The following is a 144,179-nucleotide window of genomic DNA, read 5'->3' on the forward strand; positions in this document are numbered from 1 at the left end:
TCAAAATTGATTTTATGTATAATACAATTTCTCGAGGGAGTAGTGGTGTACCTCATAAGGTGGATTTCTCTAGTTGTACAAATGAAAAATATATTAGGGTGCTGATTAATACTAAGCACTATCATGCGTGAATTTCAAAACACTTGCGACTACTGTAATTGGAAAATAAATGTGAGCATGGTATAAATGTAGAAATTGTCTCGGCAACCACATAGTATAATTCTTTTTGGAGCAGCTGTGAGGTTGCTCACCTTGGTGTCCTCTGACCTTGTGACTCATGAGGTTTTGGTGATTCTGATTAGAGTGTGGCTAAATCCGAAACAAAGCTGTCCTTCAAAAGAGCTTTGGTTGTCTCATCCATATCACATGACAGAGAAAAAAGGGTCACATGGCTCATTCAAACCAAGTTACCAATGCTCCATAAATGTGGTGGAGCTACTCTAAACAAGCCCAAGCACAATTCACTGAAAGGGAAACAGGAAGAGGCGGAGATACTTTGATCAGTTTGTTATGGAAATGCAGTTATGGCAGAGAATGGCCTGTTAACAGAGCGGAATATTCTTAATGATATCCTTAATGCTGAGACAGATATACCGTGAAAAAGATCCTCTATCTAATCCCCATCCTTTTGACTCCACAACCTCACCTTGTACTTAACTAAACATCAGGGGCTTATTGTCAATCCAATATGGCATCCTGTGCCCCACTAATTGGAGTTTCACACGGCAAAGACACCCTGACCTGAAGTGAACAGGTGGGTACCTAAACTGTAAGCAGACAAAGAAATTGGCTTACTGTATATCTATTCATAAGCTCTTTCTTTGAACCCGTTTTCTGTATTTTAACTCTGTATGACAAATCGGGCTTTGAATCTCAGCTGCAGCCTTCCAATGTGGAATTTACATGTTGTCCCCTTGCTTGTGTAGCTTTTCTCCTGGAACTGTGGCTAAACTCCCACATACCAAAATCATGCATGTTATGTTAAGTAAAAATGCTAAATTGTCAATAGGTGTAAATGTGAGTGTGAATGGTTGTTTGTCTATACAGTATGTACCATGTGGTTGATTGGCGACTAGTGCAAGGTGTACCCCAAAGTCAGCTGGCATAGGCTCCAGCTCACCCGGCACTCTAATAAGGAAAAGCTGTATAGGAAAGATTTCAAGCTTAATCATAAAATAGATGATTTAAACTAATATAACATGGAATAACATTGGGTGGCACGGTGAAAGACTGGATTGCTCATCTGCTTCACAGACCAGGGTTCAAATCCAGCCTCGTCTGTGTGGAGTTTGCATGTTCTCCCCGTGCCTGTGTTAAGTGAAGACTCTAAATTGTCCATAGGTGTGAATGTGAGAGCGAATGGTTGTTTGCTTATGTGCCCTGTGATTGGCCGGTGACCAGTTCAGGGTGTACCCCGCTTCTCACCCAGAGTAAACTGGGATAGGCTCCAGCATGCCCGTGACTCGAGTGAGGACAAGCAGTGTGGGAAATGGCTGGATAGAATAACACGTACGTTCTTATTCTATTATTATTATTATTATTTTTAAAACACTGTTGCTCATTGCTCTTGTAAAAATGTATTGGTTTATCATGTTCAATTCGAGACTGACATGGGACTATTACTGTTGTTGATGCGGCTGTTGTTGTGCCCATTGTTCTCTTGTCCCTTCCGTGGTTGGTCAACCTCAATCCTGTTTTCCCTTACTAGTGTTTGAGTCTTTCTTTGACTCTGTCACCAAGTGTTTGCTCATCTGAGGTTCATGTTTTTCTTATATACATATACTGCATCTATACTGTATGAGGAGTATGGCTCTTGACCTACTCAATGTGTGAAGTGCCTTGAGATAACTTCTGTAGTGAAGTAAAGACTCTGAAATGTACATCCATACAAAAGCAAAAAGTATTGTCAAATATATACCATAGCTGTTTTTAATATCTTGGCAAAACAACGAAAACTCCTTTGAAAACTCATCTGAAATGTTCCATTCTGTTTTCATCTTTTATGACGTCACAAACACCAATCACCTTAACGGGCTACACTCAGAGCAAATGACATTGCAATACTTAGAATTAACATATTAGAATATCATTGTGGCAAAGTGCCTGGGGAGAGGGAAGTATCGGCTTCCCTGCTAAAGCTCCTGCCCCTGCGACCGGATAAAGAAAAGAGAATGGATGGATGGATGGATGGATATCATTGTTCTGGTTTAATCAATGTTAATGTGAAAAATGTTCACCCTTTCCTGATAATCTTTATAGCAGTGTGTGCTTTTGTCGTTGACAGTTCCATTCGGAAAGGGCTTTTGAAAAGGGCGACACCCTGCGGCAAAATGAGGCACTGTCGCAGTTGCATGGCAGATTCCAAGACTCGCAATCTGACATCACATTTCGCAAAATGGCGACGTCCCTCGGCTCCAACACCTACAATAGACAGAACTGGGAAGACGCGGTAAGTGTTACTATCATTATTTTATAAACTATAAGGATTGCCGTTGGAGCATTTATTCCTGCTTACATTCCTGGAATTACCTTAACTGAAAAATATGCCGTCCTTTACAACGAATATGTTCGTTCTTTGCCAGGCTAGATAGCATTAGCAAGCTAACTGCTTGTGTTGGCTAGGAACGTGGATGCTAGTCTCCCACCGCCACACGTGAGCCTTGACACTGGATCAAATTGGGAATCGTCACACTCACAAACGACTCTATCGAAACGTCAGCGATCGACCGATTGGTGGCGAATTCAAGTCCAACTGAATCCATCACTAGCTCGTTTGGGTAACCAAACCTAGTTTACATTAGCAGATTAACGTCGTCAATATCGAATCAAGCCATCTGGAAGTGTTATTCAACAACCAAATCTTAGTGACCGACGTGTTAGTAATCCGTTATAAACTAGTGGTGCTTCAAAAACTCCGTGGCACTCCAATCCTTACTCGGAAATAGTCTAACCCTTGCCTAGCTGGACTAACTAACGGAGGTGTCAAACATAATCGCAATCGTTATTTAAGTAGGAAGTGTAGTTTGTGTTGGGGAAAAAAAGACCCTGGTAAAAGTACATGTACCGATTCAACTCCTGTGCTTGTACAAACGTAATTGTACAAGCCCTGAAATGTACTTAAGTACAAAAATTAAATTTTACTGTAATTTATATTCAATACCCGTTTTGATAACTTGGTCCGGCGGACAATAAACCTCTAACACAATAGTTTCCTTCTCATTAACTTAGATAATGCTCAACTGAGAAGATGAAGAAAAGGAACAAAAGTTGTAAAAAGTAATGACAAATTAAGGAGCAAAACAGAAATGCGTTTTCGGATGTAGAGAGTAAATGTAAAAAGTTGTCAGAAAAATTAATATTCAAAGTACAGTTGCTTGAAAAATCCACATGACTATTTGTACTTCGTGACTTCCCATCACTGCTGACTAAACACATCCTGCACTAAATCACACTTCTTTTACAGGATTTCCCAATTCTCTGTCAGACATGTTTAGGAGAAAACCCTTACATTCGTATGGTAAGTGAACATTTGTTTCTTCAAAACATCACGTCATTTTGTGTTTTTGTGACGTTTGTAGTGTAATCAAACTTGTACTGCTTCACATTTTGAAATCGCTCTGTCCCCCCACCCCCCTAGACCAAAGAAAAGTATGGAAAAGAATGCAAGGTACACCTATATAGTCAAAGCCCGCCAGGGGCTAACAGAATTGAAGTTTGAACATGTAATATTATCCTCACGGTATTACCGTTTGAATGTTTTACCAACAGATCTGTGCTCGACCCTTTACTGTATTCCGCTGGTGTCCAGGGACACGTATGCGTTTCAAGAAGACTGAAGTCTGTCAGACTTGCAGTAAAATGAAAAATGTTTGTCAGACATGTCTGTTGGACCTGGAATATGGTGAGTGTTTGGTTTGGGTTTATGTTACCTGATTGTTAATATTTGTCTTTATTTAACTTGTGAGTTAACACTTCTCAATGTGTGTTTTTTTTTCAGGTTTGCCCATCCAGGTTCGAGACACTGGCCTTGCCATTAAGGATGACATTCCTCGTTCGGATGTGAACAAAGAATACTTCACACAGAATATGGAGAGAGAGGTATTTGATTTGTCATACTGTGTCGGCACGGTGGACGACTGGTTAGAGCGTCTGCCTCACAGTTCTGAGGACCGGGGTTCATTCCCCGGCCCCGCCTGTGTGGAGTTTGCATGTTCTCCCCTAGTCTGCGTGGGTTTTCTCCGGGGACTCCCCAAAACATGCATGTTAGGTTAATTGAAGGAATCCTTCATGTTGATATGCAGACCAGTATATATTAAGTCTGCTATTGAGGAGCTTTCTTCTTTGGACGTAATACTTGCGATTAGACAGCATTTCCCAAAAACATGCATGGTAGGTTAATTGACAACTCTAAATTGCCCGTAGTTGTGACTGTGGGTGCGAATAGTTGTTTGTCTATATGTGCCCTGCGATTGGCTGGCAACCAGTTTAGGGTGTACCCCGCCTCCTGCCCGATGATAGCTGGGATAGGCTCCAGCACGCCCGCGACCCTAGTGAGGAGAAACGGCTCAGAAAATGGATGGATGGATCATACTGTGTATGGTGTTACACAGTAGGTTTTTTAAACTACAGTTTTTTTTTCTACTCTATGATATGCCTTTTTTAAATTCAACATTTTCTTGCGCAATTGTATTAATTCCACATACATCGCATCTTTTTTTAATTTATTCATTTGGAGCTTTGTAACTGAAATATCAATTTAGCTAGCTATCAGATGCAACAACACGGGATTCCTTTTCCTGGTCATGTCTACTGTCCAGTTACTATATTTGTTAAGACCTACCTCGATATGACCTAGTGTTTCCCGACACTTTGAGAATACAGCTTGCATTGTTTTGCTTGCATATACTGTAACTAACTAAGGAGATATATTTTGGCTAGGGCGGCACGGTGAAGGACTGGTTTAACACATCTGCCTCACAGTTCTGAGGATCCGGGTTCAAATCTGGCCTCACCTTGCATGTTCTCCCCGTGACTGTGGGTTTTCTCCGGGTACTCTGGTTTCCTCCCACATTCCAATAACAACAACATAACACAATAACCCAACTCAACTGTCACCAAGTGTGCAGGGTTCGGCAACTAGTTTTCATGAATGGCCGACCATCTGTAATCATCAGTGAACAGCATCACAACATCAGAGATCTAACAGCCAGTCAAAAAATGCCATCTCATATCACATGAAAATTCACATAAACGTCTCACAGTATCACAAACACTAACCTTGTGCCTCATCGGTGGGTAGGGAAAGGAATCAGCGTTTTATAGCATTTGGTTCCATCCATTAAAAAAATTAAATAAAAATAAAAAACAATCACCGGTGCCGTGTGAAGTTACTTTTCGTGCCAAAATGCTGAGTTCCGGTGCGTATATACATTTATTTAGTAAAATATTATTCAAAAGACAAGTTTTTCTAATGTCTTCGCATTCAGGCAATTACATTTTTCTTCATACAAGTTCTTCAGGTTTAGATAATATCCGCTCACATGCCTTTTATGGACCTTTTATTCACCATGTGCTATGATGTAATATTTAACTTGTTGCTATATCACATTGTACAGTTTGTATATATATTTGCTTCTTTTTTAATTTGTTTTACTCTGCTGTCTGCAGCCAGGTTGGCATTGCAAATACCTTAACTGGATAAGGTTCAATAAAACAATTAAAAAAAATACACGACATGGACAGCTCTTAGTCAGTTTTTAAATGCCGCAGTGTCAAGTATTTGGTATCTGTAAATGTCTCCGCATGAAAAAAAAGGACTGTAAATTGCAAATATTTATTTGTGAACAGAATTTTTTTTATTTCATTTTTTTTTCACCCCGCGACTGGCTGGATTGGACCATCAGAGTGTCCCTGCCGGCCAGCCTGACGCCGGTCTTTGTCTCGTTGGCCCGACCGAGGAAGACACACACGCCCTCTTGGGATCGGACCTCCGCTCCTTAGCGGAACCTAGTCGGCCAGCAGCGTACCTTACCACTGTTGCGACGGCAGATTTTAATGCTCTTATTTTGAGCCTTGCATAACGCCACATCCAGTAATAGCGGCTCTTTGAATGAAAAAGTATAAACGCCTACAGAGGTCTGTCAACCAATCAACGTTCGTCAGCACCGCCCGCTCCCTCATATAATCCAGGGGGAACCTTCCATACCCTGGTATTTTTCTTCGGTGGGTACACAGGGGGAACTCAAGCTACCTGGGTAGCTAGGGAAGTTCCTGCAAAGGTTCCTGCGGTGGGGAAAACTCTAAAGTTGACTCCATGGGAGATGGCCCACTGTTGAAAATAAATAATCAAAAAGCAACACTGGAATTTGCCAAAGTACATGTTGACAAGCCACAAAGCTTCTGGGAGAATGTCCCATGGATATTTATTTTTGGAGTAAAGCTGTAATATACCAAAATGTGAGAAAAGTAAAGCGATGTGAATACTATCTGGATCCACTGTGTATCTTTTGTTGAGAGTGTTTAGGAAGATGCGCTGTTATGTTTGTACTTAAAGCTTTCCCAGCCAATTGATTGCACCCTCATGTGTCTTCTGTGTTCAGTTAGCCAATTCGGATGGCACACGGCCAGGCGGTCAGGTCGGGAAGGCGACCAGCTCTAGTGACATGTTGCTGAAACTGGCCCGTACAACACCATACTATAAGAGGAACCGTCCCCACATCTGCTCCTTCTGGGTTAAGGGAGAGTGCAGGAGAGGGGAAGAGTGTCCCTACAGGTGAGTGGGACTCCACTCAACTCACTACAAATGCAAAGTCAACTGTGTGGTGCAAACACTTTATATCACGCCTTTAAATCAAGGCTGGGGAAGCTTAAATCTTTTTGGTGATTTTTATGGGGGTGGCATTCAAAAACTGATGAGCCCAATTTAATTTAACATACCAAAACAAAAAATAATCTGAAATTTTCAGTTTGTTAGAATAGTTATTTAAATTATTTTTTAATAATAAGCCTGACCTCCTCCTGTCAGCCATTTTGGAAATGACATCATTGTTGGATGGCCACCAGAAGCAGAGAGCTGTGATTGAATTTCTTACTTTGGAAGTAGAACCACCACTCAACATTTTCAAAAGGTTGACAAAATGTGTATAGGTTTAAGGTTCATGTAATCAATTACCACACATGATGGTAATGTCACCAATGGTGACTACGCTCTTCTCTGATCAGTGCCTCAAACCTAGCACTATTCCCAGGATTAACCGCTGCAGAGAGAGACAGAAAGAGGACAGGCTTGAACAAAACTTAACTCAATTCTTAATTCAAGTATTTAAAATACAAACATGAATATTTCTGAAATAAATCTCTATTATTAGTAGGTTAAATTAAATTTAGCTCGTTACATTTAACTGCTCTTTTGAGGTTTGCTTTTATGAGCCTGAATAGCCACAGCATCCCCATAAATGCAGTTTGTGACATATACTGTAACTGCAATAGGTGTGTATTAAGCATCCCGTAAAAGGCACCCAATTATTGCGGGGTTGCGTTCCAGACCGGCACACAATAGATGAAAATCTGCATTATAAAGGGACCGCACCTTTTTTTTTTTTTTCTGTAGTTTTACACGTCCCACACACTTTTAACAGACTTATTTAAACTTACTTTCTAAAGTATTACTTCGCACCTGTTCTCACTCTGACTTGAATAGTTCTCCAATAATAATTTCGCGGAACAAAAGTCTGCTAGCTTAATGCTAACATATAATGTGAAACGCCATAGATGGGGTAACTAAAATTAGCATTGATTTTACAGTAATTATAAACCTTAAAATAACTGCTACTTTAACACAAACAGAGCAGGAACGCATATCATTAGAGCACGAATCAATACTCCTAGGCATATATTCACTCTGCTCTAAGGGGAAAAATGAATACTAAACCTTTAAAATGCAGTTTTTCACTGAAGTGGCGTCCCCTCTTCTTGCTCCTAATTACCCTACATCTCTTCCAGTGGACCTCAGTGCTGCCCGGGATTTTGCGGCACACCGTGTTACGACACTGAAGGCCCGCCACTCTAAATTCGGAAATATTAAAACTTTTATGAGTGCCCGTATAATGTAAACACCCATAATAATGATCGCTTAAAAATCTTCAATATAGTGGGAGTGCAAACGACAAACTGCAATTCTTAATAGGCAATGTGTAAAGTAGGCACGCCTAATGCCTTGTTGTTTACATAGACATGAGAAGCCCACAGATCCCGATGACCCGCTCGCTGACCAGAACATCAAGGATCGTTACTATGGCATTAATGATCCAGTTGCTGACAAGCTGCTGAAGCGGGCCTCGACCATGCCCAGGCTGGACCCGCCTGACGACAAATCCATCACCACCCTCTACATTGGAGGTCTTGGCGAAACAGTCACAGATGGAGATCTCAAGTGAGCATCTTTGTTTTCACCATGAGCTTTCAACATGGAAATTTGTAAGTGTGCTGGGTGTTTAGCTTATTTTTTGGTGGGTCTTTTTTAGGGGTTACTTCTACCAGTTTGGTGAGATTCGTACCATCACAATAGTACAAAGGCAGCAGTGCGCCTTCATCCAGTTTGCCACGCGGCAGGCTGCTGAAATGGCTGCAGAGAAGTCCTTCAATAAGCTTATTGTCAATGGTCAGAGGCTCACTGTCAAGTGGGGAAGGTAAGATGTCATTGTGGGTGTGAATGTAGCATGAAAAAGCTCATGAAGACTCTTCAAATGTGTGTGAATAAAATGTTTTAGGTCTCAGGCAGCAAGAGGAAAGGAAGGCGAAGGAGTTGCTGAGATGGGTACCAGACTTGATCCTGTGCCAGGACTACCAGGAGGTGAGCTGGAGTGTATTTTGGGGGCTCATCTGTAAGGACTTGGGCTTTGGAAGCAGAGGGGTCACTGCTCAAGTCCCGCTGTGGACAAATGAAATTGGCACCTAGTTGTTGGAGAAATGCTAGTCTGTTTCCTTACTCCTGTCGAGGTCCACTTGAGCAAGGCACCGACCCCGTTACCCCTAGCTCAAAAGTTGAAGCACTGTTATGCATGACCCTTTCACTCTGACATTACTCTTTGCATGCCTTTATATGTCTGGTCTGTATGTTCATTCTGTATGTATTTGACATGTTCTGACATGTCTTTGCAGCACTACCTCCACCACCACCTCTTGATGAAGAAGCTCCAGCAAATTATTTCAACCTGGACCCGAGCACCTCTCCAGTTGTCATGAACCTTACTCTGCCGCCACCCCCTGGTCTCAACCCCCCTCCTCCAGGTAAACTTGAAATCAGTTCCCACACCAGTGCTAATCTAAGCTTCTGTGTCTGAAAGTTTCTCTTGCGCCGTTAAAGATTAATTGTATGTTCAAGTAGATTCGAATCACAAAAGATATAAAATACTAAATGTCGTATTGTCCATTTTCCCACCAAGGTTTTGGCCCCCCAATGTTTCACCCCATGGGCCCTATGGTTCCACCTATGCCCCCACCCATGACCATGAGACCTCCAGGTCAGATCCACTACCCTTCCCAGGATCCCCAGCGGATGGGTGCCCACGCTGCACACGGCGCACGCCACGGCGATTAGCTTCTAGGCTGAAACTTGACTGTGATTGTTTTTTTTCCCCCATTGTGTCACACCTGGCACCATGCTCCCTATGGGCCTGGAACCTGCTGTGGAGTGGATGGAATTACAAAATCCAACATGCAGGATATGATGTTTATTTCACACCAGCAGTTCAGCACACAAACTGAATCAGTGCGGTCTGTCAAGATTTGTCATTATGCCTCTTTTTTTTTTAAACTATGTTTATATTCCACTGTGTAATGACTTAGTTTATTGAGAGGCTTTTTTTCTCGTTTCTTTCACAAATTAAAATGACTCATTAGTCTTTCATAGTCTCTGTGTACATTGATCATTAAACTAAACGTGGCAGAAAGTGGAGAAATTAAGAGAGTGAAAGAAAATGCTGATACAGGCAGGGTTACAATGGGGTGGTAATTTTATTAAATTTAAATCCTGATTTTTATTTATTCCCATACATTTGTTAATTCTCCTTTCTCATATATCTCATATTCCTGACTGAGCCTCAGCTACTGCTACCACTCTGTTCCGCCCCCACCCCCCACCTCCACCCTGCTGTTGCTGCTGCTGCTGACTAACAGAGGGATGACAGTCTTAAGCTAATAGTCATTTTTTCATAGTTCATTAGATTCAGGGCAGTGATGACGTTCCCATCCCCTGGGTGCTTTGTTGAAATTGGGCCGATGACACATGCGGTCCAAAGCAGCACCGGGCAGGTTTTGGGATTCCTGGGCCTCAAAGCTAATAATGGGGATCACCCTCTTGCTGGACAGTGTGCCTCCAAAAGGCATGGGAGACCTGTAAATCAAAAGAAAAGCATTAGTGTTTCATCTTAATGCATTATGTGGCTCACACAACACCATCAGATCCGGTCAATATCTCCTCTACATGTTTCTGATTGAATATACGATAAGGTCTGATAAATGGCAGAGGACCACATGGGATCTGATTCAGGGTGACTCAACCTGTTCATCACCAGCTGTTCTGTCCCATTAGCTGTGGACCAACTTGATGGAGGTTTCATAATTTCATCAAAACCTTGGGGGGTGTAACTAGATCCAGCCAGAGGGGTCTCATTTTCAGAGTGACTGGCAGAAGGAGGGTGACATCAAGTATTTGGTGTGACCCAAACACACTGCAACACATTTAATTTACAGTAAAACTGCACATTTTAGAGTGGCCTTTTATTATGGGAAGCCTAAGGCACACCTGTGCAATAATCAGGCTGTCTAATCTTCATCTTCATATGCCAAAACTGTGAGGTGGATTGCTTATCTCAGCAAAGGAGGAATGCTCACCAACTGATTTAAACAGATTTGTGACTTGTGGAAAACAAGATAAATAGGCCTTATGTGATCTTTGAATTAAGCTCATGAACAATAGGAGCAAAAACCAAGTGCTGCATTTCTATTTTTGTTCAGTATAAATTGAACCATAGTAGTATAGTACTTAAATATTTGTGTACCTAAAATTCCCCATGACTTCTTATCCATCCATCCATTTTCTTTACTGCTTATCCTCATTAGGGTCGCGGGCTGCCGGAGCCTATCCCAGCTATCTTCGGGTGGTGGGCAAGGTACACCCTGAACCGGTCGCCAGCCAATCGCAGGGCACATAGAAACAAACCCATGACTTCTTATTTCAAATGAAATTTGTTCTAACATTCATCCATCCCTCCATTCATTCTCTATACTGCTTATGCTGTTAAGAGTCGCCGAAGCAGGAGCCTACCTCAGTTGATTTTGGGTGAAAGGAAAACTATACCCTGGACTGGTCCCCAGTCAATCACAGGGCACATATGGAGACAGACAACCTATCACATCTTTTTTGGAGTGCCAAATTTGTATTCCTGGCTCATGGAGGCTGATGACCAGATGGGCAATTGCATTAATGGATGCATTGATGCATTAATGCACGGATGGATTAATGGATGATGGACAATGAATTGTTGAAAATAAATTTGTGTAGCTGCACTATTATCCAGATATACGTGGACCGGTTCTTTTGGGCCATGTTTTGTTGAAATTGCTTCTGCATTTTTGGTGTAATCCTGCAAATGGCTGTTATGAAAAAGGTTGTTAAAACAACGGAACTACTGTATATCAAATTAGGAAGTGGCATACACACCCAGGACAACATAACCTCTTCGGTCATAAAGTCTGTTGTGTGTTCACCATCTGCCAAAAGGCAATATTTGTCTTTCCTCACAGTGTGGATTTATTTCACCCTGTTCCATGGTTTAAATTCTCCGTGTCTTGCGAGAGCTTTGAAAACTGAGCCCCAGTTGGCCATCTCGAGTATCGAGATTGAAAATAACCATCGTGCAACTACCGTCCAAGGAGCAGAAGCTGTCTGAATATTTAAATTGTGGAAACATGAGGTAGAGCCCAGATGATTGTGGTTGTTAGATAATTTCTTGGTCATGGATGACCTCTTTCAACCTCTTATAATTACAGTGCCTCCAATGAACACAAACTATAGAGACAAAAGTATTGAAGATATTCCACTTATTTAGTTAATCAATTAGGGGGTTAGGGGTAGACTCGGGCAGTGATTCCCAACCAGTGTGCCATGAGCGCTCTTCAGGTGTGCTGTGGGAAATTATAAAATTGTACTTAATTGCTCAAAAAATTATATTTACAAGAAACAATGTATTTTTGTTCATCTATTTATGCCAGTGAGGCATAGTGACAGACAGAACAAATGAATGGTCTTCTATTACAACTTGTAGATGGCAGGAAGTACATACAGTAATTAATGTATCTGTATATTGCATTCTGGCAAGCTTGTGGCCAGAATGTGCACGAACTTACATACACGCTTTCAAATATCCACACTCTCGCTTTTATTCTCACCAACACCCTCTCTTTTTAGCAACCTGCTTCTTCCTTAACTATTAATCTATCTTGTTATGGTTTAAGGAATGTGATAAAGTATAAGATACTTAATACACAGTATCAAACGGCAATACAGGCTCGCCAGGCAGTCACTTGTGAAGCGCTCGAGTGCGAGGGCAACTCTACACGATGGTCCGGTCACAGTGTGCGGTGGGCCTAAAGCAGCTTTTGTTCAGTGGTCTCCTGAGGAGATGCGGGCATATTTGTCCATATTGGCAGAAGGTGAAATAAAGCGAGATGGAAGGCGCGACGAAAAGCGAGCATGTCACCTTCTTCTTGATCCCGCTCCAATCCCTCTGACGTTTGATTGGTGCCTGTTGTAATGGGAAAGCAACGGAGGCCAGGCCAGGTCAACCGGAGGCAGAATGGGGCCAGGCCATTGGAACTTGTAATGGAAAAGCAGTATGAAATTTAGGCCCGATAAGTCGAACACAACCTATCCAGCTGAGTTTGGACGAGAGCATGGGTAAACCCTGGACTGATCTCCACCCAATTGCAGGGCATTTTAGATGGGCATGGGCAATTATAGTTTTTAATTAACCTCAAATGCAAGTTTTTGGAATGTGAAAGGAAGCTAGCTACCCGCAGAAAACCCAAGTGAAAATAGGGACACCTTTCCAACTCCATATAGGAATACTTTTCCTTCTAGACTGTATTGTATTTCATGAGAGGAATCACCTGTTGAAGCACCTGTAGTGGGCAAGCTGATATTTTTGTGGTAAGGGCAACTGGGCATTGAGGGGTTCCAGAAGCTCCTCATTGTAGCGCAAAGCTTCCCTCCATGGAGACCAGTAAGATCTGGGAGCCATCGTTGTGTTGAACTTCTCATGGGGAATCTCCTTCAGTGGGCCAGAATATCCTGATGGAAGAAATGTTTAATGTAAAGATGGCGTGGAATGAGAACATGTAACAATGTCATTGTGGCCACACCAATCTAATTATAAACCCCATTAGCAGAGGTGAGTCAGACTTAAGTCGCCAATGTTATGATTTGGGACTAAAACTTGTGAAAGAACTAAAGAACAAGTCTTACTTGTTTACATGTGGAACGCTCCGTTTTCACAGTGCGCTGTTTGTTTTGTTTTTGAAAGATAAGATTTGTGTAGTGTGCAAACCTTGCAACCTACCAGTATGCCATGATATGGAGTGCAGAGGCCACCTCATGAAGTATCATGGAGGTAGCTCTAAAGGTTATTACATTTGGATTCGAGGATTATGTTTTTGATAAAATAGGGAAAAAGAGAATGGCAAATTGCAAAGTTTGCAACTCGGAGGTAACAGACACAACAACTACGACATCTAACTTCAACCGTCACTATAAAACCTAAAAAAACAGGTAAGCTACAATATCTTAATGTCAATATTTAGCTAATTGATAACAAACATTACTAATGAAGGTTTTTAATTTAATTAAGAAGCCAAGCTAGTAATAGACAATACACATGCTGGTATTGGAACCAGTAAAAGCAACAACACCTATGTGATTGTGAAGGTGTTGGTACCGTAGAGCCAACTAATGCAAATACAGACACTGAGTGCAAAGTGGCTGATGTGCAAATATACACAAGACTAATACGCAACACTAGTTTTGGCTTCCATTTTGTAATGAACAACTCGAAATATTAAGACTTTTATGCACAAAAAAGGCCTATTTCTCTCAAATATTGATCACAAATACTGTATGTCTAGATCTCTGTTAGTGAGCACTTCTTTGCTGGGATAATAGATCCACTTCACAGATGTAAAATTAGTAATTTACTTGCTCTAATAAAGTTTAGTTGCAATGGGATGGATTTACATACAATACTGTCAGCAATAGGAGTCATGGTCACAAATTCTCAGCATGAATAACATATACCATGTATACAAAGTTGTATACAATGCTTTCATTGTTTTGTGACTACAAGCAGAAACTCTACAAGCTTTGGCTTTGTCCAGGCCCCCAGCATTATAGTTCGGCTGAACTAGCTATTATGCAGTGCAGCACTATTTACCTGGAGCGAGGACATCAGGACTGCCCTTCTTTGCTAGTGTCTTCTTAAGGTTCATGACCAGGCTATGCTTACCAGGGTTAGAGAAAGCTTGGTTCTCTTTTCCTCCCTGAGGCTTTTGGATGATTTGTGGGGGGGGAACAGCCACTGGGTGGGCCTGGGAAAAGAACAATTAGATTGGTTGCACTCAAAAGGTTTTAGGAGTTCAGTTTAATCATACCTCTGAGCTACAGGGGACAGAGTTCTGCAAAGTTTCCTTAAGTATGCAAGGACACGGGTTATCCAAGCACTCCTCTGAGGCTTTTTACAACAGAAGAGCCAAGTGACGAATGTAAGATGTGCCTAATAGGACCTAACAATACCGGCAATGTGAGATTAACCAATGCAGGAAACTGCCGTAAATGTTTTTTTTTTCCTATCGATAACTAAATGGACTTGAATCCGCAATTGAAGAAAGGGTAATTTTGAATCTTGCGCCTTAGACCAGTCGGCCATCCTGACGACGAATACTGTACCAGAGATTTGATATACCTTCACAATAGATCCAAGAAAAAAGCAGTATCAAAAAAACATACAAAACAACAACAACTGCCTTTTAAAGGATTATTTGAATTTTACTGACACTGTCAGAGAGCTATTCATGTAAATCTAGCCAAAATATTATTTTAGCCAGCCATTTTCTATAGTGGTTATCTTAAAAGAGATTAAAGATATATTTGTTTTGCATAAATTGGCCATAAAATGTAGTCTGATCTTCATCAAATCACAAGAATAAACAGTCTGCTTAAACTAATCACACAAACGATTATATTTTTTATAGAGCATAATGTAAACATTCACAGGACAGGGAGGAAAAAGTAAATGAACCCTTAGATTTAATAACTGGTTGACACTCCTTTGGTAGCAATAATCTTAACCAAATGCTTCTAGTCTTTGCAGATCAGACGTGCACAACGATCAGGATGAATTCTGGACCATTCCACAAAAATGTTGCAGTTAAGCCAGATTCCTGGGATATCTCTTGGTGTCATGCCACAGCATCTCAATTGGGTTGAGGTCAGGATTTTGACTGGGTCATTCCAGAGCATGTATGTTTTTCTTCTGAAGCCATTCTGTTGTTGATTTCTTCTGCGTTATGGATCATTGTCTTGTTGTAACACACATCCTCTTGAGTTTCAACTGTTGGACAGATGGCCTCAAGTTCTTCTACAAAATATCTTGATAAACGTGAATTATTTTTTCCATTGATGATAGCAAGCTGTCCAGGCCCTGAGGTTACAAAGCGCACCGAGACCATGATGCTCCCTCCACCATGCTTCAGTTAGGATAAGGTTTTGATATTGGGGTGCTGTCATTTTTCCTCTACACATGGCGTTGTATGTTCTACCCAAACAACTCAACTTTAGTTTCATCTGTCCTCAGAATGTTTTGCCAAGTAGTGCTGTGGAACATCCAAGTGTTCTTTAGCAAACTTCAAATGTACAGCAATGGGGATTTTTTTTTAGACAGCAACGACTTCCTCCTTGGTTTTCTCCCATGAACCCCATTCTTGTTTAATGTTTTACGTATGGTAAATTTTGTCATATCAAATCAATGAAACTTTAGTTTTAGAGTACTTTTCACACAATTACATGCAACTCAAACTGCTTTACAGAGTTAAAATCATTCTCCTCCTGCCACTCCTCATCAGACACACCACATGCAGGTAAATAAAAAAAATAAAATAAAGTAATGCAATAATTTATTGCCGTGGCCACAGGTCACCGGCATGGAGCCACATATCGTGACTGAGGACCCCATGAGACAGCACCATGGCCGTGGTCCATCACAGCTCCCAGTACAGAGGGCTCCCTCTGAGGAAACACTGAAAGATAATAAAATAATCATAAACATACACAAAAGACACACATACAGTATGTATATAAAACCGCAGCGTTCATTGAAAACTAAGATGAACAGACCCAAAACTATAAAAATAGCATAAAAATAAAGCTACAATACAATAGATAATACTAAAGCAATGAGAATGCAATTAAAGTTGAAAGGAAATAAAACAGTTTAAATGTAACTTAAAAGGTAAATTAAATATTAATTAACCGTTAAATTAAAAAGGGGGGTCTTGAGCCACCAGAGATTTTGGCATGTGCCAGTGATTTCTACAAGTCTTCAACTGACACGCTAGTGTTCTTTTTTTAACTCTGAGCATTCTACACTGTGCTCTGGCAGTCATCGTTACAGAATGGCCACACTTTGGAAGAGAAGCAACAGTGCTGAACTTTCTCCGTTTATAGACAATTTGTCTAACTGTGTACTGATGAACATCCACATCATCACCTTTTGTCACCTTTTCCAGATTTATACAAGTCAACAATTCGTTGGTCTTCTGAGAGCTCTTTTGAGTGAGGCATGGTACACATCAGGCAGTGCTTCTTGACAGGAGACAATTCTAACCTGTTTTTGAGTGGCCAGAGCAGCTTTTAAGCCATACTGCCAAGCTTGTCTAATTGATTGGACTCCAGGTTGGCTCGGGTATGCTCACTCACACCTTGGAGAATTCTCTTGGAGAGTCCATAGCCTAGAGGTTCACATAATTTTTCATCCCTGTCCTGTGAATGTTCACGTTATTTTCCATAAAAATATGAAAACATAATTGTTTGTGTGGTATTCATTTAAACAGACTCTGTTTATTCTTGTGATTTAGATGAAGATCAGACGACATTTTATGAACATTTTATGCAGAAATGTAAGCAATTCCAAAGGGTTCACATACATTTTCCTCCCACTTAATGAGTTGACAACCTTTTACAAAAGCTCCACCAAATTTTCTCTTTATTTTGTACTTTTCCACCATTTTCTGTCATTTAATTTCAGTTTGCATCATGCAAACCCTTGTGGACTGTTTTCAGCGTTTTTGTCCGTGAGATTCAATGGAGGGGAGTATCCCGGCACCCTCTTACTGGTAAATGGAGACTTCAATCTTGCTCCTCTCTCATCTACTAACAGCTTCAAACAATATATGCAACAGCGTTATGCGGGGGAACCCAAGACTTGTGGGCCCACACAACTGGGTGGCCAGGGAGGCCGGGCCAGTCGCCTGTCCATGTCTTGACTGGGCGGCGGAGGCGCCCCGCAAGTCGCCGGTCTATGTCATGACTGGGTGGCCGGGGCATTGCATCACCTTGCCAAAACAAAGCTATTTTCAAAGCCTGACCCTCTCAACTGTGAAGTGAACTGTCTGTCAGGCTTAGAAAGCCAACCTTTTCGGTGGTTCGGTTTTGCACTTGCGTCCTTCACCACACTTGCCTCGTGTTAGCTATGGTGTATTTTGATTGGAGAAGAATTTGGTTATTTATGATTGTATTATTATTATTATTATTATTATTATTATTATTACTATGCATCCATCCATACTCCGGTCACTGGAGTATTATTATTGTTATTATTATTTTATGTTTTGTGCACAGCTGTGACATTTGTGAAATCGCTGTCTAAATAAAGTTGAGTTGAGAGTTGAGTTGAGTTGAACTAGCAACCCTTTATGGCTCAGTGACTGTTTTTGTCAATGTCTTTATGTCTCAAATGCGTTCTCTGTCAATTGACTGTCTGTTGTCGTACTAGAGCAGCTCCAACTACCGGAGACAAATTCCTTGTGTGTTTTTTGGAAATACTTGGCAAATAAAGATGATTCTGATTCTGAGTTATCCACATTAGGGTCGCGGGTGAAGAACTATAGTCTATCCCAGCTGACTTTGGGCAAGAAGCAGGGTACACCTTGGACTGGATGCCAGGCATTGCACGGCACATCTATACAAGCAACCATTCACACTTACAGTCACACCTATGGGCGATTTAGAATCTTGAATGAAGGTAACACGTATGGTCTTGGAATATCAAGAGAAAACCCACGCACGATGCAACTGTGCTGCAAAATATTCTGAATTTTTTTTCATTAGAAGGATTTATTCTGACACAGCATGGACCTGCTACCACTGTGACTCCATCTATCCATCCCATATTTGTCTCCATGTGCCCTGGGATTGACTGGCAACCAGCCTAGTGTAACTTTCCTCTCGCGTAAAGTCAGCTAGGATATGCTCCAGCTCACCTGTGATCCTAGTGTGGACAAGCTATAGAACGTGGATGGCTGGATAATATTTTGGCTACATTTTTATATTTAAAAGAACAGTTCTGAGGACCAGAGTTCAAATCCGGCCTCGCCTGTGTGGAGTTTTCATGTTCTCCCTGTGCCTATGTGGGTTTTCTCCGGGTACTCCGACTTCCTCGCCCATTCCAAAAACATACAAGGTAGGTTAAGTGAAAACTCTAAATTGTTCGTAGGTGTGAATGTCAGTGCGAATGGTTGTCTGTTTCTAATTTCATTGGCAGTTGAATCAGTATCTATGAGTCATGTGTGAGGAGCCCCTCTGTGCCGTACACTCATGGCTTTGTGAGCACTGTTGGCCGCATTCTCCAGCGTGAATCTCTCAGCCCGCCTCTGCCTCTCCTGAAACATGCGAGAGCCTCGGTTGGACGGGAGGGTGAGCTCCTCTATCATCACGTCTTTTGGAACGCTGACCTTCTTCCCCAGATTCAGACGCCCTGACGTACCATGAAGACAAAATCTGCTTTAGTAAGTGATCACACATGAGATTGCTGTGCAGAAAACATGTACAGTACAAGCATGTGCGGCCTGGCATTGGGTAACCCCACACTAATGTAATGCCATATTTAGCTGTATCCTCGTCATCTTACTTCCTACCAGTGCCAAGCCATGCATTTGCTACCTGGGCCATTCAGTCGGGACTTGGTATATAGTTGTGACATGCACACAAAATGCTCTGTTCCCATCTTGTGCCCAAGGGAAAACAACCAATCAGAGACAGAAGGAGTTACTGAGGAGGTGTCAATCATTTACCATTGTATATTTATCTCATAGCTGGAGGACTAAGGAAATCAGAACATAGTCCAATTTTAAAATCGGAGGATTTGGACTCTTTTAAATTGTATTTAAAAAATGCCTCCATTTATTTTCAGTTCCTTCCCATCTTGTGTTATCATTGAACATTGAATTATCTGGCCATTACTGATTTAACGGCATTGTATTCTAACTTAATAGAAGTTGTTAAATAGTCATTAATGCATTTTCTTTTTATGATAAGGGTTTGGTCAATTCAGTCGAGGTCAGGAGTATTCTGAATGTATTTTTGAGATATTTTATTTACCTGCAGAAGGTGCTTTATTAATGTGTCTAAATTTACACTGTCAAAAACAAAATCTATATAATTACAAAGTAATTGAGGGCAAAGAAGCAATGCTTTTCCGTGGATGGAGAATGTGAGATGGACCAACTTCTAACATCAATTTCTCAATTGTGTTTCATTGAAAACAAAAACAGTTCTAGAGAATAAATCCACAAACATGTACAGAGTACATGGAAATTTTATTTTGGCCACAGTGTAGTTGTGACATGCACAGAAAAAGCTAACATGTGACCACAAAATAGGGGGATTTTGGGCACAAAATTCTAATTTGTGGGTTTATTATTATTCCCATCAACAACTAAGTAAATGGTGCGCACCTTTGCTGGAAACTGCAATTCCTGGTGTCCTTAAGGCAAGTGTCTATTCTTATTCTGTTTTCAGAAATAGCGTGCAATGCTCTGCTAAGGTGTTACAAACACTTGGTCCATGTGCCCCCCTTTTAACTTTGAGTACCTGCCCCTCTAAAGGTCTCTGCACGCCCCTGATATCTAGGTGGCATCGACCTGGTCCTGTGCAGATTACATTGACTGGGCAGCACGTAGAAGCTAAAATCTGATTGGACAGAACATCCACATACAGTACACGCACTGGAAGCAGTGCAGCCAAGAGAAACGCAGCAAAATTAAGAGAATAGATTGTTGGAAATAAATGAATACAAATTCATGGAATACATATTAGAATTGAGGTAGTAAATGTCGGCCACCATTGCTTCCTACTATTATTGAACAACAGAGGGTAGCTAATTTCAATAATATCATGCATAATTGAGTTGAAATCCACAGTTTTTGAACAGGGACTCTTCTTGTGTGCTATCGTGGCCCAGCAGAGACACTGAAATAGCCTCAAGATTATGTGAGCGGGTGTATAGTGTTTGTTGTTGTCCGGGGTTGCATGGGTAACTGGGCATATAAATAGGAATCTCGAGATGAAAGGCGTTCCTCACGAAAGGATGGCCTTATTTCCCTGTACATGATAAGTGTTTGCACAAGCCAGCGCATTCGGAGTAGCGGCCCCGGCGTGAAATCCACTGGTGGGAGTTGCATTTTGCTGAGGTTAGGGGGATGCTCTTTCAAAGCTTAGCTGGGGGGGGGGGGGGAACACTGGAGAACAAACACAGCGGATGGGATACTTCCTGCTGGAATGTTTGGAGAACATATCAGTGCTTTTGGGATTTCTCTGCAGTGTCTCCAGGCAGCCTTTACACTACTTGTATCACCAAGTACAGTATCATGTTCATGTGGGTCATTTGAAAGTGCGTCATCCTCATTGCTTACCTCCTCTGGCGTGTTTAGACAGCATCTGAGCCTGTAACATTCTCTGCTTGGTCACGTCATCAAGGCCTGACTGCATGAACATTATCATGCCCCTGTGATACGAAGACATATGGCATTTGTACATGATTAGATTATCGCCATACTATCATATTTATTTTGAAACTCAGGTCTAGAAACCAAAGGCGCATGAGTGCAATATTGGCTGAATATGAGTATTATTTTATTTATTTATTTATTTATAAAAAAATAATGGTTCAGAGGAGATGTATTAATTGCAAGGATGAATCTGAAACTAAACAATTATGTGATACATTTTTAAATTGGCTTTAGTTAGTTGCAAAGGCAGACGTTCATTAAAATTATTATTTCTATTCATCCATCCATTTTCTGAGCCGCTTCTCCTCACTAGGGTCGTCGGCGTGCTGGAGCCTATCCCAGCTGTCATCGGGCAGGAGGCAGGGTACACCCTGAACTGGTTGCCAGCCAATCGCAGGGCACATAGAAACAAACAACCATTTGCACTCACAGTCATGCCTACGGGCAATTTAGAGTCTCCAATTAATGCATGTTTTTGGGATGTGGGAGGAAACCCACGCAGGGACGGGGAGAACATGCAAACTCCACACAGGCGGGGCCGGGGATTGAACCCGGGTCCTCAGAACTGTGAGGCTGACGCTCTAACCAGTCGGCCACCGTGCCGCCTATTACTAGTCATTATTATCGTTATTATGAGAGCTTATTTATATTTATTTAAAATTGTATTAAAATTCTGTGTTTATTTAAAAAGTTTTATTGAAAACATTTTTTGAATCTTTTAGTGTTAGGAAGTGATTTACTTTAATTTGTTAAATTTTTATTCATGCTTGATGGCAAAATGCCACATTAAAAGAGATTTTAAAAATAATAAATAATACAATAAAAAATAATGAATCACATTCAATTAAGGTAAATTACGAATGCTAATAATCGATATTTCTTCTGGTTCAGGTCACTCTTCTTTTTAAATCTTGACCTTATTATTATTATTATTATTTACATTATTATAGAAGAGCAGGGTAGTTATGTCGCTAGTAACTTTGAATTATAAGACACAAAAAGAAGACACACACCTTCATAGGGTGCCAGTGACGTGAACCGGGAGGAATTGTTTCGTTTTGTTTTGCTGAAAGCAAAACTGAAGCTCATCACGTTAAAACGTGTAAATTATCACATTAACGCGTGAAATTTATCACGTTAAAACATGAAACGTATAACGTTATTAAGTCATACGGAACTTATCACTTTAAAACATGAAATTCATCACATTAACACGTGAAATCTATCACATTCAAACGTGGAATGTACGTTATTAAGTCATGCTGAACTTATCACGTTAAAACGTGAACTTCATCACGTTATAACGTCATACTGAACTTTGTTTCTGGTGTGGCAGCAATACGCTGCTGCTGTAGATCTGAAAATGCAGGATAAACACAGTTTATATACTTTTAAGAACACAACAGAGTCCCTTTAGTTAATGTATACCCTGCAGACAATGCTAAAAACAGCATCAATTCTAATTATCTAGGTGTTAGTTTAAATATTTCTGTGTCATTGGTTGCCGATCAGTTGTTAGGATGAAACATTGTGTGAGTTACAAGCCAGGCTGCATTTGTAAACACACCAGGCAAAAATACCTAAACTGCTGCAATATTTGTAATAATGTAGTAATGCAATTCTTTTTTAAAACTCTAATATTTATGTATTCCCTGCATAGCTACATCATAGCGAAGTTTGAATACAATACACCTGCCCATTTTTTACTTCATCCTTCTTTTATATTGCTACTTTAACATATAATTCATCAGCCTAATCAAATCCAGTATGACTTTTATTCCAGTCTGTGTTGACTTGTAAAACATCTCCAATCTTTACAAGCTGTGCACCTGCATTATATCAAACGAGACATTCATCTTGCCTCGCAGGGGGCAGCGATTGCATTGTACTTGTAGTTTGATTGCTTTTCTTTTTTCAAAGTATTCCATTGCAGCTACATTGCGGTGCAAGTAAACAACAAACTGTGTGCGTTTTGCAATCAGGAAATAGGTGTGCAGGCCAAGATTGATGGTGTGTGTTTGCAGTAATAAACTTGCATCTGCCGCCTTACCTGAGTGTCCTGCTTTCTGTCTGTCTGTGTGTGGTGTCAGAGCTGATATGGGTGGCTGTGGGGTATATCCTGAACCGGGACTGGAAGCCTCCCCACAGCAATGTGACACTCCCCAAACAGAAAAGGAATAGCCCATATAAAACTCACCCCGGAATGCCTCGGGCTCTGAGCTCACAGGGTTATTTTAACACGAGCGAGGATGGATAAATGGAGTGATAAGGGGGATGGGACAAGTATAAAGAGTTTCATCTGGACCTCAAAGCGCTTTTCTAATAAAAACAGATCCTGGCTGTTTGCTTGTGTGTCATGGTCTGTGTTTTGGTTTGGGTTGTTTAGTTTTGTTCAATGTTTTCCTGTGTTCCATGTTTGTCGTGTGCTCATTAGGTTGTTGTGTCCACCTGTTCTCGTCTACTTTGTCGACCAATCAGCTCTCTCTAGCCACTCGTCTTGTCCAGGTGTTCCTCGTTGTCTCGTCAATTTGTTTGTATTTAGTTCCCTGGTTTCTTTCAGTTCTCGTCGGTTCATTGTCGTTGCCACGTCTTTGCTATGTCATAGTTGCCAGTTGTCGTTGTCACGTCTTTGCCATGTCATAGTTGCCAGTTGTCGTTGTCACACGTCTTGCCATGTCATAGTCGCCAGTTGTTTAGTCGCCAGTTGTTTAGTCACCAGTTGTTTTAATCATTGTGATTCAATATTATTATTTTGAAATTCCCGCACTCCTGCCTTGCCTCCCTGCTTCCCTGCAATTGGGTCCACCATGTTCTTGCCTTGTGTTTCTTGCCTTCGCCCTAACCACGTACGTGACAGAATGAACCGACCAGAACAGGACCCAGCGGGAAGAACATGGCGTCACCCTGGACACCACCAAACTGCCTCCCACTGTCCTCAGCCTGCCATCCATACCTACCCTCCTCCAGTAAGCCCTATCGCCCGTCCCCACCTGTGTTGAGTTTGCATGTTCTCCCCGTGCCTGCATGGGTTTTCTCCGGGCACTCTGGTTCCCTGCCACATCCCAAAAACATGCGTGGTAGGTTGATTGAAGACTCTGAATTGACCATAGGTGTGGATGTGAGTGCGAATGGTTGTTTGTTTATATGTGCCCTGCGATTGGCTGGCGACCAGTTCAGGGTGTACCCCGCCTCTCGCCCGAAGATAGCTGGGATAAGCTCCAGCATGCCTGCGATCCTAGTGAGGATAAGCGGTACAGAAAATGGATGGATGGATGTAATTTTCCTTTGATGCTAATAACAAAATACATTTAACAGCAATAAGTTAATGTTGAGTTTAAACAAACACAGAATAACAGGAAATTCAATTAAAAAAATACAGTCACTAACTTAAATAACTAGAAATAAATTAATGTAAACTTTAATGTCAAATTTCAATAAAAATATAATGGCTTACTTAAACAAGAAATACGTTGGGTAATCAATTAAAAGAAGCAACAAGTGTTACATTTTCTTGCAGAGTTTGCACGCTTCACTAGAGCATTGAATTTTACATAGGTTCCTAAGAAATTGCAAAGCCTTTTTAAAATTTAAGTAGATAGAATCATGTCCATTAACATATATTTTTAAGAAGGCTGCCAGGTGTTTTCCTTCTAAGCGATTGCGGAGGTCAGATAACTGTCAAAACTGCTCCCATAGAAAGTTTGAAATGTTGTTTTGCTCATTAAAACGATGCTCTTACCCTATTCATTTTTGAAAAGTGAGTGTGAGAGATGCTTACTCCTTGGGGTGCTCTGTGGTGATACGCCAGCCTTTCCATGTTGTCTTTTCTGTAGCTTCCACTCCAAACTCAACAAAGCCCTCCTTTTCTGGGCCTCTCTTAGCTGTAGGCGTATGCTTTCTGCACAATCGAGAAAACATCTCTCAAATGTAGAGAAATAATCCATCCATCCATCCATCCATTTTCTGAGCCGCTTCTCCTCACTAGGGTCGCGGGCGTGCTGGAGCCTATCCCAGCTGTCATCGGGCAGGAGGCGGGGTACACCCTGAACTGGTTGCCAGCCAATCGCAGGGCACATAGAAACAAACAACCATTCGCACTCACAGTCATGCCTACGGGCAATTTAGAGTCACCAATTAATGCATGTTTTTGGGATGTGGGAGGAAACCGGAGTGCCCAGAGAAAACCCACGCAGGCACGGGGAGAACATGCAAACTCCACACAGGCGGGGACGGGGATTGAACCCCGCACCTCAGAACTGTGAGGCTGACGCTCTAACCAGGCCACCGTGCCGCAGAGAAATAATCAAATTACAAAATTAATTTAAAAGTTATCAATAACTGAAGATATAACTGAATATATATTGCAGCTACTAAATTTATTGTCCTGTTTCACAGACTTAAACAGACATATTGAGCCACTCTGGGTCAAATCGAGCAGTTGTGTGTTTATTGTTCGCTGATGCAGTCATAAGAGAAAACTAATTAGGACCAGGCTTGTGCGAAGTCTCATATGTTGCTTCCGAACTAGTAGGCTCTACAGCAGTTTGGCATGTGTCCTCAGGATGAGGCTTTTTTTTGGTGTGATTCGCTTGAAATAATTTTCAGTATTCATCTGTGCGAATGAGACGTCATTCGCATCAACTAATGTGCAGATTCGCTCCCTCCAGTACGAACACGGCGCAAGTTTCTACTGCCGATGCACATGTTTAGCTTCTAGCTACGTTAACAGAGAGACAGGGTAGTATAAATTCGACCTGTTCAAACATCTGGACTTGTTTGGAGGCATATTTGTAGAGTTTCTTTTTTTTTTGGTGTTACGTGTTTATCTTTGTTCTTCCGTTCGTCTGTTCGTGGCGCTGCTGGCAGCTGACTTGACTGCCAGCTTCGTCTTGAGCCTCATCTTCGCTGGCAGGCCAAGCCTCGCGTCTTGGCAGGGGCAATGCATAACGCCACCTACTGACCGCCATGTAATGACACATGGAGGATGAACAGATAGCAACAAAATCTATTAGTGGAAGCCAGAATTCACTTGTGGCGGTCTGCCATCAATAAATGTATTGGTGGGAAACCCTGTTCCTGATACCTACATATAACTACGTTGGACAGTGAAAATATATCCGCTTAAAGCCTCCGGTGGGTGGAGTATGTTGCACTGGGTTGTCGCGGGTCTTTTCCATGCTGTGACAACGCTAAAGCGGCGAGGCTAGCCCGAAGTCCCGTTCCACACGCTGGCTGTCAACTCAGACTTTTTTTTTTAAATAAAGATCTCTGAACTCACTTTTTAGGCTCTTTATATTTTAGATTTTATCTTAACAGATTACAATTTTTAAAACACAATTAGTTTAAATTAATACTTTTTAAATTTAATTTAAAAACAGTATAAACACATTTTGGAATCCTGTTGGTCTTTAAAGTGGATTTTATGTACTACACAGATTGATTCACTGAGGACAGCAGACGTCTTGGAGATAAACATATTTTTCGTTTTATCTCTGTTGAGATTAGATATCGATTTTGCACCTTCCCGGCTCCACAAAGCCACCATCCCTTTTAGAAAGCCTCCAGGCCTCAAGGAGAAAATGTGGTGTCATTCAAGCTGGAAAAAACATTTGCAGACTAACTATAAAATAAGAAGATTTCTTGCCCTTTAACTCCTCTGTTGTCCATTTGAGCATGTTTGCCCAAGTACATAAATAAAAGCAGGGTAGACCCTCTAATTGTTTATGTCCTCTGACAGGTGTCATCTGTGTTTGAGAGATGGCCTCCGCGGTGTGTTCTTGTCACATGGAGCTCCGCAGCCACCAGGTGCTGACAGATGACACAAGAACAATGCACACCCATCCGCACCGAAGTACTTGATGTACGTAATGAGAAGCCCTTTAAAACAGTTTGCGCTGTTAGCCCTCAGATGAAACCCTATTGGGATGTCTAATCTGATGAAGCACTGAGCTCCACAGGTAGCAGCATTAATGGCAAAAGCAAGAACTGTGCAATTAATGGCTTGTTGAAATGATTGCCCTAAATGAAGTCTGTACTGTTCTCATTCACTTGCAGGTGCCTTTGGGAATACAGTTGCAAGTTTGCCGTCTTTGCAGTTTGACTTTCCATCTCTGGTGACATAATGTATGGGCTGCTGTGTGAGAGTCTGCATGACTTCATCAAGGAGTCGTACGGGGACGACGTGTGGAAACTGGTCAGAGAAAGGGCAGATGTCCGGCTGCACTCCTTTGTCACTCACCAGGTATCCCCAAAACGTTAAATGAACACAATTGTGCAAGTGTAACAGTCACACAATTGTGTGGAGTGAGAAATTTGATCAACGAGAATTTCCTTTGGCAGTGAAACTACCAAAAGATTTTGTATTGATCTGAGACCAACTAAGCATCGCCAATTTTGATGCAGATACTTTTTAATTAGGTTAATTCATGATGAAATTGCTAATTCGGAATGAATTTTCATGACCTCTAAATTTCTAAAAGTCCTTGTTTGCTTTGGATTATTAATAAATCAAAACCAGGAAAGGATTAGGGCAAAGTTAACTGGCAACATTTATAATAGAAAGTACTTTATTATGATAGTAAAAGATGTGCTAACCAGTCATCCACCGTGCCGCACTTTGTATTTATATTCAATCAAATCCAAGCTGTATGATAGTACATTTGTTAAATCCAGTAAATGTATTCATTTTAATAACGCGTCTATATGATAAATGTACAAAAGAGAAACAGAAGCTCAAGTATCGCTCTCATGACCCTGATATCGATCAATATCAGGAATTATGAGTATTTATATCAGTCATATTTGCATAGTGGTACTGTGTATCTTCGGCCAGATTTTAATAGGCCATACTCACAGTTCAATACATGTATTGTAAGGGGTCCGATAAGATTTTTTGTGCTTCTTTCACTGTCTGTTGTTCAAATATTACCTGAGGGGTGTTCGGAGGTGTGGACCTAACTATCACCCTTCCTGTTATTTTCATTAATCTAAAGAGCATATATTTTATAAATTTAACTATTAGGTTACTGAACCAGCTGGCATTCCCGTACCTCACAACATATTCTGTACATGGTAAAAAATCATTGTGAGAGTCTGACTTACCCTAATTCCCCTGTGTCTTCGACAGAAGTGGATACTCCAGTGTATTTTTGTACTTATAGGTGTACAGTGAGAGTGTGATTCCTCGCATTGCGAAGGCAGCCAGCGGGGTGACAGGAACGCCCTACAATGAGCTGATGAACTCCTGGGGTGTGTACTTCCTGGGATTTGTGGGGAAGTACGGCTACGACAGGATCCTCAAGGTGACCAACGATCCCATGTCAAAATTGCATGTTGTGTAGCGAAAAATCACATTGAACTCTACCAAAAGCAAAAGCTATGAAAATGTGTTGATAACATTATAGTGGAACACAATACATTGGAACCGCGATAGAACGGACTGATAGGGGGAGGGGGACGTCCGATATAGCCGATTGAAGCATTGAAGCATATTGAAGCATTTTTTTTTTAGGCCATATGCACCCGTACAGTACAAAACTGTTGTCTAGTATTTCTTTTCGGGCCTGAAACGGCAAGTACGGTACAACGTTATTGTAAATATCTGTAACAAAAGCTTGAAAATGTTTGAAAGTTTCTCATTTTGTCCAAACTTACCACACCGGTGTGCTTGGTCATGGTGACAGTGTTGATGTGCAACACTCATCATAGGCAAGTCGCTTTCATGAGTCGCGAGGAATTAGTGTGCTTCCTAGTTCCAAATCTATTGCCAAAGGCGAACAGCTTGACAAAAAAAACCTGTTACTGTACCAAAAAATAGCATGTTCCAGACTCCAGGGGCTTGTTTTGTATTTCTCAGAGATAACACCACAGCCAACTCTGCTCAGTGCTCTATGCACAATAGACAATAGACATAACCATCATCACATGGCCGCCACAACAATGCCCCGCATTCAATATGTCAGCCATGTAGGCACAGGAGGCACATTTTTTGGAACTGGATCTAGTCATATTGTATATCTGTAAAATATGTCAGTCCCATTCTCGGGCTGCATTGTGCCACAGAGCTAATAAACAGAGGTCAATTATGGAACTAACAGACTTTGTCAATGGCATTTTAAGTGACAAATGGAAACTATTTTTGGACACATTGTTTAGTCCCGACAGTCCCTTTTATCCGATATCCGTTATATCGGGGTCCGTTTTATCAAGGTTCCACTGTACTGTACATTCCACATAATGCTGGTTGATTTCCTAGTTGTTCTAAAAAAAATTAAAAAATCATATAGGAAATAATGTAGAGTGAATAATTCTTTTTCCAGTGTCCAACTGTTGCAATCCTAAAACCTTAACAAATTTTTTTCCACACATACAACTCCATCGAGGTGCTAACCAACAAAATGAACACTGCAAATTCGACTGATTAAAAAAATAAAAATCGGCAAGTAAAAATGAGGATTAGAAATGGTGAAAAATTAAGCCATTGTCTCCGCTTTCAAATGTGGGCCAATCCGCTGAATGCGCTGAAAACACACCACACTCAACTCTTAACTGTCAATCAGAGATTACAACTGTATAGATAGCAGTGTAAACATGCACTATGAAAACAATGGTAGCTTTCATGATCTAAAATCATGTTAGGAGGCTCACCTTTAATATTGAAAACAATAATTACCGTGGACAAAAATCAGAAAAATAAAGAAACAAGCCAACTCATAGATGGGAATATACTGTAATGTGTCTGCCAATGGCGTTGGGCAGCCGTTTTAGCCACGCTCCCCAAAAATCAGTTTAAAACAGTTTCACACTGCAGCTCCACAATTCAGTACTACTACATAGTCTTTGCACAAGTTTTCAGCAAGTATCTTCAAACATAATATAATATATTTATAAACAAATCCGTATAAATAAACATTCCGTTATTTGTTATACCTTCCCCTGACACCCCGTTAGTCCTTGGAATTCCTTGGCTCAAAAAGCACAACCCCGCCATAGACTGGACTCACCTTGAGATCACCGGGTGGAGTCCTCGCTGCCATTCACACTGTCTGCTCTCTGCCACGCCACCCTCCAGCAAACCTCAACCACCTGTCACACCAGTTGACCTCTCCAGAGTGCTGGAAGAATATCATGACCTTTCCCCAGTTATCAGCAAGGATCTTGCCATTTCTACCCAACCACCGCCCTTATGACTGCACGATCGATCTTCTGCCAGGAGCTACTCTCCCTTCCAGGCGTCTCTTCAACCCTTTCCGCCCTGAGAAAAAGGTGATGGAAGATTATATCCGTGACTCCCTTGCTTCTGGATTCATTCGACTTTCTTCGTCTCCCGTTGAAAAAAAAGACACCACTCTCCGGCCCTGCATCGACAACAGAGGACTCAAGGACATCACTGTTAAAAACAAATCTCCACTACCCCTCATTGACCCTTCTTTTGAACCCCTGTGTGACGCCCAGATATTTACCAAATTGGACCTACGCAATGCCTGTCATCTTATCTGTATCAGAGAAGGGGACGAATGGAAAACCGCTTTCAATACCCCCCTCAGACACTTCGAATACCTGGTCATGCTGTTCGGATTAACCAACGCCCCCACAGTCTTCCAAAGTCTCATTAATTACATCCTCTGCGACATGCTGAACCAGTTTGTTTTTGTTTACTTAGAACGACATTCTCATCCTTTTCTGCTCCCCCGAAGAACACCGCAGTCATGTCCTCCAGCGCGTCCTTGAGAACCGCCTGTATGTCAAACTGGAAAAGTGCGAATTCCACCTCTCCTCCGTACACTACCTGGGCTATATCATTGCCAAGGGTCAATTACAACCAGACCCAGCCAAAATCCAAGCAGTCATCACCTGTCCCACTCCCACCACCTGCAAAGAATGGTGGGAGTGGGACACCAGTTTCTGAGGCGTCAATCTCCACCATGAACTGGAGGGAGGGGTCAGGGTGTCGTAGGATGGGAGCACTGGTGAACAGTGTCTTTAGCTGGGATTCACCGTTTCATTCGCAATTATAGTCGAGTGGCGACTCCTCTCACCAGTCTCACCTCCACCAGCTCCCCTTTCCGGTGGACCCCGGCCGCATCCCAAGCCTGCAACCAGCTAAAGACACTGTTCACCAGTGCTCCCATCCTATGACACCCTGACCCCTCCCTCCAGTTCGTGGTGGAGATTGACGTCTCAGAAACTGGTGCGGGGGCCGTCCTCTCACAGCGGGACCCCACTTTCCAGAAACTTCATTACTGTGCCGTTTTCTCCAGTCGTTTGTCCCCTGCTGAAAAAAATTATGATGTTGGCAACCAAGAGCTGCTGGCGATCATCTGGTCTTTGTAGGAGTGGAGGCATTGGCTGGAGGGGGCTGAGTCCCCATTTATCATTTGGACTCAACACAAAAACCTTGCTTACCTCCGTTCTGCCACACATCTCAATCCCGACAAGCTCGCTGGGCTTCTTGAGTTGGTTCAATTTCAGCCTCTCCTTCCATCTTGGTTCCCACAACAGCAAGCCTGATGCCCTTTCCCGCATGTGCTCACCCTCCTCCAGCCCTGCTGAACGTGAAACCATCCTCTCCTTCTCCTGCTCCGTCTGGGCTGCTCCATGGGGAATTGAGCAGCTTGTGAAGGATGCCCAAGAGACCCAACCATATCCTGAGATTGGACACATCGACTGGCTGTTCGTACCCGACTTGGCACGATCTGACGTCCTTCAGTGGGCCCATAATACTAAACTCACCTGTCACCCCGGTATCTCCCGCACAATCCAATTCGTGCAACAACACTTCTGGTGGCCCAGCCTGGCAAAGGACACCCGTGAGTTCGTCCTAGCCTGCTCCGTCTGTGCCTGAGGTAAAGCCTCCAATCAACCCCCAGCTGGCCTGCTGCGCCCCTTACCCATTTCGAGTCACCCCTGGTCCCACATTTCCCTGGCCTTTGTCACTGGCCTACCCCCCCCCCCCCCCTGAAGATAACACCATCATCCTCTCCATCATAGATCATTTTTCCAAGTGTGTCCATTATGTACCCCTTCCCAAGTTGCCTTCTGCTTTTGAAACTGCTAACCTCCTAGTCCTCCACGTATTCAGACTACATGGCATTCCGATGGACATTGTCTCAGACCATGGTCCTCAGTTCTCCTCCCAGGTCTGGAAGGAGTTCTGCAAGACGATGGGTGCAGCAGCCAGTCTGTCTTCCAGCTACCACCCCCAATCCAACGGACAGATGGAGCGGGCAAACCAAAGTCTTGTATCTGCTCTTCGCTGTGTTGCCGCTCGCAATCCAGTCTCCTGGAGCACCTTCCTTCCGTGGGTGGAATATGCCGAAAACTCCCTCGCCAGCTCCGCCACAGGTATGTCTCCATTTATGGCCTGTTATGGTTTCCAACCTCCTTTGTTCAAGGAACAGGAGCATATGGTTCCCACAGTGAGGGAGCACCTTTGATGTGTCCAGTCCATATGGAAGGGCGGCCTTAACCTGGTCCGCTGAGAGAAATAAACAGTTTGCGGAGATTCGTCGCTCTCCCTACACCTGACCCTACAAGGTGGGTCAGACGGTTTGGCTTTCCTCCCACTCCAGACTGAATCTCGCAAACACACTCCATGCTTTATTGGTCCCTTCCCCATCACCAAAATCATCAGTCCAACTTAAACTTCCACAATTTCTCAAAATTCATCCGACATTCCATGTGTCACTTCTCAAGCCTGTATCCACCTGCGCTCTTAGCCCTCCGGCCGTACACCCACCGCCCCCCAACCCCCACGTGTTATCGACAACCATCCGGCATTCACTGTCTCGCGCACTCTTGACGTGAGGCCCAGGGGCAGGGATTCCTGGTGGCCTGGGAGGGGTATGGCCCGGAGGAACGCTCCTGAAGCTTATTCTTGATGACTCCCTAGTTAGGGATTTTTACACGGCTCACCCTGGGAAACCGGGTAGGACGCCAGGAGGAGTGCGTTGAGAGAGGGGTACTGTCATGAGCCGTGCCCTGCAGTTCCATTGTTGGAGCTTGGGTGGCGTTTTGTGCCCCTCTTGCCCTCTCTCTCTCGTCCCAGTAATCAGCCACACCTAGGCTGCGCACCTGTTGTCAGTCAGCCTTCATCATCAACTGCATTTAAGCCTGCTAAAGTATTAACATTCTCCTGTGGTACACCGGCTCTCTACTTACACATAAGCTACACCAGTCCTCGCAATATTTCTGTTCTCCATGTTCTTCCTTGTCCTCAGTGCTCCTTCGGTGTTCCCCATCTTGCTGACCTATTCCACCATGCCGTCAAGCCATCCACTTGCTCACGCCACCACCTGCAGCATGCTCCCTGTCTCGATGACCCGCCAGTATGCCTGAAGGATCCACCTCCGAATCCCTTCTCAATAAACCATTCTCCACAAAACTTCTCCAGCCTCCGCCTGCTTCTGGTTCCAGTTAAAATTGCATCGTGACAACGTCCTTTGTTTTCACAAGTAAGACTGTGCAGGATTTATGGAAAGCCGTTTGAGCATATATTTGATATCCTTAATATGCACCTTAAGGTCCATATATGACTGTGTCGTATTAAAGGGATATCGAAGATATGCTCAAATGGCTTTCCATAATTTCTCCGCACTCACAGGACAACGTTCCCATTCGAGTAGGACAAATACATGGTACTAGTGAGGTAAACCTGTCCTTTAGTTGACTACTGTGTGCTTCTAGTACTAGTGGTGACATTATTAAATTCTTATTCTTAAGTGAGCATCTATCAGTTCAGTAGTAGTAGTAGTAACACCCAGATGTCAATGAGTGCAGTTTTTACTCACTATTAACATGTAGTTGGAGAATATGGCCCAGAGCATACTAGTAAATGGATATCAATGAAATGTTTAAATGGCCAGTGATTAACAGGTGGACAAAGTACAGCAGTCTGCCCTAAGTCAGCTGGTATAGGCTCCAACTCCTCCTAACACACTTGATAAGGATACAGGAGACCCCTGCATACTTGTGGTTAGGCACCCGCTGATTATTTTTCCCAATTTTTTCTTTTTCTTTTTTGGGGGGGAAACCAACCCTGAAAACAGTTACTGGTCATTTATCCCTGCTTACTCAGGTATTTTGGGTGTTTAAAGTAAAAGTATTAATATGGTTTCAATGCATTCATGTGTGTCAATTATCCGTGGATTTTCACGGTTTGTGGTCCGGCCCGGTCCCTATCCCCCACAAATAGCAGGAGTCCACTGTTAATTGGTTGGTTGGACTAAAACTGACTTGTTTCTTCGCCCAGGTGCTGGGCCGTCACGTCCGTGACTTTGTCAATGGCCTCGACAACCTCCACGAGTATCTGCGTTTCAGCTACCCCAAGGTGCAGCCCCCAACCTTCTTCTGCCAGGAGGAATCCGCCACTGGAGTCACCCTCCACTACAGGTCTGAAAATTCTAAAGTTACATGCATTAGTTCTTAATTCATAAACGCTAAATGTTTAATAGGGAGTAGCTCAGTGTGTATGAACTTTGCTTGGGAAGGTAATGGAGAGTGGATGCAATAGTTCATGTCCCAAAAACTGGGACATGTTGCTTAGGAGGTTCCAATTGCCAAAGAGCAAGGAACCAAACATGCAACCCACATCTCCTCCTAAAAGCAGGCCCATAAGATCTTTTTGTGCATGTACTTTATGTATTTCTGGTCGACAGTATGTGCACGTAGCATGGTTAATTAATGGCGCTCACAAACTACACTCCATCTATTAAAGGGGACTCATTAGTGGGTTTATTGAATTCTGTCCCCCATTCTGTTATGCAGGAGTAAGCGCAAAGGCTACCTGCACTACGCCATGGGTCAGTTGAGGCAGATGGGGAAGCAATTCTATGACACTGACATACACGTGGAGGTCTTGTCTGAGCAGATGGTGGGAGACTACTCCCATGTCACCATGAGGTATGCAAGCACACCTGCAGATAGGGACAACATGCAAATACCACAAAAAAAGGCTTTTGGCTGTGAGGCATGCATGCTAACCACATGAACCACAGTTCTGCCTGAAATAGACAAATGATAAATGGATTGCACTTACTGTATATAGCGCTTTATCTACACTTCATGGTGCCCAAAGTCACTTTCTCCTTCTAAAGTAGACTCTTGTGGTTGGTTCTCTCTGGTCATGAACCATTCTGCCGTAGTCTCTGACATGAAATATTTTTTTCAAATATGATGTTGAAGCGCTACTCTTGTAAGCGCAATCTATTCATTTGTCTGAGATTTTGAAAAGGTTAGACTCATTGTCACGCTTTTGATCACATTAAAAGAACATTGACTTTTGAACAGTTTCACCTTTATAATTTTGGACTTTTTTTTCAAAAATTTTGGACTTATATGGGTTGTCATACGAAGCAATATTGTCTAAATTGTGCAATTTGTCATTAGGTCCAATTATATTTTCCACAGATATTTATATAGTCACTGATGGTGTAGTGGTACACTCGCCTGACTTTGGTGTTGGCAGCGTGGGTTCAGTTCCCATTCAGTGATGGTGTGAATGGTTGTCCGTGTCTATATGTGCCCTGCGACTGACTGGCAACCAGTTCAGGGTGTAGTCCGCCTTTCGCCCGAAGTCTGCTGGGATAGGCTCCAGCGCCCCGTGACCCTAACCAGGATAAGCGGTGTTGAAAATGGATGGAAAAATGGATATATTTTCCACATGCTGTACACATATAATGCAACAAAAATACTTAGTATTTACATTTCAAAGTTTTATGTATTTTGTGTACAAAACAAATATCTGGTTATTTGCAAAATAATGATCTATGGTTTTAAGCCGGCGGAATGCTGAACGACTGGTTAGCACAGCCGCCTCACAGTTCTGAGGACCTGGGTTCGAATCCAGCCTTGCCTGTGTGGATTTTACATGTTCACCATGTCCCTACGTGGGGTTTCTCCGGTTTCCTCCCACATTCCAAAAACATGCAGAGTAGGTTAGTTGAAAACTCAAAATTGCCCGTAGGTGTGAATGATTCATATGCGCCCTGTGATTGGCTGGCAACCAGTTCAGGGTGTACGCTGCCTCCTGCCCACAGATAGCTGGGATAGGCTCCAGCATACCCGCGACCATAGTGAGGATAAGCGGGGTAGAAAATTGATGCATGGATGGTTTTAATCCACTTTGTTAGAGGAAACATCCAAGGGTCCTTTTGATTCATTCATTCAAAATTAAGAAAAGTAATCAAAATGTAATCAAATTTAATTCATTGGTTGCTTTGAGAAAGTAATTGAAAAAGTTACTACTATTACATTTTCAACGGCGTAACTTGTAATTGTAACCAAGTACATTTCCAAAGTAATCTTCCCATCACTGCCTATGGACAATGTAGTCTTAAATTGACCTAGCAGGAATGCTTTAGGAATGGGGGAGCAAGCCGGGATACCCAAAGCAAGCACGAGGTCAACATACAAACTCAACACAGGAGGGCCTGAGCAAACGTTCGAACTAAGGAAGTGGTAATCACTATACCTCCGTGCTCCCCTTAATTTTCTGTCACGGATCATCATTATTATGATAGTTAAATTAAGTAGCCTACCTGTACAACTATCTACACAAATTGAAGTCTGTAGCTGGAAACGAAAATGTGGTAGGATTTACTAAAGGTTGAATGACAAAAGAATTGTTGTGTTCGACTAACATTATAAAAGTTGAGTTGAAGTTGATTAATCAATGACGTCATTCATATTGTTTCAGCACAGTGCAGTGGTCTCCAATCTCTTTTGTACAACATACTGGTTTCACGTAAAGACATATTTCAATGGACTGGCATAGAAACAAATAAAAACCAAATCATTGAAAATATTGGAGTGGGAGCTCGACAGGTGGATCGATGCAGCGTTTGCAGTAATGCAGACTCTGTATCGGTCTGTCGTGGTGAAGAAGGAGCTAAGTCGAAAGGCGAAGCTCTCAATTTACCAATCGATCGACACTTCTACCCTCACCTATGGTCAGCTGTGGGTCATGACCGAAAGAAGAAGATCGCAGATACAAGCGACCAAAATGAGTTTCCTCCGCACGGTGTCCAGGCTCTTCCTTAGAGACAGGGTGAAAAGCTCGGTCATCCGGAATGGGTTCAGAGTTGAGGCACTGCTCCTCCGCATCAAAAGAAGCCAGATAAGGTGGCTTGGGCATCTGGTTAGGATGCCCCCCAGACGCCTCCCTAGTGAGGTGTTACAGGCACCTCCCACTGGGAGGAGGCCCTCTGAGACAAAAGGGAATTCTGAGCTTCCCTGCTTAAGCTGCTGCACCCACGACATGACTTCGGAATAGCGGAAGAAAATGGATGTATGAATGGAAGATTGAAAATATAACTCAGCAGTACACCGAATGTAGTTGTTACAATTAGCGCATGTTTTTCTCCGGTCTGACTTTGTGTTCCATAGCATTGTCGATTGTAAAATGAGATCCCTAAAATATGTGATTAATGATTACTTGACTACAGTCTTTAAATGTCGATGCATTATAGTCAACTTGTCGACTGTCACATTTTGTTGATTTTCATTCATGACGGCATTCAGTCTAGTCGGAAACATGGCACATCTTGAGTTTGCAATACAGGTATGTAACCTCTTTTCTTTGCCACGACTATATCCTTTAGTGGGAGGAGGCTGTACTTTTGATAATGATTTTGTGTCCCTTCAGGCTGAACTTTGACAACTCTGCTTACCGCTACATCATGAAGGAGGATGAGGAAGAGCAGGAGATTCTGCCAATCACCTCTGATTTCTTCTTTGAGGTCTTTCCCTTCAACATTGTCTTCAGACAGGTAAAAGCTGCATGCATGGACTCAGGTAATATGTTGGAACAAGGCCATGTATCGTGATTAAAAGCGAATAATTCCTTTGAGTCTCCAGGACATGGTGGTGCACAATGTTGGCTCAGGACTTTCTACAGTCTTCCCTGATTTAGATGGAAAGAAGATCAATGATGCCTTCTTGTTGGCTCGTCCCCTGGTGGAGTTCACATGGAACATGGTGACGTAGCAGTTCCCGTGTACTCGTACCTAACAAAGTGGAAAATTTGGCATTGTCTTCAGCACATTTCATGGACTAGTAGCCTGTAATGCACAATAACTGCGAGTGTTGACCACATGTGTGTTGTGTATTCATAGATCATCTCTCATCCCAACAACTTGTTTGAGATCATGTCCAAGGAACCTGTGAAAAGAGAGCGGAATCTCCACAACCGAGTCCAGAGTAAGAGTGGAAGCCATCTAAACAGTGTGTGTCTGCTGGGCAAGGGCTCACTTACTTGTCGTTTTCCTGCGGTCACACACCTGACCCCAATAATGACGAGGAACTAAAAGGACATATGGGTCTTTCCTGCCTTCGGCCACCGCCTAGCTCACACTGCACCTGACCCCTGTGGCCCTCCCACAGGTGGTGAGCCCATGGGAAGGGGGACCCACATTACTCTTTCGGTCTGTGCCTGGTCGGGCCCCATTGGTGCAGGCCCGGCCACCAGGTGCTCGCCTTTGAGGCCTGGCTCCAGAGGGGGGCATCCGGGCAAGGGAAAACGTCTTCCTGAATTGTTGTTTAAGAAAGGGGACCAGAGTGTCTGTTCCAACTACAGGGGATCACAGTCCTCAGCCTCCCTGGTAAGGGGTGCTGGAGAGGAGGGTCCATCTGGAAGTCGAATCTCAGATTCAGGAGGAGCAGTGTGGTTTTTGTCCTGGCCGTGGAACAGTGGACCAGCTCTACAGCCTCTGCAGGGTCGTCGAGGGTGCATGGGAGATCGCCCAACCAGTCTACATGTGTTTTGTGGAGAAGGCGTTCGACCGTGTCCCCCGGGGAGTTCTGTGGGGGGTGCTTCGGGAGTATGGGGTACCGAACCCCCTGATACGGGCTGTTCGGTCCCTGTATGACAAATGTCAGAGTTTGGTCCGCATTGCCGTCAGTAAGTCGGACTCTTTTCCGTTGAGGGTTGGACTCTGCCAAGGCTGCTCTTTTTCACCGATTCTGTTCATAACTTTTATCTGGTCTGGTTTGGTGGCCTCAGAATTGCATCTCTGCTTTTTGCAGATGATGTGGTTCTGTTAGCTTCATCAAACAGTGATCTCCAATTCTCACTGGAGTGGTTCGCAGCAGAGTGTGAAGCGGCTGGGATGAGAATCAGCACCTCCAAATCTGAGACCATGGTCCTCAGTCGGAAAAGGGTGGCGTGCCCTCTCCAGGTCGGGGATAAGATCCTGCCCCAAGGCGGGAGGAGTTCAAGTATCTTGGGGTCTTGTTCACGAGTGAGGGAAGAATGGAACGGGAGATCGACAGGCAGATCGGTGCAGCATCTGCAGTGATGCGGACTTTGTATCGTTCCGTTGTAGTAAGCCGTTGTAGTTGAAGGAGCGAAGCCAAAAAGCGAAGCTCTCAATTTACCGGTCGCTCTACGTTCCTACCCTCACCTATGGTCATGAGCTGTGGGTCGTGACCGAAAGAACGAGATCCCGGATACAAGCGGCCGAAATGAGTTTCCTCCGCAGGGTATCCGGCCTCTCCCTTAGGGATAGGGTGAGAAACTCTGCCATCCCGGAGGGGCTCAGAGTAGAGCCGCTGCTCCTCCACATTGAGAGGCGCCAGATAAGGTGGCTGGGGCATCTGATTCGGATGCGTCCCTGGTGAGGTGTTCCGGGCACGTCTGTCCCCCAGCTGGCCTCGGAATGCCTAGGGATCCCCCCGGAAGAGCTGGATGAAGTGGCTGGGGAGAGGGAAGTCTGGGCGTCCCTGCTAAAGCTTCTGACCTGACCTCGGATAAGCGGTAGAAGATGGATGGATGGGGTCTTTCCAGAATTGGAGAACAATTTAGGCACTACCATTTGTTAAGATGGTTGACTATTTATTAGATATTTTTATTTTTATTTTGTGTGGGTGTTTTGAAGAAAAACGGGGAATAAACATCCTATGATTTGATTCTTCCAGTTCAAACAGAAGCCATTTTATTTGTCGTAGCATGTTTGGCCCAACCTTCTAAAGGAAGGCATAGCAATAAACCCATACCAAAAATAGACTATTTGAAACTTACTTTATCTGTTATATTTGACATATAAGTTGTGACACCCCAGCTCTGGGCTTGCCCCCCCCCCCCAAAAAAATCGACTCCCCCCCACCAGAGAAGAAATGAAATTTACTAAAAATGTTTCAGACAGCAGATTGATGTTTTTATTCATTGTGGTGCTGATTGGTCACACAAGGAAAATGGGAGCTCTTTTGGCTTGGAGAAGTAGGCCAAACTGAGCAATCACAAGGAAGTACATTCTTGTATCTAACTCGGGTGATAAATCACCATGTAACGTTTAGTTTATTTTCGGTTAGCTTCACTTTGCATGCTGCAGAACTGACTGGGTTGTTACTATATCGCACTCAACCCACAGTCAGAGTTTCATGAAAACAAAGTGCAACATAAATGTATCACTGGAGTTAAATAAGAAATACACTCAACAAACTATGGGTAACATAAACACACGACATTCATGTTTCGTTAATCCGTAATGTTCATGGACATTAAGGATTAGAGTCCGCATTACGGCGACAGTTCAACATTGCATGGTGCAATGCATGCAGGGAACCACAATTCTGCTGCTGCTATCAAACTTAGCCTAGCAATTGGCGCCTCCAGAAATGTATTGTGTTATCACATAAAATTGTCTAATACAATATTTGATGGTGAAATAATACAGTGAAATGGTAATTTCACAATAGAATTCTTGATAGTACTTTACTGAGTTTGTCCAAGTCTATTAAATCCTGCTTGAGTGAAATTTCAAATTGATATACAGTATGTTACTGTATTTTTGTGCCAAGGTTTTTTATTTTACAGTAATTAACATCAATTTAAAAAAAAATACAGTTACTCTCTGGGTGATGTCAACCAAAATCCCATGATGCAGTGGAAACTACAGTTACTTACTGTACAATCACTTTCAACTATTTTACTGTATGGTATGTGGTAAATAACTAGAAGTTACAGAAAAGTCTCACAATTAAGGTGAATTGCTCTTCACTATCGTGTATAGTCACAATTAGTCTTGCAGGCAATAACAACCCATGGCGGTTTCCAGCTCTGTGTAACTTCTTCTTGTCTGCATACTCCACTCTCCTTTGTTGGATATCAGGTGGAAGACCTTGAAACACCTGGAAAGTTTTACCTGTCCAAGACTTTTTTTTTTCTCTTCGCCACGGCGCCCAGAATGAGCTGCTTATCGCTCCATCTCAACAGCTGCACGATATACGTTATCCTGGGTCAGAGTGCAGGTGAAAGAACTCATGATGCCTGTCCACCTCGGGCGCACGCCAGTCAAAAATGTAGTGCAGTATCGCTGCCAACTCTTGTCCTGGATCTTTAGTAGTATCACCGGTCTCCAGTAAGCCCACCTCCAGGCCCACGCGATCAGGTCGTTACTCCTGCCATGTGACTCCAGGTAAGACACTTTGGCTTTGAAATTTTGTATCTCTTTTACGCTCTCTTGTATGGCTCGCTGCTGGCTGGATTGCTTGTCCTCCAAATACCTGATGCGTTTTTCCACTTTCACGATGGCTCGGGTGTCTTTTTTGATCTCCTTCATTGAGTTACTCAATTCGTCAAACTTTCATGGACATAACCTGTGCCAGCAGCTCTTTAGCTCAAGCAGGTGGCTCTTCATTGTCCCCCATGCTTATAGTTGAATACCAGAGAGCCTCTCGTTGTTTCACCATCTTGCCTCCCTAGGATGACTTTGACTTGACTTAAAAGCCGTTTTTGTTTTGAAGGGAAGATCCTGAACATGTGTTCAAGACAGAGTTTTAAAGGTATTGGGTAATTAAAAATAATAATGATAATACATTTTATGGAGTGCTTTTCAAGGGTACTCAAAGACGTTTTACAAAAAAAAAATGCTTAGAGGCGGCACGGTGGCCGACTGGTTAGAGCGTCAGCCTCACAGTTCTGAGGAGTGGGGTTCAATGTGGAGTGTGTGGAGTTTGCATGTTCTCCCCGTGCCTGCGTGGGTTTTCTCCGGGCACTCCGGTTTCCTCCTACATCCCAAAAACATGCATAAATTGGAGACTCTAAATTGCCCATAGGTGTGCATGTAAGTACGAATGGTTGTTTGTTTGTATGTGCCCTGCGATTGGCTGGCAACCAGTTCAGGGTGTAACCCGCCTCCTGCCCGATGATAGCTGGGATAGGCTCCAGCAGGCCCGCGACCCTAGTGAGGAGAAGCGGCTCAGAAAATGGATGGATGGATGGATAATACAAAGATTGTAAAAAAAACATTGCATATTTATATGTTAAAAGCAGTTTGGAAGAGGTGGGTTTTCAGTGGAGATTTGAAGGTGGGAGAGATTTGAATGTCGCAGTTGCGTAGGGGTTTTGGGAGCAGATTCCAGAGAGTGGGAGCAGAGATGGCCAAGGCTGTGTCCGCCCTCAGCTTTGATGCTTTCTCTGGTGAGTTGGAGAAAGGTTGTCGGAGGAGCGATGGCTACAGGAGGGGGTGTGGTGGTGGAGGAGTTCAGAAAGGTCGGAGGGGGCTTGTTTATGGAGAGCTTTGTGAGTGAGTAGAAGGACTTTGTGCTGCGTGCGTTGTGGAAAGGGGAGCCAGTGGACTTTCTGAAGGACAGGGTGATGTGGTTTTGGCAGCGGGTGTGAATGAGCAAGCGGGCAGCTGAATTCTGGGTGTACTGAAGTTTGAGAAGTTAATCATTTAAATTCTCTGACACACGAATGCCGAATGACTCAGGATGTCATGCATGTTGTTAACCCGGGCCACAATCGATTCGGTGTGGAATTCTTTGGATGAACGCTCATATTTGTTTGCCAAAGTTTTAAGCCGGATGCCCTTCCTGACGCAAACCTCTGCATTTGTCCGGGCTTGGGACAGGCCTACAGTTTACACTGGCAAGTGCCCCCATAGGGCTGCATTAATACATTTTCGATGATCCTATGGCTAGATTTAAAAAAGAATTAGCCTTGGACTAACAGTGTATTAGTGATACCAGATTTGTATGCATATTATTTACATATAATGGTTTATACCCATTATCCCGGGCTTATAAGAGATGAAGCAGATGTGGATGGTTGGAAGTGGCTGGAGCAGAAAATGATAGCTGAAAACTGCAAAAATGTTTCTTTAAATTATTTTTGCTATCACTCTAAACCTGATGAATGTATGCAAAAACTATTATATCATTTACATGTAAAATAGCTAAAGCAATACATAGACAACTTAAAATTAACGGTTTATCCTTGCCCTCCTGTCCTTTATGGAAAAAAAAAATCCTTCTTCATGGTTGGTGGGAAACCGATCAACAATGATGCATGATGGGAAAAACAATCTTGCTGAGCTGGGTCACATACTCTAATATTTAATGATGGAGAAATGTTAAATTTTCATAAACTTAAGGTGGAATATGATTTGAAGAAATCAGATACCCTCCAATATTTGCAGCAAAGCGAATTATACGAAGTTAAATTGTTGAATATGGACTGCCGCCTGAAAGACAATTTGGAATTTATAGCAATGGATTGAGCAGCCACAGTTTCGCAGAATCTGGCCAGTTATTACAAAACTGTATTGAGTCATATGTCACTCTTAAATAAGTAACAAATGGCTGGAGATACATACACTATGATATGCATTTATAATGGCAAACTGTTATATCAAATTAATCTCTTGATGTAAATGTTTTGTTTATGATGTTTCTTTATTTCATAGTAAGTGCCAGAAGCTGGACTATGGTTTACAATGGCGCATTAATTTGTGGATATACAGTATACTGCTATTTAAATTGGTGCCCCACTCGGATATTGGTGAGGTTGGTTGTTCTTTTCCCAACCAAGGGTCATTTTCTTCGTTTTTTTTGTGTTTCACAGTCTCTGGACACAATTATGAACATGTTGCTTATTTATAATAAATTAATAATTAATAAATTAATTATAATAATAATATCCTGCGCTCTCTGTCTTCTTCTTGGTACCGGTGAGTCAGTGCTGGGTCCCTGCTGGTGTATAGCTCATCAGGGTCTTCGTGCTTATCTCACTGTGCTTGTCCACTCCCCTTGTGTGTGCGTGTGTGGGTCGGCTGCGTGTGTGCGTGCGTTAGTGTGCATGTGTATGTTATGCATGTGTGTATTATATATATATGTACCGTATATGTGTATACCTGTGTGGGACGTAAAGTTCGTTTTCCTGTATTGTACAGAAAAATACAAATGATTTTAGGGGGTTCTCAAGATCTATTTGCTATTATAAATACTATTTAAGAATCAGTTTTACTACAACTACAGTTACAAGTGCATGTTTCTGTATTTTGCGCATCGATTATGTGAAATTTCATGGGGGGACAAAAAACGGCCTCCATTTCTGGAATGACCCGTGTGTGTTGGTAGTCTGTGGTGTATACTAAAAAAAAAAGAAAATCGCTAAAAGCAAAAAAATTAAAATGCAAGTAGTGAGCAGAAGCTAATGTAATGGTGTAAAAGTAGCGTTTCTTACCAAAAATAAAAAGTATTTCATAAAACTACTTTGACAAGTACAATTTATCCAAAAAGTTGCTTCAGTAAAAGTACGGCGTAAATGTAGTTTGTTACTAGTAACCTCTGCTGGTAACTGATAATTGTTCAGTATAATCTTTCAGAGACATCCAAGAACCGGGCATTTGCTGAGTTTGATCGCAGGGGAGGGAAAATGCTCAAACATTACCCCATTATTGGTTTGTGTGTACCCCGCTTTAGGAAAGACGCAATCCATTTCACTTTGTTTGGAGTAGAAACTAATCTTTTCTTGACCCTGAAAAGTACTGATAAAGACTTGAGAGTTTAGGATGAAATGGAAGCGTTTGATACTAGTAGAACTCCTCACTGAGAATGTGTGTTTGTTAGGGGGTGTGAAAAGAAAGTCAAACGACCTCAATGTCACACACAAAAATACCTTAGGGACTGAGCCCTGCTGCGAACAGTGAAAATCTGGGAGTCATTGACACCCCCCGCCCCCCACAAAAAGTTTTAGAATTGTCAATAGATGCTACAAGATGGCAACAAAGTACAACTTTTGTACAACCCCAATTCCAATGAAGTTGGGATGTTGTGTTAAACACAAATAAAAACAGAATACAATGATTTGCAAATCATGTTCAACCTATATTTCATTGAATACACTACAAAGACAAGATATTGAATGTGCAAACTGATAATCTTGATTGTTTTTAGCAAATAATCATTAATTTAATTTTATGGCTGCAACACGTTCCAAAAAAGCGTGTCGAAAGTGTCTGTCCAAACTTTTGACTGGTGGTGTAGTGTATAAGTGGGGATTCATTGTACTATAATCACGGGGTCTTAGAATTGTCATCACTTTTTTTCTGAAGCTCCATCTTGTGCTCGACAGATTCCGACTATGAAACTGCCAATCGCTCTGCTGATGTGGACGTGGAGCTCATGGCTTTTCAGTCCATTATTGGAGACGATTACAAAGGTTTTGACCTCTGTTTCCCACAAAGCGAGAGCGCACACACAAAAGAAACTTGTTTGAAACTAAAACAGCAGTGTGAAGTTTTAGTTAGTAAACATTTCATCATGTTCTGTTTTAGATGGTAACAGCGCTAATGCCATGGAGAGCTTGGGGGACGGGAGCCGATGCCTGAAGCTAAAAGGACAAATGAGATACATGCCTGAGTGGGAGTCTATCATCTTTCTTGGAACACCTGTGTAAGAATTCCACACACACACACACACACACACATGCACATTCATGAGCACACGCAAAGACAATATCCCACATGAACACATACTCATGCCTACAAATGAAGCTGTAATGGGCATTTCACTGTTTTTAAACGTTTATAGGGTATAACATCGCATTAGGGCTACACTGAAATGAAAACAAAATAAAACTAAAAGTTCTAAGTTACAAGAATAGTCATAATCTTATGAGAATACCTTTTACCGTAACAAACTTAAATGTAATACTATTTTCATATGTGAAGGTAACTTGAAAGCTCAACAGTCCTCATCTTAACATGGGTGGGCTTCATGCTTGCAACATTACATCCTTGTTGTAAAGTTCAGATTTTTTTTCTTGTAATCTTGACTTTATTTTTGTAAAATTCTGACTTTTTACTTGTAGGATTATTAATTTATAAATGTTCTTTTCTGTGTGCTCCTAATTCTCCATCATATGTTTGTTTTCTTTCTTTTTCTTTCTTGTCACTGATGGTGTCGTGGTACACTCGCCTGACTTTGGTGCAGGCAGCGTGGGTTCAGTTCCCACTCAGTGACGGTGTGAATGTGAGTGCGAATGGTTTTCCGTGTCTATATGTGCCCTGCGACTGACTGGCGACCAGTTGTGATGGGTGTAGTCTGCCTTTCGCCCGAAATCAGCTGGGATAGGCTCCAGCGTTCCGCGACCCTAACCAGGATAAGCGGTGTTGAAAATAGATGGATGTTTCTTTCTTTCCTTTTTGGCTGGCTGCTTAGTCATGCACTACTTCAGATCTGTATGTCTTTTTGTCCTGGAACAGTTTTGCTGTGGAACAACAGAGTTTGATCAACTTTATTTGTATTCTAATGGATATTTGTTGTCAATGCAGTTGGTGAAAAGAGAGAACAGCAGAACAACAGAACCTGATAACAAAAAATATAAAGTGTATATCAAAAGGGAAGGGATGTGACAAATACAGGCACTGCATGGTTCAATTGTCTTTCAATGAGGCTTGTTATACATTTTGACTTAACTTTAATTCACCAAATACAGTTCCTTACCCAATAAAATGATATTATTATTGACTAAAATGAAATCCTCATCCTCATAATTGCTAATGCATTTGCTGTGATGAGTACCTCAATTTTCACTTGCACATTGTATATACCAACACTGTCACATTTTGTTCATCTGCCCCCACTCTTTAATTTTGTTTGTGTGCATGCGCAGGATGGAGAGCCTGAGTGCTATGTTTAAAACTGGACTGTACATCAATGACTTGAGCATGCACGACTCCAGCAGAGATTTGGTGCTGGCAGGTACACAGCAGTCAGAGGAGCTGAAAAGAGCACTCATCCAGGTTCCTCCTTTTAAAGAGCAAGCTACATTGTATACTTGTGGATCTACCATCTTTTTAAATCACTGTACATGTAAACTTTTTTTTTCATCTTGTTACTGTCCTCCACTGTGAATACAGGAGCAAAAGAAGTCCAGCAAGCTAGAGGAGAGCATGAAGATGCTGGACTATGAGATGAAAAAGACAGATGACCTCCTTTACCGAATGATTCCCAAGCCAGTGGCAAAGAGGCTGCGCAAAGGAGAGCCGGCTGTAAACACTTGTGAGGTCAGGAATGGAGAGCAAAACAATAAAAGCTTTCTTGTTGCAAGCCACTTCCTTTTTTCACGTCCACATTCAAATAATTGTAGCCGAATGATTCCAATTACAAATAAATACAGCAAAATACATCTGGACACTCGCAACCACAGATCACATTCAACGTGCCAAAACACAAGAAGGAAACTTTCATCACAAAAGTCCATTGCTCCACTTTAGCTCACTTTCATCTGTCCAAGTGTTGCTTTATTTTTAGCACTGGTTCTAAATAAAGATGAGATCCAATTTAGCATTCATCACTATGGTTAAACATTTTCAGTATGTACACTAACATGCCACACCATTAGGTACACCAGCACAATCGTAACACATCTTGTACAAGAGCTCCTACGTTTAGTAATATTAATACAGACTTATAAAGTATAAATCTAAGCTGCTACCATATTATTATTATTATTATTGTTATCATCATTTTGTTATAGCTACTACTACCACAACTAAAAAGATTGACTGACACCCTCAGAGAGGTAGTTTGTAATTGTTTATTGTTGTGATTGTATTTTAGAGTGGACTAAAACTGCACTGCATCAGACTAAGAGCAGTTACTAATATTTAGTTCATTTCTAAAAAAAAGAAATATTGTGTATTTTTTTTTTTTTTTTTTTTTTTTTACAATTTAAAACAGTTCCCAAGTGTCTCATACATTTATACTGTGTGTATGTGCATCATAGCGGGCAGGGTAACAAGGTGTGAGGCGGTTATTATGTAAACAGCTTCATTGTTACGTAACAGTATGGGAAGTCCAAAATGTCTCCCTCATAGACACATTTTCAAAAATAGGCGATACAATTCAAGTTATTGTTTATTTTTCACAATTGATGGGTGGACAGGCACTTACAGAGACCAAACTATTTGTCTACAAGCAATTAAAACTCTATATCACACTTTAATGTGAAGTAATGCAGGTCTACATGACGCCATACCACGACCACAATAATAAACGTGATTACATTCAAACCTCTCTTACAATGTCAGTGAAAACTGAGAATAATGATCTTTGTTTATGCAGCTCTTAATATTCATTTACAGTGCAGTTTAATTAGTTTCATGACCACGCTAGTAACTCAAACTCACTTGTATTTCAATTCAAATCTGCTTATCCGAGGTCGAGTCGCGGGGGCAGCAGCTTTAGCAAGGAAGCCCAGACTTCCCTCTCCCCAGCCACTTTATCCAGCTCTCCGAGGCGTTCCCAGGCGTCTCTCCAGCGTGTCCCGGGTCGTCCCCAGGGTCTCCTCCTTGTGGGACATGCCTGGAACACCTCACCAGGGAGGCATCCAGGAGGCATCCTTATCAGATGCCCGAGCCACCTCATCTGGCTCCTCTCAATGGGGAGGAGCAGCGGCTCCACTCTGAGACCCTCCCCGATGACCGAGCTTCTCACCCTATCTCTAAGTGAGAGGCCGGACACCCTGTGGAGGAAACTCATTTCGGCCGCTTGTATCTGGGATCTTGTTCTTTCGGTCACGACCCACAGCTGGTGACTATAGGTGAGGGTAGGAATGTAGATCGCCCGGTAAATTGAGAGCTTCGCCTTTCGGCTTAGCTCCTTCGTCGCCACAACGGACCAACACAAAGTCCGCATCACTGCAGACGCTGCACTGATCCCGCTGTAGATGTCCCATTCCATTCTTCCCTCACTCGTGAACAAGACTTGCTTGACTTACTTGAACTCCTCCACTTGGGGCAGGATCTCATCCCCGACCTGGAGAGGGCACTCCACCCTTTTCCGACGGAGGACCGTGGTTCGGAGGTGCTGATTTTCATCCCAACTGCTTCACACTCGGCTGGGAACCGCTCCAGTGAGAGTTGGAGATCACGGCTTGATGAAGCCAACAGAACCACATCTGCAAAAAGCAGAGATGCAATACTGAGGCCATCAAACCGGACCCACTCTACGCCACGGCTGTGCCTAGAAATTCTGTCCATAAAAGTAATGAACAGAAGGCAGCTTTGCCGCAGTCCAACCCTCGATGGAAACAAATTTGACTTATGCAATGCGGACCAAACTCTGACACCTGTTGTACAGGGACCTACATGTGCGCGTGTGTGTGTAAGCCTGTCTGGGGTCTTTCATCAATAAAATATAATCTAACCGTGTTGAAAAAAATGATTAAGTCACAACTTATTCAGGAATTAATAGTTATACACGTTTGAATAGAGAGCGAGTGCATGTGAGAGGGGGTGGGCTGTGGCGAGTCTCGCCGCGTGCCCGTGTGAGCTGCTCATCCACGAGTGGGATTCATGTTCATCAGACATAAAAGTTATACGTTTCACCAGAACCAGAGGCGCCGTAGCTGTAAGTTGAGTAACTCTTTTACATGTTAATGTAGATAATGTATGACAAATGAATAGGTGATGTTAACCTCAGGAGGGATAATGTGGAGTGAGTCGGTGATTGTGAAAAGTCGACCTGGAAGGAGATGTCTGTGTGATTCGGTGGTCCACTCCACTCCAGACCTTCCAAATCAAAAGTTAACTTTTTGATACACTGTGTGTCACATCGTAGCCCTGATGAAAGATTGATATTGTATTGGCTCTGTTTATATATTTATTTATATACTGCATACATGCAGCATGCGTATAAATGATGGCGACTCAGTGTTATGTATCATTTTAGATACACAAATTTCCTTCATTCCATGTTTCCTCCAGGTGTTCCCAGATGTGACCATTCTTTTCAGCGATGTGGTGGGATTCACTCGCATTTGCAGCCACATCACTCCGATGCAGGTGGTGTCCATGCTCAACACCATGTACACTTTGTTTGACACACTCAGCGAGAAGCACCGAGTCTTCAAGGTGTGTGCATGTTTTCCTCTGTTTGGTAGTATTTTGCATGTTGGTTTGTGTGTGTGCTCAATTCGAGTCTCTCGCCTTTCAAGGTTGAGACCATCGGAGACGCCTACATGGTGGTCGCGGGGACTCCGGAGAAGACCAAGTATCACGCCCATAACATTTGCGACATGGCGTTGGACATGGTGCGCTCCATCGATCACTTAAAAGACCCCTCAAACGGAAACAACATACAGATTCGTGTCGGTGAGTTGGACTGACACATCTATGCTGCTGTTAGACCACATAAACCACAGGTGTCAAATTTAAGATCCAATCCTCCACACAACACATTTTCCTTGACTTGTTTTAAAAACTTGTTACTCCTCATAAAAATGATAATAATTCAGTGCAGGGCCAATTATCTAATATGATGGGGCAATTTTTAGGGTTCCCACACAGAACACATTAGTTAAGGGACTACTGCAACTCCCACACGCTCTATCAACACACCTAGTTTGTAAGCATATACAGTGCAGTTCAGCTTCAGGCTTCAGGCTTCAGACGTCATGGGTGGTGATATGCTTTTGGCGGAATATCGAATGTGTCCACTCATTTGAAACTGCATCAAGCCAACATGACTATCAGTGCAAGTGAGAGAACAAATAAGTAGCACAGTACAAATGCAGCTTCCAGAGGCATTTAAAGAGCCTCTCTGGGGCACTTCAGATAAAGCTAAAGCAATAACAAATACCATTGGTGATTTATAGCATAATAATTCAGACTGTTGGAACTGTTACCGTTGCACTTTTCAGCATTCTTCTTATGCTAAAAAGAAGACAAACTTGTGATGCACTTACAGTATAAGAAAATATTTACGCTGTTATGTGTACCGTTACATCCTGAGTGTCAATAGATTTATGTAGTTTTACTGATAGTCTGCCCCCTGAAGGCAACCATAAACATGATGGGGCCAAGTTGGACACCCCAAACATAAATGGACCTGTTTTGTTGTGGATGCAGGCATTCACTCTGGGATGGTGGTAGCAGGTGTGGTAGGACACAAGATGCCCCGTTACGGTCTGCATGGCGACACGGTCCACACAGCGTCTGCCATGGAGAGCAACGGAAAGGTGAGAACAGAAAAAAGGAAGAAAGAGGGAACTGAAACTGGCTGCTGCATCACAATATATTGTGAATCCCTCCTATACAGGAATTCACCTATTCACATTTTTTTTTCTGTGAAACCTAAGACCTGTATTTCTGTGAGGAGCTAAGTTTAGCCTGGGTTTATTAGAAGTTATGGAGAGTCTTCGCTGCATGAGCATGTCGATTGAACTTACGATGCTTTTTTTTTTTTTTTTTAACAACCCCAATTCCAATGAATTTGGGACGTTGTGTTAAACAAATAAAAATGAATACAATGATTTGCAAATCAATGAATGCAATTCAGAGGAGCTCCTTTTATACCCAATCTTGGCACCCACCTGTTCCCAATTAGCCTGTTCACCTGTGGGATGTTCCAAACAGGTGTTTGATGAGCATTCCTCAACTTTCGCAGTCTTTTTTGCCACCTTTCCCATCTTTTTTGGAATGTGTTACAGCCATAAAATTCTAAGTTAATGATTATTTGCTAAAAACAATAAAGTTGATCAGTTTGAACATTCAATATATTGTCTTTGTAGTGTATTCAATTAAATATAGGTTGAACATGATTTGGAAATCATTGTATTCTGTTTTTATTTATTTAACACAACGTCCCAAGTTCATTGGAATTGGGGTTGTAAATCAAATCATCTGTTAGTAATAACCTTTAGTCTCCACAACGATGTGCAAACACAAAAAATGTGAGCAAAAAACACAACTGTACCTGTTTTTTTTTTTTTGTCTTTGTTTTTTTTTCTGTGGGAGTCATTGGCAGTTGGCAAACCAGCTTAATGGCACCACCAACAGATATTGTCCTGCCAAACCAATGTGAATTAATGGTGGCTGGCTGTTGTGAAGTTAGGTGTCACCATTTAGTGGTAAAGGGTCTGAAGCACACTCGTTTTGGGGGATGCGGGGGTCAATGACTTGGACTTGGATGTCAATATTCAAAGAGCCAGAAGGGGTCTTTGAAAAAAACAAATATGCAAAGAATGTCTTTGCCTTGTCTGTCTTCATCAGGAGATGCATATCCAGCTCAGCAGCGCCACCTATGAACACCTGAAAGGAAGCCACTTTATTTTTGAAAGGAGGGGCACCATTACCATCAAGGTTGGAGCCAAAACAACACCCACGACAGAAATTGTAGCTTGTACTGTACTTATCTGCCATGACAAAATAATTAATTGCTGTAGGACATGTGAATAACACAGTGGCATAATGCATCGGCAGTAGATTAATGTTATCTGCAAACACAAAACCTCGCCAGAGGCGACAACTGGTGCAAATGTATCAGCAAACCAACAAAAACAACTGGCAATGTTTTGCCTGTGGGCAGAGAACATATTTAGCATTCAGAGATGGTAAGTGTCGCTTGTTTGCTTTTCTTTTTATCTGTGAGTGTAGAGTACACTTTTTGATAATGCCAGCAAGGTTTCTCCCTACGCAACCGTCAGAAAGAATCTTAAATGTTTTTTTTTTAACTTCCTTTCATCAGACAAGTTCAAATCCGACCCTGCTTTCTCCCCGCCGACAACAATGAAAGAAAAATAACAAGAATAATAAATAAGTAATAATTATTAAATAAACATAGTGTAAATAAGTAATAAAAATGTAATATGAGTTACAGAGTCAAAAATATCTTCTTTCAACTGCTATATATATATATATATACACACACAGTTTTAATGTTTTAGGCTAGGAAGTGTTTATTTAACACCCAAAAAATCTATTACAGCATACACTCAAAATCCCATGTGGAAAATTATGCACACTATAAATATGAAAACAATTCCAAAATACACAGAGTCCGCAAAAGGTGAACTGCCATATAGCGAGGGAACAGTTTTTTATCTTTTAATATAATGTACATATGACTGAGAGCCACGTCCAGCTTTGTTGATGCGTTTTATTAAATTCATAATCCGCTGAACAGTTGGTTTATTATTGTACTATGGTTTTTATTTTTATTCATGAGTCAAGTACACAGTTATGCCAAATTAATCCAAATCTCGAGTTAGTGTAAAGTAAATTTTTATCTGTTGAGGATATACAGTATTTTAGCTGGAAATTATGCGATATGAGCGGCATAAGAAGAAGTTGTGTTGTGAAAAATATTTGCATTGGCTTACATTTTGAAATTTCTTCACATCCCTGATCTTATCTGACGATTTTAAGGAAAACTTGCTTGAGTTCACATCTGTTAAGACAACTTCTTATAGTTTTAATAGAACTTCAACCAAAATTTGGCCAGGTTATGAATCATCCATCCATTTTCTACCGCTTATCCGAGGTCGGGTCGCGAGGGCAGTAGCTTTGGCAGGGACGCCCAGACTTCCCTCTCCCCAGCCACTTCATCCAGCTCTTCTGGGGGGATCCTGAGGCGTTCCCAGGCCAGCCGAAAGACATAGTCTCTCCAGCGTGTCCTGGGTCGTCCCCGGGGTCTCCTCCCGGTGGGACATGCCCACCAGGGAAGCGAATCAGATGCCCCAGCCACCTCATCTGGCTCCTCTCGATGTGAAGGAGCAGCGACTCTACTCTGAGATCCTTCTCACCCTATCTCTAAGGGAGAAACCCTGCAGAGGAAACTCGTTTTGGCCGTTTGTATCCAGGATCTTGTTCTTTCGGTCACGACCCACAGCTTGTGACCATAGGTGAGGGTAGGAACGTAGATCGACCGGTAAATTGAGAGCTTCGCCTTTCGGCTTAGCTCCTTCTTTACCACAACGGACTGATACAAAGTCCGCATCACTGCAGACGCTGCACCGATCCGCCTGTCGAATCCAGAGGCACTGTCCCCGATGTCCACACGATGTTGCAGAGGCGTGTCAACCAGGACAGCCCCACAACATCCATAGCATTTAGGAACTCCGGGCAAATCTCATCCACCCCTGGGACCCTGCCACCGAGGAGCTTTTTTCCTTTTTTCTGTTCTCACCTTTCCGTTGCTCTCCATGGCAGACGCCATGTGGACCGTGTCGCCATGCAGACTGTAACGGGGTATCTTGTGTCCTACCACACCTGCTACCACCATCTCAGAGTGAATGCCTGCATCCACAACAAAAAAGGTCCATTTATGTTTGGGGTGTCCAACTTGGCCCCATCATGTTTATGGTTGCCTTCAGGGGGCAGACTATCAGTAAAATTACATAAATCTATTGACACTCAACGGTACACATAACAGCGTAAATATTTTCTTATACTGTAAGTGCATCACAAGTTTGTCTTCTTTTTAGCATATGAAGAATGCTGAAAAGTGCAACTGTAACAGTTCCAACAGTCTGAATTATTATGCTATAAATCACCAATGGTATTTGTTATTGCTTTAGCTTTATCTGAAGTGCCCCAGAGAGGCTCTTTAAATGCCTCTGGAAGCTGCATTTGTACTGTGCTACTTATTTGTTCACTCACTTTTGCGCTGATAGTCATGTTGGCTTGATGCAGTTTCAAATGAGTGGACACATTTGATATTCCGCCAAAAGCATATCACCACCATGACGTCCGCTAGCCTGAAGCTGAACTGCACTGGATATGCTTACAAACTAGGTGTGTTGATCGAGCGTGTGGGAGTTCCAGTAGTCCCTTAACTAATGTCTTCTGTGTGGGAACCCTAATAATTGCCCCATCATATTAGATAATTGGCCCTTCACTGAATTATTATCATTTTTAAGCACCTCTGTGACCTCAACCCCAGAGATAGGAGAGCCCGCCTCAGAGAACCCAGACTCTGCTTCCTCACGGGAAGGCGTGTCGGTGGAATTGAGGAGGTCTTCAAAGTATTCTCCCCACCAACTCGCAACATCCCGAGTCGAGGTCAGCAGGGCCCCATCCCCACTATACACAGTGTTGGTGGTGCACTGCTTTCCTCTCCTGAGACGCCGGATGGTGGACCAGAATTTCCTCGAAGCCGTCCGGAAGTCTTTCTCCATGGCCTCACCAAACTCCTCCCATGCCCGAGTTTTTGCTTCAGCGACCACCAAAGCTGCATTCCGCTTGGCCAGCCGGTACCCATCAGCTGCCTCAGGAGTCCCACAGGCCAAAAAAGCCCGATAAGACACCTTCTTCAGCTTGACGGCATCCCTCACCTTTGGTGTCCGCCAACGGGTTCAGGGATTGCCACCACAACAGGCACCGACCACCTTACGACCACAGCTCCGGTCGGCCATCTCAGCAATGGAGGAGCGGAACATGGTCCACTCGGACTCGATGTCCCCCGCCTGCCCCGGAACATGAGCAAAGTGGGAGGTGGGAGTTGAAACTCCTTCTGACAGGGGATTCTGACAGATGCTCCCAGCAGACCCTCACAATACGTTTGGGCCTGCCACGTCGGACCAGCATCTTCCCCCACCATCAGAGCCAACTCACCACCAGGTGGTGTGATCAGTTGACAGCTCCGCCCATCTCTTCACCCGAGTGTCCAAGACATGTGACCACAAGTCCGATGACATGACCACAAAGTCAATCATCGAACTGCGACCTAGGGTGTCCTTGTGCCAAGTGCACGTGTGGACACCCTTATGCTTGAACATGGTGTTCGTTATGGACAATCCGTGAAGAGCACAGAAGTCCAATAACGGAACACCGCTCGGGTTCTGATCGGGGGTGGGGGGGAGGCGTTCCTCCCAATCACACACTTCCAGGTCTCACTGTCATTGCCCACGTGGGCATTGAAGTCTCCCAGCAGAACGATGGAGTCCCCAGTGGGAGCGCTCTCCAGCACCCCCTCCAAGGACTCCAAAAAGGGTGGGTACTCTGAACTGCTGTTTGGTGCATAGGCACAAACAACAGTCAGGACCCGTACCCCCACCCGAAGGTGGAGGGAGGCTACCCTCTCGTTCACCACGGTGAACCCCAACGCACAGGCGCCGAGCCCGGGGGCAATAAGTATACCCACACCTGCTCGGCACCTCTCACCGTGAGCAACTCCAGAGTGGAAGAGAGTCCAACCCCTCTCGAGAGGACTGGTACCAGAGCCCAAGCTGTGTGTGGAGTCGAGGCCGACTATATCTAGTCGTAACTTTTCGACCTCATACACCAGCTCGGGCTCCTTCCCTGCCAGAGAGGTGACATTCCACGACCCTAGAGCCAGCTGCTGTAGCCGGTGATTGGATCACCAAGGTCCCTGCCTTCGGCCACCGCCCAGCTTGCACTAGACCCGATCCCTATGGCCCCTCCCACAGGTGGTGAGCCCATGGGAAGGGGGATCCACGTTACCCTTTCGGGCTGTGCCTGGCCGGCCCCCATGGGTGCAGGCCTGGCCACCAGGCGCTCGCCTTCGAGCCCCACCTCCAGACCTGGCTCCAGAGGGGGGCCCCAGTGACCCGAGTCCGGGCAAGGGCAAACCAAGTCCATCATTTGTCATCATCATAATGGGTCTTTGAGCCGTGCTTTGTCTGGTCCCTCACCTAGGATCTGTTTGTCATGGGTGACCCTGCCAGGGGCATAAAGCCCAAGACAACTTCGCTCCTAGGATCATTGGGACACACAAACCCCTCCATCACGATAAGGTGACGGCTCAAGGAGGGGTTATGAATCATTTACAACTTTAAAGGATTTACCTTACTTTTGCTCTCCCTTTAGGGCAACGTTGAGATTGAGACCTACTGGCTGAAAGGTAAGCGGGACAAAGACGGAAATGCCCAAGCAGCGTGTCCTCAGTTCGAGAGCCAAAACATCAGTAAGGCCATCAGCAAGGCCAGCATCACTGAGATCATGAGAGACGAGGAGGGACTGGTAGGAACGATGTTCAGATCGATACTGAAATACTGATACCTGATTGATACTGTTACCAGATCTTTATGCTTTAAAATCAACCTAAATACTTTAGGCATTTGAGGTTATATGAATACCCCGAACTTTGTGTGAGTCGTGTATTTACTTACTTACTTGCTTCCTGTGGACTATTTTGGACTTTCTATCCTTCCAGGTTTTCCCACTGGTGGCAGGCGAGGACGAGGATGACGTCAAGTCAATTCATTCTCATCGCATCAAGATGGAGATTTCAGGCCATTCTCTGGAGGAGTCCATGGAGGAGTGTAGGGTGGAGGAGATGGCTGTTCATAAGGTATAACTGAAAACTTGTTTGATGCAGCAAGCTTTGTTGTTTTATTCAAATTGTCTGTTCACAATTTTAGAAATTACTGGCTGGATGCTTACACAACACTGCATACACTTTTATTTGATACATCCCATTACAGATACACATCCAGATATGCTTATCAACATATAATTCCATTACACTTACTCACACCGACACAACAAACGCACACCACATCAACATAGGGTGCGTTGGAAAGTTCACTCCGGGCGCGCTCACCTCAACCCGTAACCTTCGGTAACTCAGAGCGTTGGTAGTGTGTGTGCCACTCGATATAAGTAAAACTGACACATTCAATATGGCGGATGTACTGACGCATCCCTAGCAATAGCCAACACGTTCAGTAGTAAAGTTATAGAAAGTGGACCACGCTCTGTCTCTGAGTGGCGCGATGGGAACATCGGACTGAATTTCCGAACGGACCCCAAACACTAGGCTGGAGCTAGGATTGGTCGACAACTGCATGACGTCACGACGGGAAGCAGTTTTGGCCATAAAACAAGCGGACAACAACTACTGCGGGCTCTTCAACACGCACGGTGGTCTGAGCCACGTGGGGGAGAGCCCAGCGCTGAACCTTCACCAACCTTATTGTTTGACTTTGTATTTTCGAATAAATTGTTAAACTTTTCACCCGGCCTAATCATTGAACTTCTACCAGAATAAAAGAATAGAGGTTTGTACGGCCGGCAGGTTATACCCGGGCTGCGACTTTTCTTTGTTCTCTTTTCCTAACCTCTAACAACAATGAGCTCGTTGTGTTCGCAGTCCCATTACAAAGGCACTTTGCAGGACTTCTTGGAGGACGCTCACCTGGAGCTGGAGTCTGACGGCAGGGACTCCATCATGGAGTCACGTGCCAGCTCCTGCAACTCCCGCTGCTCCAAGAGTGCCATGTGTTCTGTGTCCTGAACCAGTATACACTAAAATAGAGGGCGTAGATCTTTATACAAGCATTTATTACAACTTCACCTCAAAGCTGTTACTATTTTTTTTTTCACCAGAAAGTGTTCATTGCCATGTGGTTCAGATGAACATACATAGTTATTTCTTGCTGTGTTGCACGCTGTGGACCTGACAAATGAATGGCTTTGTCCTTTCGCTTTCAGAATATTTCTGTAACAATGAGCTTGTCAGCCCAGTAGAAATAAATCAAGTTGACTTCAAACGTGTGTGCAGACCTCACCTGTTTGTTGTTGTTTATTTAGCTGACTTGCATTTAATCAGTGTATCAACACAACATAATATAATGTAATGTCAGAAAAAAAGGAAATACTGTGTGCAGAATTGTCACTGTACAGTGATGAGAAACACTAGAATGACCAGAAGGACGATCCCAACTGTGCACCTTCATGGATGTCCACTTACTAAAGATCGAGGATCTGTCTTACTATTATTACGATCACCCTTCAAACCAGCTGAACTGTGTGCAGGATTCGCCAACATGTTTTTTACGATCAGCCGACTGTTGGCCAGTGATTGTTAAACCGCGGTCCTCAGAACTGCGAGGCAGATGTGCCGACTCGTCGGCCCTTTCCTCTGATTGGTTGCCTCCTTATAGAAAACCCACTTGTGAGAGCACACGTTTGTTACGTTGACAGTGCTGGCTCGGGAGCGGAGAAGTAAATGGAAATCTTTGCTAGTGACGTAGATAAACTTGAGAAATTGGAATGATCTAATTTCGGGCCTCTAGGTAGAAAAACGTTTGGAACTCAGGAATGTGTGGATGAGTTTAATTATATTTCAGATGGTTACTGAAGCACCATAGAGACAATATTATATCCCAAATACTAGAAAAAGTTGTTTTGGCAAAATACGGGACCTTTAAAAAGCAAAATTCTCTTTGCATAGCACTGCATAGTAAAATAGAGTATTGTAACATTGTGCAACCTAATGCAATGTTGTAATGTGTAATGCAACATATTGTAACATAACAGTGTAAATAGTGTATGTAACACAATATAGCATAACACAATGTAATGCAATACAAAATATCATTACGCAAAGTAGCTTGACGCAAAGTAGCATAACACAAAGTAGTCTAATGCAATGTAGCATAATGCAACATAGTGTATCATGACATAGTGTAACGCAGAATACAGTATGTTACATAACAATATGCAAGGTAACACAATGCAACCCTAACGATAAATATGTTGCATTGTCTGCAATGCAACATAAAAAACATTTTGGAAATAATGGAACGTGAGAACATCTGTTGTATTCTTTTATATGTGATTCAACTATTTTTAAATAAAATTAATTGTGCAAAAAATGTTTTAAATTGACCAAATTTTAATATTACATTTTTTTTCTTTCATTTTATCTTTGAATTCCACCTCCACAGAGATGTCCAGCAGTCAAAAATGAACGTGAATTGGCATCAAACACTTGTGTGTTTATAATATCCCACACATCAATGTGTAATATATTATATGGAGTTTACACCATTAAATGTACAGTGCTGTGAAAAAGTATTGGCTCCCTTTTCAAATTCTTACATTTTGTGCATAGTTTCCCCGCTTTAATGTTTAAGATCATAAAACAAATGTAACTATCAGACAACTATAACCCAAGTTAACTTGAAATGCTGTTTTTAGATGATGATTTCATTTATTAAGGGGGAAAAAAACTACTAAGTTACCTGGCCATGTTTGAAAAAAGGAATTAATCCACTTGTTAAATCACAAATTAATTGTGGCTAATCACAATTTTTGGTTAATTTTCACTGATCACACCCAAGCCTGATTATCTATCAGTCTGTAAAGGGTTACAAAAGCCATTTCTGAAGCTTTAGGATTCCAGCGAACCATAGGGAGAGCCATTATCCTCACATGGAGAAAACATGGAACAGTGGTGAACCTTCCCAGGAGTGGCGGGCCTACAAAGATTATCCCAAGAGAACAGCAATGACTCATCCAAGAGGCCACAAAGAAACTCAGGACAACTTCTAAAGGTTTGAAAGCCTCCTTTGCCTCAGTTAAGGTCATTGTTCCTGACACAACAATAAGGAAGAGACTGGGCAAAAATGGCATCCACGGCAGAGTTCCAAGGCGAAAACATTGCTGACCAAAAATAACACAAAGGCTCATCTTACTTTTGCAGAAAAACATCTGAATGATTCACTTTTCAAGACTTTTGGGAGAATAATATATCGACTTTTGGGAGAATATTATATGGACTGACGAGATGAAAGTTGAGCTTTTTGGAAGGTGTGTGTCTCGTTACATCTGGCGTAAATGTAGCACAGCATTTCAGAAAAAGAACATCATGCCAACAGTCAAACATGGTGGTGGTAGTGTGATGGTCTTGGGCTGCTTAGCTCCTTCAGGACCTGGACAACTTGCTATGATTGATGGAACCACGAATAATGCTCTTTAACAGAAAATCCTGGAGGAGAGTGTTCAGCCATCAGTTTGTGCCCTCAAGCTGAAGTGCACTTGGGTTCTGCAGCAGGGTAACGATCCAAAACACACCAGCCAGTCAACTTCTAAATGGTTTGAAAAAGCAAAATGAAGGTTTTGGAGTGGCCTAGTCAAAGTCCAGACTTGAATTCAATTGAAATCCAGTGGCATGACCTTAAAAAGACCGTTCATGCTCGAAAACCCACCGCTTTTACTGAATTCAAACAATTCTGCAAGGAAGAGTGACCCAAAATATCTCCAGATGTGAAAGATTCATTGCCAGTGATAGAAAACGCTTGATTTCAGTTGTTGCTGCTGAGGATGGCCCAACCAGTTATTAGGTTTAGGGGGCCATTACTTTTTCACACAGGGCCAGGTAACTGAATAGTTTATTTTCCCTTAATCAATGAAATCACCATTTTAAAACAGCATTTTAAGTTCACTTGGGTTATATTTGTCTGATTTTTGCATTTGTTTGATAATCTTAAACATTGAAGTGGGGAAACTATGCAAAAAAATATAAGAATTTGAGAAGGGGCCAAAACTTTTTCATTATGTACAATAACGTGTAGGAGCAGTGCTCACCCCCATCCGTGGGCTAACACCCCGCCCCCTCCTCCCCTGCCCCTGTGGCCCACCAAAAATCGACAAAATGGAATGAAGTCAAAATGTCTCGGACAGCAGCACCCCACCCCACCCCCCTAGGTAACAAAATGAAATGGACTCAAAATGTTTCAGACAGCACCCCACTCCTTCCCACCCCCCACATTGACGGATGGAGTCCAGCCGCCAGGAAATTTACCGTGGACCCGGTCTGGTCACTCCGCTAAAAACAGGCTTGAACCGCCACTGCCAGTCAGACGCAATTCATGACCGACATGTTGTCAGTGGAGGTGCACTGAAAGGTGGCGTCCTCTCGATCGGGGATGCTCTTGGCGTCGCTGTGGGTGTTAGTTGGCATCGACGTGATGGAACAGTGGAAGCAGAAAGCGTACAAGAACGCCAGGATGAGCAAGAGGCAGACGGCGCAAAAAATCATCACGATGACGATGCTGTGTGCTTCCATGTGGACCTCCTCCCATGGAAGCTGTGTAGTTGCGGTCAGGGGGCGAAAGGTCATCTTTGTGGCGTTGAGACAACCTGGTGTGATTACGGTGGGTGTCAGGTGCATGACTTGTGGCATGACTGGAGCCCTACAGGAAAAATACTTAATGTCCAGCATTACAGCAATACAAATGATTATGGCCTAAGTTCCATTCACTGACATTATTCAGGATAAAATGCACATTTCAGTTTCAATTTAAATGCAAAAGGGTACAGGATGTCTTTTGTCCCTACCTGTGTATGTGTGTGTGTGTGTTTTGATCCAGTCTGTCAGGCAGTCTTCATTTGAGAAGTGCAGCTATGGCTAAGTGACAGACCTACGAGGGAGAAAAAAAGGAGGGGAGGAGACGGAGCTGGTGGATGGAGAATAAGAAGCAAGGTTGTCATGGAAACTCGTGGGACAATGTGACAACACACAATGATCAAGGGTTGTTTATTTATCCATCCGTTTTCAGAATGGCTTGTCGTCATCAGATGATTTTGGCTGAGAGACGGGATCCATGCTGGATTCGGCACAAGTCAATCGCAGGCGACATATAGACAAACAACCATAAACCTTAGAGTCTTTAATGAACCTAACATGTTTTTGAAATATGGGAGGGGAAAACCCACGCACGCACAGGGACAACATGCAAACTCCACACAGGAGGGCCTGAGACGAGATTCAAACCCAAAACCTCTCGACTGAGGCTAACCACATCAGTATTGCTCGTGATCAGACACTCTCACACTGCCACCTGTTGGTTGAAGAAGCACCACTGAACAACGCAGTGCCCTCTCAGGATCCACATGGTTCCTGCTGAGCTCCTTCAACAGATAACAACGTCCACAGAATGTTGAAGGATTGCTTCTACTTTGTGTTTCCATGGAGATTTTCACCACATTCAGTATATTGCGCCAGAATATGTAGAACCCCCCCCCCCCAAAAAATATAAAGACACCAACAACGACGCAAACACTTTAAATGGAAGCCAAGCCAAGCCAAGCCTAATGTGGTGTTCAAGTGCTTTCAGATGTCTAATTACATCTCCACATGATAATAACAAAAAATCCATTAAATCAGAGCCGTGACGGCCAAATGGCAAACATCAAGGTCATCCTCTAATACAATGTACGGTAAGGAGAAAGAAACAGCTCCATGGGCCTCTGGACACATTTGTCCAAGGACAAACAAGGGAAGACTGAGGGAGTCAGCAACTGTTCTGCAGATTACGGCAGTGAAAGTGAAGGAGACTTTCCCTCAAATTTACACTTGCACGTGAAGCGCTCTGTGAGGAACATAATTCAGGATTACCTCTCATACGCACTAATGAAATGCTCTCATACACACTACAGCAATTTCCCCCCGCTTAAGATGCTCTCATTAACACTACTGAAATGCTCTCAAAACAAAAACATAAGTCAATGAATAATTACTTCCAATCAATGTGCCTTTTGCTGTGGCCTAACAGAGACAAGTTCAGAAATGTGCAGCCAAGTGCCACTCTCATATCATTTTCCACAGCAAAATCTTGCATTTCTTCATTTTCATGTCTTACATCTGCAAAAAAAGATCGCTTGTAAAGTTGTAACGTTGCAAAAATGTCTATGTGTGTGTGTGTGTCTTGACCTCCACTGAAGCCCTGAGACTGACTCAAACCCAGGTTAAGAACCACTACCACTGCCATACACACATGCTGAAATGACACACACACAATGTGAGAAGTTGTCTTGAATTATGAATTATGTCCTTTGAAGGCCCCTCATACTATTGCTCCCAAAAAGCCACATGCTGTTCATGCATAAACATAAGACTCATCATAAAGGCAAACCTCAGCAAGGGTGTGCACGCCTCAGTCCTCCAATTAACATTATTTGAACCAAAGCTTCCTGATGACAGATATTCCTGTTCATTTCTTTTATTATGTTGTGTCTTGAAGATGTTTTATTATCATTCCATTGTGTGACAATCACCACTTTATTAGGTACAATGAGATCTAATACAATAGCTTCATCTAAAATATTGCTTTTACTCAAAATAACCCTCAGTTTTAAGCCGTATAGAAAATGGATTGATGGATTGGGCCAGATGGATGAAGAATATTCCAGATTGACAAGAATTTGAGAACAGACAAGACAAAGAAGATGAGCGAACATTTTATTGTCAAAAATCTCCCAAATACACATTACACCCACACTGAACTACAGTATGAATGGTACAAATGACAAAAGTTCTAATATGGTATAGCTTGCACAGTTTCACAGAATCACCAGACAAAGATCGTTGGGATGAGGGGACAGAAACATTTAGCAGTGAGAAACACTGTAGGAGCCTAATTTACTCATTGTAGCCTAAATATAAATAGCATGACATAGACTACAAAAAGAAAATTCTTCACGTCTGTAGTGTGTGTGTCTGTGTGTGTGTTGCCATGACAAAGATGGTGGTTGCCTGTTCCATGTTATTTTGGGATACTGGCTGACTTCTTCTTATTCATGATGTTGTTGCAAATCCAGTTCATGCCATCCTGTTGAAGAGGCAACTTTCATTCAAATCCATCAGAGGAGAAATAACCAAAGCTAAAGTTTCGAGTTTCTGACCTGAACTCCTTCCCCAGACACGGCTGAGCAGGCCTGAATCTGCCACTCACGGTCCCTGTACGTATGAAGGTTAAGTCCCTCTGCGATTTCACTGGCCGCCGATGCTGTAGCCAAATCTTGCTTATTAGCAAAGACGAGGACCGGAACACCCTTCAGGTTCTCCTCGTCTATCAGCTCAGATAACTCCTGCGGGCAAAAAAGAAGTTAAGCAGCATGATGCGTGAAATCTGCCTCGCAGTCACAGGTTCTGGGTTTGAATCTCTGACTTTTCTATGTAGACTTTGCATGTTCTCCCTATGCTCGTCTGGGTTTTCTCCGGGTAGTGTGGCTTGCTTCCACACTCCGAAAACATGCACGTGAAGACTCTTAAATTGCCAGTGGGTGTGCATATGAGGGTGAATGTTTTTTTGTCTATATTGTGGCAACCAGTCCAGGGTGTCCAATTGAAGTGAATCATACTGAGAAAATGTTTTCATATTATATGCTGCTATCAGAGCTAATGGATTTAATTACATTGTACAAACCCCAATTCCAATGAAATTAGGATGATGTGTAAAACGTAAATAAAAAAAGTATACATTGAGTTGAAAATCCTTTCAAAATTATATTCAAATAAATAGTCAAGTAAAGACAAGTTTATTGTATAGCCCTTAATCACAAAAGAGTCTCAAAAGGCTTCACGGGCCCATAGTAGGCAATGATTGACAATATCCCCTAATCTAACACCACACACACACACACACACACACACACACACACACACACACACACACACACACACACACAAAATCGGGCAAGAAAAAACTCAAAAACCCATTTGGGAAAAAAGAAACCTTGAGAAGGGACCGCACAATCTTTCCCATTCTTGCTTGATGTACAACTTCAGTTGCTCAACAGTCTGGAGTCTCTGTTGTCGTATGTTGCGCTTCAATAATGCGCCACACAGTTTCAATGTGAGACAGGTCTGGACTGCTGGCAGGCCAATCTAGTATTCAAACTCTTTTACTACGAAGCCACGCTGTTGTGACACATGCAGAATGTTTATTGGGTTTCTCTACCTGAAATAAGTAGGGGCGTCCATGAAAAAGACATTGCTTAGATGACAGCATTGCTCCAAAACCTGTATGTACCTTTCAACATTAATGGTGCCTTCAGAGATGTGCAAGTTAAACCATGCCATGGGCACTAAGACACCCCTGGGCCCCATACCATCACAGAAGCTGGCTTTTGAACTTTGCCCTGATAACAATCCAGATGGTCCTTTTCCTCTTTGGCCCAGAGGACACAACATCCATGATTTCCAAAAACAATTTTAAATGTGGACTCATCAGACCACAGTACACTTTTCCACTTTGCATCAGTCAGATGAGCTCAGGCCCAAAGAAGCCGGCAGTGTTTCTGGGTGTTGTTGATATATGGCTTTTGCTTTGCATGGTAGAGTTTTATCTTGCATTTGAAGATGTAGCGACAAACTGTGTGAACTGACAATGGTTTTCTGAAGTGTTCCTGAGCCCGTGTGGCAATATTTTTTACACAATGTTGCCGGTTTTTAATGCCTGAGGCATCGAAGGTCACAAGGCATTCAATGTTGGTTTTCAGCCTTGCTGCTTACATGCAGGGATTTCTCCAGATTGTCTGAATCTGTGTTGTCCACAAAGTGGTGAACTTGGCCCCATCCTTACATGTGAACAACTGAACTGTTCGAAAATGCTCCCTTTTTTTTTTTTTTTTAACCAAATCATGACATTCACCTGCTTCCAATTCACCTCTACACCTGTGAAATAATCCTAAGAGGTGTTTTTGAGCATTCCTCAACTTTCCGAGTCTTTTGTTGTCCTCGTCCCAGCTTTTTTGGAACGTTTTGCAGGCATGAAATTCAAAATGACAGAATATTTGCCAAAAAACAAACAAACAAAAAAACAAAAAACAATAAGGTTCATCAGTTTGAACATTAAATATAGTATCTTTGTAATGTAATTGAATATAGGTTGAAAAGGATTCACAAATCATTTTATTCTGTTTTACACAACATCCTAACTGCATTGGAATTGGGGTTATGGAGTACCTAACAAAGAGATTGGTGGTGAGCGCAATACTCTAGGCTCTCTTGAGAATTGTGATAAAAGGAAGTATGCAGGTCTATAACCTCCCTGTCCGTTTACTGTGATCTTGTTTAAAAACATTTAAGATGGTCATGATCAGACACCAGGACACCAACTTCAAATCCCGCATTGTAACTAAACTGCTAGTTAAGCAATTTAACTGCAGTGTGTTGTGATTTATTTATAAAAGGTGGTTCAGGATGAGACGAGGGTATAATAAAGGATATTTCAGAATCAAACTCACCAGTCCTGTTTCCTCAAATCGCTTTTTGTCTGCACTGTCAATAACATAAATCTGAAAGAAAGAATCAAGTACACTTTTTGTTCTTATTTACATGTTAGCTTCAGACAGTGACTTGTAATGGACACGTGAAGTATATTTTATTTGACTTTAATATGTGTGGTCACTCACCAACAGATCTGTGTTCTCCAGATACTTTTTCCAGAAAGGTCTGATCTTCCTTTGCCCTCCAATATCCCACACGTTGAGTTTCATGCCATAAGAGGCAACACTTTTTATGTTGAAGCCCTGTAAAGAAACACACTTATTATGACATTCACATACTGTACGTACTGTAGTTGACTCCAGGCCAACGTGCTTGAACACAGACTTGTGCAACCTGTTGTCATTTTCTCCCTCATAATCTCTCAGGTACTCAAACCTATTTTTTTTTTTCAAAGAACCTGTTTAGATTAAACAGGAGTTTAAACAGCTGGTTTAGTACACATTATCTTCATTAACTCTCAAACATTTTCATAATTCCAAATGTTGATTTTTGAAGAGCAACTACTAATAGTGTGTGGTCGGTCGGGATACGTGTGACGTCACTATTAGTGTGCCATACTGTAGTTACACATCAAGGCAAATTAAGATGAGTTAGTCATGTTAGCTTCGAGCCATATGACACATGAACAGCAACTACTGTAAGTGATTATCTTGGTGCCTGATGAGTATATGGCATGATAAACATGAGTGATTTGACTAGATTTTTCAAGCTAAGCCAAGTATCAAGTGTATGTCAGATCTTCTTTGAACTTGTCAGAACTTTGGTAGCTGTGTTTCAGTCCTAAATCATACATCAAACGGCATATACAGTGGGTACGGAAAGTATTCATCCATCCATCCATCCATCCATTTTCTGAGCCGCTTGTCCTCACTAGGGTCGCGGGCGTGCTGGAGCCTATCAGAGTTGTCATCGGGCAGGAGGCGGGGTACACCCTGAACTGGTTGCCAGCCAATCGCAGGGCACATAGAAACAAACAACCATTCGCACTCACAGTCATGCCTACGGGAAATTTAGAGTCTCCAATTAATGCATGTTTTTGGGATGTGGGAGGAAACCGGAGTACCCGGAGAAAACCCACGCAGGCACGGGGAGAACATGCAAAATCCACACAGGTGGGGCCGGGGATTTAACCCGGGTCCTCAGAACTGTGAGGCTGACGCTTTAACCAGTCGGTCACCGTGCCGCAGGAAAGTATTCAGACCCCCTTAATTTTTCACTCTTTGTTATATTGCAGCAATTTGCGAAAAAAATTGAAGTTATTTTTTGTCCTCATTAATGTACACACAGCACCCCATATTGGCCGGAAAAAAATTAATTGTTGAATTTTTTGCAGATTTATTAAAAAGAATAACTGAAATATCACACAGTATTCAGACCCTTTGCTGTGATACTCATATATTTAAATCGGGTGTTGTCCATTTCTTCTGATCATCCTTGACATGGTTCTACACCTTCATTGGAGTCCAGCTGTGTTTAATTATACTGATTGGACTTGATTAGGAAAGCCAAACACCGTCTATATAAGACCTTACAGCTCACAGTGCATGTCAGAGCAAATGAGAATCATGAGGTCAAAGGAACTGCCTGAAGAGCTCAGAGACAGAATTGTGGCAAGGCACAGATCTGGCCAAGGTTACAAACATTTCTGCTGCACTTAAGGTTCCAAAGAGCACAGTGGCCTCCATAATCCTTAAATGGAAGACGTTTGGGACAATCAGAACCCTTCCTAAAGCTGGCCGTCCGGCAAAACTGAGCAATTGGGGGAGAAGAGCCTTGGTGAGAGAGGTAAAGAAGAACCCAAAGATCGTGGCTGAGCTCCAGAGATGCAGTCGGGAGATGCAAAAAAGTTCTAGAAAGTCAACCATCACTGCAGCCCTCCACCAGTCGGGGCTTTATGGCACAGTGGCCCGACAGAAGCCTCTGCTCAGTGCTTGAAAGCCTACATGGAGTTTGCTAAAAAAACAAAAAACACCTGAAGGTCTCCAAGATGGTGAGAAATAAGATTATCTGGTCTGATAAGACCAAGATAGAAAGTGTTGGCCTTAATTCTAAGTGGCATGTGTGTAGAAAACCAGGCACTGCTCATCACCTGTCCAATACAGTCCCAACAGTGAAGCATGGTGGTGGCAGCATCATGCTGTGGGGGTGTTTTTCAGCTGCAGGGACAGGATGATTGGTTGCAATCGAAGAAAAGATGAATGCGGCTAAGTACAGGGATACCCTGGATGAAAACGTTCTCCAGAGTCCTCAGGACCTCAGACTGGGCCGAAGGTTCACCTTCGAACAAGACAATGACCCTAAGCACACAGCTAAAATAACGAAAGAGTGGCTTCAGAACAACTCCATGACTGTTCTTGAGTGGCCTAGCCAGAGCCCTGACTTAAACCCCATTGAGCATCTCTGGGGAGACCTGAAAATGGCTGTCCACCAGCGTTCACCATCCGACCTGACAGAACTGGAGAGGATCTGCAAGGAGGAATGTCAGAAGATCCCCAAATCCAGGTGTGAAAAACTTGTTGCATCATTCCCAAAAAGACTCCAGGCTGTATTAGCTGGAAAGGGTGCTTCTACTAAATACTGAAATATGCTTATCCTCACTCGGGTCATGGGTGTTTTGGAGCCCATCCCAGCAATCTTCGGGCGAGAGGCGGGGTACACCCTGAACTGGTCACCAGCCAATCGCAGGGCACATATAAACAAACAACCATTCGCGCGCACATTCCCACCTATGGGCAATTTAGAGTCTTCAATCAACCTACTATGCATGTTCTTGGGATGTAGGAGGGAACATGCAAACATCACACAGGCGGGGCCGGGATTCGAACGCCAGTCCTCTAAACTGTGAGGCAAATGTGCTAACCAGTCGTCCACAGTGCCTCCCGCAATATAACAAAGAGTGAAAAATTTAAGGGGATCTGAATACTTTCCGTACCCACTAATAGCAGCTAGTAGTGTAGTGTTCACTTCAAGCTTTAACACTGTGACCTAATGGTCATAACACAGCATCTGTCACCTCACCTGTGTAGGTGTGATGGTGTTGACATCCTCAGAGGCGAGGCTCTTGAGCAGGGTGGTCTTACCGGCATTGTCCAAGCCCAGAAGAACTATTCGCACTTCTTGCTCGCTGGTTCCCTTCAGTTTCTCAATGACGGAGAGTAAGCCCTGTGTGGACGCAAGGTGGAACAGAGGAGGCATTTTAGTTCCTTAATGTAATGTTTGTGTATGCCAAGTCATACAGTATAGTATCGATAGACAAGAGTCAAATATTGAAACAATGAATGAAACAGGTTTTATTTATGATTACGTACTGCATAAGTCTGCCTCAACATTAACATACAACAGTGATTCCCAACCAGCATGACTTGGCACAAGCATGTTGAGAGAGATTATCAATTGATTAATTACAAACACATCTTTCTGCCAACGATGTATAGTGACAGGCAGGACAGTTCGATGCTCTTCCATTTGATGGCAGAATGTACAATAAACCATTCAAACAGCAGAATTCATGAACAGTCATTGAATCCGGCCAGTATATCAGCTTTGTGTTAAATCAAATAGTTCCAGATTTCACATGAGTGAGTAAATTATTATTATTTCAGTATTTCTACTTTTTGCATCATTTTGGTTTGGTGCTGTGCCATGAGATTTTACTTCTGTAAAATGGGGTCTTTGACTCATTAATGGTTGGGAAACACTGAGTCAGAGTCAGACTGTGAAAAAAATAGGTTAATTTGAATTTTTCCGAAACCGAACCACACTTAAACCATACTGAAAACAGTAAAAGTCAGTTCAAAAAACAGAACAGAACACACTGCTAATATGAAATGAAGCACATAGCTATGTACTATTAAGCATGAAATCAGCCCCAAAAAATTATAGTTTAAAATAGAATTTATTTTTTCCAAAATATTGAAAAAAACAACAACCTTGTTTTAAATTGAAAGCTCCTCTGACACACAGATCTTGCACATAATCTGAGCCCTGTTTTGTAATCTGAGGCTTCATTTAGAATAGTGCCTCCATTCACGTAATGGTGCAGGATGTAACACGATTAGCCTAAATCAAGGTGCGCCAAACACGATGCACACTGCAGTGCCACTAAAAGTGAGGCACTTTTTGCGACAAACTGGATGTCAAGTTGCATTAGAGGAGCCATTAAAAGTATAATCATGAGCTTTGTTTTTAAATTTGATCAAAAAATATAATAAACAAGGTACTTTTTTTTCAAATTGAAGATTGAAGAAATGCAGCAAAATACACAATATTTTGTCAATCAAATACAAAACAAGTAAAGAAAAAAGGTTTGCTAACCTGTGGTTGGATCACTCCACTAACCTGCTGAGCTTCTCCCATGGTAGCGTGTATCCTTTAGCTTGTCTGGAGGGCCGATGCTACATTCTCCAATGAGGCTCACTCATATGCGTTACAGGTTAGCTATCCACAAAGATACACGCAGCCTCTTTTTTCACTTTCCTCCTGCTCAGATAACCTGTTTAGGTTAAGGATGTGCGTACGTGATAGTTGTGTCTACCTGGCCATCGATCTCTCCAAACCATCAGTGTGGAGATGGCAAACAGGAGGAGAGGGAGGGCGAACAGGAACAGGATTAGGAGGCCAGAATTAGCCCAATAGGAGTCCATAGAAAGGCCACTCACACCATCCATCCATGCACCCACCCCCTTCCTCAGTCCATCCCTCCATCTCCACTTTGCAGTGGCTTTACCTGGATTATCTCCTTAACCACCTGCTACAAGAGCAACCCGGTAAACACTCACACACACATGCACATTATCACACAGTTGGGACAGTCTGCCATCTGGCTGAGGACGGAATGCTGCTAATGCAGAAAAGCAAAGATGAGGATTGACAATATGCATGGAGCATAACACTTTTAAACCTCAAAAGGATTATATCATTGAATTTATTCCTGTGCTGACGCACCGACTCATAACGCATCTCCACATCCAATCCTCTCCGGTAGAGGAGCTGAGAGCACCATCATCTCGTGTATCTTTTCCACGGCTGCTCGTTTAAAGCTGCTCTGTGTCTGTTAGGGAGCGTTCCGGAGCAAAGCATTCAACTGGATTAGTCTCAGCACGCCTGTTCTGTGTCTGGATTAAAACATTTCCAGGCTCTTTTGCTCAACTATACACAAGATTTCTGCTCAGTGGGTGTGACCAGTGCTGTGTTACACAATGGCTTGAAATGTGCTATGCAAATGGTCCTGAAAACATTCACCAACACTTTAGCTTGGTACTTACTAATACTGTGTATTCATGCTGACAGTAGATTTTTTTTTTCTCATTAACTTGCCATTTCAACACTTGTGCTATATGAATTGGAAATGGCCCTTACAAATAAGTAAATCCCGATAAAAATCAATCCATCCATCCATCCATCCATTTTTTTAATAGCACTTGTCCTCGTGGCTCATGAGGTGAGCTACACCCTGGACTGGTCGCCAGCCAATCACAAGGCATATAGACAAGCAACCATTTGCAATTTAGAGCAGTGGTCACCAACAAACCCCTTGAGTAGCCCATGGGCCTGATCTAAAAAGAGCTCACCGGTGAGATATATCTCATTTCTTCGTGTTGCTATTCCTTTTTTTTTAATCACACTTGCACTGGTGTAAAGTTGGAAATGGTAATACAGTATTTTTAAAAACTATGATAGTTCAAAGGTCAGTATTGCAGCGCATAGCTGGGATAGGCTCCAGCACGCCCGAGACCCTAGTGAAGATAAGCGGTACAGAAAATGGAAGGATGAATTGATGGACGACTAAACCAATGCGTTCGTGCAGACAAGCTAGCAGGCGCAACAGCAGAGGAGATGATTTACCCCCAAACAATTTGAGAAATAAATTTGTTATTTCAGACTTATGTAACTGGTAGCTCTTCGCATTAATCAATTCCCAAGAAGTAGCTCTCACGTTCCAAAAGGTTGGTCTGAGTTGGTCTTAAATTAACCTAACACGCATGTTTTTAGAATGTGGGAGGAAGCTGAAGTACCCGGAGAAAACCCCGCTGAGCACGGGGCGAACACAGAACTCCAGAGAGAAAGGCCTGAACTGAGATTTGAAGCCCAAACTTCAAAGCTATGTAAAAAAAAAAGATGGAGCACCACGGCTAGCCCCGTTGCCTCTTTCCCTTTGTCTGCAAGATTTAGCACAGATAAAAGCCAGAAGAGGGGTCACATTTACTTCATGTGATTTGTCATATTTGTTTTCAATTACACTCAGATCAATGACGTGTTTATGTCCATATTGGCTAAATTATGTATTAGAAGCCAGGTGCTCGGTAGTTTTGGCTTGCACAGACGGAGAGGCAGATGGCAGGTTGTGCCTAAAGGCAATGACATCATCATCATCATCATCAGATCTACTCTGGACTCTACCAGGATCATATACACAAAGAGAATGCATCTTTTGTTTTGTTTTCTTGTTTCCTTTTTGACAGTATGCAGTAAAGTATTTTACTTGACCTATCATCTTCCAGTCTTTTACTTTATTTAGTAATTTTCTGCAGTAGATAGTTGTTAGAATAGCGCGTCTACCTCACAGTTCTGAGGTCCGTAGATCAAATCTAGACTCAGAACCTCCCTTGTGGAGTTGTCATGTTCTCCTGGTGCATGTATGGGGTTTCTACACATACGCTGGCTGCCTCCCACGTTAACTAAATGAACACTCTAAATGGTCCATAGGTGTGAATAGTGGTTTGTCTATACAGTAGGGGAGAGCGGGGTAAGACGCCCCCTTAAGAAAAATGTATGAAAATGTATATAAAAAAATAATAATAATATCAATATAATATGTACACAAGAAGTATGCCTAAGTAAACACATTTGGAAGGTAATTAAATCATTCCAAACTACAGGTTTGTTTTGATAAAACAACATGTAACATCTTCTAAAAGGGCATCTTACCCCACGGCCATGGGAAGATGCCCCCCAACTGGCAGAAGACGCTCCCAACCCCACAAGTCATTTTTATCCATACAAACCTGATATTTCTGCATAATATTAAACTTTATTTTCAAATTTTGATATTGCTCTTACTTAACCTGAAACACAAATGTTGAATTGAATCTGTTTATTTCGATGTGGCATTTAAAAAAAAAAAAAAAACAACAACAACAAAGAAAAGATCTTAATAGAAAAAACAAAAATGAAACAATTGGAACAAATGAAAAGAACAACAACAACAAAATTCATAAGTAGCATAAAAATAAAAATGCACATCCGAAAAGGAGTGAGATGAAGGAAAGCTTATAAGGTCTCACCCCTTATACATAAATTCCAAAATTACATCTGCTCGCATTCTGAACATCCCCAGCAATCACCACTCAACAGCTTTGTTATGATGTGTTACATAAGCTTTGTTATGTTGTATATAACACATACAGAAATGATTATTGATTGTTTTAATAACAGTTTGATTATTGAAGTTCAAATTAACAGGCCTGTGACTTCATAATTGCAAACACACTCGATTCTGCTGTTAACGGTGACACCTTGTGGCAAACACTCCAAAATGCCACGGGAAAGGTTCACAGTGCATTGCCATATGGGGACACCTTTTTAATATCATATCTTTACTCCAATCCACACACGCTCGCACGCGCACACGACTTTATTGTGAAGCGAAACACAAGATAATGGATTCCCTGTGCAGGAGGTCAATTGGTTGATACGATGCTTTACTTAGCCTCTGTCAGCAAAACTGAACATTAATACAGATGCAAATTTAAATAGCAGCGGGATATTATAATAGATTTTGTAGATTTGTGTTGGGAGTCATGGCAAGGAATGGGAAATTCAGTATTGCTGTTTTATTGTTGAACCATATTTTGTTAGCACAAACTATAATAATCCAATCCAAGTCTTGGGCTTTCTAGGCTAGAACTGGTAGAAGTGATACCCATATAATACCCAAGAAGTAGCTCTCGGTTTACAAAAGGCTGATGAGGCATGCAAAAAGACGAAAAGAAGTCAGACGATGTAAATCCAGTCGAGAGATACTGTTTATTCTTTAGTTATCAACAAGGGAACTTCACTCACTGATTCAGTCAACTGTAACACACTGCGTTTGCACACAAAATGAAAGGTGAACTGCAATATTGGAGCAGCAAAGTACTGCGTTATTTTAACCAGATCATATCATTGCCTCCCACACATACCGTATAGGCATTTTTGTCCTGAGACAATGTAAAAAGAACACTTCAACTAACAGATTTGTTATCCAGGCCTTGGGAGCTGATGTTGGCAGCTAACTAGCAACTAGTGAGGCACTGCCAATCAAGCCATCCTGTCTCACCTGCTGCGTACGTCAGGTCTCATTGGCACCAATCAGGAGAATCAAAAGCTGTCAATTCCTACCTGCTGGCTCTCTTCGCGTTCCACTCAGACGGAGCATGGTTGCGTTCAAGGGGCTTTATCATCGTTTCTCCCGCCTGGCGAAGGTTGTGGCACACAGGCAGATAAGAAGATGCGACAAGCGGCGAGCTGCGTTAACAGAAATGGACAGTGAAAAGGTAGGGCAATTAATTGTACAGACACACAAATAATGTTCGGCTATGACGACGGTGCCGTCGAATAGCTGGGTATCACTGTGGAGGACTGCCTAAATCAATCAGCGGCGGGCAAACTTTTGATTTTTTTTTAAAACAATTGTCCACATTATTTGTAGATGATGGAAAATAAAAAAGGAAACTCATTCACATGCATGCCAAATTGGTACACTTGAATTATTTTAACATTAAATATACTCAGTTTTTTATTTTATTTATAACGACAACTAATTAACTGGTTTTCTAATGTAAAAAATGAAAGTTAAATGTATATTTTAAATTGTTTATACTTTGCAGGGGTGTCAAACACATTTTTGTTTTGGTCCACATCATAGTTAAGGTTCCCCTCAGAGGGCCGTTATGACTGTGAATCTCTATATGTAAATGTATGATTGCCTCATATTATTACATGTGCACAAAAAATGGATGGATAACTCTGAAAACAGGTTTGTGGACTTCCTGTGTGTGCAGCGCTAACTATGATAACTAAGCTCCAGGCTGATGATGTGATGGTTTGAACCAGAAATTGCTAGAATATTGTTTTCCATATCACTGGCACCTTCAGACAAAAGTTAAATAAATGTACAGTATTCTTTATAGATATATATGGAAACATGAACGAAGCCTTAACACCGGATATGGTTATCTTTGGGAGGTCTTGAAGACATCTTGTGTAAAAGAAATTTTAGACGTTGAGCTTTCTACTGGTGCTTTGTCTCAGTCTCCTGCCGTAGGGCTCTGCCAAAGAACTGAACCAGAAGTAAGTGCTCTGTCTTGCTTTGCCGAATGAGGAAGTTAGTTGCACATAACCGCTATTTACGCTCCCTCAAAAGGGGTCTGTAATTGCCCATAGATGTCTTATAAATTTGACGCACCACAGAGGAGGGTTGTTAACAAGCTGGCCAAATTTGAATGAATAATAATAAATGAAAAAAAATTACGTATATAAAATAAGGGTCCAAAATCATGAAAAATAAGTGACCTGTTCAATACAAATCAACTATAACAAATATTAAAGGACTCTTGAATGAACTCTGAATGCTCGATGGATAGGATGCCTACAACATAGCCAGCAGGTGGTGAGGCTGTGGTAATTGAGTGTTGTCCCAATTCTTAGGGGCATTGTTAAACCCTTTATCTTGGCCCTCCAAACAGGGGGCTAAGGGAAAGACGTAGCCGAAATGCTGCACACCTTTTGAAAAGTGAAAACTACAGAAATATTTTGAGCAATTCAAACAAATGATTTCTTTGCCTAATTAAACTATACCAACCTGTCCATACAACAGAATATTTTATGCTTATTCTTTCACATCTTAAACAAATTCACATTAGGAAAATGTAACTTTATTAACATTTCAATAATTTCTCCCTACTAGTACCTAGAAATAGTGACAAACTATTAAAAGTAGACATATGGCTTAGTGGTGGTTTTGGCTGCTTCGAGGGAGTCCACGAGCACACTTTGCATTTGTCTGTTTCTCAAGACGTTGGGTGCGAACATAGATGTGATCATAGTGGCTTTACTTCCTCTCTTGTGGCCTGTTGCTATGGTAAAACTTCCAAGGCAGGAAGTGACCAGGGTAACCCAAATGAAGAGGTTTTGGGGGTTGAGGTGGAGAACTTGATTGTGTCTCCAGGCATTGTGTTGTACTTGGACGTCCAAGTGCGGTGTCTTGGTTACCATGGCAAAGAATTGTAATTCTCGAGGGACTCCTGTTGGCCACATGGTGAGTAAGAATACAAAAGGATTGTCTCAGTTTGACTTGGATAGTAGGATGTTTCATACTAAAAGGGTGCAGCCAGGAGGCCTCCAGTCACTATGCTGAACAGTTTGTATGTTATTAAAGTGACGCACAGTAAATGATCATAACGTTTGTGTCAAGGCTAAAAATGGACAGCAAGAAACATTAGGCCTGTCTGCCAATCTGTCGTGTGTGGGCTGTGTGTGATCATGCCCGATTGTGTATTTATGTAATGGAGAAGACCTGGACGTGTTCATTTTTATTTATAGAAATAGGCACTCTACGGTTTTATGTGCGATGTGAATGTTCCTGTCATTGGCAGTGCAGACTGTTGTATGACAAATTGTTCTGTTTTTGGCTCCTTTCAAGTGTGCGCTGATGCCTGTACTAGTGGTTTGTTAAAGAAATGTGCTTTGCTGGACTCCTAAGAAACAGTGTGGTTTTCAGGTGTTGATATTGTCTTTTTGTCATTACTAAATGACGCTGTCAGTGTGAAGCAGGTACGGTAATTTTAGGTTTGTTCTCAGCTTCTTGAGCTCCAAAAGTTGAATGAGGGCCGACTATCAGTATTGCAACCACTTCCTGCACGGTCTGTTTGTTGCAACTGTAAATGAAACGAAGGCATTAATGAAGGCATTAAACATGTTTTTGCATTTTTAAATCTGCCTGTGTTTGTAAGCACAAGTGCTAGTACAGCATCTTAAGCTACCTGGTTGTATTTTTATTTATTTTATTTTTTTAATTGAATTTGGGTCTAGTAACCAGACTTCAGTTTAAAATATACACGTTTTACAGGGGAGCATCTAAGATCACGTACACTCTTCCAGGACATTTTTCCCCATAGGCCAAAAAGGTTTTGCTGCTTTGAATTGTCTGCTTCACTTTCCCTATACTGCACATGAAGAGTGTAAACGCAAAAGTTGTCAACCGCCATTTAGACATCTACTAGCAGACTGCCTGTCACAGCATTGTTTGATGGAGCATTTTCTAACTGAGCAAAGCCAAGCAAAGGATGAAATCCAAAAAACAAAGCACTGTATGCATTTTTAATTCAGCTACCATCATTTTCGTTTCAGCCAATCACGAGCCCATACATATGTCATTATGAACGTCATGCATGTCCTCGAACATGTCTGCACCTGCTATTTCTCATTAACTCTCTGTCATAATAGCTTTGGTGCTCGAAAGTGAAAGTAAAATGATAATTGTGTGAAATGCTCTGAGAGATGTCGTGAAACTCATCAGGCAAGTGCGATTGGTGTGAGTGATCAGGTCAGTAGATTCTACAAGGAAGCCTTTGCCAGTATTGGTCGCAATCAAGTGGGTCCACAAGATCTTGAGGATTAGGGCTTCAACCAACGATTATCTTAATCTTTTTTTTTTTTTTTTTTTTTTTGACAAAGAAAAAGAGAAAAAAATTCCATCCCATTATCCAAAAATTGGACATTTCATATTGACATTGAAAATGCACAAACAATTGGTTTAGTTACTTTACTTGCTCTGTCAATCAGCAACAATTTTAGTCAATGTTTTCCAAAGTAAAAGCAGATGTTTGCAAATGTCTTATTTTAAGTAAACAGAAATCTGAGACTATTTACTGTTGAAAGGCTGAAATCATAGGATTTGGACAATTTTAAGTTTAACTGTCTCTAAACAATCAATTATCAGAATATGTCAGTTAATTTGATAATCGATTAGTTGTCAATTAATTGTTGGACTCTTGAGAATAGCAGCAATGAAGAAGATAACCTAGTGCAATCAATGTGACTTCTCCACTTTTGAAGGCTTGGGATTAAAAGTTAAAGTTAAGATCAAGGGTTATTTCAAGAGGTTGTAGTTCTAGTATACTCGCCTGTTAATTTTTACAAAGCACAATACCATTTCACATTAATTTTAGTTGTGAAAAATTTGAACTTGTCTGTTATTGAACGATATTTTTTTAAAATTAGTTTTCTGGTTTTGTAATTAATTGACGTCAGACATCTTTGAAAGACTTCTTCAAAAAATTTTTTTCCAAATTAGCCTCTGACCTGCTTAACACACTAAATGAAAGTTCTCTTTAACCTGGAATGATACACGCACACCAACTAATTTTACTCGATTCACAAACGAAGTCTGCTTTTGTGCTTGAACTCTTTATTTTTATATTGATCTCTCTTTTTAGAATACAATATGTAGCTAAAGAGCAAAATGCACACAGGTTACCAAAGCAATACAATGTCTTTTGTTATGTTTTCTGAAATGGATAATATCAAAGATGTCTTTATTTTGAATGCACCCCAAGTCCTTTAGTAAATCACCTTTCACTTTCTCTTAACAGAGCCTTGCAGTGTCAGACGGAGGTGAGCGTGAAGTGCCTGCTAATCGCAGAGTGGAACAAGTCGATGCACGACACGAGAACATATCTGATTCAGCCTCATTCTTTGTTGCGCTTATCCTTTCTGGTAAATGGGTGTGTGTTTTGCTGATGTGAGCAGAGTTGAATATGTCTGCGCGGAGCTGTGCAGGCAGCAGCTCCAGCCTCCCTGGGACCCCGGGCGGCGTGGCCTACCCAGCTAACAGTGTGCTAAGCTGGGCAGTCTCCTTTGAGAAGCTGCTGGAAGACCCCAGTGGAGTCAGCAACTTTACAGTGAGATGCAATATATAAGCACATTGTTTCTCCCTCTCCAGGTAGGCGTGCGCGTATAGAGTCTTGTGCAATATTTCTTTGCAGACCTTTCTGAAATCTGAGGTGAGTGCAGAGAACATATTATTTTGGCAAGCCTGCGAACAGTTCAAGAAGATCCCAGCCACATCATTGGAGGAGGTATGACTGCTTTCCCTCCCTTTTATGCTGATGAGCTTGAGTTAAGGATCACGTTGCAGTGAACTGTCCAAATGAGCCTTGATTGTAGTGTGGAAAAGAGACTAACAATTCTACTTGTTACAACAGTGCAGTAGCCTCGATGTGATTTATTTGTCTCTGATGGATCTTTTGTATTTGTAGCTGAAGGCAGCAGCTCGCTCCATCTATGAAACTTACTTGTCTGAGAGTGCTCCCCACTCGATCAATATTGATGACACAGCCAAGAAAGATGAAAAAGAATTGGAACAACCCATTCCTGATATGTTTAACAAGGCTCAAGCACAGGTTTGTTTTAAACGACCTTATGCAATCGCACTAGCCCACTAGTACTTCGGGTAACCTCTTGTCTGTTTTTATTTTCCCTTTGTGCGTGCCAGATATTTAAGTTGATGAAGATGGACAGCTACAGACGCTTTGTGCGCTCGCCCCTCTACCAGAGTTGCACTTTGGCTAGTGTAGAAGGCAAACATTTACATCGGCTCGCCACAGAACCTTTCCGCACAGTATCCTGGGAGGATGTGGCTTATCGAACCCAGAACTTAAGTGACAAACAGGTAGCGCCAGGCAGGGAAGGAAGATAGATAAAAAGTCAGTGAATTGGTTTGCAAAACTGATCCAGGATGTGAGTTTTAATAGCCTTGTAATGAGGTCATTACTGTCTCAAATAGTGCAAGAAGTCAGATGGCATCACTTTTACAGCTGGCAAGAGCTCCGTTGATAAACAGCGACAGAAAAGAGGATCCTGGGGAGGTGGTGATCATTTACTTTTCATCTAAATTAGAGTTTTATCAATCATTTAGCTTGATCTCACGATTTTCCTCTGTCTGGTCTTAGATGCATCCCACAGCAATGTTTCACTTTCACACAGAGAGCATAAAGCTGTCAAGTCGAGCAGTAATGTGGAGCTCGACTCCCTCTACAGGCCGACAGAGGTCAGTGCGGTTTTTACGATTTAAGTGGTAGAGCAGTGTCCTACGTGTATATTGCACATGGGCCCAGACATTACAAGGGATGTGGGGGGAGGGGGACGCATCCATCCCTCCATCTAATTCAATCTGATCTCTTCCCAATACTTTCGCTACTACTGCATAAATCTCCAGTTAATTACGGTGTTGAATTTGTGGCACAAGTACAAGCCCCCAAAGGCATATATTGGGCACAGATGCTTTTGTGGTGAAAAACAACACGATTTCAAAGTAGCAACATCACTCTCTGGCCACTAATTTATACAACTGAGTGACAACACGACACTCGCGGTGTGTGATTAAATATACCACCAGTGAGTGAACAGTTATAAAATAAAAGGCGTGGATGAACACACAATGCCTCCTACTATTGCAACTATTAGGGAATCCTTAACCTCTAACACAATGCCACTCCGCTTGGCATGCTGGGGATTCAAATTCCAGCGTCAACTTCCTCCTTTGCTCCTTTTTTTGAGTCCACAATGTTTTACCCCCAGGAATTCAGAATTATATTTTCAGTAAAACTTTCTTTCTTCAGTTTTTCCCTACGCGCTTGCTCCACACAGTTTTCGGCGCTTGTTCCAACCCACTCGTTTGCTCTCAACCATGCATTTCCTTGCTGCTCAAATCGCTGCCCTTACCATAGATATGAACAATATCAGCCAATTGCAACGCAGAACTAGCAGAGGCACAATGTTGGCGCATTCCGTGTGTGTGTGTGGACAGCAAGAAAACCAAAATATTGTGCTGCATTCGGTTGCACTTAACTCTATATGATTACGAGGGAAATGGTAATATCCTTTAACAGGTAAAACTATATTTTGGGCTCCCCCCCACTCCAAATTGTCTATATTAATAGCACACAATTGGAAATTGACAATGACTTAAACCCCAGTGCGCTGATGTATCTGGTCTTTTCGTCATATCGCTGGCCCTTACACTTGGGCTACAGTACATGACAGTGTTACAAACATACTGCAGCATGTATAAAAATTGTTTTACATCAGAAAAATCTCCAGATTAAACCACCAAATAAATGTAGCAACAATTATATACTCTGAAATAATGATGATCGTGTCTCTTTACACACATTGACGTGCTTGGTGTGAAATCTTATTTAAACGCCACACTGATGTCTGCAGAAATTGACGAAAGATTGCACACAGATCTTCAGCAGCTCTGATTCTCTCTTTGTTTTGGCCTTCACACCTAATTATCTCATGACACACTATGCTGTGGGACATAATTTGAGAATCAGTGATTATAGAACACTCGTGAAAATTACTTCAACAATCTCTACAAATTAACAGACTTGCCCAAATCTTTAGAATGGCCAATCGTGTCCTCGCTCCCCGGAGCAAGCTGGCGTCTCTGGAGGACACTGTGGGGTGGAGGGCGGCTACTGCTGTGTCTACCTGCCTGACGGCAGCGCCTCCCTCGCGCCGACCCCTTATGGCCTGCCCATCAGAGACATGCTGGCTGGCCTGTGTGAGAAAAGAGGCTTCTCACTGAAAGATGTCATCATCTACCTTCAAGGCAATGATAAGGTGAGGACGTGGCAGCTCATAGGACTAAGTCCTTCAGAGGGAAGAAGTATTTCCGATCCAAAATGTGTTCGGAGATGATTACCCTTTTCCTTTGCCGTGCTTCATTCATTTTTCAAATATGGTCTGAATGCCGCCATCTCTGAAAGTCTCATTTTTATCCATGTTCCCGAGCAGCCATTATCGCTGGACCAGGACTCCTCTGTACTGAGAGATCAGCAGGTTTTGCTTGAGCTTCGGGTGATGTTTGTGTGAGTCAATGTTCTTGACTCATTTCTGTGTGTTACCGTATATTTGGTCTTACTCACACGAGCACATGTGCAACATGTCTACTCTCACACTTTTGGAGGGAATGTCCATGTTTTAACACTTGACACGGTTGCTGTAATTTCTGTCATGATTTTCAATGTAAAGTTAGACTGTCTGGTGTGAATGGCAGATTCTTCAGTAACTGCACCCCTTGCTTTACTGATTTTTAATATCGTGTTGCTGTTACCCTGCCTTTAGCTGTAGCTTTTACCTAATATGATGCATGAAATCATTTGTGTTTCAGACTGGAAAATGCATTTACTGGAAAGACAGGTGGGATCATGGCAAAGTCCAGTAAGACTCTGCAGGAAGCCCTGTCAACAGTGTTACAGAAACATAGTTTAAAGCCTCACGAGGCCCAGGTGACCATTGTGAGTAGGGCACTTCTATCTTTGACATTCAAATTAGTGGTGTTGAACTAATATCACTCTCACTACTTTTACAGCCTGTTTTTTAGTAATAAGCAATGAATCACGCACCTCTCCCCTAAGCTGATGGGGGGGGCGGGGCGGGTAGGGAGGCGTTAGACTGCTTATTAAAAATTATCACGCATGTGTAATTCTAATGACAATGCTGTACATGATGCGTTATCGTACGTTTTAGGTTGGGAGTGACGAGGCTGTGACCATGAACACTACAGTGTTCAGCCTGTCCAATAAGATGCTGCGGCTTGACAAAGCCAGAGGTATGAATGCAAACTAGAATATTATGCCCTTAAAGCTTGGTACAGTATTAGCGGTTATCACAAATACTGCATTAACATTTATCTAAGCACTTGATCCAGAATGCTAATGATGCGTACTACATACTGTACTGGATATGCTTATAAATACCCACGCACACACCTTTCCTGTTAGCTGACTCGTTCTACTTTTTCTCCTGTTACGATCAATGTTAATCTTTCTCTTATTCTGATATTCTTAAGTGTGCCTCTCTAGTTTCCTCTAAAAGGCTACAATGTCTGAGCTCATTTGGTTTGTTGAATGCTATGCCATGTCTCGTTCACACCCCTACTGCTGATACACCAGAGCCAACTTCACTTTGGATCAGCGACTCTCATCTCAACTTCACACCAAGTGTAGGACGCGACTTATGTGGCTGTGGCACAAGAGGGCCCATTTAAAGGAACAACTATACAACCTTTTGAAACGAACACTGACTAGTAATAGAAATCAAGGCACTTTTCACTTAACAAAATAGATTTAACACAACAAACCTTTCTCATTTGTATTGTTTACATAAAAAAAATATATACTGTCCTCATCCAAATGACTGCTTTTATGCCTCAGGCAGATTCTGCAGTTGCTTTTCTTTTGATCTCGGAATCTTAACATAAAGAAGTGACCTTGTTTTCTCACAGCAGAAACTGACTTGATTTTTACATTTCAGGTGGAAGAGACCAAAGCAACATCCCCAGAGCTAGTGGAACTGCTGCTGCCACACAGGTGAGACGATGTCTGATTTGTTTCATTAATTGCAATAGTCTTCCCCTGAATATTCACAGGGAATAGGGACAGAGCCCTGCTGCAAATAGTAAAAAGTAGCTAACACCTACTCCAAAAAATTTGTAATTGCATTTAGATCTGCCAAAGCACTTTTCTAAAAATGTAATTTAATTTTTATTTATTTTCCTATGGCCTGACTAAATGAAACTCCTCCCCTCACTTTAACATAGTTGCTTAACCCCAAGATATCACAAGACTCTACCAAAGCATAGTTGCACAACATTAATTGCACAGTAAAGTTGTTGCGTATAACAGTTTGTTTATTTTTATTGTTTTTTTTTTAAATAAACAATCCGTTTATCCGTGCTGTTGTAACACCAGAAATCTCACTCTGGGGCTCGTTAAAGGAATATTTTATATATATATATATATATATATATATAATTGCAATTTTTTTTTTTTTTTTTTTAAGCAAATAAAGCTAGGTTTCCAAATAAAAGCTACACATTTGCAAACTGACTAAATGGTGATTTGTTGTAGTGCATACAATGGTGTAGAATAAGAAGCTAGTAGAACACTAACCATGACACTGATCAAAATGGTAGCTATGGGAGTACTTTCTCCAAATTATTAAAGAAGAAAAAAAAAAAAAAGCTAAACTTGTTGAATGTTGTGTAAATGAGTTTGTTTGGAATTGAAACCCTGCCAGTAATTTTTATGATCACAAACTGTGCATCCTTTGTCTTGGATCCAGGCAGGATCAAGCAGCCTTCAGACCCGGTTGTCCCCTCAGACTGACAAAGCAAAGACTCCACCAAAGCCCAGTAAGAACCCCGACATGGATGGTAGGACTCCTTAGCAGTAATCTAGGATGGCTAGGTGATTATGAGCAGGGGTGCACACTGTACTGTCAATCTGCACCAGTTCAAAGGAGGAGTGGCAACTAGTCCATTGGAGTGTTGGGTACGTGCCATGCTGCACGGCAGGGGAAAGTTCAGCCAATGCTTGAGGGGCTCCCCCATCTTGTAACTATGTTTGTTGTGTAGAACGTAAATAAGCACTGAGAGCTGCTTCTTGTTTGCAGTCGTATTGTTTAGTGTGGTGGCTAACCTCAATATATTCCTAGTTTAATTGGTGCTATTTGAGTGAATGCCAGGTTGTGCTTGATCTTAACATTAGGGCTCCTGGACATGCTGACAAGGGCCCAGTGTTGCAGGGTTGATGACCAGCGAGGTCTTCTCACCAAAGAACAGCTCAAGGTTCCTCTGTTCCTGCAGCTGCCCCCAGACCTGGGAAAGGAGCAACAATCCGAAGAGTCCAGCACAACCACCTGTTCTACTGCACAGCCAGACAAGGTTACTGAGAACTCACCACCTTCCAATTCAGCTCAATCTCAAAAGACAGATTTGCGGGAAACATCTGTATGAAAGACTTGGTGTGTGAGATGGGGGGTGGGGAAATAATGTAAAGAACATTAACACTCATGCGTTCAAAAGATTTTTCTGTACCACTTTTTAGTCATTAACAAATAAGCTCTCAGGCAGCATTCTGCTTCCACTGAAGCTAAAGTTTGACCTCTTTAGGCAGAAGAGAATGAAGGTATGAGGATACATTTGATAAAACACTACACTTCCTTATAAGTACAGTGTTTCATATGAAATATTTTAATCTATCTGAAATGAAAGTATCTTGACGTGAATCAGGCAATTGCATCACATTTATTTTAATGAGATTTCACGTCACCACGTTTATTCCTTGTCAATACTTAACCAGAAACTATAGCTACACAGGACTGCAGGTTTTGAGGAATATTGCATGTTGTTTCAATTCAAGATTATAAAATGTTTTAAGCTGATTTTTAGTTTTGAAAGGATGTCATTTTGTGTGCCTGCTTGTTTTCCTAATGTTTCTTTTTTCCAGAATGTTTTGTTTGCTGTGATGTATTTTTTTAAAAATAGTCTTCCTCTGCTGTCATCTCCTCACAATCTTAATTCTCAGGTTTATCATTATCACTTAGCGTTGTAATGGAGGGGGTCAATTAGTAGGTATAACTGCTCAGGGGACATATTTTTAAATAATTAAAATCTTGTCAAATACAAAGTTTACTCTGTCCTATTTATATTTTGCACATCCGGTATTAGCTTTAATAAGCACACTGTATATATTGCCAGGTAGGACCTCCTATGCTTACTTGACTGATAGACTGCAGAGGAGAGCTTTTAACAATTGCTTTTGTGGAAAAGATTCCATTAATCAAAGTGCTTTTGGATAGCTGCCATGTCCTACATTAGCGTACAGGATCCTGTTTGGCGTACAAGGTGTCTGGGATGCTCTCTCCTTTTGTGTGTGCGTGTGCGCACGCAAATGTCTCCTCCATCCATCTCTCCGTGCACGAATGGCGTGTCGGTGGAGCTCTGAATGGGCACAGGGAGAGGCGTGTCCTCGCACAGACTCCATAGCAGCAGTGACACCAGGAGCATCTCCTTGACTGGACGTCTTCGTCTGCGAGAAGAGGAAGAAAAGCAGGTGAGTGCTTGATTTATTTGTTTTCACCTACTGTATATCTTAGTTTAGCATGTACTATGATAATTTTTGCTATGTCCTCCTGTTTTTCATCTGAAATGAGCTAGCCATTATTCCCCAAATGAGCTTTGTTCCATGGTGTAGCCTTACATTTTAGGGCAAACAACCATTTTTAAACATTTTAGTATTTATTTTGCCTTTCATAGTCTTACAGAAGAATACGCAGGTGTTATGGGATAACAAGCATTGATGGTATGAAATGAGTGGATGAACATCGGTGTAGCATTGAGCCTGCATGTGCATAGTTCACAGGGGCAACTCCAAAAGGATTGTTTGTGTGAGATCGGATATGATAAAACAGGGTACATGTTGTCCTCATCCCTGGCAGTCCCATTTGAAGTTCTTGCCCATGATGCTGCTGTGGGTTCTGCCCACATCACATTGGGGTCGTCTCTCAAGATCTGCATGCATTTGTGATTGGTTAATTCTGAACACAGCCACATCTCCAGTTATGAGGGTGTGCACACTTACGAAAGTTTTTTTTTATTTTTTATTTTCCCCCCCCCCATCCCTCTCAATTGTACAGATTGTCACGTTAATGGTGAAAAAGGTTTTGAAATAATTTCTTTGTCTCATATTTTTAATAACAAAAACCTTGCATTGGAACAGGGTTGGGTAGACTCTTTATATCCACTGAAAATCATAAAGATCTTTGAGTTGGGCACTTACTGTACATGCATTGTCTGATGTTAATGAGCCTCACTTGCCTCTCAGACCTCAACTGGAAGCTGTTGTTGGCTGTCAAGGCGGCCGGCTATCCGGTCTCTCTTCTTAACTACCGTCTCTGGATATTCCTACTAATGCACTGTTATAGACTGCATTTCCCATCTCGCATTACTTCTTGTGTAGCCCAAAATGATGATGGGTGAGGGGGAAAAAATATGCAAAAGACTGTGAGGCAACATTCTGTGTTTGCCCAGCCTTGCAGATAGTCCCGCATTAGCTTTTAAGACTCAGATCGCCTGCTTTTGTTGTGGTGTTTGCCCACTTTGCACGCCATTGTACATGAGCATGGACATGTTCGTGCATGCAAATAGTACAAGTCGCCATCGTTTTAGCCATGTCATCGCAGCAGGATTCTTCATTCTGATTTATAGATCCACACATTGGGAGTGACCTGGTAAAACAGGTGAGGAATTTCTTCCCGATTTGGGTCATCTTACTTCAGTGAACTGGTTGGAGATGTACTCGGCCATCCTGTTGAGCTCCTCCAAAATTGTCTCATCGGTCCATAGCGTACATTTAATCTTAAGTGCACAGCCTTGAGTGTGCCAAGTGAACCAGCTCAGTGTGGACATAATGGACCTGATGTATGAGAGCTGCAGGGAGCGTCCCACTGGGTTATTCAGTGACTTCAATGGGCTGTACAGACACATTGACCTGGAACCATCCCATTGACTTGCTGGCAACACAAATGTGATTCTGCCATGACATCAGCAGTCACAGTGGATGAGTGATGTTGGTCGAACAGCATCCATTTATTCTTATGGAGCCTCGAACTGTAGTTAGCTGAGCACCCAGGGGACGAAAATTTACTGGGATTATTTTATTCAGCCTCAAGTCTTGACTCCTTGGTTCTACTAAATGTCTTGAATTGTGGTGTGATGATGATGATGATATTATTTTGACGATGGTGGGGAAGAGCAACATTCATATAAACGCCAATTCCAACATTGGGACATTGTGTGAACACAATTTGTAAATCCCTTTCAAACGATATTCAATTGAATATACTACAAAGATGAGATATTTAATGTTCAAACTTTTTGGTGCAAATATTATAATATAATAATTATATGATATAATATTCTCTCATTTTGAATTTTAGGCCTGGAACACAGTCCTGAAAACCTGGGACAGGGGCAACAAAAAAACTGGGAAAGTTGAGGAATGCTCAAAAAACACTTGGAATATTCCATAGTTTGTCATGATTGGGTATAAAAGGAGCAGCCCCAAAGGTTCACTTGTTCACAAGCACGGATGGGGTGCGGTTCATCACTTTGTGAACAACTCCGTAAACAAATAGCCCAACGTACAATTGCAAGGAATTTCATCATCTATGGTCCATAATATCGAAAGATTCAGAGAATCTGAAGAAATTGAAAACCAACATTGAATGCCTGTAGTGCCGATTGAAGGTCACATTTAAAAACCCGCATCGTTGTGTAAAGGATATTGCCATGTGCGCTAAGGAACACTTCAGGAAAAAAATCGTCACTTAAATTTGTCACTAAATCTACAAATGCAAGTTAAAACTTTACCACGCAAAGAAAAAGCCATATTTCAATAACACCCAGCGGCTTCTCTGGGCCCAAGCTCATCTGAGATCGACTGACAAAAAGTGGAAAAACGTACTGTGGTCTGACGAGTCCACATTTCAAATTGTTTTTGGAAATCATGCACTTTATGTCCTCCAAGCCAAAGAGGAAAAGGACCATCTGGATTGTTATAAGCTCAAAGTTCAAAAGCCAGCATTTGTGATTGTCTGGGGGTGTGTTAGTAGTGTCTATGGCATGGGTAACTTTCACATCTGTGAAGGAACCATTAATGCTGAAAGGTACATACAGGTTTTGGAACAACACGTTGGCATCCAAGCAATGTCTTTTTCATAGACGCCCGTGCTTATTTCAGCAAGACGATGCCAAACCACATTCTGAACGTGTTACAACAGTGTGGCTTTGTAGTAAAAGAGTGCGGGTACTAGACTGGCCAGCCTGCAGTCCAATGTGTGGCGCATTATGAAGCGTAAAATGCGACAACGGAGACCCCGGACTGTTGCTGTACATCAAGCAAGAATGGGAAAGAATTCCACCTACAAAGCGTCAACAATTAGTGTCCTCAGTTCCCAAACATTTATTGAATGTTGTTAAAAGAAAAGGTGATGTAACACAGTGGTAAACATGACCCTGTCCCAGCTTTTTTGGAACGTGTTGCAGCCGTAACATTCTAGGTTAATGATTTGCTAAAAACAAAGTTTAGCAGTTTGAACATTAAATATCTTTGTAGTGTATTCAATTAAATATAGATTGAACATGATTTGCAAATCAATGTATTTTTATTTGTTTAACACAACGTCCCAACTTCATTGTAATTGGGTTGCACATCCAATTCATAGTCTCAAGCCTTTAAACCACGCCTGCCAAACTGCTTCAGTTTCCAAATAGTTTCATCACCCAGACTGACCGTGACAATGGAGCAGGCTGGTTATCACCTACATCTGACTGACACAGCGTGGCAGGTCCAGAGCCTCACAAGATTAGATGTGGAACGTGGCCCGATGACTCACTCCACGATCTGTGAGGATCTGGATTGTTGGCAGCGCAAAGTTCAAAAGCCAGCATTTGTGATGGTCTGGGTGTGTGTGTTAATAGTGTTCATTGCATGGGTAACTTTAACATCTGTGAAGGAACCATTAATGTTGAAAGGTACATGCAGGTTTTGGAACAACACATGCTGGCATCCAAGCAACGTCTTTTTCATGGACGCCCCTGCTTATTTCAGCAAAACAATGCCAAGCCACATTCTGCACGTGTTACAACAGAGTGGCTTCATAATAAAAGACTGCGGGTACTAGACTGGCCTGCCAGCAGTCCAGACCTGTCTCCCATTGAAAATGTGTGGCGTATTATGAAGCGCAAAACATGATGACGGGGACCCCGGACTGTTGAGCAACTGAGCTTGTACATCAAACGAGTAGGAAAGAATTCCACCCACGAAGCTTCAGAATTATTATCCTTAGTTCCCAAACGCTTGTTGTTGTTGTTAAAAGGAAGTGATGTAACGCAGTGGTAAACATGTCCATCCAAGCTTTACTGCAGGTATCAAATTCAAAATGAGTGAATACAGTATTTGCAAAGAACAGTAAACATCTTTGTGTATTCAACTCAATATAGGTTAAAGGATTTGCAAATGTATTTTTATTTACATTTTACACAACATTGGAATTAAGGTTTGTATTCTATAAATCTGTGTCATGTGAATGGACTCAGTCTTCCAGGCTGTTTGTCTTTGATTCAGGCTTTCCCATGATGAACACCCAAGGGGCCTTTTCCTGATGAAGTGAGAGAAGTAATCCATTCTCACTTGTACTCCTTATCTGTGGTCTGTCATCAAAAGGAGTCATTTTGAAAAATTACATGGTTCTACTGCTTCATGGTGTGTGGTGGTCATTTCGACTTTGGTTTAACTACCAAGAATTGCTGCCATCGGGTGGAATCCTTACATCGCCAAAACCATCACTATTCAGGAAATCAAAACTGCGTGTTTGTGAAACCATTAAAATTGCATAGTCAAAAAGAGAGTAAACCTTTTTTAACACTTTAAATTGGTAATTTGTAAAAATGACAGACTCACATGGGGACTGGCGAACGGTATTGATTTGTGGAAAAAATAGTCACCATATTTGGACATTGCTATCTGATAGTCGATCTATTGTATAGGATTGCAGTTATTTTAAAATATACTCTGTCTATAGGCAGTTTTCCAATTGAGGTCATCTTTCAGTGAAGTCATCCATGGAGCAGAAGACAAATGAGGTACAGCCCCATTAAAATATGTAATATGATTAAGGGTACTACTTGATAAGACAAGCTTTTCTTCTCTTTTGGAATATTTTTTTCCTTTATCTCAAGTGCTCCACCAGCACCTCTCCTCAGAAACGCATGAAGAACCGCTCCAAATCTATAGAGGAGACGCAACAGTCAAAGAGGGTGAGAGTGGCGCACGAGTCCTTCAAGTCCACATGCTGATAACGATAAAACGATCACGTCTTTCTTTACAGGCCTTTTCTTCACAGAAATCCCTCCCAGGAAGACCAGAGCTGGACAGAGTGAAGGTGAACTCTGTTTGTTTGATTGCCTGTGTTCCATTGCAACATGCTTTTTATACAATTTCTGTCTTGCAGGAGTGCCTTGAGGGTTCAGAGACGCCCTCGTCCTCCACTGAAGAATTAAAGGGATGAACGAATAGCCAAGTAAACTTGTCGTCAGACAAATCTACATAGGAATACATGGAAAACAAGGCAAACGAAATTGTAAGGAAAAGTGGGCAATGTGAGCATGTTAAATGTACTGTAAGCTGCCATACACATAAACATTAAGATGATGATCATGCATGTAACTCAAGTTTTTATCCTGTTCTGTTGTATTTGTAAGCACTGCAAAATGTGAATTGACGAAAGGTGATGTTATTGGGTTTATTCAACAGTTTGCCCGAGAGGTCATGAAACTGCTTTGACTTTTCTTTTTGAACGTGGTCTGGTCATCTTCCAGGAAAAATGAATACCTTTTTGAGTGCATCTTGTAGCAACAAACAAAAACATCACCCACTATAATTCGTCTGCATGTCCTGGCATCCTACCAGCAGAACGTGTAATTTCGGAACGCCAATCTATCAAATTGTGGGTTGAGAGTGTTGGTTCTCTTGTCTCTTCTGCACTAATTTTGTAACGGTACACTCACTTAATTTGATACGAAACATGACAAACTACTCTCGGTATCATGCAGTGCATATTTACAATACTGTCAATTATGACCACTCTGTGCTGTTCAAACCTGTACATTTTTTTCCCCCCAATTCAGCTCTTATGGATCTCATTGTGGTAGGTGACTGTTTTGTCACTGGAATCTAGCCAGGATATGTGGATAATGTTTGTAATGTTCATTTTTAATAGTTTATCTGTTTATTGGATACAATCTCGTCAGCCCATGGTTAAATTAAAAACGATGATGCGCACCGAGAAAGCAGTCTTTTCTTGTCAAAACTCTCCACAAACATCACTGAACACAATGAAGATGCAACATTAGACTGTGGGGGTTGTTCAACTCTAATTTCCCCGATGCAGCAGTATCCTCACCTTCAGTTTGGCTGTGCGCAGAGCTTTTATGCCTCTCAGAGTCCCAGCTCTCATCACTGCTTGGGAAACAATTTGCCTGAAGGAGGTGGGAGTTAAGTTGTATTTCTCTGGGGTATGCATGTTAAGATTACAATATTGCTAATAGAACAAAACTGCCGATGGACAAATTACCATTCACCCCGTTCTACCTGGAACGTCGCTGGTGTGCCTAACACTGTAGTTCCCACTTGAGTCAAAGTTTGCAAAACGTTCATGCAGAAATCATGGTGCAAAATGGAGAAACTTCCACACATGGTATTTACACAGTCTTGGGTCCTATCAATACTGCAGTGCTGTTGGAGGTGGAATTAATTACATTTTTGCACTTGCCTGAATACTTCAGCCAAAACGGGTAAGTCAAGTTACAATTATGAAAGTTTGTACTCAAGACCAAAGAGTTCATCCTTGGTTTGTTTCAGCTCACTAAAAGACATTTCCACACACGTTTGACACAATTCATGGTTCTGTGAAACCAAGGTTGAACTTATTGGCCATAATTCTAAAAGGTATGTTTGGTGCAAACACAACACTGCTCATCACCAAAAGACCACCCCATCTTGGATCCATTGTATGTGAAGCATTGTGCTTTTGAAGCGCTTTTTTTTTTTATTTTTTATTTTTTTGTGGACTTTCTTCCCCCCCACCCCTGCTTTTATTCTTGAGCTGGAACTGGGGCCTTGGACAAGGTGGAGGGAATGATCAACAGTTCCAAATACCAGTCGTTGGTACAAAACAGTCAGGCTTCTAGAAAGTGAAAAACTTAAAAAAAAATAAAAAAACCCTGCTTGAACAGCTTTATTTGGGGTTAATCAGAGACACTTTAAATGGTGGAAGGTGTGGGCTGACACCCTTTTAACGAGTTTGAATGTGATTGGCCAATTCTGAACACCGCCACATCCCAGTTATAAGGTGTCCACTTGTGCAACTACATTTCAGTTATTTGTTTTAAATTCATGTTTTTAAAAGATTTACTGATTGAGTTATACAAAGTTCTAGGTTACATTAATGGTAGAAGTTTATTTGAGCAGGGGTGTGTTGACTTTTTTTTTATATTCACTGTATTTCCAAAGGCTAAACCATTATTTGTCCAGATGAGGTGATTGAGCACATTCTCATTTGCATTGGCAAGAGGAAAACTAAACAAAATAAAAGCAAATGCTATAAACTATAAAATATGGGGACCAAAACTTGCCACTAGATGGCGGACTCCTATTTCTGTTAGATGTAGCACAGCACCATTATTTCATAAATTATGCAACTTTTTTTTTTTTTTAATATAAATTATACTTACTCGAAACATTGCTCTTTAATTCTCATCATCAGCGCCGAAATAAGTAATCTCATGGTACAACGCATGCTTTAACCATGCATCATGAAGTTAATTCTGTTACTGATAAACAATGAGGCCAAGTTGATAAACAATGTAGATGATGTGCATCCTCTATGATTCATTTTGTTAGTGTTGCTGAAAGACACCACAGATGTCAAACTCAAGGCCTGGGTGCCAGATTTGGCCTGCCACATCATTTTATGTGGCCCGCGACAGCAAATAGTGTGTCTACTTCATGTTTCTTGCTGAATGAGTTTGCTCTTTCATTTTGGCAGAAACCGGGCAAGTCCCACCGGGAGGAGACCCCGGGGACGACCCAGTAGACTACGCCTCGGGATCCCCATGGATGAAGTGGCTGGGGAGATGAAAGTCTGGGCTTCTCTGCTGAAGCTGCTGCCCCCGCGACCCAACCTCGCATAACACCCAGAAAATGGATGAATGGATGGATTTTGGCAGAAATTCTGTTCCATTTCACCCCCCCTCTCCCGGCGAATCGCTTCTTAACATAAATTGAGCAATAGTTGTATACTTAAATATTTGGTCGCCACTGTTCTCCATGACTTATGATTTCAAAAGTAATTTATAATAAATGCAAGGACAATTGTGCATATGGAATAATATGATAAGGTGATTATGAGCTGTTTTTGTGTTCTTGGCCAAAGCAATGAAAGTATTACTTTGGTGTCATCTTGTGGCATCCTGGTGTCAAGAAATTACAGTATATTGAAGTGAATGAGTTTGAATTAGAGATAAATTGAGCTTTGTGGCATTGACCTATATGCAGTGATAAACCTTTTCTGGGGGAATATAAATCATTCACAAATTTTCATTAGTCGGTTCTGTCCCCCATTCCTGGCTAATAGAAAGGTCTCACTGAACAGTGTTGCCTTGACTTACAAGTTTAGTTTTGTGACCAGGCATATCTCAAATTATCTTTCGCCATTGAAATAAATGGAAATGCCATTAATCTGTTTGAGCCCCACAAAAAGCACCAACAAAAAAATAAAATGTTGGTAAAAATAGAGCTCTTCAGTATTGTACTAAATAAAACCTGCAGAAATAACATATTTAAGTCGAGGGGGGACGACTGTTTGTGCCTCATGATTTCATGCTTTAATTCATTGTGCTGCTCCTTTCAGTGTGCGTGCCTTTGCCACCTGGGGGCAGTATAATACATACAGACATACACATAGGTTTGAGGATGTTTGTGTTCAAATGTGTCATTTAAAGGTTTATAACGACTGCAATATTGATGTTAGTTTCATTAGCCTGTCTATGGCATGTCCCATTATGTGTTAGCATTAAGCTAGCACTGCAGACATTCTTAAGTAGAGATTTTGCTGCTGTTCACTATTTGTTCCTTCTTCTGATGTTCCCTGCCACCATCAAGCGCTCATTATTCAACTTTTTGCCCCCAATTTGTATCTTAAAAAAAGCAAACAAACAAAAAACTCAAAAATCAGATCTCTTGTAAGTTGACATACCATTGTGTATGATCTTCACAATCATCACGGCCATCTGAGGGAAACCAAAAATAACGATGAAAAGGAGTTTGACGATAAAACTCAAAAATCATGTCTTTTCTATTTGCTCTACAAAAAAAATTAACACTTATTCTGCAAGTTGAGTGAAAGTCATTTGTACCAGTAATTAAGTTCTCTTCTGACTTTTTGTTCTTCAAATCAGAAGCAGTGCACACTTGAGGGGACGTTGGCAAGTAATCGGTCTCCTTAGGTACCTGCAGGATAATACATTTTCGCAAGAAACTTGTGAGGAGGCGGCACGGTGGGCGACTGGTTAGCGCATCTGCCTCACAGTTCTGAGGACCGGGGTTCAAATCCCGGCCCCGCCTGTGTGGAGTTTGCATGTTCTCCCCGTGTCTGCGTGGGTTTTCTCCGGGCACTCCGGTTTCCTCCCACATCCCAAAAACATGCATTCATTGGAGACTCTAAAGTGCCCGTAAGAGTGAATGTGAGTGTGAATGGTTGTTTGTTTATATGTGCCCTGCGACTGGCTGGTGAATAGTTCAGGGTGTACCCCGCCTTTTGCCCAAGGATAGCTGGGATAGGGTCCAGCACGCCCGTGACCCTAGTGAGGAGAAGCAGAACAGAAGATGAATGAATGAATGAACTTGTGAGGATCAGAAAGAGACGCAGAGACAGCTATAGATGGGCACTGTGCAGGTAGCTTGGATGATATCACCCACCTAAAAGTGACTGCAGTTGACATATAAGGCCCAGCCTCATTGTATGCTGTCACGACCTGTGTGCAGCCTCCACCAGGATGCAACATAGGGGCGATAATGATGCTGCTGACTGTAATTACAGTAATTCTGGCTGCTGTAATGATTCAACTCACTTGCATCCTCTTTGCTTTTGAGAGACATGTTAGCGCCCCCCCCTTCTCGGCTGGGTTCCCCGAAATACACTGAAGAAGCAGACATGAAAAGGGGATGAAATGGCACTTCTTTTTGAAATGCCGTCCTTTGAATAGAGTCGGTGCTCCGTAGAAGGTGGAGAGAGTCCCTGAAAGAGCTGACTGGCTCGCTGCAGCTGCAGGAAACGGCTTATGAGAGGAGACGTTAAAAGGCTGCTGATGTTTCCTTATTGAGTTTGACAGCATGTTTATTGGTGGAGAGGCTTGGTGGTGCCTCGCGGTGTATATGATTTAAGATCAGGAACCGACGTGGGCCGCTTTTGTCCTCATCTAATTCACAGTGAACATCTTTTTCCTGCTTCGGGAGGCTGATAAACATGTGCTCCCTGTGCTCTTGGGTGTCATCCTGCTTTTTTCTCCAGCACATTCCTGCCCTCCATCCTGCACAGAACATCATGTCCTCTCGACCAGGGAGCCGCAAACTTTTCGAGCCCAGGGAGAAATGTTTCAAAGGACTCCCTCATCAACCTAAGGCCAATTCAACATGACATGTTTCTTTTCTCATCTTTGGAGTTATAAAGAATCTGACCATGTTTCCAATTAAATTCTCTCCGGATCCTGGAGCTAGTGGGTGTGCACTGTGTTTTACAAATATTCAACAATTCTTCCTTGGTTATTTGCACTTTCAATATAGAGAGATGGGGACTTTCTTCATGACATCATACTTCTGTACAGGTCTGAAATCGCTTTGCACTTTTTCCCATTGTTCGCTTTTCGAGCTCAAAACAACTTCATGATCAGCGGCAGTGGTTTTGATCTCCTTCTCATAATTATCCCTTATTTGTAGGTACCAATATTGATCGTATCCGTGTAGTCCAAATCTATCCCTTATTTTTTCGAAACTGCAGCTCACCTTGTTTGACTATTGCGCACATTGCTGCGATTCCCTCTCTCACCCATTGTTTAAACCCATCCATCCAACCATTTTCTGAGCCGCTTCTCCTCACGAGGGTCGCGGGCGTGCTGGAGCCTATCCCAGCTATCATCGGGCAGGAGGCGGGGTACACCCTGAACTGGTCGCTAGCCAATCGCAGGGCACATACAAACAAACAACCATTCACACTCACATTCACACGACCCCTGTGCTCTTGGCAATCCATCAGATAATTTGCAATAAAATATGTTGTATATGTACCTGTAAAAGTGCATCCCGACATATGCGGTATTTTTGGGCCAACTAAGTTCTGAGCCCTGACATCCCTGCATTAGCAAGATTTCATTTACCACATTTTTTCCTAATATTAGCTGATAATAATCTATGTATTCATTTTGTATTGTTTTTATTCATTTACCACATTAAATAACTTATTTAACATATTTTAAGTAACATTTTCAAAAAGTAGTAAAATAAACCCTGCGACCCTAGTGAGGATAGGAGGTAAAGAAAATGGATGGATGGAGTAAAATAAATATTTTCATTGCATTATTTTCTCAACGAATGGTCCGCGGACCACCAGTGGTCCCACAAGAGACTCTTAGTGTTTGAATTTTGTGACACCGCCTCAAACTTCCAAATACTCTACAGATAATGTTTGAAATAACAAGTCGGCTTTGTGATAAATTATCATATAAATGCAACAAGAAATTATCGTATTTCCTCAAATACTGGCTGATCCTCAAATAGGGTTGGGAATCTCTGGCACGAGGCCGGAGCGATACATCTGTAGACACACAGGTAGCAATTTGATTAAAAAACTATATCTTTACGGGCGGAACGATTCTGTATGATTCGATTCTTGATTTGATTCAGTGCAGCAAAAAAATTGGTAGTTAACATTTGCACATGTGCTAATCATAAAAAACCTGGACTTGGCTTAACTCAATTCTATAAAATGACATTTGTCTAACCTTATTTTCAAACATGTACAGTAAAAGACCACTTAACCCTGAGCAATGTTACTGTATGACACTGTTAAAAAAAATAAATCTTTTTTTCTTATACAATAGAACCTCTATAATTTAGGACGATCTGTTCTGTGATGCTGCTGTACTTCATTAATTTTCCCACAGGAAATAAAGCATTTCTTAACTGCAGGCACAACACTTTTAAAACAAAATTACTGCAACTTCGTTTATTCAGCAATGCAATTTTGAAGTTTCGATCTAAGGGCTGACTTGAAGCCAGTCACAAGAAGGAGTCATGTCATATCACCTATGACAAAACCCCTTTCACAATGCTGCTTTTCCTTGCTTCTGGGTCATTTCAGAGGTACTGTGACATTTGGTGCTGGCCTCTCTCAGAGCAGTTTCCCCAGTGTGCTTTTAAACACAATGTTATGGAGAATGGGGCAGGTTAAATCTTCTACCAACAGTTCCTAATTCCATCACTTCAAATGTCATTTTGTGCTTGTGGTGCTCTCCCAAATGCCTCAAGGTGAAAACCATCAGCGCTACTGAAAGCAGAAAACCGTCTTTTAAATAGAGCAGTCTCCACCACTTTTTTTTTGCAGCACACAAAATCTGTTAAAGCGAAAAATCAATTTAGCACCCACGATTTTGGATCTTAGTAAATCAGACTGTAAGTCGTACACTCAGGCTTAGAGGGGACCGATGATGGAAAATTGACTTTTATTTTACAAGTAGTTGGGTCTCTGAAGTGCTTGCCTACAACTCAAGTGTGATGTTAAAAAACCAAATATATCTTTATATATATTTTTATCCTGTGCTTCATAAATGAACATTCTTCGAGCGCTTTCTGCTTTTGTTTGAGTGATTTTAGCAAGTAATTTTAGTTTCTTTTCAGTAATAAGGCAGACTCTGCAGGCAGTAGCGCGTCTGTGTTGAAGTGACATCTCGCAAGCTCTCATCATTAGAGACGTCGTCAGCTGCAAACCTCTGCCACCACTCGCCCACTGCTGACAGTCACCTCTCCTCTCCATTAGAACTCTCAATGCGTTGCGAAATGTGACAGGTCACAGGTCTCTGACTAATGCATAAGCCCCTCACACAGAAAAACCCATTTATTTTTTTATAAGCAATGAGAAGCACACACAGGTGAAAACTGGGTGGGTGTTCATGACTGAGACAGAAAGATTACTTTAGAACCTTTCCATGCTCTCACCTCATAGTGTCAAAGGTCAGGTCGCCCATTCCCGTACATCCGTCAAGAACCCCATTGGCAGAGAGGACGGAGTTTGAACAATGAGTGGTGATGGCCTGGTCATGGTTGAGTGGCGCGGGAGCACAATAGCACCAGTGAAGATACGGAAAAGTTCAAGTGTGGATTGTTGCGAAGGCAAGCGAGAGGAAAGCATTGAGAAGGAAAAAGATGAAAGCTCATTTGCTTCAGCCTTCTTGACCAATTAGTACCGCCATAGTGCTTCCTTTAATTGCTTTACTTTTATTGTACCATCCTCATTCCTGGTTTCCATTCTTACTGTTGGTGGTGTTTCCTGGATGTTAACTTTTTTTTTTTTTAATAAAGACTGTGTCGCCTTATTGGTCGAACATTATGTTGCGTCACAGAGCATTATAGTCCAGCGAAGGCAGCAGACGGAGAGTCGAAAGCCCTCTGTAAACTGGCTCTTAGCTAACTCATGACTATTTAACTATCAGTTCAATACCTATATCTATCTACCTTGAATTTTACTGTGGAAAAAAAACTTCTCTCTCTCTTTTTTATTTGTATGGCAAGTGCTATACAAATAAATAGGGGCATTCCTGCACCTAATGGTGCCCTGTGCGACAACCATCAATTGCATCCACTTCGTGCATTGGTGGCACCATAGTGTCCGAGTGGTTAAAATCTCCATCTCGCCAGGTACTGAAGCTTTCTCCCACATTCACAAAACATGTATGTTAGCTTAATTGAAGACGCTAAATTGCCCATTTGTTCGAATGTGAGTGTAAATGATTGTTTGTCTGTATGTGCCCTGCAATTGGCTGGCGACCAGTCCGGGGTATACACCCAGTATAGAAAAAGGATGGATGGCATGAATTAGTACCGCACATTAACAGATGACATGTTACTTAATGTTTATCCTAGCAATAATGATTAATTATTCAATGTTTCATAATGTACTTGCACCCTCAAACCAAAAACTCTCATTACATTTCATATTCAAAAGCATCTGGGGCATGAAAAGCTGATTAACATGCAATCATTCAGAGTAGTTAATCACATTGATGGCTAACCTGAGTCAACATTGAATTATTACAAAGCCTGTGCTTGGGCAACAATCAACTATTGTTTCAGATGCCTGTCGGTTCTAGTTATGTTGCCACTGGAGACCGGTGGCGGCCTTGTGACTCACCTGATACACCTGGCGTCCGGTGTCAGGCGGAGGTCTGGAGAGGAAGCACACAAGCTGCTCGAGGTCATCACAGGGCAAGTCACCCCATTCGTGCAACTAGAACCATTTTGAGACCTGTCAGGGTACTAAACCAACAATCTCATAAAGTCAATACAAGAGCTATCTTAACACTGTCAGAATATTATTAATGTAACAATATGTTTGCTATTGGGGTTGTAGTCCCCAATGATGTAGAAATGCATTGCATTACACCGAGAGGTGAGAGCTCTGAATAATATTTTCTCTGCAAACTACAACCACAGTGTACCATATGAAGTGCATTCCAATTCAAATTAAGTTTACCTTTAATGGTTATAGTGTATTTTAGGTCCATCCTGAAATTTCCCCTAAAAGTCGAATATCCCTAACTTTATAAGTAGTGCATGTGCCTTGACTCACTAAAAGTTGGAAATACTGACATAGCACACGTTACACACAAGCATGGGGAGAACTCCACATGACAACACCAGGGCTAAGACTCGCACCTGAAACCTCTACATCTGCATTAAAAATCCTAAGTGAACTTGCTGTACATACTTTTCTCCTAATGATGAAATAATAATGAGGACGTGTGTGATCACGCGGGTCTCCCCGTGAGACTAGGACATGCGAAACAGTAGACTGGTGAGAAAAGGGTGGCAACCAGATGGAACTTGCTATGGTAACCAACGCCCTCCTGAACATGCAGTCATACTACCGTGTAGCACACACCATTAGCAAAATAATCTGAGAGCCTGATCATTGAGTCTGAAAACAAATGTCCCTTTTCTGACCCTCAAACTCCATTTTGTCATTTTCCGCCATGTCAAGCACTCTTCATGCAGTGATGGTTGGCAACACCATTGAACTCCACCAATTCTTCATGCAGATGATCAAAATCAGTACCCATATCTCCTGTCAATACTCTGAGTTCCAGTTTACCTGATTACAGTTGTCACTTTTAGCCCTCCTGTTATGTTGCAACCCACGCAGGCTAGGTTTGGGCATCGTAAATCCAGAACCAACTAACATTCCGGTTCTCCCGTAAAAATTCGATGCCTACAGTGCGACGACCCTGAATAGGAAAGTGGCGAAAAGCAACGAAGAAGCGGCGAAAACTAAGAACCCGCACGGAGCCTTGCTTGTGCCCAACGGTGGCAAATGCGAACAAAAGTGTTAACTATGTTAAAATAAATGACCAGTCACCTCAGTGCAACACTTGGATTAAGATTATATTGTGCAAAGGAGTCTTTCACGATGTGTAGAACTCTGACGCGTTCCCTCCTGCTCTGAGCCTACACCGCGCGGAACTTCAGTCAAGTCAATTGAATGAGTGAAACAATAAAATACGTCTATGCCAACATTGATGTAGCTAACAAGTTAAGCGCTGGGTTGCACTCTTGCACCAATGGTTTTTAGCGTTTATTTTAGTCTTCAAACATGCCAAAAAATATAATAGATATATGGACAAAAATGGCGGCACGGTGGACGACTGGTTAGAGCGTCTGCCTCACAGTTCTGAGGACCGGGATTCAATCCCCGGCGCCGCCTGTGGAGTTTGCATGTTCTCCCCGTGCCTGTGTGGGTTTCCTCCCAAAAACATGCATGGTAGGTTAATTGACAACTCTAAATTGCCTGCAGGTGTGAATGTAAGTGCGAATGGTTGTTTGTTTGTTTGTATGTGCCCTGCGATTGGCTGGCAACCAGTTCAGGGTGTACCCTGCTGCTGGTTTTAGTTTGCATTGATCGATAGCACCTACCTGTGGGAAGGAGCTGGAAGAGGCGACCAGGATGTGGAGGCTCCAAGAGGATTTTGCATGCTCTTGTCTTAGTTCTGTGAAAGTGCAAGTCCTCAAGGGTGGGCAGGGGGTCACCAGCGTTTTTTTTTTGGCAGTCCTGATTGTCCGTTGCATTTGGAGTTTGTCCTTTTTTTGTGGCTCCAACAAACCAGACTGTGATAGATGAACACAGGACTGATTCAATCACTGCTGTTTAGAACTGCCTCAACGGCACCTGTGGCAGACTGTGCTTCCTCAGAAGGAAGTACATCCTCTGCTGGGCCTTTTTGAGGATGGCGTTTATGTTGGTCTCCCACTTCAGGTCCTGAGAGACTGTAATTCCCAGGAACTTGAAGGTCTCGATGGTTGACACAGCATGAGGGGCAACTGTGGCGAAGGATGCTTAATCAAGTCCACGATCATCTCTACACTCTTAGCTTGTTCAGCTCCAGGTTGTGTCGGCTGCACCAAAGCTTCTTCCCTCTTGCCATTAACTTCTTAAACAGTTAACTTACAATTCCATTTTAACATGCTGCCATTTTGTCTTGAGATTGTTGTCACATCTATGTCGGGACACTTCTACATTATTCGTACACTCACTGTAGTAGTCTGTCACTCTGCACTATTTGCACATCTGTTGTTGACCAATGCTGACCACTCGTGCTTGAGAACTATCGGCACCATTTCCACAATTGTCACTGTACCAGATCACTACTGGATTACCAACTACCGGAGACAAATTCCTTGTGTGTTTTTGACAAACTTGGCAAATAAAGATGATTCAGATTCTGATTCTGATTCTGAAATACAAAAGTGTGTCGGCTTTTGTTAATTTGTTTTCTGAAATGTGAATTTGTTTCAACTTTTGTTAATTTGTTTTCTGAAATTCTAATTTGTTTCGGCTTTTGTTAGTTTGTTTTCTGAAATGTAAATTTGTTTCAGCTTTTGATAATTTTATTTTCTGAAATGTAAAAGTGTTTCTCAGCTTTTGTTATTTGTTTTCTGAATTGTAAATTTATTTTGACTTTTGTTGATTTGTTTTCTAAAATGCAAAAGTGTTTCACAATTTGTTAAATTGTTTTGCACTTCCCAGCCACTGTATTGGTACATACCCCAGCTGACTCCGGGTGAGAGGAGGTGTACACCCTGAATTGATGGCCAGCCAATTGCAGGGCACACATAGACCACTCCCAGAGAAAACCCACACAGTCACGGGGGAGATTATGCAACCAATTTTTATTGTGTGAAATGCTGAAGGTTACAAATTGGTTGCACTTTAACAACTATGACATCCTAAACTACCTCCATCCTCACCTTTTTGTACAATAGAGGGTTCTGAGTGTGTAGGGGTCTCATGTGGCTATTCAATAGTCCCATAAATCACTCCATATTTTCAGCTGTATGAGTTCTTAAATCCGAGCAATGTTTATCTTTTTTCAACGTTCTCATCATTTGAGAATATTACTTTAACAAAGGCTTGTGATATAAGAGCAGGTGTTGCCCACGTCAGGAACATGAATATTGGCAAAACATTTTCACAGCGGTTCCTGCCAGAAAGTAGTGCCAGCTTCTTCCAAACTTGTTGGATAGTTTTATTTTTTCTGTCGTTCCATTTAATACTCCACTTTGCATGAAAGGTTTACTTCTCCTTCATCTTCTTCTTTTTTTTTTAACCTTTGGTTTCTGTCGTGACCAATGGTCATGGATGAGTTTGTCTGGTTTTGTTCATTTTATGGACCAGCCCCTTTAATCACACAAAATTACACACACAAAACACAGCCCAAATGGTGCATTAAATTACTAACAGGGAGGAAGTATACTGTATAAACATTTTCCTGCAGGTCACACACACACACCAAGGACAGAAAGTCAGATTTCACGTGCAGAACTAACTTTTAAAAATGTTTTTTTTTAATGCCCCTTTGGAAACTACTATGATTCAATATTATTTTTGTGATCCAAGAAAGCACAGGTATGCTTGTACGATGATGAAACGTTGCATTGGATGAGGCATCTTGGTCACAGGTCATATGAGTCTGTTTGTTGCCATCACATTTAGGAATGAAATTAAGGCCCATATATATTCACTTAAAGGGCACATTGAGGGAATATTATAAAAAATTCACTTTTAGAGTAATTGTCGATATACAATTACTACTCGGGAGTGCCTGGCCAGCCACCAAGTGTCAAATTAAAGAACTATAGTATTTTTAAAATTCTCACTCATGCTAAATTCAAATTACAGTTCAATCCTACGTTAAGGTCCACGCATAGTTAAAATAGACAACCGCGGATTCATGCAAAGGCAGTTCATTTGTAGTCTGGAAGATGAGGGCTCCTATTCTGGAGGGAGTCTCAGACGTTCCAGAAGCTCCAATTGCACCACAAAAAGTTGCTAGATGTAATAATAGTTGCTTCACAAAAAAATACTCTAGAATGGTCAGAAAAGTTGCTAAATTGGTAATGCTGAGTTGCTGGTGGAGGATTAACTCTAGGGCTCTGCACGAATCGGTGGTGATTCCAGATGGGATTCGATTGGGACTGAAAAAGCAATCACTGAATGTGAAATTTGGAATTCGAAACATAACGAATCTTAGAATATTGTTCTGTCCTGTGTGAGTTGGCTTGCAATAGTGTTGTTTTTCCTTCCTCTGTTGGCGTTTTAGTGTAATCAATTATTTTACTCGTTCAAACAAACCAATCTTTTGAGTGAACATAGTATGTTAATTCAAGATTTATCAGAATCAGAATCATCTTTATTTTGCCAAGTATGTCCCTCCTGGAAGCCGTCACCTTATCGTGGTGGAGGGGTTTGTGTGTCCCAATGATCCTAAGAGCTAAGTTGTCTGGGGCTTCACGCCCCTTGCAGGGTCACCCATGGCAAACAGGTCCAAGGTGAGGGACCAGACAAAGCACGGCTAAAAGACCCCTATGATCAAAAATATGAATGGATCTAGGTTTCCCTTGCCTGGACGCGGGTCACCGGGGGCCCCCCTCTGGAGCCAGGCCTGGAGGTGGGGCTCGAAGGCGAGCACCTGGTGGCCGTGCCTGCACCCATGAAGCCAAAACAGCAGTTCAGAGTACCCACCCTTCTTGGAGTCCTTGGCGGGGGTGCTGGAGAGCGCTCCCACTGGGTACTCCATCATTCTGCTGGGGGACTTCAATGCTCACATGGGCAATGACAGTGAGACCTGGAAGGGCGTGATTGGGAGCGGTGTTCTGTTTGACTGACTTCTGTGCTCGTCACGGATTGTCCATAACGAACACCATGTTCAAACATAAGGGTGTCCATACGTGCACTTGGGACCAGGACATCCTATGTCGCAGTTCGATGATCGACTTTGTGGTCGTGTCATCGGACTTGCGGCCGCATGTCTTGGACACCCGGGAGAAGAAAGGGGCAGAGCTGTCAACTGATCACCACCTGGTGGTGAGTTGGCTCCGATGGTGGGGGAAGATGCCAGTCCGACGTGGCAGGCCCAAACGTATTGTGAGGGTCTGCTGGGAACGTCTGGCAGAATCCCCTGTCAGAAGGAGTTTGGAGAATACTTAAAAGATCTCAATTCCAATTCCACCGACACGCCTTCCCATGAGGAAGCAGAGTCTGGGTTCTCTGAGGCAGGCTCTCCTATCTCTGGGGTTGAGGTCACCAAGGTGGTTAAAATGCTCCTTGGTGGCAAGGTCCCGGGTGTGGATGAGATTCGCCCAGAGTTCCTAAAGCCTCTGGATGTTGTGGGGCTGTCCTGGTTGACATGCCTCTGCAACATCGTGTGGACATCGGGGACAGTGCCTCTGGATTGGCAGACTGGGGTGGTGAGTGTGTTCCAACTACAGGGGGATCACACTCCTCAGCCTCCCTGGTAAGGTCTATTCAGGAGTGCTGGAGACGAGGTCCGTCGGGAAGTCGAATCTCAGATTCAGGAGGAGCAGTGTGGTGCACGGGAGTTCGCCCAACCAGTCTACATGTGTTTTGTGGACTTGGAGAAGGCGTACGACCGTGTCCCTCGGGGGGTCCTGTGGGGGGTGCTTCGGAAGTATGGGGTACCGAACCCCCTGATACGGGCTGTTCGGTCCCTGTACGACCGGAGTCAGAGTTTGGTCCGCATATCTGGCAGTAAGTCGGACTCGTTTCCGGTGAGGGTTGGACTCCACAAAGGCTGTCCTTTGTCACCGATTCTGTTCATAACTTTTATGGACAGAATTTCAAGACGCAGCCGAGGCATAGACGCGGTCCGGTTTGGTGGCCTCAGTATTGCATCTCTGCTTTTTGCAGATGATGTGGTTCTGTTGGCTTCATCAGGCTGTGATCGCCAACTCTCACTGGAGCACTTCGGTGTGCCCTCTCCAGGTCGGGGATGAGATCCTACCCCAAGTGGAGGAGTTCAAGTATCTTGGGGACTTTTTCACGAGTGAGGGAAAAATGGAACGGGAGATCAACAAGCGGATCGGTCTGCAGTGATGCGGACTTTGTATCGGTCCGTTGTGGTGAAGAAGGAGCTAAGCTAAAAGGCAAAGCTCTCGATTTACCGGTCGATCTACGTTCCTACCCTCACCTATGGTCACGAGCTGTGGGTTGTGACCGAAAGAACAAGATCCTGGATATAAGCGGCCGAAATGAGTTTCCTCCGCAGGGTGTCCGGGCTCTCCCTTAGAGATAGGGTGAGAAGCTCAGTCATCCGGAAGGATCTCAGAGTAGAGCCGCTGCTCCTCCACATCGAGAGGAGCCTGATGAGGTGGCTGGGGCATCTGATTTGGATGCCTCCCGGAAGCCTCCCTGGAGAGGTGTTCCGGGCACGTCCCACCAGGAGGAGATCTCGGGGACGACTGAGGACACGCTGGAGAGACTACGTCTTTCGGCTCGCCTGGGAACGCCTCGGGATCTCCCCGGAAGAGTCTGGGCATCCCTGCTAAAGCTACTGCCCCCGTGACCCGACCTCGGATAAGCGGAAGAAAATGGACGGATGGATGGATAGTGATCTGGTAATGCCGGCTCATTTCATATTTTAAGTGCGTATGCACACTTACGCACCACTTGTGTGCACCCCTGCAAATAATCATGCATACTGATGGGCATTTACAGATCACCAATTAGGTTCTTATCTTGCTTGTACTTCCCTGAAGTGACAAAAAACTCCCAATGGAACTTGTCAAGTTGCGGCTTCGAGGTATGTTGCCTTTAAATACGAATGATGACAGACTGCAGATGGGCTAAATAAAACAAAAACACACAGATGGACGGAGATCCCTTTCAGTCAAAGCATGTTGCTGTTTTTAGGTCGCTCGCTCCTTGTTGGGAGTTTTTCAGCGCACCCACGTTGACAGAAAATGTAATTTAATTTAGCTTAAAAATAGAGATTCTGATGCCATAAAAAAATCTTCTCAGTATATATCTACATCCATCCATCCTCTGTTCTGTTTATCCCCACGAGGGCCGCGGTCGTGCTGGAGCCTATCCCAGTTATCTTCGGGCGGTAAGATTGGCGGGCCTGAACTGGTCGCCAGCCAATCTCAGGGCACATATAAATAAACAACCATTCGCACACACATTCACACCTACGGGCAATGTAGAGTCTTCAATCAACCTACCATGCATGTTTTTGGGATGTGGGAGGAAACCGGAGTGCCCGGAGAAAACCCACGCAGGCAAGAGGAGAACATACAAACTCCACACAGGCGGGTCCAGGATTTGAACATATATATATGTGGTTTCCTCCCACATCCCAAAAAACAATATTTTCTGTGCGTTTTATTATATTATATATGATATATATATTATAATAAATGTTAAGAATAATTAATAATTCAATTAAGTTGTAATTTTTGGTAAGTGCTCTTTATATTGTTTACTGTTTAGGCCAGCAGAGAAGGCGCTGAAGGGTCTCAGTGCACACCACTGATATATACAGTACTGTACATATATTCCTTATATATATTCTCTCCTACATTATATTCCCATATGGAAATACCCAAAGAGCACTCTTCCAGCCGTTGAATACTGTCTGTACTGATTGATTTATCACGTGTGCAAGTGTTAGATTCGCATCATCCATCACTGGAATGAATGTGGTGCCTGCTTAATGCTCATAATCTAAGAATGGTGACAAAAGGGTCGGGGGGCTGATAGGTTGCTATGACAATCCTGGCTCAGTCATTTCCACTGTGGGAAACTCTACTATAGACAATCTGGCTTTTGCCTAGATGTGTCCTTGGCTCAGTGGATAACTGGTATTGTGTTCATGCCTTTGGGAATATTGCCTCCTCTTGTCCTCGCCACCAAGGCTGCCCTCCACCTCCGCCACCACCACCTATCATCCTAGGTTTGAGTTAGAGCACAGTGACTCTATTCTAATTGGCAGGTTCCCGGTGCACCTTGCCCTAATTGTGTGCAATGTGTAATGCATGAGGTTGGTACCTGCTTTGGATTCCAACAAGCAACGGCACAGTCAGGCACTTAATTGCTTTCGTCCTTGTGCCTCCACTAACGTGTTTGGCCATGAATGCATATGAATGCCTTAATAACATGCACCCAGTGAGCAGTGCTCAATGTCAGTTAATGACAGTTTGCGTGTGGATAGTATATGGACATGTTTGTCTCTGATGGTGCACTTAATGAAATGGTATCACACAAGGAAAATGTCTTTGCTTCATATTTGTCACCTTCCAAAGCAAGCTCTTAGAGTGGGGAGTAAAAAAAATAAAGGGCTTAAAGATACGGCAAAGGAGAATTTGAAGACGTGAATACTATTTGGTCTTGAAAAGAGGTGATGATGATGTGACGTATTCATGCAAAGATGCAAACAGTGTAAGAAATGTGCAATATATCGCGCCGGTGGGCCGTGCCCAAGGAGTAAAGGCTGAGTATAAAGAGAAGGATTTGCATGAATCACCAACATAAAAGATTCATTTGATAGAGGCACGCTTACGGAGGGGTGGATCAGAGTGGTGGAAGCAGGCTGGCAAAACGGAGCTCATTTCAAATGCTGGCTGTTTGTTTTTCCAATGTTACATCTTGTATTTATTTGCAGGTTTGGAAATGAGCAGCGTTCAGGTTTGGATCCCCGATGCCCTCTGCTTCGCAGTTCTTTAGCCACCTGTGATGACACCAAGCCTCTAAGTGATGGCTGCATGATGATGTTAAACCACCTGTCACGTTAACAGGGTGACCTTAGCACAGCAGATGGTGCCTCTGAGGTTGTGCACTCTGCAGCACAAAGCTGATAGTTATCATATTTCGCAAATTTAGCAGAGTAGAGGCAGAAGAGTGTTTTCTGCTTATGGAGAACTGGCCATTTGTTTTATTTCTGTCTATTTATATTTAGTTTCACAAGTCATTGTGCTTCCAGATGGCAGCTTTGATTGGGCAAGATGTATTGTTTTGTTATGGTTTGTTAGCCAGACTGTGCAAAACCTATCCAACTGATTTCCATGAAACAGTGAAGGGGTGACCCGTGCAGAGCATTCAACCCATAAAATGTTGCTTCAAATGGCAAATTGTGGAATTTCTCTTTAAACATTTGACTCCCTGGTTCAAAGGCAAGAATAATTATTTTGATTGCTCTTGGTTGGTGTGGACGATTATGCAAAAACGACAACTGATTTTAAGAAAATGATGGTACATCCACTAAGGAAGGACTTTAATACTCTAGGATTTCACATTTATTTATATATATATTTTTATTCCATGGCATCTACTATGATCTATTATCCTGTCAGTGGAAGCTCTCTATGTATTTCAGAATCAATTGGCATCGCCCATCCATTCAAAGTGTCTAGCAACATTCCCCATGAATCCCCCATCAATGTTTCTAACATAGAGAGTGACAGACTACGGAGCCCAGACGTGACATGTAAAAAATAAATAAAAATACTAGTTCGTGTGCACAAACTACTCATTTGTATGCACAAACTATTATTTCGTCCGCACGAACTACTACTTCGTGCAGACGAAAGAGTTTTTCCCCACCCTCATGTCATGTCTGGGAATTCAGCCTTGTGCTCTACTGAGTGACATTGTTATTCACCACCTAAGACACAATCAATAACAATTTGTATCTGAAAAGGGAGACAAATAATTCTCCCTTCAGGGTTCTTTTCAAACAGAGTAATCTGGGTTTGTTTTCTTCGATATTCAATTTGATATAAGCCTGTCTTGAGCCAAGTACACAGGGCAAGTCTAACATTTATTTACTGCCTCCTCAATGACAGGTCTAAAAGAACAAAAAGCACAAAAAGGCGTTGCTAGTTAGCTCAGACATGCTGTGAGATTTGTTTTGTTCTGGACGGTTCTCAGGAAGCAGTGATCAGTCATGACGCAACAGTGGTGGGAAATTGTTATTCATGCTACCATAACCATCCTTGTCATTGTTTGCTCATCGTTCAGTATTAGCATGCGTATTTTTAGTCCATCATAAAATGTGATGCAAGGCCGATAAACAAAAAACTTGAAAGCAATAGATAACAGTTAATTGTTCTTGTATTTTAAGTTGGCTATATTGTGGGAATTGATATGGAATTTATAATTAGGTGTTAATTATTCACATCTGAAACAAAATGTCACTATAAGTGGGCCCAGCAATATCCCGCTTTGACACTTTTTCCCACGCACTAAGGGGAGTTTAGTAGGACTTCTCACAAAAGTGACTGAAATTGAAATAGAATAGGTCAAAAACAAAACACAATTTTTGCCTTGTTTGTTTGCTGTGTTTTGACAGGATTTGCCATTTTTTTGTAGTGTGAAGTCACAGTCAACCACCGTTATGAATCTAATTTGATTGAAAAGGTCACAGGGGCATCCTATACCGCAAAGATTCAATTAGACTTGCATTACTTGTCATGGTCTGTGTTTTGGTTTGGGTTGTGTTTAGTTTTGTTCCATGTTTTCCTGTGTTCCATGTTTGTCGTGTGCTCATTAGGTTGTTGTGTCCACCTGTTCTCGTCTACTTTGTGTCGACCAATCAGCTCTCTCCAGCCACTCGTGTCTTGTCCAGGTGTTCCTCGTTGTCTCGTCAATTTGTTTGTATTTAGTTCCCTGGTTTCTTTCAGTTCTTGTCGGTTCATTGTCGTTGTCACATGTCTTGCCATGTCATAGTCGCCAGTTGTTTTTATCATTGTGATTAAATATTATTATTTTGAGACTCCCGCACTCCTGCCTTGCCTCCCTGCTTCCCTGCAATTGGGTCCACCATGTTCTTGCCTTGCGTTACTCGCCTTCGCCCTAACCACGTATGTGACATTAATATGCGCATTCCAAAACCAATAAACTGCAAACTTGAAGGATCATTTTGTTTTGTTGCAGTAAAATCTTTTTTTAACATTTCAGAGGCACTGAATCACAATCACTTTGAACTTTTGTCTTGTATTATGTAATATTGAATAAGAAAAAGAGTCGCAGTCATTATATATTTATAACATTTTGAACTAGTATCTTTTTTATTATAATATGTGATGAGAAAATAAAAATCTTCTGAGCAAATACTGTGATGTTACCAATATATGAAATGTAATGTTATTTTTGCTGATGAGGGTCCCATAGCTAGCAGGAGACAGCCAATATTTACTGCATTATTTTTACAGAAATCGTTAAAGTAGTGATTCATTTACATCAAGTAGTTGTGTTTAGGGCTCCATGTTCTGGAACTTTTAAACCTACGGTCGAAGGTTTTAGAACATGTCAATTTTTTAAATGTATTTTTTATTCTAAATCAAGTAGTTCAAGTCCAGTAAATAGCCACACAGTTATGGAAACTTCCACAACAGAGTTGGGAAGAACTTTCTGACGAATATTTGATTTTCATTTCAGAGATAATGCCCCAAGTTTGTTCAGCTGCTGTACCTGCCCAAAATGGCTACTAAAGGCTTACAATACATTTGTGTTTGTAGATTGATTCCATGATTTAGTTTGTAACTTGAAGAGTTTATTTGTTCTGTGCTTTCATTTCAGAGTAAAATCAGTAATTGAACTGCATAAATTTCAATTTTCAAAAAGCTGAAAAAATTGGGATGTTGCACAACCCTTGACAATGGACGGACCGACGGACGGAAGGACGGAAAGATAGATACGGTAGATACCGGTTCCGGAAAAGGAGGGAGAGCAGTGTAACGTTTGACATGGGAAACTTACTGCTTTCGCTCTGTTGTGTTGAAAGCAATGATCACTTTATTAGTAGTAGTATTTTAGATTGGCACCATGCCGTGTCGCTGTGTGAAAAAGCACACGTGACAGTATTACAGGTCTTCAGTTACAGCTCTGATGCTGCAATTTCATGGGGCCTCTGTGTAAAAGAGGCCGTTGTGATATGTGGAGAAATGGTCTGACTTGAAATTTCACAAAAACGGGAAGACTACAGTATCTCATGTCCTCAGAAAGGAAGGTCACCGTCCCACAATTTGAACACCTCACTGCCCATAGAAAGGAATAGAACTTGTAAGAATTGGAGACTATATTAAGGATAAACTTGCCATTACATTGGCTTGAGTTCTCACGCTAATAATAAAAAGTAAATTACTTTCATGTTTGCCAAGAGTTCATTTCTGTCTCAGAAAGTCCGTCACACAATTTGGCTGATTTGAGAAAAGCTGTTTGATGAGGTGTAGTGAGGAAATGTCAGGGCAGTTCAGGGAGCATCGGGTCGTCGTGACGAAAATGACAAGGTGAACACCCAGCAGTGGATGATCCGCCATATTAACACGTTTACATCAGAATGAGGAGGAGGTCCGCCTCATCCAAGACTGAACGATGAGGCAGTAAGGCAGCGATGTAAAGAGACCAAGAGCCAGAATGGAACTCGCTAGTGTTTTTGCATTGATATATTGTGTAGAAAGGTGTGCAAGTACACACGGGAGAGTTGAGAAATGACAGCAAGCCTCTCGGATATTACACTAAACACTTGTGACAATGAGTGTCAATGTTAGGAAAGAATAAATTACAAAGTTCTATCACGATTTTAGGTCTGCGCAGGATTATTAATGTTTGATAGCCAGTCTAAAATGCCAACATAATTTAGGAAGACTCAAACATGTCTTCATGAATTCTGAAGAGAAAACGTGTTTTTTGTTTGTTTTTTTGTCGAGGACAACATTGATCGAAAATGCAAACTAATGTCTCAGTTTCATTTCTCAAGGTGGCGAACGATCAATCACTCACAGTCACCTGCAGGGGAAAACTGTGTGAGTCTATTCATTTTACCAGTGACTCTCTAGATTAGTGTCATCATCCTCATCATCAACATCATCATCATCATGACTATCATTGTCATCATTGTTAGTCCCAGCTCATTCTTCTCCAAACAAGTTCTCCTCTCCAAGTGTATTGGCCTTATCCGTCCCTCCTCCGCTATCTCACTTTGCTCACAACTGCTGTCACTGTTGACAGCAGCTGCTGAGAGACGCCCAACGGCTGCTAACACTTATTAGCGCGGCCTTTTTGAGTTGGGATGAAACTTAGTAGGATGGACAACATTTCGGATCACGGAGTGCGCGGCAGGCTTAAAATTATTGTGTGATTCTGTGTAGTTTCAATGAGTATCATTGAAACTACTCACAATCACACACTGTTGCAAATGAGCAACACTGGAAATGTTTAACGAATGTTCCTTTTTCACTGCGCAGTACCAGCTCGGCTTGATTTTCCAGTTCAAGATACATTGTAACAGGAATCTAGGAAGGCCACGCTCCATGTAAGGCTTTAGTCGGAACAAAAAAAGGCAGACAAACAACAAGGTGAACAAGGGTCTCCTGCATTGTGCATGTGATAGTATGCTCTTTGTCCTCACTCGTGGGACAATTCAGCACACTAGTCGAATGACAATGAGGCTTATTCACTAATAGTGTGTACGCACAAATTTGTGATGAAATGGTGTGTATCCACGTTTGACGCAGAAATCCGGTGATTCAGCAATATGTTCGCACTTGAATATATGCGTACTCTGCGAACAGATTTAGAACCTCCTGAGACCGTGCGTCTGCACAAACAATGAAGGGATCAGCTTTCGAAAAAACGTCAAACATATTTTTCCCAAGATGTACAATGTATTGATACAACAGTCATTCATTAAAAAAAAAAAATAATATCCATATATATATATATATATATATATATATATATATATATGGATATTATTATATATATATATATATATATATATATATATATATATATATATATATATATATAATAGTAATTTTAACGATAATAACATAAATCGGGAATTGACCATTTAGTTTACTAATGTCATACTCTAAACTTTCCATCAGTTTTACCCTTGTTCCATTCCATTCAAGTAGTTGTAAGTGCTGTATCTCTGTATCGTGTGTGTGTGTGTGTGTGTGTGTGTGTGTGTGGCCAGATTTGAAGGCGCCTGGTGCCCTATATATGGAATAAAAGATTTCACCAGCCGCCACTGGTTGTATGTGAAAGAGTATGTTTGGTATGCTCACTTTTCACCTCATCTGCAATCCTGACTCAAATAATATTGCAGCTCAACAGCAGTTTTGTATTCCTAAAATGTTACAAACGGCTTTAATTAAAAGTATATTATTTTTTTCTCACCTGTCCTGCACTGAGCGTCTTGCAGTGTCCCAATTCTCATTGGCTTCACATTTGGTCCGTTTTCGCTGTGTTTTGATTACAAAGTAGTGAGTTTGTTATGCTCAGTTTTTTGTGTTGATATTTTTTCCTAAACAAAAATCAGAGTTCATTATTTTGGCACCATTCAAACTGTCTATCATTGTGCTTGGCTGACACATAAAACCCCGTGCATAGTGCCTTGACTTGTAAGCGCAGGATGCGTTCGCTTCCTTCAATTTTCTCTCTTGATTTGTTTGTGCCGATCACCATGGTTTTACCAGACTCCCAACTGTTAATTCTATTTGGATTTATTTCAACTATGGACACAGTCCCATTAATCATTTACAACCCAAATCGAATCGATGTGAAGCAAGCTATGCTGTAGCAGCACCTCAGCGCTAAGATTTTAAAATTGAATTCGGGCCATGCGAATGAAATGTAAGGTATTTCTATGCAGCTGTCATTGTTGGGCATTGTTGTCAAAGCCACCTGAGTACTGCATAATTCATAGGTAGTGTCCACACTCCCATCACTGTAATAAGCCAATGTGATATGAAGGCTCTCTTCCATCAGCAAAGAACACGATGCAATGTAAAAGAAAATCACCTCACTGTGTTACGCAGATGGTCATAGAGCAGATCAACACAAAGCCATATCCTCGGAGTTCACATAGGGAAAAAAGGAAAAAAAAATAATAATAATAAAAAATAAAAAATAAATTTTTATGTCAGCACCGTCACCATATAGAAGTGTTATTTGTATCCATGTTTGCTGCATTAGTCTTGTGATCTGTCAGCCATGCAGTATGGTGCAAGAACTCGAAGCACAATTAAAATAGCAGCACGTTTGTTTTTCTTTTAACCACCGTTGTAAACGCAAAGCGACAGCACTGAACGTGCATCTGCTCACAGAAGGTCTGAAGCTAAAAAAGTCATTCTAACAGTGTACAGAATGTGCTGAAGAGCCAAGTCTTAAATATTGTCTTCCTTGTCTCATGCACCACCCCATCAACACAATCTTGTGGAAATAGGTTTTGTTGTTTTATGTAAGCATGCTGAATGTTATCTGTCCTACTTTACTAGTTTATATGTCAAAACAAATGCCATGAAATAGGTACATAACGAAAACTAAGCCAGTGGTGGTCCAAGACTTTTGCGTAGTCCTGTGAACTCCATATTTACACATTATAATTTATCAGCCTAATGCAGGCTCATTATTCAAGGGTGGCATGTTCAACTCAAAGCAACGGTCTAAATGACTCCAGTGTGCTATTTCAAATGCTAGTGTTAAAGTATTGAACTGTTTAAATTAGGTTAAGTAAAAACCCAGACATGCTGTTTATAGTATAAATAAGTATAGCCTTTGCTTGGGTAACATCACACGAACTAGTTTCATTTTTGGCTTATAAATTATCCAAATTCTTCTTTGACCATTTTGATTGTAAGGGGGGAAATTTACTTTTGTTATTGAAACATGTCCTACTTTAACTACACTGTACTTGAATGCCATTCTCAGCTTCTTCCGGAACTTTCAGACACAGTCGCTTGGTCCATACAGGTCTTAAATGCTACTGTCCTTTCCAGGTACAGTGGTGCCCTGAGATACGAGTGACGTGACTTACAGGTTTTTGTAAGAAAAAGCTTACAATCACTGTCTAGTGGCAGTGAAGGCAGCTCAACTCACTTCACAATAAGCAGCAATCTGACAGATTGTGAACAACCTGCCACTGCTCAAAAAAATAATAATAATAATAAAGGGAACACTTAAACAACAAATCCAAGAGCTCAATGAATGATATATTCAATTGAAACTCTTTTTTCATTACCTAGTGTAATGTGTTGGGAACAAAATAAGAATAAGATTAATAAGATAAGAATGATTAATGGAAATCAAAATTCTCATCCCTTGAAAGTCTGGATTCAGAATCATATTCAGCTGGGATGGGCTTCAGCATACCTGTGACCCAACTAAGGATAAGCGATACGGAGAATGGATGGATGCAAAAAAAATTACATTATACATTAAAATTATTATTATTATTTTTTTTCTAAATGAGATCCTAGAACAGGTTAATGGCATTCCCATTCATTTCAAATGGAAAAGATGGGCGGCACTGTGAGCAACTGGGTACCACATCTGCCTCATAGTTCTGGGGACCCAAGTTCAAATCCGGCCTCGCCTGTGTGGAGTTTGCATGTTCGCCCCGTGCCTGCGCGAGTTTTCTCCGGGTACTCTGCTTTCCTCCCACATTCCAACAACATGCATGGTAAGTTAACTGAAAAATCTAAATTGCCTATAGTTGTGAATGTGAGTGCGAATGGTTGTTTCTATGTACCCTGTGACTGGCTGGCAACCAGTTCAGGGTGTACCCCGGGTCTCACCCAGAGTTAGCTGGGATAGGCTCCAGCACCCCCGCGACCCAAGTGAGGATACGCGGGATGGAAAATGTATGGATGGATGGATCTCTAGGCACTTCTGCATTTCTAACAAGACAATAATAGTCTTACATGCAGCATGTTGATAGTGCAGCTGCAGAAGCTTTTCCCGCAATGGATTTTGGATGTATTCTCTTGTATTTAATGTGATGTACATCATCAGCCAATGTGCAGATTGGCACGGCTAGGAGCTGAATACTTAATCACTGCAGCTAGAGGCAGGAAATGGATGAAATTGCCTTAGTGATGATAATTAAACTGTAATTACAACAAAACTAACTGCAAAGCTTTTTAGGCCTTAAAGCGAAAACGGGCATGTCAGAAACGTTTAATGGATTAGTGACTCCGCTGAAAAATGTAGGCAATTTTAAAATGGTACCATCAGAAGTCAGTGTAACCCAGGGGTTACAACTGTGAACCCATATAAATGAAAGATTACATACACAACACATTGATGAATAGCCAGTTTTGAAATCAGAAGCCTATAAAAACATTTTTCAACTATTACATTTCTTTTCAAAGGGGGATTGGTAACAAAAACTGCTTGCAAATATCTCAATGGTATTGCACCAGAACAATTTTGATTTGCTGTCGCAGGCCACATAAAATGATGTGGCGGGGCGGATCTGGCCCCCGGGCCACCAGTTTGACACCTGTGGTGTAACCCATTCTACAGGCACCAGGAATGTCTGCAAAGTGCTCATGTCGCTAGTGTGGTTACAGCAATTTTATTTGGTTCAAAGTTAACACCCACTGTCTGTAAACCGGACAAATTGTCATCCTCATTAAATCATATAATGAAAGTTAATCTTATATGAAAAGGATCTTTTCATTTACCAATTGACTCCCTCCAACATGTCAAGTAGACTCTTCTTTCCTCTGACTCACCTTTTTTTTTTTTACCTGTCCTTGTTTGTTGTGTGTTTCTCTCTTCACTCTTACAAGTTGACTTCATTTTTCCAGCTGCCCACGAATCAGAGCACCTCCCCACTTCCTTGCCTTAAGACCCCCCCCACCACCCCGAACCCACCGTTATATACTGTTGCTCACTTCCCAGTCTCAACAGATCTGCAGCCTACTCGCGCAGCATCAATCGCACCTCCGTCCATCTCACGCTTGCCGAGATGTGTCAGTAAAATCCTTTTCCCAACATGCACATCAATTTCACATCATGTGTCGCCTTGAAGAGACAAAAGCACATTCAAAGTGTGTGGCCTTGAACTCCATAGGCATTTGTAGCCCATTTTAGGGGGGAGATTATTATTATTATTTTCTTTAATGTATGTCCTCTTTAAGCAAGTGAGAAAAGTGCATAACCATACAGTACTTGGCTGAAATGTAGGTTCTTACAACTAAATATTCAGCCCCCAGCAAGAAAATTAGAATGCAAGGTGTCTCAGAAAGGTTCCAGGGCTGGTGTCACAAAAGATACTGTTTTCCCATGCAAAGTAATTTCTTCAGGAGTCTAACACACTTTCCTAGGTTTCTCTGCCACACTTTCTTGCACTCCTGGAAGGTTTCCTCTGGCTTTGCAGCTTTATCGTCATGGCCGTCTTGAAGTTGTCCAGGTCTTAAAAAAATGGGTCCCCTTGAGGACACTCTTTAGCTTTGGAAAGAGAAAGAAAAAAAACACAGAGCCAGTTCAGGTGAGGTTACACCAGCAGTCACAAGTTGTTCTGCCACAATTGCCACCTCTGCTTTCAACGAAGCCAATGCCACAGGATGTCTTTGTAGACTTGTTAGTCTACATTGGAGGGGATATCTCGCAGTTTGAAATATATTTTTTATCACTCCAGTCCTGTAATCTTTCTGACACACATGGTAGCAATGCATTACTGACTCATAAATGATATACTGTACGTAAAATGGCTCTTGAGAAACATATTTAAAACAGTGACATGCCATGACACACCCGCATTGTTGCCCTTCCAGTACATTGTTTTAGGGTAACATAAGATGAGTTTGAAATTATCCATCCATCCATTTTCTGAGCCACTTCTCCTCACTAGGGTCGCGGGCGTACTGGAGCCTATCCCAGCTATCATTGGGCAGGAGGCGGGGTACACCCTGAACTGGTTGCCAGCCAATCGCACGACACATACAAAAAAACAACCATCCGCACTCACATTCACACTTACGGGCAATTTAGAGTTGTCAATGAACCTACCATGCATGTTTTTGGGATGTGGGAGGAAACCGGAGTGCCCGGAGAAACCCCACGCAGGCACGGGGAAAACATGCAAACGCCACACAGGCGTGGCCGTGAATTGAACCCCGGTCCTCAGAACTGTGAGGCAGACGCTCTAACCAGTCGCCCACCGTTCCGCCAGTTTGAAATTATAATGAATTAATTTTGGGATCACAGTTTTGGTTACATTTAGGGTGTAAACTATTAATTCAGGTATTTTTTGGCGTGTCTACTATTCATAATTGTTTCTCTTGATCCGTAACTCCTGTGAACAGCAAGCGTTCACTGTATACCACCTGTATACTGTATACCACCACAAGGGACTGTTATTTCCACTTTTCTGTCCACCTTGTAGACATCGGACCTTTACTTCAACTCTGGATCACCAAATGCAGAATTTCTCTGATGATGGCGGTGGTGGGGTGCTTTCAAGATGGACAGGAGATGGAGTTGAGCAAGTAAACCATATGTCAAATTGCACGTTATTTTTCAACTAACTACCATAGCTACAGTATGCTGTCTTAATTCAAACTACTGCTCATGTGAAGCATCGACCCACAAAGATTCCCAAGAAATTCCATGCTGAACATGAAGGTACTTGACCCATGCTCACTTCTGCTTTGCCCCTTCATCACAGACAGTCTCTTAATCTTCCATAGGTGTAAATGTGAAAACGGTTTCACTTCACTTCATCTTCCCCTGTGTCCTTCAACAGACTAAGGGGGGTTACGCTCATGAACCATGGAAACTCTCTCACACAGATTAGGACTGACATAGTTGACAAACGGCCTAAAACACTGTTGTAATAATACCTAGGATATCATTTGGAGAATCTGAGCCATCCATTGGTTTATTTGGATTTGTACACCAGCCCTACAGATTTATTTATCTGAACATAAATTGTGTTTCTTGCAAGCCTGATGAGGTTAATTTTAGAGCCAGCTTTACTGCGCACAGCACATTTTTCTTTTGGACATGATGGTCATTATTTCTTACACAGTGACCTCTGTGTACTGTAATGAAGCATTAGTTTTCTTGTCAGTCTGTACTGTAATTGATAATTTTCCTCCATTAAAATGTGACATTTGTTCTAGTCTATTAATGAGCTATTGTTACTTATAAAGGATTTTGTTCCACAACAAGATACATTTCCACACAGAATGATTCAAAGGGTAATGTGATTATTCATAGAATGAATGCTCTATAATAAATGCATTGTAGGTGTCAGAGTTGGAATTATATTAATGTCTCCATATGTTGAGTCCTTATACAGTACTATAACATAGCTACTGGATTTACAGTATATACTGCTACATGTTATATTTATATGATGTGCGTTGGGCCTTTTGACTGATAAAAATCATTGTGAAAATAGTTTCAGTTGGTGTATTTGCACAGCAAGATATGAAATACAGTCCTTTAGGATCAGTTCAAGGTTATGAGCCTTGAGAGGATACTTTTACACACGTCATAGAAATGATTAACAGCATTTTCCACTGATTTCTGCATGAGAGCCTAAAAATTAATTCATCTGGTATTCACATGTGGCCGAATACCAGCCCAATTTATTAGACAGAGTTGACAGTTTAAGCATCGAGATGGAGGCAATGAGATAGAGGAGGAAGGGGTCATAAGTATTAACAGCTTTACAGTTTAGTCTTGCTTGGGATCCTACAGGTATTTCCATGATGCCACTGCATCAATAATCCAGATTACTGTAATTTTATGCCACCATGGAATTGTGACAATCCTCCATCTGTCTGGGTCACTAACTCTCTCTCACGAGTGGCCGCCCCACCATACACGGTCGTCACCACATTGGTTTCCTTCAAATCAAATCAAATGTATTTACATTATAGCACTTTGCATACATTAAAATGCAAAAGGTATTTACAGAGATAAAAGCACAATTCAAGAAATGGAAAGAAATACACAATAATCCTCCCCTCCCATCTCCACATATGAACGCAAAACACACCCACACGTATAAACGCAAGCTGGTCAACTTCACCTGGTTCGGCGCTATGCAGTCAGCACTGTGATTTCAATAAAGTGAAAAAAAGAAAAAAGTGACAACTTCTGGTCAAGTCAGGCTTGTCAAAGTTCACTTGCTGTCTGCTTGAATTACTATTTATTTAAATTTTACATCTCATCGTAAAGTCATTACAAAACTACTTAACTATGACTAAAATGTTAGTGTTACTCTGTGTGACTGGTATTTAGCGTGAAAGAGACATTTTATTAAGTTGTAAATTCAAACACTGTTTAAACTCTGTCAGACAGTCTTGTTTATTTTTGAAGTCAGTGTTGTACCCATGCTGTAAGGATTATGTGCTTATTTTAAATACAGCAAGAGCCTTGGAAATGGGTCGGCGAAGGTAATTTAAAAAGGCAAGAATGCCTTTTATAATTTGCATGCCATATTATAATTTAGTTAAAAAGATAATTGAATTGTGTTGTTATTTATGTTAATGAAGTTTACATGGGCATGATGGCGGAGTGGTTAGCACATAGCTTTTCCTGACCGCTTCCTGTCGGTGTCAGGCTGGCTGAAGTCCACCCAGTTATCTAAAAATGCACAACCCCTTTTGATGTGGAGCAATGACCGCAAGGCCGAGCTTTGGGGTCGAGAAGAGTTCCGACGAGATAAAAGGAAGAGAAATCAAAATTACAAGCATCGCTGCTTGGAGGTTGTGAGAAGAGTACAAGGGTTCACAGTAGGGGAGTGGCAGCTCGTGGCATCATAGGTCAATCCTTTACTTTGTCCACACTGACACGGATTTGTAGTGCAACATTAAACATGTCACGCACGATGATGATGATAAATGAAAGTTTGAAATCTTTGATGCGTATTTTGGAAGAGCATCCAGCCTCATTAGGTCAGTGAGACCGAGGTCAAAGTTGTAAGAAAAGCCTTTCCACACTCCCCGTGTCTTTCTCCACTTCCTGTCAAAACATCTGACTCATCCTAAATTCTTTAGCATGCAGTCTTCAAAGGCCATGGAGAATTCCTGTTCTGTTTGTGTGTTGTCTTCTGTTGTCATGGTAAGGAATTTCTGAAGACACGTTATGGAAGTCAGTAGTGGTACTGGCTTGAATGGTGCCCTGTGCGACGGTCATAGCCTGTTTTACAGCCCTAGATGGCGCCGTCGAGTTGTGGGTGGAGGGCATCGATCGTCAATGCTCCAAAAACAACAGGTGGCACATCTCTACATTGGGAGGGGGTTGCTAAAGGTTGTTTTCGGCAATATCAAAAATTTGACTGAATTTAATCAACAACAATAATCCCATACAGAACATTCAACACAGCTTCGGAGTACTGTAATTTCTCGTGTATAATACGCTCGAGTATAATACGCACCCCCGAAATCAACCCCAAAAATTAGGAAAACCCTTCTACCAATGTATAACATGGTCCATTGATTTTCTGTTATCCTTGCTCAAAACATGAAAGATTATCCTTATTTTATTGGGGGTTTCAAATAAATATTCCGCTCTGTGTGCATGTATGATTTAGCACGCCGGCGAACCTAGTGAGGATAAAGCGTTACAGAAAATTGATGGATGGATGTATTTTAATCAAATGTTGTGTCGCCTCCTCACCATTTTACTTGTGTTCTCATATTAGCAACGAACAAAGACAGTGAGCGACTCAAATCAATGATCAATGATGTGGTAAGTATAACATTTTAATAACACTGTTGAAAAAAGTTCAGTCTTAATGGGTAGGAGCTTTTCTTTGGATTTCCTCAATCTCCAATAGCTTTATGTCAAACCACCAAGCTGTTACCCTTCTGATGGCAACAGTGATCACGTTCTTCTTAAAATCAGCAGAGTAACTTTCCTCAACATTTTTTAACATGGGATATGTGCTCTGTGAAGTGGCAGTACAATAAATAAATCTGCCATCTTGTAAAGACACTAAGAGTCCTCAATGCAGTTCAATTTCTCATTTTACTCTGAAATGAACTCATAGAACAAATAAACTATTCAAGTAAAAAAATAAAGTTATGGAATCAATCTAAAAACAAAAACGTATTATAAACCTTTGACTCATTAATGTAGCCACCTTGGACAGATATAACAGGTGAACACAATTGAAAAATGGAAATTAAATATTTGTTCGAAAGTTCTTCCCATCTCTGTTTTGGAAGTTACCATGTGGCTATTCATTGAACTCTAGGTACTTGACTTTCAATTTAAAAATAGAAACATTTAAGAAACACCTACAAAAATTGGCATGTTCTAGTTCAAGTCCAATGAACAGGCTTGAAATGGTGTAAAGCGGTGAACTTCCAGAGGTTTGGAGGCCCATCTACATCATTCGCAAAAACAAGAAGAATTTAAGAGAAACTGAAACAATTGATGGGGAAATTTTTTGACTTTTTGGTAGAATGCTATAATTCCTGCAATAGATGCCTAGCACAGAATTCCCAAAATTGAAAGATTATACAATGAAAGAAGAGATTAAGAAAAACAAAGCAAGAAAATTTGGACAGGTAGAAGTTACGAGAAGTGCATTTCAGGAAAAATGCAAAAACTGTTTGATGTCGCTCATGGTAAACAAGAAGAACAGTGACAATACCTGCTACAAGTGGTTGAGGCCCACAGACGCCAGTACACACTACACAAAAAATGAGAACAATCGAATTTCAAGTTGAAAAATTTGAAAAAAAACATCTCAATGAAACTATTCATGTTGAACCAAATAATTGTCAATTTCATAAAGGTATTTCATTAAAATATTTGTACATATCAAATGATTACAGTATCATATAGAGGGTGAGAAGCTCGGTCATCCGGGAGGATCTCAGAGTAGAGCCGCTGCTCCTCCACATTAGTGGTTGGGGCATCTGATTCGGATGCCTCCCGGACACCTCCCTGGTGAGGTGTTCCGGGCACGTCCCACCGGGAGGAGACACCGGGGACGACCCAGGACACGCTGGAGAGACTACGTCTTTCGGCTGGCCTGGGAACACCTCGGGATCCCCCCGGAAGAGCTGGATGAAGTGGCTGGGGAGAGGGAAGTCCTGCTAAAGCTACTGCCCCCATGACCCCACCTCGGATAAGCGGTAGAAAATGGATCTTCTTATAATACGCACGACACGATCGATTGTTGTTGTTGTTGTTGTGGTAATGAGTGTACCCGGTCGCATTTGAGTTGACAATATAAAGCCCAGTGATCGTAAAAGACGGGATGTGGTGGTATCGGAATACAACATTTTAGTCGTCTGACATAGTGCAATCGTGAAAGACCAAATTTGTCTTGTAGTCTGATGCATGCATTACGTGTTGTCTGTCTCAGACGTGTTGTCTGTCCCACAGTCGACATGTTTTGTTTTTTTAAATAACTTTATTGGCTGTCAGATATTTACAGCACTACATCAAAAGACACACAACAAGGCTAAAAATAAACTAGCTTTTGGATTCATATATACTGTACACGATGGCGACACGGAGTAAATGTCTTTTGCGGAGCCGATCAATGATGTCATTGATTGGATCGGCAAATTATGACATTAAAGCCCAACAGCCAATCAGCATGAAATGCATCGCAGAATAGCATACCAACCTCGAGAGACCATGCAAATACAGTGGATGTAAAAAGTCTACACTATCCTGTTCAAACGCCAGGCTTCTGTGATATAAAAAAATGAGACACAGATATATGATTTCAAATCTTTTCCGACCATTAATATGACCTATAACCTGTAGAACTCAATTTTAAAATATTTTAGAGTGAGGGAAGTAAAAATCAAAAACAGAAATAATGTGGTTGCACAAGTGTGCGCACACAGAATTAACAAATCACATTCAAACTCATGTTGAACGGGAGTCAGCACACATTTGCCACCATTTAAAGTGTCGCTGATCCTCTCAGGGGGATCTCATTTTTCAAAGGTATCAGTCAGGAAAAGTGTACAAAAGAGTTGCCAAGGCATTAAATATACCATGGAACACAATGAAGACAGTCATCATCAAAGGGAGAAAATATTGCAAAACTATGACATTACGAAGAAGTGGACTGGAATTAATGAAAAGATGAGAAGAAAACTGGTCAGGGACGCTGCCAAGAGGCCGACAGCAACATACAAGCACCTGCAAGAATTTCTGGCAAGTACTGGCCGTTTCGTCGAGTAAGTGACAACAATCTCCTGACTGAGGGAAGACTTGTCTTACAAGGAAGAAAACCCACGCTAGAAATTTCCTAAACGCAAGTGGGAAAATGGGATATTGTCCAATGAAAAAAAAGCTTGAACCTTTCGGCGCTTGTTCAGATGTGCAGCGATAAAAGACGCACACAGAGGCCCAAAAATGTGTCGGCTTTAGGCTGCCGCTGCCGTCTCTGGATTTCCTGTGACAGCTTAAACTTGTGCGGAGGTTGTTTGTGCTCTACAGGGTTTGTTTGGGCATAGCACAGGCTCATTTCCACTAATGACACAATCGCTCTTCTCCTCCCAAAACACAGATTCCTGGAATTGACGTGTGTGGCTTCAGCGCCTGTGCTGTTAGAGACAATTGAAAAACAATCACCTGCAGATGCCCAAGTCACATGTACTGTATGTGTGGTAGAGCAGTGATCCTCAGTGTAAAAATCATGCAGTGTATGTTGGCATCTGCTTCTACCCCAAAGCAAATTTTGGTAACTTTTGGGGGTGGGGGGTGGAGCATCATCCCACGTACAGAATCACTTTCATGTTTTTTGGTTTGGTCACTGTTGTAGCGTATATTGATTTAAATAAAAATGTAATTAATTTGGAAAAAGATATGATGGAAGGTAAACGCCTGCGTTCACTTCCGGGTTAGTCCGATTGATGCTTTTAACGTTATAATCAAATTAATTTGTCTCAAAGGGGCACCACGTCACTTTTTATATGAATACAATTTATGAGAAAGCGACGACAAACCTTTTATCCGTCTCATAATTTAAAGGTTGCTCCATTTTATGAAATACAAGTTCTAGATGACAGAGGCTTACTTAAACTCAAAACACACATAAAACACAACCAAGAGTGGATTTTTATAGAATATTTAATGAACTCTACGAGGGATCTAGAGGGAAAATCAAAAGGAAGAAAATAACACGAATTCTGGTGAAAGAGGGAAAAAAAGAAAAAAGGGATATAGGACATCGTGTGCTGCTGGGCTAAAGATGTGAATGTGAGCGTTGAATGCGTTGAGTCAGAGAGAGCGAGAGAGAGGGATTTTGTGTGATGCTAGTAATTTCCCCCAAATTCTTAGGCACTAAACATGTACATCCTGGCGACAATTGCAGTGTCTACTCACGAATGTAGATCAACTGGTCTCTGGGAGTGGTCTTTCTGAGCGCATCTCAGGAGGCGAGGAGGTAGGTTTCGTTAAAGAAAAAGATGCACAAAAAATAAAACAAAAACAGACGGAAAAGGGGACAGAAGTTGTTGTTCACACATTCTGTGGGAGGTTGCGACTGTTTCTCTTCCTGCCTTTTCAGGGACTCGCTAGCAATTTCAGAGAGATCATGCTTGGCTGGAAGCGTACCTGGTACTTTTAGTAGCAGCTGCTCCGATTGCCTAGCGGTGGCCCACATAGAGGCTGGGAAGCCGAGTCCCCTTCCCCAAGTCCCGCGGTTACAGAGCCGCGTGCCCGAACAAAAGGAAGGGGAGGCGGGCATGGGTGGCCAAAGGCTGCCCCGTAGCTAGGGAGCTGATAGCAAGAGCCATGAAGCAAGGCAAAGCGAAGAACCAAGAGAGTTAGGGGGCAGGAGTCAGGGGTTAAATACCATGGCAATGTGTGTGTAAAATGGCGTCTCATGAACATCACTACATCATTAAAGAAAACTAAGTGAGCACAGTGTAGTTACGTTTCAAAATATTCAGGCTATTTTTAAACAATAGAATTTCTTTATTGTTCTTAACTTCTATAAAAGTGGGTCACGACTTTGCAACAAAAGGGAAATATGGGTCCCACTGTGACAACAGTTGAGACAAAAACTGCAACAGCAGTTCAGATCACAATCTGAATGCCTTTATTGCAAAGACAACCATTGCATTAAATAAAATACTCACACGTTTCTGAGTGCAGTTTGTTTGTGTTGCTCTCAACTTGAAGCATTTTTTACAATAATTGCCTCCACCTGGTGGAACTGTTGATTGTCTTTGGCCACACTCTTGAACCCAAACAGCCCCTGTGTTCGGCTCTGACCTCTAGCACTCTTTGTTTTGTAAGATCTAAATAAAGATTTCCTCTCAGCATCCCGCACCAGGAAGTGTTTTGGCTCTGTCCACATGGTCTGTTGTACTCATTAGCCTTGAGAAGATTCCAAAAGGTGAAAGGTCACCTCAGCTTTGTTTCTTCTTCTCTATGTTTTTTTGTTTTGTTTTTTGTATACTGTAATAAATAAATGACAAGACCTTTAAGAGATAGATTGTTTGTCACTTAGCAGAACACACAGTAAGGGATTGTGAAGGAGTGGCTACAATAGTACTGAGACATAGATAGTACCCGTATATCCATTTTCTCAACTGCTTATCCTGTTCTGTGAGTCAGAGGGACCTGGAGCGAAAGACAGGACTGCTCACTATACTGGTCATCATAACAATCACAGGGCGCGTGTAGGGACTTACTGTATAAGGAGTCTAGGATAAATCCAGTGTAGTAATATGAAATGATACAAAGGTGTGTTAGGGCCACACTGAAAAAGCAAAAAGTGGAAAAAAAACAACAACAAAAAAGATTAAGCTGCAATATTGAAGAGGCAGTTTGGAATTTAAAAACTGATAGCAAGATTTGAATGTAGCCTCACTTCACGAAACCCTCCACCTTTTTGGATCTGCCACATCCCTCACTGACGTGCTCGAGTGTAATTCTTACACATGGTTGTGATAAATAGTCAGAGAAAGTTTCAACAAAATAACAGTGCTAGCAATACTATGCTGGCATTAACTCTGTAAACAATACAATGTTAGCAGAGAAGTAGAAAAAGATAAGTAATGGAGTGTTACTATAACACTAAATGTATCGGTTTGAATGTGTTTTTTTTTTAATGTACAATCAATTAAAAATTAAAAAGAGGTGAAAAACGTACCTGTCAAACAGAAATAATGTTAATTCTGTGTGGCTTCTGAATCCTCTCAGGCGCCTGAGATCCCGTTGCTTTGCTTCTGTTTGGTAGTCTTTCCCAGTTGTTAATAAATGAGGAATGAGCATTTTTGTCCCCCATCATGGGCATATTCCAAAATAGTTCCAGCATAGCTGCTGAAGCCCAAGCCAACAGGTCAGTGTGACCCTGTGGGGGTGCCCGGGTGACACCCCCACAGGGTCACACCTTCTGTCTCTAATTTGTTGGTCTTCCTTGGGCACAATGGTTAAAAATAAATAAATAAATAAATAAAACAACAACAAACTTCCCCTTTAAGTCAGCAGCACACCGAGCAACCAGGCGCATGACCTCTGCAACTGATTGTTAGGTTCTGCTTGATTTTGTTTGTTTCTTGCTGTCGGCTTGTTCACACCTGTTTTTCTTGTTTCCTTTAGGTGGCATGGTGAGCTGGCTGCAGTAAGCAAGGAGGCATGCACCTGGGAGCGATTGGTAATCAGCTCCCAGTCTTAAGGTGCTAAATCATTCCTGCTGTAATTCTGTTTGTATCCCGTCTTGCTTGTGAAATAGTTTGTTGGATTTGCTTCTTGTTTTTGTTTTTCTGAATCCCTGTTCCTATGGGTATTGGTGACCTCCCGGTGACCCTCCTTGCCCCCTCTTCAAGTCACCATTAGCCATGTTTTTCAGTCTTGCCTTTTGCGTTGTTTTTCTTTATTGCCTTGCACCATCGCTTTTCAGTTGATCTTTTCCTACCTGTTTGGTAGCGTCCTTTGTTCCCCTGTTATTGCTCTCTTTTTTTGTATAGTTTTGTTTGCTATTTTTTTTATTTCATTTATTTATTGATTGATTTTTTATTAAAGACTGCTCAACCACAACCACACTCTGTTACTGCTTTGGGGTCCAACTTGTCACAGACCATAACAGAACGATTTTTCCAAAGAAATGGACCCTGCAGGAATGTGCATATTCTGAACGCGGTGAACTGCTTGGCCAGCACAGCCAGTCCCTGCAAGAGAGGACGATCACAATCAAAAAGACGGGTGGACCGTTTTTGTTTTCAGTTTGCCTGAATGTCCAATTGGAACACTCTACCAGCAGCACACGTACACTGGCTGCCACCCGTCCTTGCTCCGGCGGCGCTCATCCAGCGGCCCACACCCAACTCTGCTCTGGCGGCGCATGCTGTGCGCCCACCGCCCAACCCTCATGCCTGGCCCCTGCATTGCTGACAAGATCCGGCATCCTGGCCGTCCATCTGAATGGCCGGCCTGAGCGCTTCTTGTCTAGACCACCAGAATGGGCCAGATGTGTGCTTTTGTTTGTTTTTGCCTTGCACCATAGTTTTTTATTTTGGTCTTTTCCTACTTGTTTGGTAATGTCTTTTGTTCACCAGATTTTGCTCTTTTTTGTATCAAAACAGTTTTGTTTGCTAATTATGTTTTTGGAAATAAAGACTGCTTAAATAACCTCCGCGATCTGTTACTGCTTTGGGGTCCAACTTGTCGCAAACCGTAAAACTGATTCTCACATACCGACCGAAGACCCCGAACTTGCTGAAACAAAAAATGCACCCTGGCGTAGTTATCCACAAACAACTTTTTGAAGCTTTATTACTTTATTTGACCCACAAATAATGTAGTGCGATTGTCAAGGGGAAAGCGATTCACTTTGTCCGCTGTAGCAAGATTTCTCCGCTGGTGAAGAATACAGAGAGAGGAAAAGGCAAGAGGAAAGGAGAGACTGTGGATAACGTGTAACATGTACGTTTTCATGACAATAATTGGGCATTTTTCAATATTGTCGCAAGGTTTCCAGGAGGTGATTATGTGTTGTTTGTTTAGAATGTATCCAGAGATATTTGAAATGCTGCTGGCAATGATGGCCTCATTCATTGAGCACATCAACACCACATTTAATGTGGCAGAAAGACTCCGCAATGTTTCACTTTTTGGTAGATATGAAATTACTGCATCTGTGCATGTATCGGTTTGTCGTGGTGGAGGAGCTGAGCCGAAAGGAAAAACCAGTCAATCTATGTTCCCACCCTCACCTATGGTCACAAACTGTGGGTTGTGACCAAAAGAACAAGCTCACCGATACAAGTGGCTGAAATGAGCTGTCGCAGGCTATCTGGGCCCCCCTTTAGAGATGAGAGGAGTGAGAATATCGCTCATCCAGCAGGGTCTGCTGCTTCGAGCGAGAGGAGCCAGATGAGATATCTAGGGCATCAAATTAGAATACCCCCTGAATGCATCCCTGGTGACGTGTTCCGGACAGGTCAGATCCGGAGGAGGCCCAAGGGACGATTCAGGACACTTTGGAGAGACGAAGTTGCCTGGCTGGCCTGGAATTGCCTCGGGATACCCCAGAAGAGATGGACGAAGCGGATTCTACTTGGTCAGCCTACCCGCCAATGTAATTTTTCTTGTGAAATATCATGTGAATACTGTGTAACCTGCCATTTTGACTGGCTGTAAACTTAAATGCCGTGGGACGCCATTCAGTTACAATTCGACATTTGGAATCGCACCGAAACTAGTTGCAGACAGTCAGCGACTAATGAAAACTAGTTGCAGAACCACCTTAACTGTGACTTGATTACTGTAAGGAATCTAACAAGTTCAAATTTAGTATAAATTCACACGCAAAAGTTTCACAATAGAGCCTACTAGTCTTGATGTTACGGTTCGGATGGCAATTTTGACTTTGCTCTTCAAAATTACTTTTGTCAAAGGAACAACATGTTCCTTATTATTTTAAGAACATTACTTTTTCCTTTGTAATTTTACTACTTTGTTTTTCTCTTCCGTGAGGCCCTATTACTCATCTGTAAATCGCAGAGGATTACTTTTAACAAGTGATATACAGGATAGTACATGACTGTTTATACCAGATTGAAAGAGAGAAAAACAAAACCACTAATTAATAAACACTGTGCTCCATTGTTGTTGCTTCATTCTGGAACGACATGACGATTGGAAAGATAATTGAATTGGTATGCAGCATCCCTTGAGAGACTAACATGTCTCTGTATTCATCAGAATACAAATTAAGTTTCAGTATTTGTGTAAATATTTTCACATGGGATGAAGCAGCTTCCATTAAGGGGGATGACCTGGCACTCCATAGAAATTAAATCCATGTTAAATGTGCACAGCTGAAATAATTTATGTCAATTAATGTAACTCCCCAGCAGTTATTTGAGAAAGAAAATGGAAGATTTTTATGTTCACTTGTAGAATAATCTGAATCCCTAGTTTGTCTTAATACTGCATCGTCAAGTTTCCCCCAAATATTCCCCCACTTTGGCACAGTGGGGGAATATTTTCTTTTAAATGTCTTGCCTTTTTACATACAACTAAAGTAAAATGCGACTCATGAGATCAATGATTTCTCTTTCTCTGAAAATTGTTTAAGAATAATTTGGTGGTTAACATCTCGAGACAATGCACGACACATTCGCCCCCACTCGGCTTCACAACGCCCACACGGGCATCGACCTACTTGACTGGAGATTTAAAAAAAAAAAAAAGACTGCTTGACATGACGCCCCTCAAACAAAACGCAGTGATTATCTTTGCCATGGTGCCAGTAGCAGAAGGAGACATTCTTAAAAGGATATACTGTACATAGTAGTATGTAAAGGCACACACACACACACATACAGCTTCATAACTGACTGGACATCCTTCCCTCTCCACACTTTTGCCAGGCAACGAGTGTTCACCCTCTTCAAGATGTCACTTACCCGCTGGCGTATAAAAAGTGCCATAACATTATCCATGGGTTTTCCTTTCTAGGTTAAGATCTGTTCCAAGCGTGAATCACTTGGGCATAATGCAGTATCCCATGTGTTGTTTGTTTACTCATGATTCAGACGACTGAGCCACGATAACAGAGATGAGCCAGCGTTTGACTCAATAATAGATATTCTTCGTGAATTACACTCATTTGCAACTAGATGGAAAGCCAGCTCTGGCAGCGATGGTTTTGTTTTTTTTATTTATTTTTTTTTTTTTTCTGTCACAAGAAGTAGAGCTACAAACTACTACTGCTGATACTCTTTATTACTGTTGTAGTTGTGTGTGTGTGTGTGTGTGTGTGTGTGTGTGTGTCTGATCTAAACCCCTCAATTTACTACAATGTATGTGGATGTTAGATTTTTTTTTCCAACCAGATTTCAGCCTCGATGTGTTGCCATGCTAATCTAATCTGCCCAGAGCCTTCAGAATCAGTAGTGCGGGCCGATGTAACTCAAATTATATGAGGAAAAAAAATAAGCAATGTTACTTTGACCAATAAGATTTCAAAGTTATCCTACCAAGGCCACCAAACTGATCCTCAGTGACGCGAGTATTTTTCCATCCTCTGATTGGTTGGTCTGAGCAGCCCAAATTTGAATAGCAAAACACATCTGTAGCGATCTCCACATAATAGTTAGTAAATTGATGTATGATGTATGTTGTTTATTTTTTTTATTTTTGTCACGTTATTAGACAAATATTGATTCTGAACTACTCCCCATGATGTGGCACAGTTGCATGCTGTTTTATTACATTCATTGATGGTTTCTATACAGTAATTGTGACATGATAGTGGTTGTATTAAGAGGCGGATTAAGTCGTGTAAATCCCCACTGAAGATTCAGGTACCAAATGCAGGACCTGCCACTAGTTTCTAATATTTTTTCTGTTATTAAATAAGAATACCCATAACATTGTCCAGATCTACATCACTTAAAATTAGCTTTGTAAATATCCATCCATTTTCCAAACCGCCTATCCTCACTCACACTGGAGCCCATCCCAGCTGACTCCAGGCGAGAGGCGGGGTACACCCTGCGCTGGCCGCCAGCCAATCGCAGGGCGCATATAAACAAACAAGGGTTCTCACTCGCATTCACACCTATGGGCAATTTAGAGTCTTCAATTAACCTACGATGCATGTTTTGGGGATGTGGGAGGAAACCGTAGTACCCGGAGCAAACCCAAGCAGGCATGGGGAGAACATGCAAAGTCCAGATTTGAACCCGGTCCTCAGAACTGTGAGGCAGATGTGCTAACCAGTCGCCCACCGTTCCCCCGCTTTGTCAACACAGGCAGAATTTTCGATACAGCTCTTGTATTGGATGTGATTACAAAGTGCGGGTTTTCCTAATATTGGGGCCAATATTCTATTACTGATGTTAAGTGTCAAGTGAGTCCTCTTCAGCGCTTTAGGTGAAACCTTGAATTTGAGCTGGAGTCTGTTTAGGCTGACATTGGCCTGACTGGAGGGATGTCATTCATTCTCACATTAGTGGGTAAGTCTTTGTGACTATGTGTCCTCTGGCCCGCAACTTTGTCACGGCCAGGCCCTCTCTTATTTGAACTGATGTACTACCTGGGTAGCACTGTGATCTAGTGGGTAGCCTCTGCCTCAGAGTCATAAATTCTGGGTTTAATGTTTGATCTTTCTCTCTGGCTTCCTCCCACATTCTAAACTCATCCATGTTTGTTTAATTGAAAACAAAGGTTTCCTGGTGTACGACGGTTCGAATATTTAGGACATTTTTAGGTTACGAATGGAGTGCGTAGTCATGCGGCAAAAGAAGGCACGCACAGTTACTGCCTTAGTTACTGTTATTCATTTTATTGTTTTATATTGATTGCCTACAAGTGTTTTTAATACAAATATTTACTGTAATTATGACATTTTATGGTTACGAACGGCCTCTAACGAATACTGCAGCAGTGTAGGAATACTTTGTCATGCGACACAAGAAGGTACGCTCAATTCCCGCCTTACTGACTGTTCTTCATTTTATTGTTTTATATTGATAGCCTTGAAGTGTTTTTAATACAAATATTTACTGTAATTATGACATTTCGTGGCTGGGAACGGCACGCTGTGATAGACGCATTTCAACTTACATACAAATTTGGTTTGCATCTCTGCTGTAGGAATGAAAGACCATCATAAACTGAGAACCCCTTGTATCTAAATTGCCTATAGGTGTGAATGTGAATGCATATGGCTGTTCATATATATGTCCCCTGCAATTGGAAGGCGACCAGTCCAGGGTGTAACCAGCTTCTCACCCAGAGTCAGCTGGCATAGACGTCAGCTCACCTGTGACCCTAAAGAGGACAGAAAGTAGAAAAATTAATGATTGATAGATACTTCTACAGTGCTGGTGAGGAATCGACAATAAAATAAAAAAAAATGTTAGAGTACAATGAACGCAACATTCACTAGACAGCATAACCCAGATATGATTTTACATAAGCCTGTTAGTGTTTGAGAAAAGGGATGCCATTCACGTGGTTTGAATGTTTGCACACATAATATGGACGTATTGACTTGACATGCAGACTTATTCGGAAGTGTTTGCACATCCATGCCTCAACTCTGCCGTTGTTATAAAATGAAGCGGCGCAACAAAATCTCAGAGATCAGCAAATTTAGTCAGATGCAGCCAAAGGCCACTACATTAGGCACGCTTGCTTATATATTACAATCAATCAAAAATTACACCTTTTACCTTTTGCATATTATATGTAATTAGCTGCACACCACTACGAACAACAACAAACATTTAAGTCGGAATTGTTATCTTTTCACGACAACAAGTCTTTGTTAAATGCAGAAGTGAACATTTAGTCACCAACAGCAGCATCTCTGAGGTACACTTTTAATACTGACAATGCACATTCCAAACGGTTACTCGTATTTTCTGAACGTTTTACATTTTAGACAACATTGTAATCTGTACACAACACCCATTGTTGCAGAAGTCACTGCAAAATTGTGAAAAGGGGAAATAATCAGCCCCAGGCTGAGTTCTGTTAATCTGCCTAAATTCCTTCCTCGCTCTTTGCAAAAGAAAGCTGGGAAAGCAGCTTTGCCACCCAGAAAGCCTTCGTGTGATTATGTGCGCTTCGGGGTCGGCCAAATGATTTTTTTGAAGGCTTTCCTGAAATCCCTGTTGAAAATTGTGTAAATGATGGGATTGACGGAGCTGTTGCAGTAGCCAATCCAAAAGAAAAGGTCGAAAAGCGCGCCAGGGATGTAGCAGCTGTCCCTGCAGATAGCGTGCAGGCTGTAGGTGAAAAAGAAGGGGAACCAGCAGAGCACAAACACCCCCATCACCACGGCCAGGACGAAAGTGAAGCGCTTCTCCCGCATCTGGGCCACTTTGGTCTTGTTGACAGCGGCGGCGTGTTGGCGCCCGGCCGGGTTTTTGTGCTCCGACGCGCGCGACGAAGCCCAGGAAGCCCGACAGTTGTGTGACGAGCAGCCGTCCGCAGCCTCCGCCTTCCCCCGTCTGCCCAAGTGCTTGTCGCGCGCTTTGCTATCCGACGGACAGCAGCTCTCCTCCAGGTCGATGTCGTCGAGCTCGCCTTGTCTCCGCGGGGGACTGGCCGAACTTTGGCTGCTGGGACTCTCCGTCTCGAAACGGTCCTTCCGGACGAAGCACGTCTCTGACTGGGACGGCTGCCTTTCCAGCCCGTTTTTGGCCACGAACACCGTGGACGAGCGCTGCTTGGCCACTTTGTAGATCTTACAGTAGACCAGGATCATGATGAGACCCGGCGCAAAGAAGGACACGACGCACGAGGAGAGGATGTACCACGTTTCGTCGTTGATCAGACACTCCCGCTCGTCGTGCTTGGTCATGAGGAGAGGAGGGAAGGAGATGACCGCCGAAATCACCCACACCATCGCGATCATGGACTTGATACGCTTCGGAGTCCTCTTCAGGTTGTAGCGCACCGCCTTGGTGACGGACCAGTAGCGGTCCAAACTGATGGCGCAGAGGTGCACGATCGACGAGGTGCACAGCAACACGTCCAGCGCCAGGTAAAAGGCGCACCAAGTGCTTCCGAAGTACCAGTAGCCCATCACCTCGTTCACCAGCGAGAAGGGGATGACCAAGGTGGCTACCAGAATGTCCGCGGAGGCCAACGAGACCAAGAAGAGGTTTTGAGGTGCGCGCAGAGCCCTGCTCGTCAGCACCGCCACGATCACCAACACGTTCCCCACGATCGTCACGGAGACGATCGCGGTGACCACCGAGATGATGAGAGCGGCTGCCGGCACCGCGTGGGGCCACTCGAGCGGCGCCTCCGTGCCGTTGACATCCTTGGAAACGTTTTCCGACAACACGCTGGCCTCGCTTGAATCCATCGTGGCTCAAATCTGCCCGGATGCCTCATGTTTGTGCGTGCGCCGTCCGCTTGACGTGGAGTCCAAGTGCGCGTAATGCTCTCTTAAGCCCTTGCAAACTACGATATCATCGCTACTACCGGAGTGCAACTCGAAAGCGCCTCTGCAAGACCACCGAAAGGTCCCCGTGCGACGACGTTGCTCTGAATGCATCGTAAATGTGAGACGAAGCGTGTTACGGTTCAGGATCCGTGCGTAACGCTTCCTCCGTGCCAAGCGTCTCTTTGGGGATGCGCGCTGCTTGTTGTGGTTGGACGCCCGTACAGGGGGAGGTGGCGTCACTCCCAGGACCAGCCCGTTTTTGCCAAACGTAAAGAGAGGAGAGGGAGAGATAAAGACAGAAAGCAATTGGGGGTGGGGGGAGAAAGATACAGAGAGGCTGTTTTCACAGCTGCTTTGGCGATTTCTTCTCAACAGGAAGCATTTTCCCTTCAAGGCCGAGCCCTCATTTCATTTACACTTGTTTGTTTGATACACTGTGTAGTGTAGTAGAAATAACAGCCTTGGACTTCCAAACAAAATGAAGGCTCTACGCTGTACACCGTGTTATGAAATCATTTCTATTTTCAATTTGTATTTTTATTTTACAAAACGCAATTGCTCCTAAAAGGCGGGTGAAATGTTCTTTATGAGACAAACAGGCTTGTGTGAACCTAATTAGCCAACCAATTACACCTAAAATCAATGTCCAGTCACTAAACCAGCGCTTTCCATCAACTTTGAGGGACAGAGCTGCCCCCCGCCCCCTCCCCTGTACCCCTACTACACTACTGTTAGCTGAGGGAGCACTGGTTATGTAACACGCATGTAGCAGTGTAAGGCTGACGTATGACCGGGGGACATTTAGTGAGCAGCAGTGATTCAAAAAGACACACATGCACCCCCAAAGCTGTGGGACAAACTACCGTAGCAAATATCAATGACGATCCACGCCATCTAATTCTGGATTTGTTAAAACAAATCAATATGGCATTTGTAGAAGTGGTGTAAAGGTTTTCAACGGAGGCTAGTGGGATGCTGTATGTGCTGCAAATGTTGTTTTTGTTGGAGCATTTTGTTAGTGATTCAAAAGACAGGATCTAATGAAACAAGAGTACGGCACACCAAGAGACAATGCTTCGCTCTCTTTCATACACACAGCTCTGGACTTGAAACAGTGGTGATCCTCTTCGGGGTGACTGTCACCATGGATCAGGGCTGTGAAGACATCTGCTGGAGGACATACCTGCTGCATGGGAACACAGGGACCTCGGCAAACTCCCAACACGCGCGCTCTGCACATTGCATGACTCTACAACCCACAGGGTGTCTGGTAAATGAGATGCAATTGTAATTATTACAAATGAGCAAGCCTTGTTATGCAACCCATGATGGATGAAGTCATTATGTATGTCCTCTCTTTTATTGCTTTTCCCCTTGAAGATTTTTTTTAAAACATTAAAGGGGTATTAAACACATTTATGGATTTGTTCCAAGGCACAGAGCAGATGGGGCAACAATTTTGTCCAAAGTTTAATTAAACAAATATATGACGTCGATATGTAACCCTCTGCAGTTGAACCAGAATGCACTTTTTTCTTTCTCTGTCACGCACAATTCATTATTTGAGAAAGTTGCTTGCAGGCAGTGACCGAATGGAGTCAAAAGAAACAAAAGGACTATCATGTGCAAAGGCTTTATTTTCATAGAACAAAGTCCAGACTTGCTTAAAAGAGCAATGTAGTCTAGAAAACAAACTGTAATTCAGAATATGGTCAGTCCAGAATCCATGATTACATATTCATTCATTCATTCATTTTCCATACTGCTTATCCTCACTAGGGTTGCGGGTGTGCTGGCGCCTATCTCAGATGACTGTACAAAGTATTAAATAAATAACAGTTGGCGTGTCCAATACTTTTTCACACATGAAGTGAAAATTCACAATTTAGAGAGACCATATATTTTAAAAAAAAACGGGTTTCCCCCTCCCACACACTTTAAACATATTGAAACTTATTAAAACAAAGTTAAAATGATTAAATCACACTTTTGAATGTATTCTATAACACCTGTTCTCATTTTATTGATATCAAGAAATGGAGACTACCAGATAACATCACTTTGAGGATATGAAAAGAAGAAGACTCTCGCTGAAACAGTTCTCTCAATAAGATCCAAAGCGTGCTTAGTTCAAGCTGTTGACATAAATTGTCCGTAGGTATGAATGTGAGTGCGAATGGTTGTTTGTTTATATGTGCCCTGCGATTGGCTGGCGTCAACCGCTGGCACTCACATTCACACCTACAATTTAGAGTCTTCAATCAACCTGCCACGCAGGTTTTTGGGATGTGGGTGGAGACCGGAGTGCCCGGAGAAAACCCACGCAGGCACGGGGAGAACATGCAAACTCCACACAGGCGGGGTCGGGATTTGAACCCCGGTCCTCAGAACTGTCAGACAGATGTGCTAACCAGTCGCTCACCTTACTGCCAATTATTATTATTATTTTTTTTTTCTTTAAATTATTATCATTAGTATTATTATTACAATTAAATATTCATTACCAGATGCAAAGAAACAGTAAACTCCAGTTTAATATGGCATGTGGAAATGTTAAGTTATGAAGTATTAATAATAATAATGTGTATTTTAACCCTGATCTAATAATAATAACAATAATACATTGTATTTATAGGCACGTTTCTGAGCACCCAACGTCACCTTGCACAGCAAATAAAAAGAAAGCAACAACAGAACAAGTGCAGAGAACAAAGGTAAAAATTCTATATAAAATTGAGTGTAAAAAGAGTGTGGAATCAAATGTACAGGAGATTAAATCATAGAAACCAGTCTCAACAGAATAGTCTTTAGGTGAAATTTGAAGGCGGGGAGACAGTCCGCAGCTGTCAGGAGGGAGGATGATCCAGAGGCGCGGGGTAGAGCAGCTAAATGCTTGAAACCACGTAGTTGGTGAACGGGTGGGTCGGGAGATGTGTTGGGGTGCAGAAAGATATGGTGGAGCGAGGTTATGGATAGCCTTAAAAGTGTAGAGCACTTAACATGCCTGAATCAATTTGAACTGTAACAAAATGAACAAGGGTTAAAAATATGACACATATACAGTATAAAGGGGTAAAAAGGAATTGCATTTTAATTGACTATTAAAAGCAAGAAAGATTTTAGCGATCCAGATGTAAATACAACAAATAGAAAAGTGTTATTACTACTATAATATCCTTTATAGTAATTGGGCATTTGTTTTACATTTGAATCTGTGAGCGTTTCCATTTTAAGAGTGAATAGTTATAACTAGGCGGCACGGTGGGCGACTGGTTAGAGCATCTGCCTCACAGTTCTGAGGACCGGGGTTCAATCCCCGGCCCCGCCTGTGTGGAGTTTGCATGTTCTCCCCGTGCCTGCGTGGGTTTTCTCCGGGCACTCCGGTTTCCTCCCACATCCCAAAAACATGCATGGCAGGTTAATTGACAACTCTAAATTGCCCGTAGGTGTGACTGTGAGTGCGAATGGTTGTTTGTTTATATGTGCCCTGCGATTGGCTAGCAACCAGTTCAGGGTGTACCCTGCCTCCTCCCTGTTGATAGCTGGGATTGGCTCCAGCACTCCCGCGACCCTAGTGAGGATAAGCGGTTCAGAAAATGGATGGATGGATAGTTATAACTACTGTAGTTTTTATATTTTTACATTGAATTAATGCATGATGCAATGTGGCCTGATGAAACGTTCCCAAGCCCAACAACAAATTGATTAATAAAATTGCGAATCAGATGCATTGTGGGGGATTCCAGGAATGAGTGGAGTCTGGCGAGCAGGCGGATGAGTTTGGTGACAAAACTGGGACAAAATTTCTAGGAAAAAAAAATTAAAATTGAAAACCGAGTCGCACGAAAACCAGGGCTTACCAAAGATGAGGTTACACTGTATTGCAGCATTTCTCATTACACAGTAATAATTGACTAACTTCTTGTTTTTTCACATTCGTTTTCAATAAAAAAAAACAAAAAACAAGCTCAATACATTCATTGCAAGCCTGATCATCTCATCAGTCATCAATGGAAGTGCATGTTCATTTGACAACCAGTCTACAAGCATATAACACTTGTTGAGCACTTATTATAAATATCCTAATCCACGCCTTAGTTCCCTGCACCCGTTATAAAATCAGTCAGTGATTCAAAAGTAGATGAACAGAGAATAATTCTTTAGTGGAAGGACGTAAAAACGGCATGGGGCTGCATTTCCTTCTCTGCCTCAATTGTTCAATCGTTTTTCTCTCTAAAGAGGCTGTTTTGGATGATTGTGCACAGAACCCAGTGTAGTTATATAATACTATAATATATAAAACATGTATAATCCAGGATTAAATGGCCTTAGGTGCTATGTGAAAACCTCGTCTGAGACTGCAGGTGCTTTGTAAAAGTAATAATTCCTTCTAGGATTTCAGCCTGCACAAATTCAGCCGTGACCCCTATTTTGATACCTCTACTATTGGATAGCTGCTCTTATTTAAATGTGTGAGAGTGGGTGCATCCCTGGCTATGGTTGATGTGTTGTAGGAGATAGAGAGTGGGAGAGGACTCATGAATGTGTGCGAATGTGTCACAGCCACACAGTGATTCATGTCCCCCCCCCCCCCCCCCCACCTCCCCCTACCAGACATCTTTCCACATCTTGCAGCCATTCGTCTCGTATTGCCAACGTTGTCTTCTGGCCTGGCAGGTTGGGGATAAACACATGACTGCTGACCTTTTGTTGTGTTCCAAACAAACAAGATTTTCTCTCTGCATTTTCTCATAACTTTGGACTAAAACACAGAGGAAGTTGAAAGTGTAACCAGACTAATGAAGCATTGAAGGTCACAATTGTCAGCTTTAAATAAAGCTTTCCACTGAGATAAGTGTAAACCCAGTACCATATGGTTCATAGAACAGATTAATTTAATCTACTGTACCTACTTACCATATTTCTCACATATTGGCTGGTGGCAAGTGAGGGAAGAATGGAGCAGGAGATTGACAGGCAGATCAGTGCAGCTTCTGCAGTGATGTGGAAGCTGTATCGGTCTGTGGTGGTAAAGAAGGAGCTGAGCGGAAAGGCAGAACTCTCGATTTACTGGTCGATCTATGTTCTTAACCTCACTTATGGTCATGAGCTGTGGGTCGAAAGAACAAGATCGCAGATCCAAGAGCCCCAAATGAGTTTTCTCCACAGGGTGTCCAGCCTCTCCCTTAGAGATAGGGTGAGAAGCTCGGTCATCCGGGAGGGGCTCAGAGTCGAGCCATTGCTTCTGCGCATTGAAGGAGCCAGATGAGGTGGCTCGGGCATCTGGTTAGGATGCCTCACAAATGCAAATGTGTTCCGGGCACGTTGCACCGGGTGGAGGCTCCAGGGACAACCCAGGACATGCTTGGTAGACTACGTCTCTCGCCTGGGAACGCCTCAGGATTCCCCCAAAAGAGCTGGACAAAGTGGTTGGGAAGAGAGGGAAGTCTGGTCTTACCTGTTAATGCTACAGCACCCACGACCCAACCTCGGATAAGCACAAGAAAATGGATGGCTGGATGGATGGATGGCACTTTCTGCAACTGCTGAGAGTATCAGGTGTTGTTTTTTTAAGGGAGTGTCTATTTCAGAGAAGGCCTATATTTGAACAAATTAGTAAGGTGGAGCTAAACAAGCTGATGTCTGATGATTGGTCAACAGATCATTTTTACTGCAGTGTTAACAATGGAAATGAACATAAATTTTGCACTTCTTTCCTAAAGATCACATTACAGACCTATCACAAAGAAGCTGGAGCAGACAAGTTTTTACACTTTTATATGGCACAACAATTACATCGTCTAAAATGTGAGCTGTGAAGCACAGTACACTAGTGGTTAGCACGTCTGCCTCACAGTCAAGAGGTCCAGGGTTCAGATCAAACCTTCCTGTGTGGAGTTTGCATGTTGTCTTGCATGTGTGGGTTTTCTTTGGGTACTCCTGTTTCCTCCCACACAGACCCATCACCAGACCTCAGTCTTAAGGGGGGCATATAAAATTATTATTACCCCACAGCAGAGGTGGGTAGTAACACGTTATATTTACTCCGTTACATTTACTCAAGTAACATTTTCGATAAACTGTACTTGTCAGAGCACTTTAAATGTAACATACTTTTTACTTTTACTTGAGTATTTATGTGAAGAAAGATTGATACTTTTACTCCGTTACAATGATCGTCATGCCGTTCGCAACTAGCCTATTGCAACAATCCAACATGATCACTAATTTCATTTGACTCCAATTCACCAATCAGATGACACAAGGCAGTCAAATGATCGCACATGTAGCCTTCGCGAGCCAATACAAATTTTGGGGGGGGGGAAAACAGCCTCGTGAGTGTGTTTACTTTACAGACTCCAAAAAACCACACCTTTGTCATGCAGGTCTTACATTGTGACTGCCCAAACTTGGATATTTCAGCCCACTTCTAACTTGAGAAAACACCTTGCGGTAAGTTGCAGATGTGTTGTTGTTTTGGCAGTGGATATGGCAACATTAGGCTCAGAAAATGGATGGATGGATGTTCATGCTTTGATTTAAAAAAAAAAAAAACAATCCGGTTACAAGTGACTCTTGACTTGAGTAGTTTTTTTCATTGAGTAGTTTCTTACTCTTACTCAAGTAAATATTTGGATGACTACTTTTTACTTTTACTTCAGTCAGATTATTCTAAAGTAACTACTCTTACTTGAGTAGAATATTTGGTTACTCTACCCACCTCTGCCCGACTGACAATACATATTTTTGATAAGTCAAGAGCCTACTCTATTCACGAAACACTGGTGCACATAATCATCATCAACCTAACCAACACCAACTATGACCAGCTACAACACCACAGTCCTCATAATTTATGGTATCAATATCCACAAAACAATTGTTAGATTTATGAGCTGCAACCCCAGAAGCATCTCCCAAGCTGAAAAGCGCCATGGCGGGTGCGGTTCAAGGGCTCAGCAAAGGAACATGCATTGCTAACACACACGGATCGAACCTACTTTGAGTAGTG

At 42.2% G+C, this 144,179-nt stretch overlaps 6 protein-coding genes and 1 long non-coding RNA gene across 20 annotated transcripts; 4 read left to right on the top strand and 3 right to left on the bottom strand.

Annotated features, from left to right (window-relative positions):
• The first annotated feature begins 2,320 nt into the window (after positions 1-2,320).
• rbm22 (RNA binding motif protein 22) lies at positions 2,321-9,905 on the top strand. Its single transcript, XM_061787542.1, has 11 exons — positions 2,321-2,449; positions 3,464-3,517; positions 3,638-3,667; positions 3,769-3,901; positions 3,998-4,098; positions 6,600-6,772; positions 8,231-8,431; positions 8,523-8,687; positions 8,769-8,851; positions 9,160-9,288; positions 9,444-9,905. The coding sequence occupies exons 1-11, from the start codon at positions 2,396-2,398 to the stop codon at positions 9,596-9,598; spliced, it is 1,278 nt and encodes a 425-aa protein (XP_061643526.1). The 5' UTR covers positions 2,321-2,395; the 3' UTR covers positions 9,599-9,905.
• A 90-nt stretch (positions 9,906-9,995) lies between these two features.
• On the bottom strand, positions 9,996-23,315 carry LOC133484644 (myozenin-2). Of its 6 annotated transcripts, none has more exons than XM_061787544.1 (8): positions 23,165-23,315; positions 22,432-22,471; positions 21,019-21,110; positions 18,919-19,082; positions 14,487-14,640; positions 13,171-13,351; positions 12,762-12,877; positions 10,211-10,393 (listed from the first exon to the last, which is right to left on the bottom strand). In XM_061787544.1, the coding sequence occupies exons 1-8, from the start codon at positions 23,298-23,300 to the stop codon at positions 10,350-10,352; spliced, it is 927 nt and encodes a 308-aa protein (XP_061643528.1). In that variant the 5' UTR covers positions 23,301-23,315; the 3' UTR covers positions 10,211-10,349. The 6 variants fall into 6 exon arrangements, with proteins under 6 accessions (XP_061643530.1, XP_061643527.1, XP_061643533.1 ...); XM_061787545.1 differs by lacking the exon at positions 10,211-10,393 and adding an exon at positions 11,076-11,178; XM_061787546.1 differs by lacking the exon at positions 12,762-12,877 and having other exon boundaries at positions 9,996-10,393; positions 14,559-14,640.
• A 163-nt stretch (positions 23,316-23,478) lies between these two features.
• Positions 23,479-58,633, top strand: LOC133484642 (soluble guanylate cyclase 88E-like). Of its 4 annotated transcripts, none has more exons than XM_061787537.1 (20): positions 23,479-24,080; positions 26,852-27,071; positions 27,169-27,355; positions 28,275-28,415; positions 34,364-34,503; positions 34,879-35,013; positions 37,757-37,880; positions 37,969-38,088; positions 38,226-38,310; positions 45,467-45,553; positions 45,669-45,786; positions 47,009-47,138; positions 47,256-47,402; positions 50,106-50,252; positions 50,336-50,492; positions 51,249-51,358; positions 52,392-52,481; positions 56,949-57,101; positions 57,295-57,432; positions 57,901-58,374. In XM_061787537.1, the coding sequence occupies exons 3-20, from the start codon at positions 27,236-27,238 to the stop codon at positions 58,129-58,131; spliced, it is 2,373 nt and encodes a 790-aa protein (XP_061643521.1). In that variant the 5' UTR covers positions 23,479-24,080; positions 26,852-27,071; positions 27,169-27,235; the 3' UTR covers positions 58,132-58,374. The 4 variants fall into 4 exon arrangements, with proteins under 4 accessions (XP_061643521.1, XP_061643523.1, XP_061643524.1 ...); XM_061787539.1 differs by having other exon boundaries at positions 26,852-26,974; XM_061787540.1 differs by having other exon boundaries at positions 23,483-24,080; positions 58,234-58,633.
• A 5,460-nt stretch (positions 58,634-64,093) lies between these two features.
• Positions 64,094-71,622, bottom strand: arl3l1 (ADP ribosylation factor like GTPase 3, like 1). Of its 2 annotated transcripts, none has more exons than XM_061788426.1 (6): positions 71,281-71,622; positions 69,961-70,104; positions 67,068-67,184; positions 66,900-66,950; positions 64,554-64,739; positions 64,094-64,480 (listed from the first exon to the last, which is right to left on the bottom strand). In XM_061788426.1, exons 1-6 carry the CDS (start codon positions 71,296-71,298, stop codon positions 64,415-64,417), a joined length of 582 nt encoding a protein of 193 aa, XP_061644410.1. In that variant the 5' UTR covers positions 71,299-71,622; the 3' UTR covers positions 64,094-64,414. The 2 variants fall into 2 exon arrangements, with proteins under 2 accessions (XP_061644410.1, XP_061644409.1); XM_061788425.1 differs by having other exon boundaries at positions 71,257-71,605.
• Positions 71,623-75,251: 3,629 nt separating this feature from the next.
• On the top strand, positions 75,252-86,462 carry rgs14b (regulator of G protein signaling 14b). Of its 5 annotated transcripts, none has more exons than XR_009790513.1 (16): positions 75,253-75,476; positions 79,575-79,596; positions 79,732-79,883; positions 79,968-80,060; positions 80,241-80,384; positions 80,477-80,653; positions 80,768-80,849; positions 80,934-81,031; positions 82,393-82,611; positions 82,786-82,859; positions 83,162-83,288; positions 83,521-83,602; positions 84,307-84,362; positions 85,117-85,207; positions 85,287-85,387; positions 85,542-85,676. XR_009790513.1 is itself a non-coding variant. In XM_061787990.1 (16 exons), the coding sequence occupies exons 1-15, from the start codon at positions 75,357-75,359 to the stop codon at positions 85,307-85,309; spliced, it is 1,560 nt and encodes a 519-aa protein (XP_061643974.1). In that variant the 5' UTR covers positions 75,253-75,356; the 3' UTR covers positions 85,310-85,325; positions 85,542-85,665. The 5 variants fall into 5 exon arrangements, 4 of the variants coding, with proteins under 4 accessions (XP_061643972.1, XP_061643974.1, XP_061643971.1 ...); XM_061787990.1 differs by having other exon boundaries at positions 85,287-85,325; positions 85,542-85,665; XM_061787988.1 differs by lacking the exon at positions 85,287-85,387 and having other exon boundaries at positions 75,252-75,476; positions 85,117-85,186; positions 85,542-86,462.
• Positions 86,463-88,050: 1,588 nt separating this feature from the next.
• Positions 88,051-92,686, top strand: LOC133484856 (uncharacterized). Its single transcript, XR_009790514.1, has 5 exons — positions 88,051-88,074; positions 91,420-91,480; positions 91,577-91,654; positions 91,726-91,779; positions 91,849-92,686. It is a non-coding gene; the product is annotated as an uncharacterized LOC133484856 (long non-coding RNA).
• Positions 92,687-135,576: 42,890 nt separating this feature from the next.
• Positions 135,577-137,406, bottom strand: adra2db (adrenergic, alpha-2D-, receptor b). Its single transcript, XM_061788382.1, has one exon. It carries the CDS (start codon positions 137,084-137,086, stop codon positions 135,827-135,829), a length of 1,260 nt encoding a protein of 419 aa, XP_061644366.1. The 5' UTR covers positions 137,087-137,406; the 3' UTR covers positions 135,577-135,826.
• Between the last annotated feature and the right edge of the window lie 6,773 nt (positions 137,407-144,179).

The sequence above is a fragment of the Phyllopteryx taeniolatus genome, chromosome 10 (genome assembly GCF_024500385.1).
Source record: "Phyllopteryx taeniolatus isolate TA_2022b chromosome 10, UOR_Ptae_1.2, whole genome shotgun sequence".
Lineage (NCBI taxonomy): Eukaryota > Metazoa > Chordata > Actinopteri > Syngnathiformes > Syngnathidae > Phyllopteryx > Phyllopteryx taeniolatus.

What these genes read in the sequence shown, in the direction of transcription:
- rbm22 (XM_061787542.1), top strand. Translation starts at nt 2,396, where the DNA reads ATGGCGACGTCCCTCGGCTCCAACACCTACAATAGACAGAACTGGGAA. An exon ending in AGTATGGAAAAGAATGCAAG is followed by an intron (nt 3,668 to 3,768) that starts GTACACCTATAT and finishes TTTTACCAACAG; the next exon opens with ATCTGTGCTCGACCCTTTAC. An exon ending in TGTGCCAGGACTACCAGGAG is followed by an intron (nt 8,852 to 9,159) that starts GTGAGCTGGAGT and finishes ATGTCTTTGCAG; the next exon opens with CACTACCTCCACCACCACCT.
- LOC133484644 (XM_061787543.1), bottom strand. Translation starts at nt 23,300, where the DNA reads ATGGGCTATTCCTTTTCTGTTTGGGGAGTGTCACATTGCTGTGGGGAG. An exon ending in ACAGAAAGCAGGACACTCAG is followed by an intron (nt 22,472 to 23,164) that starts GTAAGGCGGCAG and finishes CTGCATTTTCAG; the next exon opens with ATCTACAGCAGCAGCGTATT. An exon ending in GTGCTCACAAAGCCATGAGT is followed by an intron (nt 14,641 to 18,918) that starts GTACGGCACAGA and finishes TTCTTTTCCCAG; the next exon opens with GCCCACCCAGTGGCTGTTCC.
- LOC133484642 (XM_061787537.1), top strand. Translation starts at nt 27,236, where the DNA reads ATGTATGGGCTGCTGTGTGAGAGTCTGCATGACTTCATCAAGGAGTCG. An exon ending in TATTGGAGACGATTACAAAG is followed by an intron (nt 45,554 to 45,668) that starts GTTTTGACCTCT and finishes GTTCTGTTTTAG; the next exon opens with ATGGTAACAGCGCTAATGCC. An exon ending in ATCTTTCTTGGAACACCTGT is followed by an intron (nt 45,787 to 47,008) that starts GTAAGAATTCCA and finishes GTGCATGCGCAG; the next exon opens with GATGGAGAGCCTGAGTGCTA.
- arl3l1 (XM_061788425.1), bottom strand. Translation starts at nt 71,298, where the DNA reads ATGGGAGAAGCTCAGCAGGTTAGTGGAGTGATCCAACCACAG. An exon ending in TGGAGAACACAGATCTGTTG is followed by an intron (nt 66,951 to 67,067) that starts GTGAGTGACCAC and finishes TCTTTCTTTCAG; the next exon opens with ATTTATGTTATTGACAGTGC. An exon ending in GATTTGAGGAAACAGGACTG is followed by an intron (nt 64,740 to 66,899) that starts GTGAGTTTGATT and finishes TTTTGCCCGCAG; the next exon opens with GAGTTATCTGAGCTGATAGA.
- rgs14b (XM_061787987.1), top strand. Translation starts at nt 75,357, where the DNA reads ATGGTTGCGTTCAAGGGGCTTTATCATCGTTTCTCCCGCCTGGCGAAG. An exon ending in CAGAAATGGACAGTGAAAAG is followed by an intron (nt 75,477 to 79,574) that starts GTAGGGCAATTA and finishes TTCTCTTAACAG; the next exon opens with AGCCTTGCAGTGTCAGACGG. An exon ending in GAGCTTCGGGTGATGTTTGT is followed by an intron (nt 82,860 to 83,161) that starts GTGAGTCAATGT and finishes TTTGTGTTTCAG; the next exon opens with ACTGGAAAATGCATTTACTG.
- adra2db (XM_061788382.1), bottom strand. Translation starts at nt 137,086, where the DNA reads ATGGATTCAAGCGAGGCCAGCGTGTTGTCGGAAAACGTTTCCAAGGAT.